Raw genomic sequence first — 142,158 nt, 5'->3', positions numbered from 1 at the left:
GGAAATTCAGATAAATTCTCTAACTCAGTCTAATAGAGGGAAAAATTCAAGCTGCAGACCCAAGTTTGAACTGGGTGCCATGTGTGGACACCAGAGTTCAGACCAAACTGCATGACAGACACATCTGGATACCTGCTGTATACGTCTAAGGTAAGCAACCTTTATTTTTAAAAAATATAAATATTTATTTTTAAAAATATATAAAATGATTAAAAAATCAACCCATTTTAAAATCAAATCACTCAAGGTTTTTAATTGAAGTCTGGGAACATTTCTCAGCAATTTGTATTTTAAGTTAGAAAGGAGCTACAGGAAGTCCGGGCAATTGCCCTATATTTGGTATGCTACTTTTTCTGTAAAATGGTGTAAAGCATAGAATAATAACAACCTTTCAAAATGTATTATTGGAAACCTACCTCTTTCCTTTAAGAGCCCACAATAGCTTGTTGAGAATTTTTAGATATAGATTGTTCTTTGCAAAATGTTGCTGAAAAATTGGCCACAAGAAAATGCAATTGGAAATTTTTTCAATGGAATATTTTCTGTTAGAAAAATGTATTTTCATCCAAATCAATTGTCTATGGAAATGTTTCCACTCTAACATTTTGGGGTTTTAAAAATTTAAAGTATTTCAATAATACTGAAGCAGTCCTTTTCAATATTTCACATGCTTTCAATCTTTTACCTAAAAACATTTTTTGGTTTTAATTTTTTATTTTTACAGTTGAAATAGTTTTACAAGTCTACATTTAAACATTTGATTTGATTGAAACAGTTGTTGAAGAAAATTTTGTATGTTATGTTTATATCCTACAAAATAATGGAAGTAATGGCTATAGCTACCAAATGTGGTATAATGTCTATGATCATAAGAAAAAATCAAACTGAACCTGGCTTTGCATTTTGTTTAACTCCACTGCTAAAATGATGTATTATATAAGTCAGTATCATGCAGTTCAGCACATTGGGGAATTGTTGCAGGTAAAAATTTCATGCAAACTTTATTACACAGAATTTTATATTCCTTTGAATCAGAATTCTGGCTGGAGGCTAAGCTGTCAATCGGTCTGTCTGCAGCACAGACAGCTCTGGCAGCACAATTTGCAAGGGAGTGTGAACACACACAAAGCAGAGTTTTGCCTATGAACTTTAAGTGGAGATAGTTGCCAAAGCTGGAAAAATGCCTGTAAACCTGTTAGAGGTTTCTGTATTCTTTTATGCCAAGCTACTTTCATGGCCAAGGGTTTGAAAACTAGCGAGGATGGAGTCAGAGAGACACTATTCAGGTAGACTGACCAGCTCTGGGGGGTTCAGACTGTGTGAACCCTGGGGCTGTCACACCGGTTACAGCACTGCATGAATGCATAAGGCTGAGATGTTCAAGCACCAGTTATTATGCTGTCCCCTGGAGACTGGAAAAGCAAGACACAGGGGTTTGGGACTTACGGGAAAGCAACACTCTAAGATTTTGTAATTATTTGAATTGAGTATTCCAAATCATTCGGCATTAATCAGCTTATACTCTGAAGCCTATCAACTGTGTTTCCCTTTGGTGCAGTTTCTATCTCCCTTGCTCTCATTCAGTCCTGAGAACTGAGTAGTATAGCACTATTTTGTGCTATCTACCATTAGGTCTCTTCTCCCAGATAAGAAGCGACAGGACCAGAGGAAATGGCCTCAAGTTGTGCCAGGAGAAGTTTAGATTGGATATTAGGAAAAAATTCTTCACAGATAGGGTGGTCAAGTACTGTAAGAGGCTGCCCAGGGAGGCGGTGCAATCACCATTCCTTCAAGTGTTTAAAAAACACGTAGATGCGGTGCTTAGGGATGTGGTCTAGTGGTAAGCTTGGCAGTGCTGGGTTAATGATGGGACTTGATGATCTCGGAGGTCTTTTTTCAACCTAAATGATTCTATAATTTAAAAGTGCACAAGATTTCAACTAAGAGATTGTGATTCCTTTCTTGTAAGTTACTTAGTTTTCCCCATTTCTCCTGCTTGCTCAGTTTCCAGAGTTCTTGCTTGCTCTCCACTCCAAGTAATAAGTGGGCTCGTTCAGGGTTTGTAGCTCTGAAATCCTTCATCAGAGCACTACTCTAGGCAGCAGTCTAGTGCACCAAAAGATTATGTATGTTAACTGAAACTGTAATTCCAGAAAAACCTTGTGCTTTACCAGATTTGTCTGTAGAAGAAAAAGGAGGCTCCCCCATGGATCAATGCAGTGTGCCTTTTGACTTTGGAGACCAAATCTTGGTGCAATTCTTGGTTCAAGCACAGTGAATAGGGTTCTTTTGCTGTGACAGTGTGGCAGCACAGCACCGCCTGGGACATGCCTCCTGGCATAGCAGGAGTTACACTGACACAGCTATGTGGGAGTCCTGCCCACAGAGTACCTGGAGGAACTGGGGTAACTATTCTATCTGACACTTCCCTGAACAGAAAACCTAATTCAGCCAGCACAGTGCTGAAAGACTAAGACATGAAATTTCCACCCGTGTCTTCCAGGTACTGCAGAATTCTGCCACGGACCCAGAAATCACACTTGGTATTTCTGCAAAACTCTCTCTAGCCCTCAGGAATGGTCCTGGACCCAAACAATGAAGAATATGTGCTACTCTCGCAGGCTTTCCCTCAACTCTTTCTAGTGCAAATGTTGATCTCTGTCTCCAAGCCTGCAAGAGCAAACAATAGTCCTCCCATCCCTGCAGTTTTCATCTGTAGAACTAATCCTTCTTTATGAAGAAGGTGTCGGTAATGTCTTTGTACAGATAGAGCAAGTGGACAGCGAGCTGACATGGCTTGTCCACACAGGTCAGCCACATGGCCTGGCTCCCTGACCCCTGCACAGTGCTGGCTCCCCTCGGTCTACACTGCTCTAGTATCAAGGCTCTGAACAAGAGTATAATGCAAGTCTGGCAGCTGTATCAAGGATTTGAGTGGTGGCTGCCTTAAGTGGTGAGATCTCTAGTTTGATTTGAGAACCCTACCAGTAAGCCAAGTTAGAACAACAGGAAGCTCATCCACCCTCCCTCCCCCACCTCCTTTTTTCTGTTCCTCTGCTGCAGAAACTTTCTGATGTTCAGATCAGAGGCTCTCCAGGGTTAAATGCATCATTAGTCACTGGAAAAAAGGGAAAAAAAGACCCTTTAAAAGCAGATGGTGGGTGATAGAGAACCCGTTTGAGAGTAAATATCTACAACAGCATGTCTGCTTCATCAGATATTAGCATCAAAAGCTGTCTGACAATTTAGCAACAAACAGCAATATTGATTTTCTTCCAAACTACAGATACACAAAGATGGAGAGATGGCTCTTTCATAGGATCCCCGTCATGCCTGGGCAAATAATAAGACAAGACTGCCAGACAGTACCGTACCTGCAACACCCAGTCTCGTCAGCGTGATAACAGCAGCCCGCAGGTTAGAGGTTATTAAGGGATACGCGAGACAGTTCAGCTCCACTCTTGTCAGGAGTGTGTGCAGAACGGAGTGCTACCATCCCAGGGATGAAGAACTGGGACTGGGGCCAGGGCCAGGTTTTTTCCCGCCAGGGAAAATGGGAAATAGTGTAAAGTAGTGGAGCTGGGATGGAGGAGCCCTGGGATCCAGCTTGCTTCCCTTGCTGTTTTCAGAGGATATGTGAATTAATTGCTTCAAAGCAGTCTGAACAGTGATGGCTACCACTCCACCCATCCCTCCCTCCGATACAGCAGCCATCCTGACTTTTGAGGGCACAGGCAAAATAGCCAGTTTGCTACCTTGGCAATCTGGAAGAATTCCACCTGAGAACTAAGATGTGACTGCTTTCTCCTTTGTTCTCTGTCCCATTAACTTCTTTTTCACAAGCTGGTAGAAAAGCCTCCTTGTGGTCAGCAGTCAGACCTTGAAACCGTTTCTTGATGACAAGCATTTGGTATACCTAGTCCTTTGCAAACAGCTTCCTTTTTCTGATTTAAATTCGCTGCAACTAGTGGTCTCACATCAATTATGTACACTTCTCCTTGTCTCTCTGTCTGAAATGTCAGCAAATCTGATCATTTTTGCTCACAGAAGTGGGGAACTAACAAGGTACTCTGGCACAGCCTACAGTGATTGCATCTACTGAGGCATTAGCAAAACAGCAAGGAAACAGAAACAGGGACTAAAACTTGCTGAAGTTTGATCCCCTGCTCAAAAACTAGTGTTCAGACAGTAACTCCTAAAACAGTGCTTCAGGAGGCACCAGGACACGTCAGGACAGTATTCAGGAAGGACTACACAAGGTAATCACTAGCCATGGTCATGAGGACATCCAGAATGTTCAGGAAAGAAATAAACATGATAAGAAATAAAGAATAACTCATAATTAACTGATTTATTCCTGGCATAAATGGACACAATTCTATTACCTTCCACTTCTCTCTAAATATGCACCAGAAGGTACTATGCTGGGTATCAACTGACCTAGCTGGAGTTCTTTATAGTACCATTACTGTATTTTTAAAATACTGTTTTAAGAGCACATTTTTGGTTGTTGCTTCCATTTTTGCACCCTAGAGAAAGCCAGTGGGGTAACCTTCTATTAAATGAATGTGAAAAATTGATGCCTGGTTCTAAGTGCATATTTATAAATATAACATCAAATCCAATGGCTTACAACAGCTTCTCTCCCAAACAGCTCTGCCCTCCAAGCACTGCCTACCTTGCTGTAGTAACAGCCTTTCTCTGACCGGCGTCCTGAAACAGTCAAGCAGTCTTCCAAAGACAACCTTATGCTGGTGAAATTTAGCTTTGTCATTGTAGCATGTTTGCAGCATTTACTTTGCCATATCCTGGTGCTGAGCTGATTTGCTCATTATCAGATTGATGTTTATTAATCAAAGCAGTAACAATGGGACAGAGACCCTGGAATACAGCACAGACAGTGCTTCATTTGTTCCAATTGATTTTCCTATCACATTTTATTACTACTATTTACTTTGTATGCCTCAGGAAGATTAAACTGCACTGTGCAGTAGGGGTACATATTTGAATTTCTCTTCTTTTTAGCTCTTGCTATTTCTGTTATGATAGAACAGTAGGTTCTTCCAGCAACTAAGCCATGACCTTCTCTGCTATAAAACAGCATATGGAGATTTTGTGATAATTAGACTCCACCAGCATGTGAAGTCCTGCAGGTGGAGTCCTAGGGAAATCCATGAGAATCATGGATACCGAGCACATCTGAAAATTAGATCTCCAAGATGACATCTTACAAATTCTCAACACTGACCAGAACCGTTGCTGTAGCTAAAGCAGCTAGGAGGTATAATGAAAAAGCATGCAGAATAGGCATACACATACACTTAGGCTAGGACGATCGATTGGTTTCAGGATGAGGTTTTGTCTTGCAGTAAAATTCAGGGAGAAGATGGTGATGGTGTTTTTTCCTGCTTCTTCCTAGCTCTTTTCTAATGTCTTAGATCATTGTTCATAAGCTGGATCTTGCAGACTTCAGCCAGCACATCTACACCATCAGGGAAGAACAGATGATTGCTGTCAGGAGGTATATGGTGGTTTATGGACATTAATGCATGGGGTCAACAAAAAGACAAACAATGTTAGATGCTGTAAGATTGCACTAATAGTCTCCTTTCCATAAACAAGGCTCACTGAGAACCAAAAGTAACTTAAAAACTGCCTGAAAAAACTATCAAAATCCGTGGTGAAGCTCCTATTTTCAGCACAACTAGGATTTCACTCTAGAGGTTCATAAGCATTTGAACTATATTTATTCTGAAATCACCCCACTCAATGAGTACGACAGGAAACCCGTGCTTGGCTGCAACTGTAGGTGTCAGATGCAGTTGCGTGGGGACGTGATGAGAATATATTTTTTAAAAAAGCTTTGTTTTCTACATTATTTTTATAATTAGCCTAATTCAGGAGTGAGGAGGCAGCTAGCAAGTGGTAGCATGTGTCATTAATAAAGTTCAAACCAGAAACCAGAAATAGTCAGCTGAGCTGAAAGTTTCCATGGGCTTTTCACTGTTACTGGAAATGTGACAGTCCCTTACACAGGAATTTCTTTCTTATCACGTGTTTTATCTTGCTGAGATACTGTTTTGCAACTTAAGCAGAATGTGTGTTTGTGTGTGCATGTGCAAACACACATCTGTATGCACATGTGCACCACACAACACAATGGGTCTGTACAGACATGAGCAACATTATCCTCTTCAGGAACGTGTGGCATGACATCAGGTAGAATTACTCTTCATATTTTTTTTACTGGCAGAACTGCTTCTTTTGTCCTACTAGCAGAAGCGTTTGGTTTTTAGAGCTGAGTTGTAGTGCCCTGGCCCCATCTCTGAAGTACATACATATGCTTGTCAGTTGTCCAACAGTGTCTGAGTAGTATGACTTCGAGTTTGTCTGATGGTTCCTGCAGCTGATGACCTTGAGCTGCACTAAATAATTATTTTCCCACTGTGTTTTTTTCAGCAGCAGTAGGGGTAATTGAATGATTGTAAAATAGGACACTAGGCCACTAGGGGTTAAGTGAAAAATAAAATAATGCAGTCTACAGGAACATTTTTTGGTCACACTTAAGGTCACAGTCAGATAAAGGGTTAGGAAATATCAGCCTGAGACTTTAACATCACAAATGAGTTTCTGCAAGCACAGCTTGTGAGTGATGGGAGGGGGTGAGGAAGAAGGGAGGAGAACATACAGATACTGGTGTTGGATTTAACCTGGACTAAGTTCAGACGCCTAGGCAACATTCACTTGAGCAGTATTGATCAGAGTGGAAACATTAAGTATCTTTGTTAATCTGGCACTGTTTCGTTCATGCTGTATTATTATTGTTATTAGAACCTCTGATTTACTGTGTCCAGCCTGGATCAAATTCAGCAGCTGTATTTCTCAAGATTATTTTTTCACCCTTTCTTATTGAACCGCATTTATGGCAGCAGCAGGTTTACAGCTTTTTAAAAGAATGATGTCTCCCTCCAGTGGTAACATGATACAGCTTCGGTTTCCAAAATCAATTAGGCTGTGTGAGTCAGAGTAAATGAGTGTGCATGACAATACACTTTTATGTGAAATAATTTTGTGACACACAGAAGAAGAAAATGACCCTTCATTATTAGCCACCTATTTTTATAACGTTCCCCCCAGAAGAACTACCCTGTCTCTTTGAAAATCCTCTCTTGTATAGCAAATCTCATTTTAATACTATTCGTTTTAACAAAATAGTTTAATATATGCAAAATAGCGCTGAATTCCTACTCAATTTGCATGTTTTACTATTTGAATACTAATAGTTTCTATCTGCTGATTCCCGAGTTGTACAATAAAACACTGAGTTGTGTCCCATCACCCTGTGGCATGAGATAATACAGTGCTTTAGACATTTTGTAGAAAAAAATCTCTTTGGATTAAGCTGTTTTCAGTTAAGAAGAGACATGTTCAAGCCCTGGTCACCTTGTAACAGAAAGCCATATGATACAAGTGCACTGGGGTGAAGAGATATTGATTTACCTTCTGTAAAATAAATGTGAAGTCAAAAGCCTGAGCATTTTTCAGCACCTCTCCAGTACTCTGCCTGCGTTGTGTGACCCTTGCTGCAAGCCCCAAGTCTCAGACCTTCCACTATACATCCTACAACTTTCTAATCATCCCTGAATTGCAAATTCATATTATGAGTTGGAAAACTTGTGTGGTCTGTGCTGTGCGCCACAAGTACTCCCTTATTCATCCATTTTGTGTTCCTTACTCAAGTTCTCTGTTTTTCCCACCTCTCTCCTCACATTTCCATATCAGAGATGAACTTAATAAACTATGTTTCTTGACCTCCCTATGCCTTACCGTAGTCCCAGTAGAAACAGTGCAATATTAAAAAGGATATTAAAATAGCAGAGTGATACCTCAACATGGGAATTGGCAAGAAACATTATTACATTTAAACCAGTATTTAGTGTTAATTATGCTTTTCCTTCCAATAGCGAAGTTCACTATTTTCACTCAGTGCTGAAATTGGACTTGCTCAGAAAGGGTTCCATGTGATTATTTGATTATGTCAGTAGCGCCTGTAGTTACCATTCTGCTGACTTCATGCCAAAACAATGGACTTAAGCATCAGCTAAACAGTTCCCCTTCTTCTGAGCATCATAAATGGATTGGAGAAAACATATTGGAGCATTTTCTTTCTGAGCTCTTTCATCATCAGAACTGTGATATAGAGGAGCTTTCTTCAGTGCTCACTATATCACAAACCGTTGGCTAAAATATGAATATATTTTTGAAGATAAAATGTTATCTTGTCTCTTCCAGGAGTATGCATTCTCCTTCTGTTTATTTTGGGTTTCTGGTTGTACTTTTGCCCTGTCACCCACAAATATTCATTGTATGCTTCTTCCTTCTTCTGTTCTAGCCAAGGTTATAAATTAAAATTCAATTTCATTAAAATTGTAAGTAATCATTCTCTGGCTCTCATTAGTAATGATTTGGTGCAGGGGGATCCCGGCTGCTCCCACAACTGTAATTCAATTGGACACACCAGCCCTTGTTCACAAATCGCTTGAGCTGCACTTTCTTCACAAATTTATGGCATCAGCACTGTCCAGAGGTTGAATTACAGCTGCAGGTTTGATCAGGGACTGCATTATTCTGCATCTAATCCCTGCATTCTGACAGCAGCAGGGTTGGGGGAGCACTGTTGTTTTACAGGAACTGTGCATTGTTCTTTTGTTTTTATGTCAGAGGCTGAAGTGCCTTTGGAATCAGGGAACTGTCAGCCCAAAGCTACAAGCAAACAACAAGCTCAGAATGACATGGTGTATAAATAACAAACATGGAGACAGTCAAAAGCCAGCACTCCTTCTTCTGCACTCTCCTAAATTACTGGAATGGTGATTGGCCACAAACTGTGCTCTTGCATCATCAGATGCTATTTGAATATATTGATGCTCTCTGAATATATTGTTGAAATGTGACTCCCAGCTTTTACCCAAAATGAGGGATGTTGATATTCACTGGTGGCAGAAAGTCACTTAAACATTGATTAAATATTTCAGCCAGAAGCCATATTCATACATTCATTCACATACAAGCCTTTCCTCTCGAGCAGTGATCTGCAACCTACAGCATTCTTGGCAAAAAGGGTACGTCAGCAGATCTGCAATGGCATGCAGCAGGACCCATGCCATTTTCCACAGAGCTAATATGTCACCCATCAGCTGACAGCCAGGACTTTGCCTCCTGCAAGGTAATATGCTCCTACGTTCCCACGGTTTAAACCCAGTGGAAAACAGAAGCCTTTATCCCTCCTAGAAACACAGCATTGTCATTCAGCTGACAGAAGCAGGGGCTGGTGGCTCGGTTTGGAATTGATCTTCATTAGGACTAGAGAGGTACACGCCCCAGGCACATTTAACCTCAGCTTAGAACAGGGGAAAAAACTGGTGCATTGCCTTGGAAAATTTCTTCTGCTTTAACATATCCATATGCATGTGCTCCAACAACACAAAGCAGATCCATAGCTGGCATGTATCAGTATCTACTACTCATTTAATTAGGCTTTACTGTTAAATCATTAACGCAAATCACCAAACATGGGGCAGTAAGGTAGCTTCACCATCATTCTGTTTCTTGTGGCTTCTGCTAATTTTCTTGCGTAGTTTTGCTTGTTTTAATAGCAAAATCTGTCATATTCTAGTTTTGCACAAATCCTGGGAGGCAAATTATAAGAGATGTGGAGCAATTCCTGTTGACTTTAATGAGGGTTGTGTTTTTTAGAACTACTTTGAGATGAAAACTAACATCCTTTTATTTCTTTGTGCAACCTTGCCTTTTTTATATGCTTTGTTGTTGGACAGACTCTGACATGAGACAGGGTATGGGAAATGTCTGCTTTCATATAATAGCTCAGAGCAACAGCATTTGGCTACTGGATTGCGGCTTTTAGATGAGCTGTCTGAATCACCTGTTGTGTGCAGTCCCTTGTGGCTGCAGACTCCCCATGCAGGATTCTCAGTCACTGTTTCCCAGGTGTGTTCCAACATGTTTTTAGTGTATTTTAGTTCTTTCATTTGCTCATTTTTTATTCCTTTGCAAACTGAAATATATATATTTTTCCATTCCTAATTAACTCCCTGCCACCCCACTTGTGGTAAAACCTGATTTATTTCTCCTTCTCTGCACTGAGAGGACAGGATACTTAATCTCCTCTGGGTGGACGATGAAACACTGTCTGAATAAAATGCTGATCACTCATCTGGTTAGTTCCTGCCAGCTCTTCTCTGCATTCCTGCCACCTGGGTTTTGCATCATTTGCTATCGTTTCTTTAAATGACAGAGTCCCTTCCTTCTCCATTTTTGGAGACTAATAATTCCTAAATTAGCTAGTAGTCACATTTAGGCGTGCCATGTGAGTGTTTATCCCTTCATATGATCTGTAAGACCATAAATATTTGCTAACAAGGATTGTTTGAATAAATACTTTGAAAGGGTATTAAGCCACAATTTATTGCACTTCCTGTTCTTTTGGGGCATTTTTTTGTGGATAGGGACCCACTTTTAGTATTAATGTCTGCTTGGTAGCTGCAGAGAAATAAAGAAGGCTTGGGATTCCCCCATTCAGGGAGCAATGAATAAACATGTTGTAGAAAGAAACAAATATAGCAGCCCAATGAATTAGCATTTTGAAAGCCTCTGTGTTTGATACCCATCTGCAAAGTAAAGAATGAATATCAGATATATGTGGATGCATGCATACATGTTTGCAGTGGCAAGCTCTTTCAGATGGCAAACACTCACTGTAAGTGCCAATGTTTTTGCACATCTTGAAAATATTTGTGTAAAAATGGAAAGAGAAAAGATTGCCCATCTGCAATGTGTAATGGAAAATTATGTGGGCAGAATGTACATGTGCTAAGTGAAGGGAGCCAGGTGAAGAATCAAGATTTTTCTCCTTCATGCTGAAGCCTTGAGAGACCCATTTAGTGACATCTCTAATAGCACGCTTTTCAGATGCACATCCATTCTGCCTCTCCTTTGAAACTAACCTGGGCTGAGAAACTTCACAATGAATTCAGCCAAAGGGCTTGGAAACCTGGCCTGCCAGCCCATTAATGGTCTCAGGCAAATACTGTGGACTCTGTTCTATTTATTCATCCTAAAGTGTAGGTGTTAAGAAATATGAGGCTGGTAAGTGGGTGACAGGCATCTGCAAGCATCACCTCAGCAATTCAGGTTAGCAGAGAGCCTTGGAGTAGGATTGTAAAAATTGCATCATTTGTAACCTTTTCAGCACCAGCCTTTTAAAAAAAAGACTGTAACCAACAGCTTTCCTTTGGACATGAAGAAAATAACTAAAGAGAACATCTGTTTTCCCTTTAGATGTGGAACTGCACTAGCAAGCCATGCATAAATTTTATTAAGGCTTGCTAATTTCCTACGAGTTTGGGGAGCTACATGTTACCCGTGGAGAGATTTGGCTCTGCATCACCAGATGAAAAATCATTTTAAAAACAATGCAGAAAAAAATGGATGTAGCTTGGCAGCAAACACGTTAGGTTCTGTTGTCAGGGAGCTCCATTTTCTTGGAGTTTAGTTTTGCTATTTATAGATTTGTGCCTTTTTCCCCTCCTCTTAATGTCCCTCATCCTGTTTTCTGATTACTTTTTATGACATTAATGACTAAACAAAACATGTGCCTGAACCGACAAAATACTGCTTGAGTCTCTTGCACTCAAAGTGAGAGGTTCAAACACTTTCAGGACTTATGTCTGCTTTTAAGTTGTTTCTGAGATGCCAGACTGTGTATGCCAAGGACACATGCTCAAGCCTGCACGTGCTGGTTCTGTCCCTTTGTGCTCTAGGAGTACGCCTCCAGATTTAGAACTCAGAAGCAAGGGCTATTGAGACACAGCCCTGCTCAGACCTCACAGGCCCAGTTTTTGTGCCCTCTGAGGAAACACCTTTGAGCAGAACCTCACTTTCTGATCTTCCTCTACTCTCAGAACCAAGGTACACCATTCCTGTGTGTAACCATAATAACTTCATGCTAAGAACTCAGAGGCTGCAGGACACTTGGCAGGACATGCCTGGAATTACACAGATCATGCCTTGTTGAATGAAATAAGTAGAAAAGTAACAGGCCGAGTTAAAAATATGCTTGTCTTCTCCCAATAATTAATTGTTTGGGGATTAATATGAGGTTTTGTGTTTTGAAAGTAAACTAATTCACTCATTGGCTGGTGTGTAATGAAGGAGAACAGGCTACTGTCAAGCAGTCTGAAAATAGTAAAAATTAACTCTGTGAAGTGTCACAACTTACATATTTTATGTATATGAGTAATGTATCCTCTGTGGGACAGAAGATGAAAGTATCACACATGGAAAAGAAAAAATGGTGGTTACAAATTTAGTAAAAGAAGCAGTCATACTTTGCTTTGGCATAATTTGGCATTTTTACTGCCAGGGCACTGCAAGAGAGTCCACATTTGTGAACTCACAAGCAGTATGAACCAAATGTTCTGCAGCCTCTGTACTCACAGAGCTAGTGAAGGGGAAAGAAAATATAATTAAAAATCAGAATATACTGAAATCATAGAATCATAGAATCCAACATTGGAAGGGACCTCAAGGATCACCTGGTCTAATCTTCCTTGGCAAAAGCATGGTCTAGACAAGATGGCCCAGCACGCTGTCCAGCTAAACACTGAAAATGTGCACCACTTCCCTGGGGAGATTATTCCAATGGCTGATTGTACTCCTTGTGAAAATTTTTCCTTTTGTGGTCCAACTGGAATCTCCCCAGGATTAACTTGTACCCATTACCCCTCATCTTTTCCATGTGACTCCTTGTAAAAAGGGAGTCTCCATCCTCTCTGTTAGCCACTCTTTAGATACTGGAGCACAGTGGTCTCCCTTAAGCCGCCTTTTCTCAAGACTGAATGAACCCTGTTCTCTCAGCCTTTCCTCACAGGGCCAGCTTCCTAGTCCTTTCATCATCTCTGTGACCCTCTCCAGCCTGTCCACATCTTTTTTGCATACCAGGGACCAAAACTGAACACAGTATTCCACGTGTGGCCTGACAAGCACTGAGTAGAGTGGGATAATGACTTCTTTATCTCAGCTGGTGATGCCCTTGTTGATGCAACCCAAACTCTTTTTGGCTTTCATTGCCGCAGCAGCATACTGTTTGCTCATATTGAGCCTGTTGTCCACCAGCACCTCCAGGTCCCTTTCCACAGACCTGCTCCCCAGCTGGGTAGATCCCAGCCTGTGCTGCACTCCTGGATTATGTTCTCCCAGTTATAAGACCTTACGCTGGTCCCTGTTGAACTTCTTGATGTTCTTGTTAGCACACTTTTCCAGGCTATCCAGGTCTTCCTGCAGGGTGGCTCTCCCTTCTGAAGCGTCCCACTAGTCAGGTTTGGTGTCATCAGCAAACTTCATAAGGGTGCACTTGATTTCATCATCCAGGTAACTTATGAAGATATTAAACAGCATTGGACCCAATATCGATCCCTGGAGGACCCCACTTGTGACAGGTTGCCAGTCTGAAAAGGAGCTATTTACCACCATCCTCTGGGTGCAGCCTGTCAGCCCGTTCCCCACCCACCACACAGACCACTTGTCCAGACCATAATACATCAGTTTCTCTATGAGAAGGCTGTGGGAAACTGCGCTGAAAGCCTTGGAGAAATCCAGGTAGACAACGTTCACCTCCTGCCCTACATCAACTAAGCAGGTTACTTTGTTGTAGAAGGCAATCAGGTTTGTCAAGCATGATTTGCCTTTGGTGAATCCATGATGGCTTTCCCCAATCATGTGCTTCATTTGTCTTGTGATAGCCCCCAGGAGGATTCATTCCATAACTTTCCCAGGGACTGAAGTAAGATCAATGGGCTTATAATTTTCTGGATCTTCCTTTAAGACCTTGTAGATGTGGGTGACATTAGCCTCCTTCCAGTATTGTGAGACATCCCACAATCCTCACAGTTTCTTGAAGTTTATGGAGAACAGCCTCACAATGACGTCAGCCAGCTCTCCTAACCTCGGGTGGATGACATCAGGACCCATCAATTTGTAGGGGTCAAGCCTCTGTAATTGTTCACATACCACCTCTTCTTTCACTGACAGTGGGTCTGTGTTTGCATTAGTCTGGATTTTTGTTCCCAGGGCCTGCGGCTCAACAGTGCTGGTAAAGACAGAGGTGAGGAGAGTATTGAGAAACTCTGCGTTTTCAGCATTGTTGGTGACTAATTCACCTCTGCTGTTTAAAAACAGGCCAATATTTTCATTGTTTCTGCTGTTGTTTACATATCCAAGGAACCCTTTCTTGTAGTTCTTGACAACTCTGGCGAATTTCAAGTCAAGCTGAGCTTTTGCTTTTCTGACTGCATCTCTGCACATGCTGGCAATGCCCTTGTAGTTCTCAAAGAGTATTCATCTGCTTTTCCATCTCTGGTATGCTTCACTTTTGGTTTGGAGCAGACTCAGAAGCTTGCAGTGAAGCCAAGGGGGTCTCTTTCTCTTCCAACTTCCCTTACCTTTAAAGGTGATCAACTGGCTTTTTGCTTGCAGGAGAGCGTTCTTGAAGAATTCCCAGCACTTGCTTGCTCCTTTCTCCTCCACGGAAGCTTCCCATGGAATCCCTCTGAAGTAAGCTCTGAGCAAGTGGATTTACTCTTCTAAAAATCTAAAACCTTTGCCTTAGTACTAACCTTCAGCATGCTCAGCAGGATCCTAAACTCCACAACATTATGATCACTGCAGCCAAGGCTATCACCAAGATATTACAAAGCAGGTTTTCTTGGTTTGTGAGTAGCAAGTTTTGCAGTGCCTCATTCCAGGTTGGCACACTTAGAATTTGTATGAGGAAGCAGCCCCCTATGCATTCCAGGAGCTTGATGGATGACATGTCAGCTGCTGTATTGTTCTTCCAACAAATGTCTGGGTAGTTGAAGTCACCCATGAGTCAGGTTCTGTTGACCTGAAACTTGCTTAAATGACCCAAATATTGCTTCATTGGTCTTATTGTCCTGCTCTGGAGGTTGGTAGCAGATGCCTACTGTAAGATCCCACTTGGAGACAAGCTCTCTGACCTTGACCCTGAAGCATCTGATAGGCCTTCCACAACTGTCGTAGTTGACTTCCATACATTCAAGGTCCTCCTTAACACAGAGCATGATGACAACTCCTCTTCTTCCCTACTTGTCTCTACAAAACAGTTTACAGGCATCCATTGTGATCCTCCAGTCATGTGTGTTGTCCTGCCATGTTTTAGTTATTCCTATGATACCATAACTTTCTGACTGGGCATGGAGCTCCAGTTCCTTCTGTTTGTTCCCCAGGCTGCATGCCTCAGTGTATGTATATTTGAGGTGGTTGGTGTTCTGGTTCTCAGCTTGGGAGGCAACTAAGGAACATTTGTCATTGTTCTGGTTGGCCTGGTTTATTCCCCAGTTGGTTGCAATGATGTAAACGGTGCCACTTTGGACACCACCCTCTGAGTCCTTCAGTTTAAAGCCCACCTCACCAGGATGGCCAGCCTGCTGCCAAAGATTCCCTTGCCTCTTCTAGACAGGTGGATCCCATCCCTCCCTAAGGTTATAGTCATCAAAGAATGCCCTGTTGTCATAAAAGCCAAAACCCTTACAATGGCACCAGCCACGAAGCCTGAAGTTGATTTGCATTATACGTCTATTTCTGTCTGCACCCTTTCCTCTAACTGGTAAAATGGAAGAAAAGATAACTTCATCCAACACTTTTTGCTTGCAGTCCCAGGGCTTTGTAGACTTCCTTGATTCTGCCCAGGTTCTGGCTTGTGGTGTCATTCACACCCACAGGAAAGAGCAGCAGTGGCAGGGGGGCTGATCTTTAAGGTCCATTCCAACCCAAACCATTCTATGATCCTATGATAGTAGTCTGTGCTCTTGACAAGTTGCAGCACCATCTTGGCAACATTTTGGACCTTAGCTCTCAGAAGGCAGCATACCTGTCATGACTCCCTGTCAGGCCCGCCAATGGGTGCCTCCACACCCCTTAACAGAAAGTCACCCACTATGAACACTAATTTATTTTTGTGGTATCCACTGTGTGCTGCTGGTAGTTTCTCCCTACAGACCTGGCTCATGGGTGTCTACAGCTGTTAAAGCTTCATATCTGTTTCCAGTTGTAGTGCTGGAGGGTGGGGATTGAAGCTGAGTCCTGCTTTTGTGGGTCACCAGCATCCAAGGTGCCTCATTCTCTGTGGTGCTATGCCACAGGAACATGGTTCTGAAACCACCTATCTCCATCTTGGCCCCTCCAATACTGCACAGCCTTTTAACTGTTTCCTGCAACTCAGCCACCAGATGCAACAGGTCATAAAACCTGTGCACATCCTTTGCAGGTACTTAACTTTTCTCCAGGAGAACGGTCTGGGCACTAGTTGCAACCTACCAATTGTACTGAAGTCTCCTTCCTTATCAGTTCTGTCTGGGTGGAAGCATCAGGTGTCTCAGGGGCTTTCTCTTTAGAAAGAAGGGGTTTAACTCTGAGACAAGTGCCCACCATTATGGCAGAGACTGAGAGCACTTCCCTGGGCTGGGAGGAATATAATCAAACAATTACAATTTGAAAGCACTGTCTGGTTATCCATTTCTCTTCCAGTCTTACCATTACAAGGCTGCTCATGATTCTCTAGTTCTTTGTCTGGACCTCATTTTTAATATCTTGATGTCAATAGTTAGAAGCTCAATGAGTTTAAGCAAATCTGGATCAAAGAAATGCATGTGTATCACAAACAACTGTACATTAAAGCAATACTCAAAGGGACAAGGCAAAAACTGAGATGCAAATTCACTAGTAAGTGGATTATTTCTTGAGAGATGCCTAACTACTTCAGTTTTCTTTGGCTTCACAGGAGTTAAGACTGCAATCACTTTGAAGAATTGGGATCTCTGAGAAAGAGCATATTACAATAAGGATCATAAAGTCTTGCAGAAAACATATAATCTGAATACCTATAGCAAACAGTCTCAACACCTACAGCAAAAAACTTATACATTACTACTGGAAGGTTCTTAATGATGTTACTAGAAAATAGTTGACCTATTTGAACTACTCTTGTTTCATTCCTCCACAGGAGAATATTATTCACTTTGTCTCTCCCACACTTTTTCATTCTGCTGTGGATAGTGTGCAGGTAGAAGGCCATTGGAAAAGCTACATAAAACCTCTGAGAATGCAAGAAGCAGAACATGGTACTTTTAACATGACAAAACTACCAGCTTAAGTAAGAGCTTGAATAATGCCTGTAAACTCCAGCACCTCCTCAGGCAAAGAGAGTCACAGTTTCAACAATGGAGAGGAAGCAAAAGGAGTTTAGATCATAAATCCTCTTCAAGTCTACAAGCTTTGCTATCTGAATGCACAACGAGCAACTCAAGGGCCCCAACATCTTAAGCAAGTCAGACTAAGCCAGGAGTGCATCTGCCCTGTGGTAACAACAGTTCGATATTTTGACTCAGTTTTCTCATCTAGCACAGCAGTCAGAAAGGACATGAAGTGGTTTTATGAACTCAGGTGATTCCATTAGTGCATACTTTTTCTTGCTGTTGTCTTAAGATTGCTAGGTTCTTTCCTAAACTGAAGTTAGCGCTAGCTCTGGTATTACTCATGGTGCTGTACTGTGAGGAGGTAAGCATATCCTCCTTGTTGCTTATTTGCTTCACAGTTTCACTGAGCAAAATATTCTTCCTGGCAGTGACAGTGTCTGGTAGCACTCAGGAAAACAACAGCCATCTCCCAGGTATGGGCAAACATTCAGTTTTGTAATACTTATAGGGTTCATTAGCTGCATTCTCAGCTGAAGTGGTAGCATCTCCTTCACACTGCTGTGTGAAGTGCCTCCTCTGCTGATGTTGATAATACACTTTCAAAGAGAACACAGTCTTCAAGCTATGGGTCACAAGGGACTAGGTAAAGAACGGGCTATCATCCAGGTGGGGACTTGGGAAGACTTTGGGATTAGTCAACTTGTTCTTCAAGACACTGAAATGATAGCTCTGCATCCTTTTGAGGGCTAAATCCATATATCTTCTTTGTGCTTGACCCAGGTAGAAACAAGCAGGGCTTGAAATAGAAAGAACCAAGCTCTTCCTGTAAGCAGAAAGTGGAACTTACCGGCTGGAGCTCACTATTAGTCCTTTTTCCCTAACTTTTATCTTCATTTACCAGAGATGCCCAGACGTCACTCCCATCTGCAATAAGATCTTCAGGTGCAAGCAGACCACTAGCTTCTCCAACTGCCATACGGCTTTTCAGCTCTAATCTTCTGCCATCTGTTTTCAGGGCCAGGGCCTCAGAAGTTCATGCTCCAGCCTTTCCCTTCAAGAGCTCCCCATCTTTCTGCTCATTGTGCAGTTGCTTTGTAGCCATCAAGGGAAATAGAAACCATGTTGCCCTCATCGCCTTTAGTTCTATCCTCCAGTCCTCTGTTTTCTTCCATCTCTTAGTCTCCTCCTCCCTCTCATTATATTTATGGGAGATGAAGGAAGGAGAACTAGAAGCAGCTGAACAAGTATTTCTTCATCTCAGCAAAAAGAGAACAGGAGTTATAGGAAGAAACAGAGATGGGGAAAGGAAAACAGAGTAGAAATAGAAAAAAAAATAAAGCTGGAAAACAGAAAGTAAAAGAAGGAATAGAAAAATTATTTTTTTATTATTTTTTATAATATAAGTTGTTTTAATTTCAGTCTAATCCCAAAGAAGTGAAATGAACTGGAAATTTTGAAGCATGGAACTGGGCAGGTAATAATCGAAAGGGAAGGCATGGAGACTGAATATAAGCCTCTCTCATAAGCTTTTACTGGGGTGCTTACACCGGTTGCTTATACTATAACAAAACATTTGCAGAAACATCAATAGGAATCACCACATGTGTTTGTGAGGTTCTGCCCTGTCCCTCAGCAGAGCAACAGAAGGCATACTGCTGCAGATCTACGGTAGTAAACAAATCCTGTTTTGTCTTGTTTTTAGAACAGCTTCTGAATGATTAGATGAGGAACAACAGTGCTGCGGGGAAAAGAGGGAGGGGTGGACCTTTTACTTTTCACAATTAGATGTGAGCTGTTGAAAGCTGCTTTCATGGATGAATGCATAGAGAACTAAAGATGTCTGGCAACTGATTTGTTTGATTAGTTTATTGTGTACCATAATTTTAACTCTTACTTACAGGCCTATCGCAGAAGTTGGACTTCATGGTTGTTTGAATTCTCTGCCAAAACCGCTTAGAACCTCAGAAGTCTGAAGAGGACCTCAAGTAGGGCACAGACAACGCTAGTGGGGCAGGACTAACTGAGCTAATCAGAAAATACCAATCTGTGCACTTCAGAGTTACATAGGGTCTGATTTTCAGGCTGCTTAGCATCTGAGGATTCCAGCGGGAGTCCTGAGTGCTCAGCTGTTGTGAAAATCAGGCCTATAGAGTTTAGCGGGTTCGGGGATGATTTCTTCATCATCCCACTGTTCTGACTGGCTTCTTGTGGTGCAACTATGACATCAAGTGGGGAAACTCGTGAATTACAGTAGTATTTTATACATTGAATGAGCTGCTGTTGAGCCTCAAACTACAATCTGAAGGATAAAATCCTGAAAGAGAAAATATCTTTCTCTGGAAAGGTTCTGTGCTGTAGTGAATGGCTTACGACTAAGACCCTTGTTCTGTTCTCCTCTTGACTTCTGAAATACTAAAGGTGTTTTTAGGTGTCTCTTCTCACTAAGAAGAAAAAGACTTGCTCTTTGGAAAGTGTTGACAACAGCATCTCAGTGATTAATACTTACTCAAAATTCTCACTTCCATGAAAGGAATTGCTTTTGGTTTTGTTCTGTGACTCCCTGATCTCTTGGGATGTCTTAAGGCTTCTTAACATGCTTAACTTTCTACGAAATCCCAGTCATTTTAGTAGCTTCCCTCAGCTCTGTATTTGTGTCCCTTGCCCCTGTGTTTGGCACAGGCCTGGAGTGGGATAAATTATCTGAGGCTTAAACTGGATTAGATGTTTATGACATACATAATTGGAAGCACAGACAAAAAGAAGTAATACAGAAAGGACCATATAACCTCATAGAACTGAGGACACACACCTGTCTTTTATCATTTCATTTTGCAGCCAGAAGGTCTGGGATTCCAGCCACTGCTAGGTGACCACATACCTGCTGCTTCCGAAAACATTTTCTTTTTTCACCTCCAGCACCTCATCAGGAGACTGAGGGGATTTTCTTTCAGATGTGTGCTTTGATACTTTAATCCCTGTCTCATCATCAGCCCAGCACTAATTGTTTCAATACGCTTTACAAGGAGTTATACCTGACGTCAATCAAGAAAACAAATTTCATGCAGAGAACTAGGACATGCTTTAGTGGAGGACACAGGCCCCTCGCTGCTCTCCAGGTAGGGGCTGGGAGTCGGCTGCCCCCTGTATAGGTACAAGCTAGAGCCGCCTGGCAGCAGCTCCCCGGGGCGGCTGCAGACACAAATTCTCATGAGGTTTTTAAAACTGGCTTAATAAGACCCCACCAACGCTGAAGTGCCCTGACTGCACGTACTCATTGGATGATGCCAGCGACGACGCGTTTCTTTATATCACTGCATGTCTTTTACAGTTTTTGAAGCGCTGCGGTGTGAAATAACCCGCACCGGCTCGGTTTTTTCCTCAGTACCAGCACCGCCCGCCCGCCACCGCTGCCGCCGCCTCAGCGACCACCTCCCGCCAACGGCTCGGGACACGACGCTACGTGACGTCACGCCCCGCGCGGCGGGCCCGCCCTCTCCCGCGCTCGGGGCCGCCCTCTGGCCGCTGGGGCTCGTCCCGCCCCCGCCCTGCCTTGCCTTGAGTTCTGTTGCCCGCTTACCCCCGCCCCGCCTGCCGGCTTCTCCAATTGGAAGAGGGAGGCGTTGACCGACACGCCTGTCGCCCAATGAAATGCAGCATTAGCGGGGCGGGAGAGCCGGGCGGGCGCCTCCCTCGGCAGGCGGTGGCGGCGCTCCCTGGTTGAGGGGGCCGGGGGCTCCTCGTTCCCCCGCCCCACTGCGCCTCAGCGGTACCGGAGGCGGCCGCTGGCTGAACCCGGGCCGAGAGTTCGGGAGCGTCTTCCCGCCGCTCGCCGACCCCCCGGCGCCCCTTCGGCGCTCGAAGAGGAGCGGGGCGGCGGTGCCCCCTCCCCGGGCAGGGCCTGCGAGCCGCGCCCCGCCGCCGCCGCCACCCCTCCCCCCGGCCGGCTGGCCGCCCCCGGCCGCACCCCTCCTCCCCTCCCTCCGTAGCGTCGCTCAGCCGAGCCGGGAGAAGGGGAATGGGCGGTCCCGGCCCTTAGCCCCCGGCTGCGGCTGGTGCTCCTCCTCCTCCCGGGTCCCAGCGTCTCGGTGGCCTCCGCCCGATGCTGGCGGAGCTGGCTGGGGTCTCCGCGGCGTTGTGAGCGCTCCTGCCGTCCCGCAGCCGCCATGTCCGGCGTGGTGCGCACCCTGAGCCGCTGCCTGCTGCCGGCCGAGGCCACGGGCCGCGCCGGGGAGCAGCCGCGGCGGGAGGGCAAGGAGCGGAGCCGCGATGCGGAGCGGGAGGCGCGGCGGCGGAGCCGGGAGATCGACGCGATGCTGGCCCGGGAGCGGCGGGCCGTGCGCCGCCTGGTCAAGATCCTGTTGCTGGGCGCCGGTGAGAGCGGCAAGTCCACTTTCCTCAAGCAGATGCGGATCATCCACGGCCGCGAGTTCGACCAGAAGGCGCTGCTGGAGTTCCGGGCCACCATCTACGAGAACATCCTCAAGGTGAGGGGCGGTCGGGGGCCCGGGCCGGGAGTGGGGGGGAGCGGCGGTTACAGTCGCCTTCGCCCGCAGCAGCCGGGGCGGCCGGGGATGGAGGCCGGCGCCGACATAGCCCGCAGTTGTGGGAGTTTGGGCCGTGCCCAAAATCGCCGTCGGAAAAGGATGTGAGCTCGGCCGGGGCGGCGGCGGCGGCTCCCCCGGGCTTTCTGCGCCGCGCCTTGGATACGCCGGCCGGTCGGGGCAGGGGGTTCCGCGGGGCAGGTGTTCGGGAAGGCGTGTACCTTTTGTGCGACAGCCTGGCGGGCCGCGGGAGGCCGGGCTCCCTGCCGTTCCAGCGCTGGCCGTCAGAAGGCCTGGCTGAAAAAAAAAAGCTCAAAGGAAACTTCCCTGCGAAGGCGATTGAGAAGAGCTTTGTGGAAACTCAGAGGAAAGAGGATATAGGTGTGGTCTTCGTTCTGGAAAAAAAACATTACGAGAGCATCCTCAAAGTCAGAATGGGAGAAACTTCAAATTTGGAAGATACGCAGAGGGATTTCCTTGCCTCAGCCGTGTGCCTTTGAGATAGGATGAGAAATGAATCTTCTTACAGATGTTGTGACTGCAAGTGGTTGTTACTTGTACATCTTTAGAAATGGAGGGGCATAGGCCCTTAGAGTTGAGTAGTGTGGGATGTTACCAAGAATAGCGCTGAAATGGTAATAACTTTGGTTTAGTGCCTTTGTAAGAAGTTTTTGTTGAATCTATGTGCAGGCTTTATAGTGCTGGTAGTGTATTTCTCTAGTGATGGGAGAATCTAAAGGCTACTGGTAGAGCTCACAGTGCCTTTGGCCTACGGACAATTAAAGAAAATCAGCCTTGACAAAAACTGTTTCTTTCTGGGAAAGAAGCTTTGATGCCCTGTGCAGGTAGAAGTGATTGTATTTCAGAAAATACCTGAAGATGCATAAAAAGCTTGCTTAAGAATATATATCTCTTCGTTTTCGTAATCGTGCTCTAAAAACCTGCTAGTTTCCCACCTATATTTTCCTGTAGGAATGTCTCTGTTCTTACGTGGGTGTGAATTTGTGAGGCTCCGTGAGATTTCATAGAAAATTAAAGGAAATGGAACTGCAAGTTAAGAATAACAAGTTACCTCTGAAATTTTAGACTTGTTTTTAAATAAAAGCTCTACATGCACTTTGTGCATATGCACGCTGTGTGCGTGCATACGGTGACCCTTGTCATTGGCTTGCAAGAATGCCAGTGTATCATGATGGGCTTTTGCTTCTGTTAGTGAACAGGAAAATTGTTGGCTAATTTTCTTTTTTTTCATCCATTTTCAGGTTTGCAGCATCCCATTTAACTGCAAGAAAGTTGAAGCTCAGAAACTTACCTTTCATTGTAGTTATGCAAGCAAAGAGAGTGTTACAAGTGGCTTTGCTTTTCTTGTTTTTTAAATATCTATACATCTAGAAATAAGAAGTCTTATTGTAGAGGTCTTAATGCTTATTTTAGTACTCTAGTGATTTATTTGTTACTGCTACTGATTTAAATAGTAGCAGAGGCTTTTAAGTAAGCAGTTTGTGAAAAAGGAAAAAAATCTGAGACTCCTCTTTAAGTTGTCTAAGCAATACTAGTTGTAGTAAAATGTGATATTTTTATGTATGCAGCAGGTGTAAAACTTGTAGCAGTAGGACTTTAGTGTGCTTTGGAAAGGAAAGCGTCTCCATCTTGTAGTAGGGGAGGCTGAGTTATGCACTTGAAACACTTGTCTGCTGGATGGCTTTGGGCACATTTGTAGAACTTAGAGTGGAATCCAGGTCCTCAAGGTAGCAGTCAGTTCTGACTTCAAGACTGGTAGTTAACAACACTTCTTGGACTGTTGTCAGTTGAACACCTTTTTAAGCCTCCTAAACTAAAATTTGGAAGTATTTTTCAAATGAGTTAACATGGTTCAACAGATAGCCCTTTTGTCCTTGCAGATCATGTTTTGGGAGTGTTAGGTTAGGCTGCCCTTCTAGGTACTTGGACAGCATATGTGAGACTCTTCCTTCTTTTATTCCTCCAGATCGCAGAGATGGCTCTAGCATATAAGAATACAATTTACTCTTCACCTGTAGGTTTTGGGGAATGGCTTGAGAGTGGTTGCTGTGGGAAGAGTAGGCAGAAGGAGGGAAAGCAAATGAAGGGAACTAAATGAGTTTTCTGGTGGGAAGGAGGTCTGAGACTGGAGTGTAGGGAGAAGGCAGTAGATATTCTGTTTGCATGTTACTCATCTGAAAGAAACCTGATAACACCATGATACTCTGCCATAATCATCAGGAAGATGAAATCAAATACCAAGATAGAACTACAGGGCTTTCAAAACACAATGTTTCAGGTAAATTTATTTTGCTTCTTTAATGACGTAAATTGTCAAGTGAACCTTACTGCTGTTCTTTCTATAATAAAGTGTTTAGACTACAGGTGCTTTTTGCTTTTCAGGAAGTTCAGACTAGAGTGATCACCCATTAAGACTAAGTGGAGCAGAGATCACCATGCACATAACTTACAAGAAAAGATGAATAGGATGAATTTTTATAATAACGATATGTGGACATTGTGAAGTGATAATGATCCTATTGAATAGCATATAAATCTGTTTGACGTCGTAAAGTACAGCTGCAGCAACCTTAGCCCCTTTTCCACACAGTTCTCAGCATGGTCAAACAATGGTTCTGTTAAGCTTCTACATCACTGAGATCTGAGTTAGAAATGCAGTGTAAATCTCTGGGATTAAATGGTCAATTTTCGTTTTCCAGCCATGACTAAACTTCGCTCTGCAGGAGGAGGTTTCCTACTCTCTCAATAGTGCTTGATATTTCTGAAGTACTTATTGCAGTAGTATTTAGGCAGTCTATACAGCTTACGGAGAAAGAACAAACAGATTCAGATAACAGAACCTGAAACCTCTTTGAAAATAACAGTGCTAAGTATGAATTAATGTTACTGTCAGCTTCCACTTTGAGTTTTCAGCTTCTCGTGTTTCTAATATCTTCTCAATGCTGAGTTCTTTCCTCACTCTGTTCTCTCCATTTCTCACCCCCACTTAGGGGAAATCCTGGTTAGAAACAAAATGCTGGAACGAAATAAATCTATGATACAGAATTTACTTTTCCATTTAGTACAGGTGATGGTTCAGGGCCTTGCTAGCTTTTTCTGGCATTTGTGGGACGGTCTTCAAATACATTAGTTTTGCTTTGGTTTAAGGTAAATAGTCATCGGTTAACTAGGGTTTTGCTTGTTAATCGAGGCTAAGTTTCAAAGTAACTTTTTGGAACTTCTTGGTGATTGAATTGAAAAGCAGTAGTGTTAATGTTCTGGTATGAGTACACAGGCTTCACGACTTTAGCACACCCACCTGGAAAAGGAAAGTGGATAGGACAGGGCTAGCTGCTGCAGCATGAATTTTAAGGTGACTCTTGGGATATACAGAGAAACTTGGAAAACTTCTGTGTACCTTGTTTCAAATCTAAGAAATGGCTGGTAGTGTTACATGAGCATTTTGATGCCTTCAAACTGTAGCTGAATGAATCTTGTTAATACCTTCCAAAACAGATTGGTTGGTCTTGCTACTCTACTTGCTTCCTTTGATAACAGTTAAAAGAGCTTAGATGCTTGATGAATTGTGGCTCTGATGTTCCTTGTCTAAATTTTTGTTGTTGTTGTTGTTTCAACTATGAGAATACCATGGCTGCTTGAAAAAACCCAGTTTAGCTGCATAAGAAAATAACTAATGTACAAGCACCAGAGTGGTACTTGCACCAGCTTGTTTGGGAGATTTCAATCTGAAGAGAGGAAAAAATTGTCTTTTAAAAGCCTGAAGTATAATCTAATGAGTTTTTTGGTAATGTTAGTTTCTATGTTGAAAATTAGAAGGCCAGCTCAAGGTTTCAATACATCTGTGAGTGTTTTCTTGCGTGTGGCCTGAATTGTGATGGTTGACTAAGGAATTGAAAAGCCTGGAATTGCGAGGGAAAGGACAACTCAGGAAATGATGTGTAACTTCGTTTGTGGGCTCTAAGTGGGGGAAAAAAACCAAAGATTTTGGACATGAAAACTCCCTGAGGATATATCTTTTGGACTTTTGAGTGCAGTTGCAATACCCTTGAGCATATCCAACAGCATTTCTCCTTGATGAGTTGAATATGAGTGACAGTGAAGTGGGCAAAATGAGTAGCCTGTGCTGAAGTCCCATTTTAAGAACAACTTCGGACTTCTGCAACCAATACTAAGCCTAGACTGCTGCTGCTTCGTTGTTACAGGTACTCTGTATACCCTGAAGGGGCTTATGTTGTGTTTATGGTCTCTGACTGTAAGGTAGTTGTATCCTGTATCGTTGAAAAAACAAAACAAGAAAACTCATCTGCAACTTGCAGGTTTGAGTCAGGTACAGATACAATCTCTGGGAAGTGGGAAAAAAGACTATTCCTCAGTTTAGCTAGGAGCTATGCTTTAAGTGATCAAATTACCTAGTCATTTATAGTGCAAGCATAATTCCTTTAGTAGCCTGCAGATGAAGGGGGAATACGTCTTTCCGTTATGTAAACTCTAGAACACTAGTTACTCTTTAAATTGATTTGACTCTACATTTCCTTGGGTTTACAGGCAAATGAATTTGGTAACCCATTAGGAGGTGACGATAGTGGCACTTAATCTGTTACTTCAGAGTTGGGGTCTAGCTGTACTGGAGTAGTTGGTCCCAGGACAGTGTCAATCTTATTTCTGCTGGGACAGCTTCTTTTGAAAGGAATGACAAGGAGAATACTCTGTAGGAACTGTGGCTAATAAGGCGATTTTTCTGTTAAATTTAGCATACAAGTGCTAAAGTTCTGTGATAGAACTGGTATTTAAATCTGACTATCTTTGCTCTGTGCTTTTATCATGTAGTGGTTATTTTAATATGAAAAATTATGTTCACAAAATTACGTAGAAAAAAAAAATGCCCTTATGAGTCTTCTTGATCTTCCTGTTACAGGTTTATTTAACCAATGAAACTCTTACTGACTTCCAGTTGATAATTTTCTGTGTCTTAAATATAAATTCCATCAGTTCTGGTGGTCTCTTTGAATTTGGGGTGTCATCTGGTTGGACCAGGAGAGAGCAATCTGCCTTCATAGTGGTGGATAGTGGAAGAGGAGTAATGGTCAATAGTAAGTGATAAATATTCCCTGTTGTTCCAAAATGGAGCTCACAGTGTTCTTGTGATGTAGTCATTAGTATTGCAGAACAAGTTTTAGTCCCTGGAGACTGTAGACACATACTTTGATGTGTTCCAGACAAAAGTTTAGTCACTTGAGTGACTAAATTTGGGAGCTTATGTTATATTCAGTGAGTTGAAAATACATAGATTTTCATAATTAACCTGGAAACAGTATTGGCAAAAAAATTAGCGAGTTGTGCTACTAACTGTTTACAAGAAAACTTCAGAGCAAAGGCAAACTAGTACACATTGTTTGAAAAAGTATGTTCAATACAAATGAAAACAAGAGAAGAAGGAATCGGAGACTGTAGAGTTTCCAAATGAGTTTCCTTCACTTGCATGGGTTTTCTTCACCCTTGCGGGGGTCAGGTTGAAGGCCCCTCCCTCTCTACCCTTCCCTTCTGTCTGAGCAGGTCTGCTGGGTACTGTGGCAGTGTGTTTGTGAGGGCAGCGTGACAGGGTCTTGCAAAGCCTGGTGGGGGTACTTCTGGAACTGCAGATCCTGCTTCTGTTCTATTGAAAGCATGAACTAATTATGAACTAAATACTAGTGTGATGGTCTCAGGAAAGGGAGAAACCAAGTAATGTAATTCTGAAAGCATTAACTTGGAACTTTTTTCAAAGTCCAGCACCAGTTCTCACCTTTAAGGGCATCATCTCTACTTTGTGCCTAGTTGCAAGTAAAGCTTGCAGTGACAGTATTTTTCTTCTGCTGCATTTGTCGTTTTGCTGGATTCAGTCAAAAACAAGGATTCTCTTCAGAGTTTCCAGACAAGCAGACATTGCTGCTGCTCCCAGTTCAGAGATTCAGTGGCTAATCCAAATGTTTCTTAATGTTTGTGATCGTGTGGACTAAGTAAATGACACTTCCCCTTTGTTCCCATTTTTATTTGTATGTTGGGCTGGAAGGTAGGTCATCTTTAGTGCTTACCGTGCTCTCACCTGGGTGGTACTGGAATATGTGAATGGTGAAAATATGTACATAACTGGTGAGGCTTTCTGTTGCCTGACTGGGCGAACTGGTGCTGCCCCCACCCCTACCCTTGTGTCTATCTCACCTTACAGCAAGCTAATATAGGTGGTGGAAACCACTTTTCATATAAATTATTTTGGTGACGTTTGCTCACTGGATCACATTGTGGGCTCAGACAAATGACAAACCTATCAGACAAGAGATTGTGAATCTACACTACCAGGACAGATGCCCCTTTTGATGGTGCGTAATTGTTAGGCTGATTGCTCTGTAATTCGAAACATTATCCTTAATGACATTGGGTTCTTGGCTGCTGCTTGGCAATAACATTCCAAGGACATAAATCAAATAAAAACACCATTAATGCTTTTACGATAGTGCGCTCTAAAAATCTGATCATCTTGCTATTAGTTTGTTAGTAGTAGGTCACCTTCTTTCCAGTGTTCCAAACCAATTCAAAAAAAGTGCTTACAGCTATATTTGCAAACACTGCAGCTTTATTTTTAAAAATTGTATTTGAGAATGTCGTCTTTAGAAGGTTCAGATATTTTCTAAAAATACATGTAGGTTACATTTTATCATCTTTCTTTACTTGCCAGTAGGCTTTACTGCTGAGAAGTCCAGTCCTATCAATGGGATTCAGGTTTTTCTTGTATTGGCACCAGTGATCATGGAGATGTAGTTTTTTGGTACAGCTATACCAGTGTTCATATAGTTGCATCACATTGTACTGTTCCACTGGCTCAAAGGGTGCATTAGAAATATCTTGCTAAGATGAGAATGTTCCTTTTGGCATTAGCTCAGGTTTATATTGGTCTTGCGAATTGTGATCCCCAGGCTTTGCCAGTTGCTTGTCAACAACAATGAGTTAAAACACACGGTAGGAAACACATTTGAATCTCCCTGTTGCCTGCAGTGTGCATGTTAGTTTACAGCCATAGGAGAAGACAGTATTGTCTATTAGCTGTGACTTGGAGTCCCCTGATCAAGTATTCATCAGTGATCAGCGCTTCTCCCACAGCGATGATTTCCATAAGTGATATGTGGATGCTGGAGATCTAGGGCTTTTGTATGAGGTTGCACAGTGTATTAGTGGTAAAAGCTTATAAAGTAGCTGCTACAGTATTTCATTTCTAACAGTTACTTTGTCATCTGTGATCTCATACTAGTAGTTCCTTAAAATTATTCTTTCTTCCAAGAAAATGCACCAGAGACTTTTTCTATTTGTATACAAACTCTAGATAGTTTTACAAGTTCTCTCTAGGCACTTGGCTAGAATAATCAAAACTTCTGATCGCTTGACTGTTGATTTGCATATGGAAGAACCTGTCCTTGCTCCTGAATGAGTGCCCCCCAATCCATTGTGTGTGTGGTGCTTAACTGTGGTGAGTTCACTTGGCCTCTTGAGTTGGTCCATCTGGCGAAAGGTGTGAGATTTTAAGGATAACTAATATTTCAAGCACTGGAGTATGTGAATAATTTAAAACATGAATGGTTTTTTTTGTTGTTGTTATGTAGTAGTGTAACTGCTGATGTAAGATATTCTTAAATCAAGCTGCTTTTTAAATACTACAACACTTTTTTTCATGTACTGGCAAGCATCACTGGCTTCAAGTGACAGTAGCTGGTCATAACCTTTCTAATAATTCTCACAAAATCATTTAATTATTACTTAAAAATACAAGACAGTCTGAATTTTTTTAAAAGCTAGAACACTTCCAAAAGTAAAGGAGAAAAAATATATTTGAGCCAGTCCCAGTAATGAGCATTTGTGCAAATGCTCATAAAACCTTCATCCTGCTGGTGAGTAGCAAACAGTCTGCTTAGTACCTAACAGCTGGGCTCTGTCAGGCCAAGGATTTAGCGCTTTGTCTCTGACAAAAAAAAAAAAAAATCCCACAACCAAAAACGGGTACAAGAACAGGCAATGTGATACTTTGGTATACTCTTCCAGTTATTGGCAGCCTTTGGTTTCGGAAACTTCTTGAGCCAGGAGTTGCATCTGGAATGTAATCGAATAGTCCTCTTTGAACCTCTCTTCCACCAATTTGTCTTAGTTGCTTTTTGAGTCCATGCTTTATACTTTTGGCCAACATCTGACGTAAATGAGTTTGTCTGACTGGGGGTGTATAGGAAAACCCCTTCTTTTAGTTTAATCTTCTGTTTAATAACTGTGCTGCTATACCACTTGTACTTGTGTAGCAAGGGGCAAGGAAAGAATAGTCTTTTGTCTACTCGCTTTCTGCAAGTGGTTTGTAGTTTTGCATATTTTGGGTATATCGTTACTTTATTTCAAAACTGTGGACTTCTAGATCCATATAGTGTTTTCTTCTGTGTGACCTATGGTCTTTCATGAGTTAGATCACACGTGACACACTTGTAATGCCTTTTTTTGTTCTACCCTATTTCCATTCAGGTTTTGTGCATGCTGGGGTTTTATACAGTGACTTGATTATGTTAAAAATTATTAGGAAAGGAATGGAACAGAGAACTTCCTATTTTTTCCTCCCTGACTGGTGCTTCCAGTATGCTGCTGTTTTGCCATCTTCTAATGCCTGACACTACTGTTATCTGTGGAATTTAATTCTTTTCCTCTTCACTTATTCTGGGTACTGCTTTGCTTGCAGCACAAAAGATTTAGATCTGTTGAAATAAATTTCTGAACAGTTCATATCAAAAGTTGTTGTCACAGGGTTTTTTTGTATATGCCAAATTTGAAAACGGAATGGTAATTGACAGTATTCAGTCTTCTGAATGAAAGAGTGAATTGACTTTTTTTTTTATGGTAGTAGAAAAGCTGTCATATCACTGTTGGGAAGGTTTCCTGTGAAATGAGCAGCACAATTGAAAGTCTGGTGTTAACTTCATAGTTAGTGCTTGGGAGGGACTGTTGTACCTGTAATAAGACTTGTTTGCTGGTTTTTTTTCTTATTGGTAGCAGTGGTGTCTGTATCCAAGTTCAGTTTTGATAAATGTGCTTTATTAAATATATTGAACTATTCCATTCATTCTATAATAAATGGAAATTCTAGGAATTTTAATTAAATTTAACCTTCTAAATGAAATATTTACTTCAGGGCTTCAACAGTATGTATAAACTTTCAAGCAGATTTAACTATACAGATAGATAAAAGTGACTGTGGCGTCTCACATGATGGTCTTTTTGGAGCAAAGAGGTATGGAAAGTGTTCTGAATGTCTTTCTGGAAAGAGAAGACCTTTCCTGTGGTAATTTGTTCTGCAGGTTAATCGGGCAAGGATTATCAAATGTTCGTTGTGGCTGCAAAAAATTGTGTAACCAGTAACTCTGAAATGCGAGAATAGCAAAACATGGGATCTAAATTTGGCAAGTTCTCTGCTTATCCTCATCTTTCTGACATCTGCTTGTAGCATTTATGGAACTGTTTGGCAGAGATGGAGAAATGTTAAGTTTAGATTCACTTTACTGGACATCTTGCTGAGTCACAAAAACTTTTAACTGCTAAGACTTGGGTGGAAGAAATGCTAGCTGTTTTGCTTTTACTCCTCATGTATATCGCAAATCTGGTGTATTCTACAGATTCTGATTTTGAGAGGTGCTGTTCCTGTGGGTCTGTTTAGGACAGCATTCTTGCTAACCCCTTTCTTATTTTTTGTGTTCTTCATTCAGTGTTTAAAATTGACCTTCTGTGTGTGTCTATAGACGTCTGTTCTGTCAGTGCTAGCACCACTGGTCTCTACATTGGAACCTGCCACTCAGTCCCAGATCAAGCTCTGTATGTGATTTGGTGGCAACCATTTCTGTTTCTTACACGGTCAGAGGAAGGTGCTGATGCTACAAGCTGCCCATGAGCCTGCGGTAGTTAATGCACTCACATAGGGTCTGTGAGGCCAGAGTTTGGTTCCCTGTCTTGCCCCAGGGAGATTCAAACTCTCATTTCCAAGGAGCAGCAGCCAGCATATAAGTGACTATTCTGGGACTGGAGCAGTCTCTGCACCCTTGATTGAAACTCTGTTCTGTGGGTTTCTCCGAACAATTGATGAAACTTTCCTTAAGAACTGTCTCTCGGGATCTTCCGTATCTTCACTGGCAGCAGGAAAAGGCAGAGCAACAATGTGGGGAAAGGCACCGAGGCTGAGGTCCCAGTGCCGCTGTCTCTGAACTGGAATTGTGTGATCTTATGGTCCTTCCTTTGAGATGCCCTGAAGGGACTGCGATAGCTGTGAGATGGGTAAGAGTTAAATCAGTCCGAAAGCTGTAAGGTAGAAAAGCCAAGCTGAGCAGCTGGGGGAGATGGTTGCAGGGAGCTGGAGCCCAAGCAGGTGAAAGGTCAGAGCTGGCCTCTGTGGGCTGGGAGCTCTGTCAGTCGGTGTGGGAAGATGGTGATCAACCTCTGACATACAGCACTGCTTAACCATTTCTGTTCATAAACACTTTGTCTCACTGAACAGAAACAAACCTGGTGCTAAATGCCTAGAAATAGCAGTGTCCCGCTGGTCTGGGTTACCACAATGCTTTGGAGAAATCTCCAAAGTTCTCATCTGGGGGTAGGGGGGAGCTGACACTGCCTTTGAATGGCGGCCAGGATGGTGTTTTGTGCAAGTGATGGGTTTGCAAAAGTGCCTGAGGTTGTGAGATGTCGTGCGGGCATCTGCAGTTCAGAGGCAGAACCTTGTAAGTGTTTTTTTTTCCTCCATGCTTACATTTGTTAACACTGTTCAAATAATGCAGATCTAAAGACTTCTGTTAATAAAGGGATAAACTCTGTAACTAGGAATTACAGTTGGCTTTTGGTCTATGTGACAGTTACTAAATAGTTATGTCTGGAATTAAAAGCAGCAGTTTGTACAGCTATATTTAATTCTAGTCTTGTCATGGTATTGTGGAGATATATTCTCTACTTTATAAAAAGAAAGTAACAATCACTAGAGAATCATAAATATTTACATTTTTGGAAACTGCACTTCAGGAACGCTGTTGCATAGTGACAACAGCAATGCTTCACTTTGAGTTCCTGTTCTGCGACACTCGCACGAAGTTGCCTCTCACTTCCCTCTCCAATCTTAATTTCCATTGAGAAAGTTACTGTTCTTGTGTGGTGCTGTTAAATGTCTGGAGAGGTGAAAGGTTCAAGTGTTAAGAAAACATATGTGCAGTCTTGATAGCTTAAAGTATGCAAAAAAAAAATTGGTGCAATAATGTTAAGGTTCATGTGAATAGCTATGGAAACAGAACTTCAATTTTTCTTTTTTTTATTAATTAGCTTAAACTGTAAAACTAAAAGATCAACACAATGAGAAGTAGTTTAATATGTCCCACAGATTTTACTTGTGAATTAGATGATACTTGAAGATACTAAGCCACCATTAACAGGTCTATCCATAATTATAATGGTACTTACTCTTGGGAAATAACTATTGGCCAGTTGAAATTATTTAATATAGGTATAGTTAGATTCAAGACTGAGGTTTCAGAGTTACTTAATCTCATGTGTTTGGCTTGTTGCCTGTGAAATTAAGTTTCCATAAAACCTGCAAAATGTGAAATTAAGCAGTGTCAGTAATCCTGAGTTAAATTTGAGAACTAGTTGACTTTCCTTCCAGATTTTTTTTCTAGATATTGAGTACCAAAACCTACTTGTCGTGACTTCTTAGCAAATGTGTGATTAGTTCAAAAAGTAAGCTGATGCTGATGGAAAACAGCACCTGCTTTACTGAGCTTAATAGCTTGAAATCTATGCAGTGCCTTCAGTCCTCTTGCCGCTGGGCTTTCCTGCTGGAGGTAACCATCTGAATGGAAACGTCTCAATGGAAGATGCTCATGTACAGCAAATTTTCAAGGAATCTATAAAGTTGGATAGCTGTGTTGTATAGCAGCCATGTATATTGTGTCAAAATCGTGCCTTACAGCAACATGTTTTTCGGATCTTACTGGTTGGTTATTGCTATCTTTTTTACCTAAACATTTAACTAATTGGTGGATGCATAGAGCACTGGAAGTTACGAAGTTTCCTCAATTCTGGATGCTCAATGTAATTTGCTTCACCAGAATATATTCTTTCAATAGTATTTTTTATTTTATTTTTTTAGGGTGGGGTTTTTTTTGGTTTTTTTTTTTAGTGCTCTTCTGATCTAATGCTTGAGAAAGCTAGTATGTTCTTTTTGGTATCTAAAACACAAAGGGAACAAAAAAGATGAAAGAATACGGGTTTCAGGCATGGTGTTACTTTTAAAACTACAACTATGAGGATCATACATTATTTCTCAGATACTTTTCGTACACATTTGATGTTTACTTTGATTATCTGTTGGTAGTAGTGCTTGTCACAACTAGCTGTTGCTGCAAGAATTTTTTTCCACCTGGAGAAATATATTATGGCTAAGCTGCTTACACAAGCAAGCTGTTTCTATCTTATTTCTGCTGGAGATGTTACAATAAACAATGTTTATGTTTCTTTCCTGTCTCAGCAGAATAGTATATATAAAAAAAACCAACCAAACCAACACCCCCCCCCCCCCCCCCAAAAAAAAAAGAAGCTTCAAGTACCTCTGAGTCCTTGTTCTTTTACCTTTTACATTTTAATCTTTTTATCACTGACTTTTTTTATCTGAATCATTCTTTAGGGCTGCAGGGTTCTGGTTGATGCACGGGACAAACTGGGGATCCCTTGGCAGTACACCGAGAATGAGAAACATGGGATGTTTTTGATGGCTTTTGAAAACAAAGCTGGAATGCCCATAGAGCCTGCCACCTTCCAGCTCTATGTACCAGCACTGGGTGCGCTGTGGAGGGATTCAGGAATCAAGGAAGCCTTCAGCCGTCGGAGCGAGTATCAGCTGGTGAGTACATCCATCTTCATGGTGGGAGGAAAAAAAGTTCCCTGCTGTATAAATCTCTCCTCAGTTGAAAGATTGCTTGCTGCGTGCAAGATTTAGCTATCATAGGAGCCGTTTGTTGTTAACGCTGTAAATCTGAGCACTTCAGCAGCAGAAACAAGTGGTAATTGGAGCCAAACTTGAAAAACTACATGGCAGTAAGAGGGAGTGGAAAAGTGCTCGACTGGATAAACTGGAAGAGCAAGAGGAACCAAAAAAGGCAGGAATTGGTTGAACTAAAAATATTTTAGCAGCTCAGTAGGTCTGTTCATAGTAGGTCACTGATGAAGGCACACTTAATTTGTAACTTTCCAGTCCTGCCAGCTTGCACTATATTGATACTGGCAAACTATTCCTGCATGCTGATCTTTTGAAGTGAATGCAACACCCATTCCGGCTGCTGCTATTTGACTGTTTCTTTTCATCCTGACATCTGCAAGTGAAACTTGGATAAGCAACTGAAAGATGACAGTGAGCGTAAAAATGTGCTATCTTCCTTGCTTTCTTGTTATTACATTTTCGTGCTCTTGTGCCAAAATAGCTGCACTTCTTGTATGGGATATGTTTCTAACAGCTGTTCATAATCCACTCCTTTTTCTTCCTGTGTACAAAATGGAGATGTTTTCTTTCTCTTTTTTCTTCTCTGTTCAGTGAAAGAAGGTACTGATCCATGCAATCTAGTACCATGGTTAGTAGTTCTTGTAAAATGACATGGGAAGATTTCCTAATTGTTCTAATAATATGTTAAAATCATAGAGATACATTTAATTATGCTTAAGTCTGCAGGTAGAAGTCTGTTTTGCGTGTTCTGCCCCCAAACTGCATTTAGCTTTTCTTAAAAAACAAAAACAAACTCAAAAAAAACCAGTTAAAATTCTTCATGCTTGGATATGTTACCAGTGTTTAATTGGAGGAGTTAGGTAGATGATATATCTATATATATCTGATATACGGCTTTGTATAGTCTCCCTTAGAACCTTACAGAGGAATGTAATACAGCTGAAGGAAAACTAGAGAAATTCAGTAGTGAAATTCGCGTTTGCTTCCTCATGCTGCTCCTCTGTGTGGGTTTCCCAGTGTCTAATACTAGTTAAACTCATGTTGCAGCCTGTAGATGCTCATCTGTCTCCACTGTTAAGATGCCTATTTGAGTCTTTTTGTTGCATATCTTTGAAATCTGTCTCTGAAGTATCTTGAGACTGGTAAATGACTAAAGAATAAATAAAATGGCTAGGTAAAACTGTCACAGGATGGTTGTATAAATCTCATTTCCTTAGGCTAAAAATGTAACAGTTTCTGTGTTAACAGCACTGAGGATTGGGGGGTGAGGAGGGTGATATGCAGGGGGGAGAGAAGACAGGTTAATTGTTCCATAATTCCTAGCATCTGTAGGCACAGACTAAGACTTCGCTGTTCTAAGCACTGTTCAAATGTGGAATAAAAAGATGGCTGAGGCCACAGGGAACTTGAATTTAACATGAGACAACTACTAAGAGAATCCAGTATAATAAGCAATAATTGCATCGACAGCCTGTTAAGAATTTTTTTTAGTTCTGGGAAATGCTATGATCAAGCATTGGTCTTGTTTCTAGGTGGAGATTCAGATTGGGATTACGTGGGAGGTTCATTCCTGTACTGGTTAGCAATGAAATTGCATCAAATGGGGAAAAAAGAAGTCCATCTTGAATAAATAGCATTCCAAGACTGGTAGACCTACCTCTGCATTCTCTGGCTCTGAGGATTAAACAGGAAATACCAAAAAATAAAAAAGCCCCACAAAAACCGAGCCCACAGGCACGCAAGTGATCCTTAATATGCTGTCATCTTCAGCATCATGGTGTATGTCTGTCATGCGTCTTTTTGGATGGCATTCATACAACCTGTTCAGATGTTACTGGGGCAACTGGAACTGCTGCAGTCACCAGAACTGTTAACAGTAGTGCAGCGATGCGGTGTGTTATAGAAGTACTGTGTAACTTGGTCCCAGTTCATCTGCATCTGTTGCACTAACAACTTGAAAATCCTGGGTGCTGTTATTTTACTGTGTAGGCTGCATTACCAGGAGTTTACGAAGTACCTCAATTACAAACAAAAAGCGTTTGCTGCATAGAAGTTTTTTTTAAATGTAGTAGATTGTTCTCAAGCATACAAATGCTACTTCTGGATTGATCACTAAAGAAATTATTAACACATTAACCTGAACAAGTTCAAGTTTCCATGCCTTGTTTCTAGGTTCAGCAGAAGTCTGATTCTCTGAGTACCTAGGGATTAGCAGCAGTATAATTCCTTGGTTGTTTTTTTTTTAAAAAAAAAAAAGTTAAAAACTGCAAAACTTGAAAGAAAGCAGGTAGTTTAAGGAGCTGCCTTATTTATAATTGCGTATGATATGTATAAACCCATACCTTCATTTAGTTTAAACCCTTGCTGGATATAGATTAATGTAAATAAATAGAAGCCAGATATAGCAGACTCTGAGAAAATAAATCTTTTCTGAACTGATTTTAACTAAGGCTAAAGAAAACCTCTGCATCAGCACTCCCTTTCTTACTAAGTAAGTCAGCTATTAAATGGAATATGCTTGGTTTGAATACAATTTATAATCATTATAATAGTTTTTAAATCATCGCCAAAACTTTGAAGCTTTACATTACTATGATCTTTCTGAATACTTCTCAACAGTGTTTGAAATAAATACAAGTGCTGAGCAAGGGGTTTTTTTGGTCACCCTAGTCTTACAGTCAACTGAACACCACCTCTTTTTTTATTATTGTTATTATTTTGGCTTCTAAGCTGTAAGATTATATTGGTCTGCTTTTGACCTCTGTATATTTCTCCAGGAAGTTGTGTGACTTTGTTTAAAAATAAAAAATGTTGGTTAACTAGAGCTGAAAATTGCAGTGTACAGGTGTCTTCCTATGGCCTGTAATGCTAAGCTTAATGATTGACTCAGCAGTAACAAACTTGCTGAAAGAAAATGGCTCTGACCATAACCCTATACAATCTGAAAGCTGCTTCTCGGGACCACGGAAGCTGCCTCTGGGCATTTGAGTGTTTTCTGCTTCATGTTCAGGGCCTAGAAGTGCTGGTTGTAAATCCCTGTCTGGGTCTTTGAGCATTTCAGAAGTGAGGGGGTGGATTCTACAATAGCAGGGTGCTTTTTTTCTTCACTGTCTTTCTTAAAGCAGACTAACCAATTTCACTTTCTTTTCACAAACATCAGCCTCTCTCTCTTCCCCTGCCCCAGCCTGTTCCCACCGACCCAAGTTCCTCTGTTACTTGTATGCAAGCCAAGTAGTTTGGGGACAAAAGCTTCATTGTATGTTGGTTACATTGTCACATCTCTGTCCTCAATTTTAACTACTAGAATAGGAATTCTTTTGTAATCAGTATGTGATTTTTCTCTCTTCTCCCTTGCCCTCATTATCCTACCCCATTTTTTGTCTTTATGTTAGAAAGGAATGCACTTACGTGTCTCAATGTCCTGTAACATTTGTTCTTTTGAGGTTGCCTGTGGTAGTTTGGGCAACTGGATGTTAATTCTTTGTTGCCAGCAGGTGGAGACAAATTCTATTTCGAATGGCTTCTTGGAGAAAGGACTCTCCAAGGGATTTCAAACATGATTTTGCTGAAAGGGTGGAAGCATCTTCAGTTTGAGCTTAATAACAAGGATTTGGGTATATTTGGTAATTCAGGTGCATGTATCTGCGAGCTTTTTTACATCTGTAAATGATGTTTCTTTTTATGTCACAAACCATGGAGACTAAGGCCAATGTAGGAATTGCTTTGGTCAGGTGCGTTCTGTTTTGTTGGGTGGTTTTGCCCTTCCCCCCCCCCCCCTCTTTCCTCCCAGGTCTGTAGTGGGAGAATGCACCTTCACTTTTGTTTTAATGTGTCCAGAACAATCAAACTGAAGTGAGGTTAGATAGTACTTTGACTTCTTGCAACTTGGTGTGCTTCATGTTGTTGTGGGTGAAGATGGGACAAACAGGGCTTGTCAGGCAAGAAGATTACACTTTTGTCATGGTCAGAAAAGATATGTATTGTACACTAGCTCTGTTACAGAGTTTAGGCTAACTGAGCAGATCTGAGAAGTCTGTCATCTGGCTTCACCAATTCGTAAATCAAAATTGATGTTGTTTTATCAGGTTTTTTAAACATGCACGATGTTTTTTAGTTTTGTTTTTAAATCACTATCCTGACTAATCTTAGACAAAGCAGTATCTTTATTTGAATGATTCTTACTGCTTCCCTTCAAAATACCAAGTCTTTCTAGCCTGTAACTATGTATTTCAAGAACTCCTGAACTTCTCCTATGGTACAAATCATATTCTCATCTCTTCAGGATTGATGAGGCTATTTACTGTGAATTCCAAAGCCTATTTGCAGTTAAGGCAACTGTGGGAAGTTACTCAAATGCAGCCAGAGTAGCTTCTGGCTTGTACTTACAGATACCCACCCTTCTTGATACAGAAAAGGGTATGGACATCCAAGGAGGCTGCAAAAGTCATCTGTTATAATGCAGTTATTCTTAATATGCAGAATATATTCATGATCCATCACTGGAGTATCAATTCAATTTTAATTATTATTGATGTTCACTACACTGTTGAAAGCATTTCTAATGTTTTAATAGTTCCTATTTTTTTTTTTAATATCAGCATTAATGGGAAGTAGTGGTTCCTGAGAGGGAAATAAGGGGCCTGCAAATATAGGCAAAAAATTACTACTGTGTCCATAGCTATTTTTAGATCTGTGCACAGGGAATTGTATGGAACACTTCCATTAATACTTCAAATACTAAGAGCCTCTGAAGCCTTGGATGTGGGAAGACTCTGGAAAATGTTTTAAAGACCCTTTCTTTTATATCGATTCCCCAAGTCTCTAGGTGTTTTGAAGTGTGGGAGTTTGGGGGATATTTGTAATAGGACACGAGTCACTTGCCTATGAATTAACTATGTGTTTCTTTTCCTCTAAGCGGACACTTGAAATAAATTGCAGCGGGTAAATTATGCCTGCCGTAACAGTGTTCTGGAAATGCTGCATGGTGAAGAGCCTGCTCCTTGCATTAGTATAGCTTGTTGCTACATTCTCTTTATGCAAGGAGCTGATGGCTTCAAAGCTGCATAGGCAGCTAGCTGTGTATTTTGGGCAGTATGGAGGTGAGGCACTAGTAATTTGCACCAATTCTTGATTCAGAGTGGACAAACTGTTGCTTAAATGTCTTTATTTTGGTATGGAAGTACTAAGTATGGCAGTAATGTACGATGATCAGGAGTCAGGCTATATATCAGCTGCTGTAGCATGTGGAGGTTATGTGGCAGGCTTTGTCTGCCTCTGGAAGTCAAATCTAGAAGAACTGAGAGGTCGGACAGCAGAGTACTGACTTGACATGAGAAGTAGGTGACTTCTGAAGTGGCATGTTAAATGAAAGCTACAAGAGTGGGCTCTGTTTTGTCAGAATTCTTCAGTGCATGTTTACTTAAGGATTCAAGAGATCCCTATTAAAAGTTTCCAACTGATTATTTTGTCTTTAAGATGCAAGGACAGAATAGAGTTAGCCTTAAAGGCATGTGTCTGTAAGCATTTTACTTTTCTTTCAGCATATAGGCTACAGCCCGAAATGCAGGAGTACTTGCACCTGGTACTGACGTCATGCACTTGCTAGTGCACTTCCTCTTGAGGAAATACTAAGTGTCAAATCGACTCCAGCTTATACAACTGGCCATAACACAAAAATGAGCTCTTCTTTTTGCAAACTACTGTTTGAATATGAGCTTACGCAAGGGACTATGAATGTTGCTTATTCTGTAAGGATGAGTTTGGGGTTTTTTGTTTCCCCCAGAGCTGTGAAACTTGCATATTTCATCAGTGAAATCTACTGGGACTTGACCAATGCTGTTGAGGTGTACAAGGGAAATAGCCACGTTGAGGTGTACAAGGGAAAGTGCCAGCAGGGGAAATCTTATTACCATTTAATGCACTAATTGAGGCTAGGTAGCAACTGTTTGCCAAGTTACTTTTGAGCTTTGCTTGGGTATTCCTAGTTTGCAGAACTCCTGTGAAACTAAATTACTGCTGGGGAAATCACGTGGATTTTTTTCTTTTCTAGATCTGGATGGGACATACCACTCTGACCCAGAGAATTTTTTAAAAACAATGGATTGACAGTAATACTACAAACCAGAAACACATGTTTGCTGTTGCTGAGTCTTCATATTTTTTAATTACACAGTGTTAGTGCTAAAGGTCAAGTACATCTGTATCTAACAATGTTAGATAATTATTTTCTTTGAAGCTAGTTTTGAAGCTGTGGATGGTAAATAGGCCTGTTTGAATTTAGCTATTACACTTAAAGAATGAGAGTGCTATTTGACCTGCCTGCCCTTACATTTGCCAGGTTGTTGTTATAAAAATAACTATTAGTGTGTTATAATATGATTTTGTTATGTTAGAATTCTGAAACAGTGGCTTAATCGGACATTAAATGTCTGATTAACTTAAAAGATCATTAACTTGCAGACTATCTGTGCAGCTTGAATAATATCCTGCTCTGGACTCGTATAGCAGGGTGAGTTATGGAGATGTTTCTTTTTTAGTTAAATACCTAAGCAAGGTTTTATGCCAGTATTGCAGTAATTAAGTGCCTGAGGTTAAGATTTAAATTCTTAGTTCTTCATCTCAAGACCTCAGAAGTCTTTGGTCAAGTTATGGAGTTTGCCTCATCTTTGTACAGAAAAAGTTAATTGCTTGTTTAAATATAATGCTGCAAAGCATTGTAGCTGGTCTGTAATAGGAAGGATTAGCAGTTGGAGTCCCTGGCTTCTAATCCTGTCTCTAAGACCAAATAGGAAAACTTTTTTCAGATCAAAGTGTCAAGTAAGAACTCTCAAAACAACAGTGACATTTTGTAAAAGGAGGTGAGACTCACTGAGTTAGGGTTTAGGTTTTATTAAAAATTGAAAGGTAACATAAAGTATTCTAAAAATATATGCCTAAATGAGATATGTTAATGGGCCTGCTGCCACAAGAAGAACTGCTTGAGTAGCATGGTGTTTGGCTGTACCAGTACTAGTGTGTCTTGATAGTCACTGAGATTCAAGTTCAAGACTAAGCTGGAGCAGGAGGCAGAGTTAAGGATGCCTTCACAACATATTGTCTGTCACCTACACTAAGGAATCCTGCACTTGATAATCTCAGTTTTGCTTTAAGTGCCACCGAGCAAGAGGTGAGAAAAACTTGGATTTAAGGTAGGTTGGATTCAAAGCCGTGTAGAGAATCGAAGGTCGTAAATCATTTTACACTGCACGTAATTTTGAATTCTAGCAAAATCCACTTGCATGATGTATTTTCTCAATGACAGAAGCCATTCTCTCAAGCAGAACCATCCGTAGAAAGTTGTGTGATGGGTAAAATGGTTATTAGCTGTTATTAAATACTTTCTGCTATTGGAAAGAAATAATGAAGACCAGAAAGGTCATGAATTATGACCTTTTCAAAACAGTGCAAAATGGAAAAGTGTTAGAATAGCAATTTATTACAGTACCTACCTGAAGTCTCAACCAAGCATTAAAGCTGTCTGTGCTAAATGCTTTGTGGAAAAATGAAAGGATTCCTGCCATGAATTGCTACTGGCCTTAGGTTATGACAGAATGTAACAGCTGGATGAAATGTAGCCTGCATGGAATTGGGAGGATAAGTTGGAAAGTAATGAGCAGATCATACATAATAAATAAGAGGATAACAAGAAATTGATATGCCTACCATATGGGAACTGAGACAGATGCAGAATAAAAAGAGCTGTGCTACTGGCTCTTCTGGTAGTCTGTGTAGCACTCTACAGTTTTTCCTTTTTTTATTTAAACATCAAAAACTCCAGGCAAATTTAAAGTCTGTAAAACATGAGGTACTATAATGTACCTTATTAACACCCTGCTGTCTATGGATATCAAAAGGTTGAAATTCAGGCTTTGTGTGGTCCTACTTTTTAACTTTAGGTTCTTGGAGGTAGATTAAAAAGCCTTGTATTTTTATGGCACTGTGTAAGGCTGCCTGTAGGAGCTTTTGCTTTTTGGCCCTTAGATGCCAATAAATCTTGACTGTATTTTTGGTGTGGTTAAGGTGAATGAGAGAAACAACTTCATAGATACAGCTCCCATGCTGAAAATTCATTACAAGAATTTGCATCTTGCCTAGTGATTTCCATTTTTTTGGTTGAAAGATTTCTTTCTACTCATGTGCATTTTATTAAGAACAAATATTTTTTTGTCTTCACCTCTTAGTAATTGAGCCCATTAGAGAACTGTCTGGGTGTCTCAACAGATCTATGGAATAAATACTGTAGTCATCTTTGCCTCTCTCTCTGTATGCCTGTGGTAGCGGTTATAGTTTGATGTTTTACCTTTCAGCAATAGCACTGAAACACAAAATCTAATGTTCTTAGACTGGAAAAGCCCTTTTGGCTCCCAACTCTCGAGAATAAATGCCACCCTGCTTCTGGAAAGAAGCTTTAATTTTATTATGCATAAAATAATTAGAAAAAATACGCAGTATGTCTGTCTTTGCAGAATTGTTGTTCTAAGCCCTAATTAGTGCTACTCTAAATCTTGCAGGACTGTATTGAATATAAGGATTTGTTCAGAGCAAGTACAGCTGTAATTAATCTTTGCATTCCCATCAAGAAATGCTGGCACATGCTGTGAGAAACAAGGAAGGAAACTTTCAGTTCAGGCTGTCTGAGCCAGTACCCAACTGCAGCTAAAACCACTGGAGTAATCTCTTTATCCCTTTCTAGTGTGCAGGGAAGTTCTGAGCAGAGACAGATCCTACCCAGTGAGCAGCCTTTAGCTTTTGATTTTACTGTTTAACTTCATGTTCAGAAAGTTTCTAATGGATTTCAATAATTCAAGAGACTTCAAAATTGCCAACTGTATCTCCATGGAGATTCCTGGTGATGAGAATGTATTCTAGAAATTGGAGCAAGTTAACTACATTTAAAGGTATTTTTGTATGACTAAGGGAGTCTAACAAAGAGTTCCTACTGAAATTCGGTGGAAGCAAGGGAGAGCTCATATATTAAGTAATATGCATAGGGTAAAACTGTGGTAGCATGAGGACAACTTGTATTCTAGTTGCAACAAAATACCTGCAGTATGCAGAAATGTATATGTTAATACTTATCTGACTTAAAAGAAGCAAAGAACGTTGTTTTTAGTGGAAGGGGTCCACTTCCCAGCCTCGTTTCAACCCTTCGGTCTCAAAGATACAGCTGAAATGGAGACTTTTTATGTTTGTGTTACCATCATAAGGCTTTTTGAAGGTTTTGGTGTATTAAAGCTATATGTGCTACTTCAGGATTAAACAAGGACTGGCTTAGCTGTGTAGAAGAAAAGAGGGCTCCAGCTACTTGCTCTGTGCTATATTAGCAGTTTTCTGACTCTGTGGCTGGGTTTAGGAAATTGGGGGCAGGGAGAGACTGGGGTGGGACACACCACACTGCAAAAGAAGAGGTGAATGGTTTTGTTAAGCCGATCTCCCTGACATGGCTCACTCTGTGCTCAGAAAAGCAGTGCTGACAATGCACTTCAGAAAGTTCCAGTTTTAAAAGTCAGCCTTCTGCACCTCTGTTTGTATGTTCTCTGTAGTAATTCAGTGTGCTTTCATATAGGTACCAGACCTTGTCCTCTCCACGTAGAATTAGAACAGTGAGCAAGGGTGATCTCGGTGTCCTTCAAAATTCTCTAAAATACTCCCTTGAGGAATAACAGTAAGAGGCTAAGGCTTGGATTTTTCAAAGGGGCCACTGAATTTAATAAGATAATGGGTAATGAATGCTTTCAAGCTTTCCTGAATATCCTAGTTTACAGTAAGCTATGTATGATCAAGAACAAGTAACAAGCACAGATGAACAAGTAGGCAAAACATTCAAAACTAGGTCTGTTTTTATGAGATCTTACTGGCCTATCTGCTGGATTTTTATACTTAAAGAGAACAGACGCTTGAAGTTGTTCTTAACTTGTCACACTGGCAGTGAATTGTGTTTAAGGAGCCTACGTTCTTTAGAGGACAGGACCTGGCAGAAAGCTGAAAAGAAAAATGCAGGTAGGATAGGTAATAGCTTGCCCAGTTGGCCAAGTTGTATTCTACTAGCCATCCAAATCTTGATCCTGTTGCAATGACTTCTGGAAAAGATTGTCATCATATTTAACCTACTTTTCTTCTGCTGTCTCCCTGACAAGCCTGCTGTGACTTAAAACTTTGAGTGTTTTGCTCAATGTGTTGTGCAAGCAGAGAGCTTAAATTGGGCTGTGGTTCTGTGATAGAGTAATCACGGTGAGCAATAGGAAATGGTGGTTTAAGGAGTTCTGCTTTGCATTATGGTCTTGCTTATGTTGGCACAACTATTTTTTGGGGAGCTCTGCTGTAAATTGCAAATTTCATCTGAGGCAGAGTGCAAACCTATGACTGATTGTAGGCACAGCCAAGGTAGTGACGTGCTTGTGGTGCTGGTGAAGGAACAAGCAGCTGGCAATGCAAGTGATCACTTAGTGCTTGCCAAGGAACGATGGCAGTGTCTTTATCTTGCTGATTTTTCATCCAAGCAATGGTTCCTTACCTCCATAAATCTTTCCTGATGCGAAAATTAGATTCCTGTACCTTGAGGATGCTGTTTAGTTTTTGAAATGATTGTGTTCCAAGTTATTAGAGTGACTGAAGCGTTTGCATACTGTTCAAAGTGAAGGCTCCATTTCACAGGTATTGAGTGTAGAGGAGGAGGAGGTGAGCAGAGGGAGGGAAGAAACACAGTATTTTACTTCTGAGTTTATGTGAAATGATAGCTGTGCAGCAGCGGAGGTTTTCATAGATAGGTGACTTAAGGATGCATCTGAACATGATACTGTTACAGAAAATCTCTGGAGGTTCCACACTGCCACAAACCAACCAGCTGGTAATGGAACACTAATGGAAAGAGCAGAGCTGTTAGGCTCTCTCCTCAAAGCAGACGGTAAGGTTAGCTCAGTACTCTAGTGTTCCTTTTCCTGAACCTCCCCTAGCTGGGAAGGCTTTATCTTACGAAGGCAGCAGGCAGCATGGTCTGCACCTTCTCATTAGTTTGCAGCTGTGCTTAAAGCAGCTCTGTGGAGTAAACCTGTTTTGCTCTATTATTGACTCTAGTATTTGGGGGAGGGGAGGAAAACTTCTTGGAAACATCATGCAAGATTTTCTGTTTGAGAAAGTGGAAAACATGTTTCTCCGAGAAGTAATTTACTGACACCTTTCAAATGTCTCCTCTGTATACAACACAGATTCCTGCAGTTCAGACTGTGGCAGACTTGTGCTTCACTTGGCTTTACTCCCGAACAAACTGTTGGTGTTTGTCCTTAGAAGGTCTGCTCTCCACCCCACCCCCAAAGCCTCTTAATTTGACTTGCTTTCCTTGATACTCACTTAATTCTACTTTGGAAAACTCAGTAAAATCTCAAACTGAAAAAATAGTGGGTTATTGATGGAACTCTTTCCCATTTAATTCCATCTCTGAATTATGCGTATTTAAGACTTTGATCCATCTAGTTTCAGTTTGGTCAGAGTACAGTACTGGATCAGTAGTGATGTTAGATGTGGCCAGGAGGCAGAAGAATGACCCTACTACGTACTGTTTTTCTGTTGTCTTTCTGCCAGTCCAGCACATGCATTCTAGGTTGCAAGGAGGTCAGATGGCTGTCCGCATGGCTGGACTGTTTCCCTCTCTGCAGCTCAGTAGGATGTGAGTGGGGCTTTAATAAGGAATATTTTTTTAATATTTTTTTTTTACAGGCTGGTCTGCTCCAGAGCTTGTAGAGGTTCATTAAACCCACTTCGGTTTCCACTGTGGCTTGATTAATTTACATGTGTAGATGAAGCCTTAAGAATAGAATCCAAGTCACTTATTTCAAATCACTTATTTCATCTTTAGATTTGTTTTCAGATGCTTATAGTGCTTAATTTATAAATTATAAAAGTTGCACATGAGGGTGATTAAAAATAAAACTTTCCATTTGATACAAGACTTCAGCATTACTTGTGGGCTTATTTTCCTCCATGGTAAGTCATTTCTAATAAGCCTGAGCTTTAAGATAATAGCTTTATAAAGATTGAGGACCATGTCAAAGGACTTGGCTGTAGGTGTATATGAAAATAGGATGGAGTTGCACATAAATACTGCTACTGTTCATGCAGTTACCAATCCCATCTCACCTTGTGAGTCTTCAATCGGGGATGTTTGATCCTTTAGCGAATCAATACCTGAACGAGCTTTAACTTTCAGCTTAGGTAAATCCATTACAATTTTGGTTTTGTAAGTGAAAGTAACGATGTGAGTTGTGTGATGGAATGGATTGAAATGAAAAATGCAGGAAAAGAATCTTGAATGTTTTGAAAGAGAACAAATTCTGCAAAGGAATAAAAAGAAGTGTAGGTTACTTGAAATCTTCACGCTAAAGTGTCAATAGCGCTAAGGTTTAAGTGCAAATTTGGAAGACCTTCCCCTTGTCATGCTTAAACAACCTTCAGTAGGGGTGAGAGTATTTGGAATAATTGATTTGTTGTGACTGGATGTGAATAAAAAAAAATTGTTTTGAGATAATGACTAAATCAGATCACAGAGAAAACTTGACTTGATTGTGAGTGGAAACTGAAGTTGATTTCAGATCACCAAAGGTTGTTTGAGGTTCATTGTCACTCATGTGCTGGACTCAGCATGTGGTGTTGCCACTGGCAGTGAAGCAGAAGAGATGAGGTCACTTCTTCGGTGAAACCCTCTCTCACAGACCCCAAGTGCAGCTGTACTCAACCAATGAAATAAATGCTTTTGGCATATGACATGAGACAGCTCGATCACTAGTGATCCAGCGGATTTACAGGTGCATGTAAAGGTCAGACTTTGTAGCAGGCAATACCAATCTCTGTGTAAGTGGGCAAACATGAGATGTGAGTGGCTTCTCAGTGCTGAGAGCAAGCTAGTATACATGATGAAATTCCACTGATTTGAGAATGTAAAAGCTGACAGAAATGGTGCACTTCATAGTTCAAAGTTGGTCAGTCTCTTAGAATTAATAAAGCCCAAGCTGTTATTAAAAAAGGAGTGAGTTTTTTCTAGGGCAAGTGTGTTTTGAAAATCAGACTGGAAACTGGCTTGAGTCACTCAGACTTGCAAGCCTTGTGTTCTGTGTAGTGAGCCTGCTGAGTACTGAGGTAATGGGCATGGTGAAAATCTTCAGACTAATGTAAGCAAGGTTGAATTTTATTCTTTTTCTGCTCCCTACTACCCATACACTTGGTTTTATAGGAATCAAACTGTTAGTTGCACTCGTGTGCTATTTAAGACTTAACTGGCTTTTCACCTTAGTGTGATTTCCACCTAAAACCTAGCTTTCAAATACCGAGCAGCTTTCTGAATCTTGCAAGACCATCATTATAGTCTGCTCACGTCTAGAAATTTCTTGGTTGTGTAGATAGACAAAATGAGAAATACTTTTTTGAAAGAATTTTTTAAATAAGTGTGGGGGATAAATGATACTTTCCAATTCTTACAGTCACCTTTTAGCAGCATACATAGAGAAATTTAAGTAAGACGTGTCAGAGCTGATGTCTCCACACAAAGTGGAGTGTTAGGACGCTGCACCAAAGCATTTGTTGCAGAAGTGGAGTAGGAAGCATGGTTCTGTGAGATACTCAAGGTTATGCCTATTGTAAATGCATTGAAGTTACTTAGCTTTCCAGCTGGCCACCTGCCATGGAAAAGTCCGAGCTCAACATTCTCTCATGTCTGGTGTTAGCTGTTTTTTCAGCCCACAGGATCTAAGACACTTGTTTCCCATCCCTTGATCTGATAAGATTTGAAAGGGAAACTCACTGGTAAACTTGTGATTCAGTCTTGATCAGATAGTCAGCACTGCTGACTAGATTGATTCATAAAGTAAAGTTTGTTTGGTTTGGGTTTTTTTGTCAATGTCTATTCTAGTTCTGCAGATGTCTTCTGTAAACAAAGCAAGTTTCAGGTTTGCATACTGAGCTGCTGAAAACAAAGCATGGGACTAGGGTCACATAATAAAGTGATTGTGCACTGGTCCTGGTGACTTGTAAAGACATCCAGTTGCTTCTAAATTCTGATGTGTTAGTTCGAAGTGCCCATTTTTTCATGGCAGCTGCCCACTGAGAATAAATGGGATAATTTGTTAGCAATTGGCCAGAATCTTGGATCCATCCTTCCATTTACAGCTTGGAACTTTCTTTTAACAGTGGCAAGACTGCTGCTTTCAGTTGCCTTCTCTTGTGCTGCGTTTTAGCTGACTGTGCTTGGAATGAGAAGTTGAGCTGGCACGCGTTCTTTCGACTTCACAGAGAACCTCCGGTATTTGAGATGAAAGGGTTCTGGCAGCAATTTTAGACAATGTATTTGCTTAGACAGTTGGCAGGGAAACAGGAAGGAATCCTTTCGTGGGATGCTTATGACTAGGTCTGTCGTCGACTCGTGTCAGGATGGGTGTGTGAGCTGGGCACACTGCTGATGTTGGATACAGTAATCAGACTTTTTTTATTGATTCTTCCACATGAATTGAGTATATATCTCCTTGCATCTACCTGAATCTTGCTAGCTGCTAGTCAGTGAGGGCTAGGAAATGCTAAATCACTGTAGCTAATGTGGAAGTCTATCTGGTTAAGGATTTTTATTAATTTTTTTAAGCAAAAGCTATAATTTAACCCTTTTGTATTGCACTGTGCATCTTTGTTTTGTTTGTGGCCAGTACTGTTTTCTCTGCTGTTTGCACTTGCTTTTCTTCCAGTTACTGCAAATCTGTGAAGCAAGAATAGCAGTGATGAAGACAGAGTAAGTAGGAGTAAAATCAAAACAGCAGAAATTCTTGTTAATGTTTCTTGAAGCTTACAGTGTGGGATGAGCCTGCCTTAGTCTATGAACAGAAAATTCCTTTCCTCCTTGAGGCACTGTTGCTAGTGTACATATTTGAGACAAATGGACCGACTTGTTAACATAGCATCAAGTCATTTCTCATCTACATCCTGTTGATGTAGAAACACCTAGAATTTCAGGGAAAAAATGTAACTTTTCTTTTTCCTTGCAACTTTCCTTTTTTTTTTTTTTTTTTTCCTTTCTTTGGGAATGTGTTGCTATATTTAATTGCTGGGAAAAGCTATCACATGTAGGCGTTGCCCTTCACCACAAGAACTCTACTCCTGTTAGGAGAGTTTCTTAGCTGTAAGGCTAGTATTTCATTCTGTCACGGGGATCCACAAATTTTATCACTGATGTGGGAGCTCAGATTAGCCTAGACCTTTTAGGAAAAATTAAATAAATATTTATCACTTATATTTTTATCTGTGTGCTGTAAAGCATACAGTTTGGCTGGTGTGTCATGTAGGATGAGTTTATAGAAAGCCATCCTGACTTGGATAAACAGGTTTTTGCATTGCCTGTTTATACTGAGCTTAGAAATAATGAATTTTTGTAATATTTTTGAACTTTAACATCTGATACCTACTCTGTGTGACTGGGCAGTAGAAAGAAGAGGTAGTTTTTAGAAGAAGCTTAGAACTAAATGATACTTTTTTGTAGTTGGTATGTTTGTAGGGTACAGATAGCAGCAACTTGGATAAGCACTGGAGTTGCTGGATGGGAGCCAGTAGCTCAGTCTGTTGTTAAGGAGGAAGTTAAATAACACTAGAGAGATTTGATAGTTAGAATTCTGTATGGCTTAAACACAGAGAAGTGGTTAGTCTCTGCCTTGAAGCTGGTGACTGAATGAAAAATGTTTGTCTTGAGTCAATAAATTTTAGTGCCCAGACAGGATGTGGAATATCTGTAGAACAGAATTATGGTGTAGAACGGGCATCAGCATTTCGGGACAATTTAGGTTACTTCAGCATCCTTCTGAGTGAATTCCTAACCAGCACAGACTTGCTTATCTCCTTGTGAAATAATACTTCATTCATGAGCTGTCACAAAGAAGAGAACACGCTTTTGGCTGTAGTAAATCCATGTCCTGTTACCAGTGAGGCTGAATAGAAGTGCAGATTTGGAAGTAATCTGTTAGAAGAGCCTGCAGGCTTGGAGAGGTGGTGTTTGTTTATGGTTGCCTCTCATGAGAATTTTAACCCTGGGACTTCAGAGTTTGTAAAGGACTGCTATTCTCCTTGGACAAAAACCAGGGTGAGGGACACAGAGCTGGGTCGGCATGCTCACTTCCAAAGGATGCATGTGTTATGGTGACAGGATGTTAACCTGCTTGTTGTATCCAGTAGGTCTCACTAAGGAAAGCATTTCCTCTTTGCTGGTGAGGTTTTGGGTTCTAATCTCATTTTTAATCTCAACACCCAAAAACTTGCCTGATCTAATGTCTCCAACATTCTCAAATGCTAGTCTCCTGGATATTTTATCCTATTTCTGTGCTTGTAACCTTGCTTTTCCCTTGGGCCTCTGGTTTGAATATCTTGCTTTTATGAAACATCTGAAATGGTAACATTCAAACCTCTTACAGTCAACAGGTGATTGACATCCCAGGAAACTTGAAAGAAATGAGATCTCAGTAGTTGTCTGAAAAACAATGATTTCACTTGCAAGTTAGCGTTAGTGTTGCATTCTGTCATTATGTTATCTCTGGCAGTCCTAATGGACTGGTACCTTATATAAAGGCCTGCTTTGGATAAAATTGGGTATGAATGCTTAGAGTCCATCCCACTCATGTATCTGAGATCTCAGAGGGTAAAGGCTGGGAAATTCCCACATTTCTTTCATGGGGTCTCCTGGATTTTCTCTGAGTTTCTTAGCCCTGGTGCTGAATGTTGTAGAAGTCCTGAATGGAAAGTAGGATACAAACACTGCTGTTCATCTGTTCACGTCACTGTTGCTTTCACCTTGCAGATTCAGCTGCAGTTTGTGGTAGGTAGTTACAGCATCCGTTCCTCCACATGTTTTGCTGTATTTGTGGGAATCTTGTTAGATTTGTTACATGCTTCCTTAAAGTATAACATTTCCTTCCTGTGTGGTTTAATTCATCATCTGAAACAAGCCAAGACTGATAGGTCTACCTTAAATTGTGCACTCTAAATTTAGCAGCTAGAGACAGAATGATCAGGAAGGGCTGAATTAATGTTATGTCAAAAAGGCCTTGGGACAAGGAAAGGAAAAAAGCCAATTTGGAACAGAGGGTCCCCTTTCAAGTCTTTTAGTTCAGAGCAGAATTTAGAGGAACTGCTTTTCAGAAGGAAAAGTTTGAAATGAGCCTGTCTTTGAGGGAGCTGCACAATAGGATGTTTCACTGTCATTTATGATTTGACCAACTGTCACTTTGAATAACTGTCTGAGGGTTAAAGTGACAAGTTGATAAATTCTAGCCTTGCGGAACATTTCTTATTACTGAGTTTCTGTGGATATTTTAAAGCAATCTACATACAATCTGTTGTGCATTATTTTCATGAAATGAATATTGCTTGGGAACTCTGCCCGAGTGTTTTCTGCTTGCTTTTTGCAACAAGGCTATCAATGGCAAAGGAAGTGATGCCAAATTTGTTACAATATTCCTGTGTGGAGATTTCTTATGTGCTATGAACCTAGCCTGAAGGGACAGAGACATTAAATTCAATTAGCTATTTTTATGGTGACTTATTTGGAGCTAATGTTAAGATGACATTCATATAGTACAAAATATATAGAATAAAAACTTCTTAATTTTGTGGGTTTTGCCCCTTGAGAATGCTGTGTTCAAAATAATCTGTCATGTAAAAGAAGAGTTTTAGAGCACTATTTTGGGAAGCAAGAGTATATGTTCACATGTTACTTTTCCTTCCTTTCTCTTCCACTAGTGAGTTTTTAAGCAAATTGTGCTGTTTTCTCTGTCTTCACCAAACTTTATACTGCAGATAAGGCAGTTTAAAAAAAAATTCTAAAAAAATAATCTAGCAGTGTTGCTGCATTGTGGAACTTGTGGGCTCATTTTAGACCTTCTGCTTGTGTTTCTTGATTCTCCCAGTTCCCAGATGTGCAGTGACTCATCCTAATGAACAATGGGAACAGCATCTCTTATTCCTTCACTTGGTCCCAGTTGGCAAAACTGTTACTCAGGATATGTATTGCAGAGGGAGGAGAGATTAGCAGTGAGAGAATGAGTCATCCAACCATTTGTGGTAACTCTGGTGTGATGAACAAGAAGTTAAGGAAGACTAATGGTCTATACTATGTTCTGGTGTACTAAAAAGGAGTAGCTGAATTGTGTAAAATTCATAACTCGGAGGTCACTCTTCACTCCCCCACCACTGTCCTGGAAAACATGGGCATGGATGGAAGACAGCATTTCGACATCTTGATTTATTAGCATGGAGGGTGGAAAAAAAAATGATGGTCATCTCAGGCTTTGTTGATACAACTTTCAAATGTGAAATATACTAATAGACTGTTAGTTAAAAATAAAAAAAATGTCAGTACAGACATGCTTCACTGACATACTTTTGCTGTGACTGTGACAGAGTGGAGCTTTGTATCCAAGTACTGTGATGGTTGGAATGAAACAATGTCCTTCAGATCTTAAGAATATTATTTATTAATCTTGTTAAAATATTTTTTTAAATGGAAATAGTGTACTAACAGGGAAATAGAAGATTTGAGTCTATTTAAATCTGAAAATACAGAAGCTCAACAATCTTCTGTGTATATAGTTGATCTGAGGAAGTTTCTTGAGCTACCACAGTTTTTCTTGACACACCAGTCTGTAAAAGATTGACACATCTGACCTGGACCTTTTTTATTTAAGTGAACACACCATGATGTGATTATCTTTAGATATTTAAATATAGTATAAATAACTTTGGCTTTCATTTCTATTTTGCTGCTTGCAAGCATAGTTCAAAATAGATTGCAATGTACAAAATAAGTGGTTTAATTTTTTTTTCACTAGAACTATTAAAATAGTGCCATTGAAGTTGTCAGTCTGCATGAAGATATTTTTGGTATCTGATGAATCAATTGCAAATACTTGCTGCCACTTCCATAGGAAGTCTTGCTAGTGAAGCAGAAATAACTGGCTAAAATCTGGAAAAGGAGAGCATGTGAAGTACTAAGCCAGCTTCTGAATATAGTTGAATGCTAAATGACATTGGAGAAACGTTAAGAACTTGCTTTAAAATGCCACAGCACTTCATTTATGGCCAGTGTCTTCAAGAGAAAAAATAGTTCAGCATGAGAGGGGCAAGCTAATACTTTTTGATAATAATTCGCCTTCAATAGAAAACCTACCTTGATGGACAATTAATAAACTCTTTGCATGCGTGTATTTTTATATGCATACATATATATATACACACACAAATATGTATATTTGTTTGTATGTGTGTATAATACCCAAAGCATGAGCTAGCTTTGCATAAATAATTATTTATCAATGGAATTCAAAATTGCAGTCAAGTGCAGCTTGATATAAAGCTAAATAAATTTGACTTCTAGATCTAATTAATATTGCTATTTATCTACCCTGGATGACAAGGAAAAAATCAAAAGATGAAGTAGTGTTCAGTTAATACAATTGTTCTGATTAAAAATACTAATACAAAACAGTCCTAACACCTGGAGTTTCCATATTTTCCTTATTTAAATACATTACAAGTTATTCATCAGGTCAGTTGGTGCTGTCTGCAGCTGTTCTGTGCTGCCTGCTCTATGAACTGAAATACCCTACAAGTCTCCCAGAAGCAACCAAGTTTTCTATGAATCGGAGTAAGTTGTAGAGCAAGGTTACTTGAAGTCTTTTGGAACAGGAACTGAATCCGCACTTCACTTCCATGGGTCATAACACAGGATCAGGGAATGATTGGTAAAGTAGGGGAGGTTGAGCACGTGGTGTGGGTTTGGGTTGGTTTATGGGTTTGGGGATTTTCTTGGGTTTGGGGTTTTTTTTTTTCTCCTCCCTTCAGTTTTGTGTGCTTTAATGATTTGAGCTTTTCTTAACTTCAGACTCTGTGGAGCTTGTTGGGGATTTGTTGTTTTGACTGGAAACAGATATTCTGACTTAAGTACTGGATGTCTTTGAATTCTGTGCTAGAGGAGAATATTCAGACATCTTCAGATCTGTCAGACCATGCATATGGTGTTCACACCTGTTCCAGCAACCTGACTTGATTACCCAGCTATCCAAGTGTTTTGCAATTGCTGCTTAAAATTTCCCGGAATTATTTGGCACAATTGCAGTGTTCTGAAGAGCTGTATAAGAAACTAGAGAAGTCTAGTCTCCCTAAATCACTCCAGAAATGAATGTATATTTTTTTAATTAATCGGGTTATTTTCTAACCTTCTTATAAATGCACAAAATGTTAAACTAATTGATGCGTGGGGCAGGAAACGGGAGGTAGAAGCTGTAAATCAGGTAAACCCACTGTGTGTTCCAGCAGTTTACATCTGTACAGCTGTTTCCTGCTCTCAGCGTGGGAGGGTGTATGGACAAGGCAAGGACACGTAAAGCAGCTGGTTAGAAAATAGGAACAAGTTGTATCAGAGACAGCCAGTTTGCAGCATCATTGTACATCTAAAGGCATTGTGTAGGACAAAACACAATAGGTGGCGAATGGTTTTTTGTAGCTTCAGGAACCTTTTCTTTTTGTGTTCTTCCATCTCCTAAATATGACTAATGCTGTACAGGAAGACCTTTTGTCTTATTCATGTGGTCTGCGATATCTCTTCTGATCCAACAGAGTGCCAAAAAATACAGGAAATTACTTTCACCTTATGAAAATTCATGATTGTAAGGAAGTTCTTAGAGCAATTGTTCTTTGGATACCTCCCCCCCACCCCCCAAAAGCAATTTTTTCTGCTAGCAATCCACTGTAAATCTTCTGCAGTACATGGTTGGTTTTTGCAAATTGTTCTTTCTCCTTTAAGAAAAGACACTTCCAGTTTAAAATGTTAAGGAATAATAAACTACAGCTCCTTTTTGTCTATACCTTATGCTGAAAGTATGTACTTGTACAGTACACTGAATCCTCAGACCTCCAGTCTGATTTTTCAAAGTGAACTGTTGTGTTGCCATCTGTTCAGTTGCACTGGAGGAGAATAATTCTATTCTGCTGTCTCAAGCCTATGGTGTAGAGGAGAACATATGGTTTAAGAATTTATATTGCTGTTGAAATCTGAGATGGTATTTTGGGAGTGTTCTCATTCTGAATTAGTGACTTGGTGAAGGTACCTACTGTCAGCTTGGTCATTACTGACACAGCCCTGATCTGTGATGTATGTAATGTCTTTTGATGCCTAATATTATTAAAAGACAGCAAGATTTACCATTTTACCGTTCTTATGACATGGATACAACTGCAAAACACATGTCCTAAACAACAAGGAACACTTTCTTACTGAACAGATCATCTTAATCTGAAGAAAGGGAAGTGTTTGAAGGAGAATGGACTTCTGCCAAAGATAGTTTTACTCCAGAAGTAAAGTTTGCATCTATGTGGAAACAATTTTATTACTTCTAAAAAGTATGTGCAGGGCTGCTTCTATCCACAAGCGTGAAGTGGCACTTGATTTGAGTGTGATACATGGGGAAGCTGGGAAGCTTGTTTAAAAAAAAAAAAAAAAAAGCAAACACAAAAAAACCCAAACAAACACCACAACGGAAACCCTCACAAAACTTCCCTTGCCCATTTTCAGAACATGAATAAATTTTCTTTCTAAACATTGCCTATGTTCTTCTCAATATAACTGCTGAAGGATTTTGCATGAAATTAGCAAATCCATTATTATAACTCTTGAGCCTAAAAGGGAAACAATCTCTAGAAGAGAAAGTCCTTCAGAACGTTCCTTTCCTTTCTTTGACAAACAAGTCTAGCTTAAATTATCACAAATTGTGGATGACTTAAATCTTTCCTTTTTCTAAAGATATGCCAACCAGTCTAGGATATGGTCTTGCTCATTGTTACAAATTTTGAACAAAATACGTTGGTTTCTTACAAATGTGCTTAATTTTTGCTCCCACCCAGTGTCAGTTAATGGTGTTTGTCATACAAAGGGAAAAAGCCTAATTCTTTAAACCAAAGGACTGACTTCAGTAATACTTCCCTTTTATTGTAAAGATTTACTAGATAATTTGAGCATTTATTCAGATCTCTAATCAACTTTGATTTTTCTAGAACTAAGACAGAATTGCTTTTAGAAGAAATACTACCTTACCTACATGTCAGTAGTATATTATGGCAGCTCTACTTCATGATCAGCAGTTTACGTGAATTAGGCTATATTGTACTTCTGCTGTTCCAGCCCCTGAAGCGTATCGGGATGTTGTCCAAGCTTCCACCTGGGATACTGCTCTGTTAGACCTCAGTGCATGTTGGAAAGTGAAAAGGTGATACAGTTCAGTTGGATTTGCTGTCCTAGAAACAAGCTTAGTTCCCATCTCTTTCCTTTTCCACAGGGTGAATCGGTGAAATACTTCCTGGATAACCTGGATCGGATTGGTCAGCTGGTAAGACATACCTTTTGCTTTCTGAACCAAAAGAGCTGAAAAAGATAATAGAAGCCTGGATGTGCTATAATTAATGCTTTTTAGTTTGTGAGGGTTTTATTAAATAATAATGTATTAATAACTTCAGTGTTCTCTCTCTAGAAGTAGTAAATAGAAAGAGTAAAAAACCTGAAGCTTAGTATTTGCTTAATCTTTTTTGACAAGATAACAAATACTGTTTACGGAAGTTGTATGCATGCACACTTTTTTTTTTTTACCTGTCCTTTTACACAGTCTCTGGATATCATTCACTTTCTGTGATGATCTGATGGTTGGTGCTACTTAAAGGGAGCAGAATGAAGCCTTACCAAATTAAAAAAAAAAAATCACTAGCACCTGTGAGATTCAAAATCTGTAATGAAAACATCCTTCAGGAGATCTGAAGAGTAGCGGTGATAAGCTTCTGAAGAGCAAATTTTCCTACAGTGGTAGGGTAGGCTGGGCTAGAACCTGTGATAGAACATGTTGCTGTTCCCACTGGTCATGGAGTGTGAACCCAGAAGAATTATTTCCACTAAAGTTTGCAATACATCCTTTGTAAGAGTAATGAACTATGAAAAACTACATTTCAAAAAAAAGGAAAAAAAAAAAAAACAACCAAAAAAAACCACCACTTTTAGGGATGACTTGGTGATCTGCTTTACTGAACGCTACCTAAATGGTGATAACAGTGTAGCTAAGAATTTCATAGTGGAAAAAATACACTTCAGCCTGAAAATGAGGCTTGAAAGGTAAAAATGTGAACAAGTGCATTAGTCCTATATTTTTATTCTCATATATCTCAGGATCTTCTGTAGCTGTTTATCAGTGTGCTCAGATAAATGGTCAACAGTTCATTATTCTCAAGTTGAGTATTCGTTTTTCACTTGATGATTAAAAAAATCATGGTTCCTATTGATTTCTCCCATTACTTTAATACTGGCATTAGCCAGCATTTTGAAGGACTTTTGTTGACACTTTTCTTCTTTCTTTTACAGAATTATTTCCCCAGCAAACAAGATATTTTGCTGGCTAGAAAAGCCACAAAGGGGATAGTAGAGCATGATTTCATCATTAAAAAAATACCTTTCAAGATGGTGGATGTAGGTGGACAGAGATCTCAGCGTCAAAAGTGGTTCCAGTGCTTTGATGGAATAACTTCAATTTTGTTTATGGTCTCCTCCAGTGAATATGATCAGGTTCTCATGGAAGACAGGCGCACAAATAGACTTGTGGAGTCCATGAATATCTTTGAGACAATAGTCAATAACAAGCTTTTCTTTAATGTTTCCATTATTCTATTCCTCAACAAGATGGATCTTCTTGTAGAGAAGGTAAAGACTGTCAGCATTAAGAAGTATTTCTCGGACTTCAAAGGTGACCCTCACAGGCTAGAAGATGTTCAACGTTATCTGGTGCAGTGCTTTGACAGAAAGAGGAGAAACCGTAGTAAGCCGCTCTTCCATCACTTCACCACTGCCATAGACACTGAAAACATTCGCTTTGTGTTTCATGCTGTGAAGGACACGATCCTTCAAGAGAATCTGAAGGATATTATGTTGCAGTGAAGGAGAGCAGCCCATGTTCTGTTAAATTTGCTGGAGGGTTAGATCAAAGTTTTTATTCTTTCTTTATGGCCCTTGCATGTGGTGTAGGACCCATGCTAATTACTTGGCTCAGGAATGCTGTAAACTAGCCAGTCCAAACAGAGGAGCTATAGGCCGAAGGAGTCAAATGTTGATGTTAGCTACTGAATCATTTGGACTAGAAACACTACTGAAACATGGCCGTTGTAGGTTCTGTACCTAGTTTGGAATGCTGAATAACACAACCACCTTCTGCCTTCTTAGAAAAAAGAAATCTCTGACAACCCACGTATGGAAGATGCATTGTTTTAAATGAATGTGCTCATTTTTCAGAGATGCTAGTTATGCAAACTGCCTTTTTTTTGTAGTTTGGAGGTGCTGAATCAATCAAACAAATCTAAATGTAATGAGATTGGCAGCTGCGTTGGAGAACATTAGTGGAAGTTCCAGTCTTAACCCTTAGGGATATACCCAGATCTTGTGTGCATGTTCAGCTTTGCCAATGGTCTGGAATCCACTTATCAAGGTTGATGCACAGCTCTTGTCTGAAAGTTTTGCATGAGTCTCCTGAGGCAAAAGTCTAAAACTGTATAAGGAAACCCATGTTGGAGTAAACCGGATGGGAAGTTTGGGCCTCACTGATACAGAGAAGGGTTTATTTTGCACTATGTGTGAAGGGTATTACATCATGGGGAAACGGATTTCCTTGGTGAAGCAGCTTGTGCTAGAGCACCTGACCATCTATCTGCACAGTGGGTGCTCAAGTGAGATGTACTTCATGGAAATCCAGCACTGTTCTCACACCCACAGTTGGCAGTGTTTGTGAAGGTTCAGTATCTTGCGTGACAGGGCTTTATCTACATTCAAAAGTTTGAAAGCTGATTAAACTCTTAAGCAAAGGTTTGGTAGTACAGCAGCTGCTTGATTAGTTCCCAACAGCTGACCTTATAGGAAGACTGAACACCCTAGAGATCCCAGTTTTACAGCTGCACTGATGTATTTGGACAGCAAGACCTTGCTGTAAAATTAGCCTTTAATCTGTGTCTTAATGGGATCTTTAGCCTATAGTAATGCACATGTAATTCTGAGTACACTCAAGTTTGGAGTTGCCCATTTTGGGCAATGGTTTGTGTGTAAAATTGCAAGAGGCTATAAATAATGTTGATATGAACTGTTAATTTCCTAGCTCTCTCAATCTGTGCAACTAACTGTCAGGTGCCTTTTTTGTGTACAGATATATCGGATCTTTACTTCTACAGTGGGGTACATGGACAAACTGAAGATCTGCCTTTTATATCAACATTGTAGTGCTCTCCATTAGGTAATTTTCAAACATAGTTTACTGTTTACTGCAATTTTTGTCATAGACTTTTATCCAAGAATAAAACCTGAAGGGCTGTTTGTACCCGTAGAAGGTCAGCAGATTCCCTGGAGTTCATATCCCCTTTGAGCCTGTAATGGCATGTCAAAACAAGCAACATTTTACTTCAGCTGGTAATCCCATGGGAAATGTGGTCAAAAAAAGTCCTGTTCCGTTGTCCTTTCATGTTAATTTGGATAAAATCTGGAATCTTTCTTCCCCTCTGAAGCTTGCAGATGTTCATATCGGTATTTTTGGGTAGTTTGCTAATGTAGCAGTCTCTTGGCTTTCTTGTGCAGGCTTCAGAGTGGGAAAGATGTGGCTATTTCAGTGCCGTGTAGCGCGCACAGTGTCAAGGTAAGAAGCAACTGAAAATTTGCAGATGGGAAAATCTAGCTTAAATTTGAGCAAACTTAATCAGGAATTAGCTTCTTTGTAACAAGTCTTATTTTTGCCAGGACCAACTCTGTCGTTTAAATATTTATTCATTTTTAACCTTGAAGGGGGAAAATGTTATGTGACTAATATTCAGATGGGGGGAAACTCTTCAGACTATTACATTTGAAAAGGTAAATGTTTCAACACAGTAACGCGAACAAGTTTACTCATCACATAAAGTGCGTTCCTGTAAGCTACTCCGTTTGTTTGGCTGAGGACTAAAGACTGTATTCAAAGCTTTGAAGTATTCTTGGGGAGCTAGGTAGTAGTTTCCACTTCACAGAAGACACTAGGAAGGAAGAAGCAGTTGTGGGCTGATCTGACTTCTAGGTTGACTTGACTTTTCCTAGTTTGCTGTGAGCCTTATTCTTTCACTAGATTTTCTAGATGGGCTAGTATTATGCTTGTTTTCTCAAATGAGTTAAACATTCCCTTTCAACTGTATTTCTTTCTCAAGAATTACCTCAGTTTTATGTCTGAATCTACTGTAGTTTTACCTGGGAGGCATAGCATGGAATTTCCTGTTCTCTTTTTCTCTTCATGCTCATCCATGGTTTTGTATCTTTAGTAACCTCACGGATTTAAAGCTCTGAGCAGACTTAATAATGCAACTTATATTTTAAGTAACTTAAAATCTGCACCTGAAAACGAAACAGAATGAGATATCTCATATTGAGCTCTTCAAGCATATAACTTTTTTTTATATGATATGGTAGTTTTGCACACGAAATCAGAGGTTTAGGGAAGCAGTTTGCTCACCTCAGGCCCATTATTGCCTTTCTTCTTTCTATTGATAAAATGGGCCTAAACACAATGCTGTAATCTGCGGATGGAAATCAGTAGTTTGGCTCTGTGTTCCATCAAACTTTGATAGTGATGGTTCACACCAGGAACCCAAGATCAGGAACAACTTCTTGCAAAAGTCAAGCACTTCTCAAGTTTGCAAAGAATCTGGCCCATGAGTAAAAAGGACTTAAGTGGCAGCTTTCTCTGCAAAATACACTTCACTTCTTGCCACAGCTGAGGGGGATTTTGTTTATTTGTTTTGTCAAGGTATATTGTTGTATAATAAAGCCAGAAAATCTTATGGTAAATCAGTTAATTACTAAGCAGAATTTAGGTAGATTAGGTTGTACAAACATCTCAGGATAGGCTTGGTCAGTTGCTTAGTCCTTCCACAAGAAACAAACAGATAATTTTATTTTAAGTGACATCCTGGAGAACTTTGCAGGTAAACACAGCTGGAGATAACATTTTCTTCTTCTTCTTCTTCTTTATAGGCTTATTGTTCATTTGGCTAGTCAGGAAATGGGTCACAGGCAGGATGATAATCAGATGGAGACCTTGAATAACTACTTTTTTTAAAAAAGAAAAAAAAGGCAGCCTTTTGCTGTCCCTCCTCTGACACCCACAGGTCAATGACTAGTGATGGGGTGTTGCAAACAGGTTGTCTCTCCCAAGGACAAAGAGAGGAAGCGCTTGCAAGAGAGACTTATGTAATCTTGCAGTTCCATTTAAGTAGAAAACCTAAATGGGAGTCCTTTATCAAATGCTGCTTTGTATTTGTTGTCCTCAAAACAGGCTTTAAGCTAATATAGCATATCAGTCAGTACCATTCCTTCAGATTGCAGTGATGTCATTCTCTGAATAATTTTTAGATGGCATTACAAAGTGACAGATGAATTAGAATTAAAAAGGAAGAATAGTTTTCTAAGTGACATATTTATAGGGAGTTGTCACTTTGAAGGAATTAAATAGTTCTTAATGTTGAAAATTAATTAATATCCATTATGGAAAGTAAATTACTGGCCCCTCAGCTCTACACTACAACTCAAAGATGCTTCCAGTTTGATAAAAACACTTGATCTTACTTTATTTAATATGTCAGCATAGATTATTTGACTTATTAACTTGATAACATATTCATTTTTAAGAAATACTGCTGTGTAAAGCCTAGAACCGGGCATGTTACAAGCATGAAGAAGCTCCTGAAGATGACTGTTCACAGGCTTTCTGAGCCAACTAAAGCCTGAACCTCAGCCAAGCAGACAGAGTGGAGAAGCTAATGGCAAAAAAAGTGTAGTGAAATGGAGCAGGAAGAGCTCATCTGTGTATGGCACAGCAGAAAAAAGTGTAATTCCACTAGGATAGCTATAGTAGGGTTTTTTGTATGAAAGGTGGCACATTTAAAAAGTGTGTCCCGTCCTGTCCGTGTGTGATCCCCCCGCCTTCATTCCCATGTCCCCATGCCCCTGGGTATTCACCAGTCCTGGTTACTGTAATCTGCAAAGAATAGTAGAGTTAAAGAAATTAAAAGAATAGACATGGAACCACTGAAGAAACTAGCAGCTTTTGTTAGTGACAGGCAACTACCTTCCAGAGAGTATAACTTTAGAAAACAAGCCCTTTGCTGCCTTTAGATGGCTGTCTGTGGATATTAACTTCATATTTTAGAGTATTTTCTAAGTATGTACCTCTTTAGTTCTCCTGGAAAAAAATGATTCTGCTGCATGGAACTACAGGATTTCTGTAAAAGGCCCTTCTGATTTTCAAGTAGGGAGTTTTGACGCCTGACTTAGCTTTGCTTGTGTCATCTAATTTTCAGGAGTACTTACGGGTTCATAGGCAGTTTGGTGCATGCCAGCTTGAGACACAAACACAATATGCAGTAACACCTCCATACAGCGCAGCTTGTCAAGTAAGCCAAACACTGATCTCTCATGACGAGAACTACGTTGATTTTTATAAGTTTAATAGTAGCTTCTTTTCTATATCATTTTTCTAGTATAAAATCACATGGTGTAGTCAGGGGTTTTAATATAGCACTGTTAACTCTTTACCTCAGTACACTCTAATTCTGTAACACAAAGTGGTGGGTAGGGTGTTTCAGTAGCAACTATAAAACATCTGTGCCTACTTCAGTAAAAGAGTCTTTAACAGATTTCTAGGGAGCATGCATTATGGATCAGGAAGGCTGGCATGGTCTGGGCCAGACTTGGCCTGAATTAATATTAACTCCACACACTTCTGGGTGAGGACTGTCTAGCCTAGTGGGGAAGTAATTGCCAAGACAATACAAGACCTAGTGCGTTTTAGTATTACCTGTTTTGTCATTAGCTGGGGTGATCTCCGCTTTGTGCTGTGAAGTGGGCACTTCTTTGTTTTAACACTATTCTTTTTTTACATAGATGGAAGTGAGTAAAGCCAGGATATTTAGAGCTGAAACTGCTGCTCTACTCACCAGGTGATGCTATCTCTGCTCATCTTGGTGGTTGGATGGTTTAGCTTGATTCTTGACATTTTTATCTTTTTCTAATGGCATTTGGAAAGCAGTGTTGAAGTTAATCTATGTGTCGATATGCTTGTTTTGTTAATGAGTGGGGAGTATGGAGGTACTAGATTGTCAGTGCTAGTGGTTCTGTGCCTGGCTTGATGAACTGTATCACAGCCCAGCTCTTGGCATATGTCTGAAGGTCATACATTCTGTCCAATGTGAAAATATTCACAGTTGGAGAGGAAATAAAGAGCAGTGCTGACTTCCAAGGTGGGCATTCTGGTAAAAAAGCCAAAGTATGTTGGAAGGGAGCAGAAGAGGAGAGCTATTTTCTTGACAGATCCCAAAAGCTGATGGTGCTTGAAGACTGACTTTATTGAAGTGAAATGCCATCTGTGTTGACCCCAAAAGCTTTGAGTGACTCCAGAGAGCTATTGGCTGTGAATTAACAGCAGCAGGCTAGCAAGGCTGCCCATGCTGCAGCTGCACACCCTTCCGCTGTAAATCTCTCTTCATCTGTTCATAACTGGGTGCTAAAACTCAATTTCTGCTAAATTACAGTATGCAAATCTCTGGCCAGACAGTGCATTTTACTCCTTTCTAACAACTACCTAAACTTTCTTCAAGATACCAGAGTGTGAGAAGTATCCCAGGGGAACGGCTAGGTAGGAGACTGTTTCCATTATTTGAATAAACACTGCAACAGATGGAGAGTAAAAATTGTTGATAAGTAAGACCTGAGAGAGCATCTTATGAGGGAAGGAATAGATTTTTGGATAACACTGACTGCTTCTCTGCTAGTACTTCCTGTCAATCTCTTGTGCTGAGCTTATGTGCAGGTGGTTGGGCACAAAAGTTGAGAAAAGATGGCAGGGAGAAGGGGGATGTGGAAGAGAAATGATCTTTTGGTAGCTCATGAGACTTGGAAAGCATGGTTGGTGGATTGAGGTTTGAAAACCTGTTCAAGCTCCCATTTGTATTGAAGCCATTAACTCTCTTATGATGAGATAATGTGTGTTCTTCCGGTGTACAGGTTTTGTTATCTCAAATGTGTAATGAGCCTGAATTGATGGTACAAGCTAAAAAGTATTTCCGGAGACTCCACTTAACAAAATAGCTAGTATTTATTGCTCTTGTGATGAATTGTCTTGTTTATGGATGAATATGTATGAAAGCAAACTGAAAACACAAAGTTATTTCATGACACAATCATGTAGCTAGGAAGCCAATTAATGTTATCTTTTATTCTGCAATTTACTTGCTCTCTGGTGCCTATGCATTGTAACACACATACTATGCAATATCATTCTCTTTTTTTTAAACGAGTTCACTGCACTGGGTAAGGAAGGCCTGAGTTTAGCCTTAATTTTCTAACAATTCACAGGAAAGTACTTTAAAAACCGTGACAAACTAAAAGAAGGTTAAAAAATGCATAAAGTAAAAGCACAGTTCCAGACTGCTCACGTAAGTGTCTTTCTAGCACCAAACAGCATCCATGATAGAAGCAGCTACTTGCTGTAATAGTTTCAATTTATGAAAACTGTGTACTAGATAAAATTATATTGTGATGTGTAAAAAGTGTATTTTACAGCTTTGGTGACTTAGTTTACTGTTTTGTATATATGAATTTTATAAATCTATTAAAACTTGACTTGTTATACTGTTCTTCTTGGGTTTTATCTTTCAACAGAGTCTAGAGTGACCTTTTTTGCTTTATTAAAGAATTTTCTGCAAGAGACCCGCTTTTTGAATAAATTACAGCATGGACTGCATGAAATTTCAGCTGCCATGCAATAAAATCTTGTTCTGTAATCTTTATGTATCTCCCGCCTTTCCAGTTCTGGTCTGAATCATTCTTCCCAAGTCTGTCCAGGAATTGAAGGCTGGTGGAACATTAACCTGTATAAAACTTCCAGTTCAGTCGTCTGTAGCATTTCCATAGCTGACTTAGGCATTGGAACTAATGGGAAGTGGAAGGGGAGACACAGCTAGAGTTTGTGCTTATGTATTTTAAGCTTAGCAAGAATTTTTTAATGATTAATATTAAATAAATATTAAATAGTTAACCCTGTTGAGTTGGCAACACCTGTTAGAGATTCCTCTTTGCTGTATAGCATGTGATAACAGCCATGGGAACTATACTTGCTTCTTTCCAGTGCTGGTCCTCTCTGCTGGACTCGCTTGTGTGCTGTGGTATCTTCTACAGCGGCGTAGAACCACTGACCTTTGGAGAGGCATTGGTATCCCTGTCTTACGGCATCGCCATCCTGGCATCAACTAATTGTGCCAGAACTTAAACTCCAGTTCTTAGGAATCTCATTAACCTTTTCTCGCTTGTACTTCAAAAGGTCACATCTGGCAGATTTTTGTGGCAAACCTTAATTGTTTCTTGTGTGAACTAGTAACGGCTAATCAATTACATTGGCAGGTACACAGTCTGAAACACTTCGTGGAGCATTGTTTGTCCTTTTTACTAATCATTGGAAATGTTAGGGCCTCTGTTACATCAAGCTTTCAGGAATGGCTGACTTTTGGTTTTGGGATGGGTTTTTTTTTTTTCCCCCCAGAGGTGCTGAGCACTTTCAAGTAACAATGCATATTGTCAGTGTTTGGCATCTCTGAAAATGAGGGCAGATGAATTGAAAATTCAGTATGTACTAATAGGAGGTTTCCAGGTGTGATCAGGTACTTTCTAATCTGAGAAAGTCAAGGCAACAGCAGCAGCTCCAAGTGACCTCTTTGGTCAGCTCTGTGAAAGCAAGTGTTAGCCCTTTCCTGAGCCAAATTATTCCAGTGAATTACAGAGCTACAAGATAACATACAGAAAAAGTTTAATAGGTTTCTCACTGGAGCAAGAAACAGCTCTTTCTGGCAATATCTGCTGGAGCACATTGGTGTTGAAAACAAGGGCCATGCCAGGTGGTTGAGACGCTTTACCAGCAGGCAGCAAAGGAGGGGTTATTTCAAGTTGTCAGTTCTGCCTGCTCTAAAGCTGGCTGGAGTTTGGTTGGTTTGTATTGAAGTTCTGTGGTATCTGAATTGCTGAATCTCCAAAGACTTAATCAAAATAAGAAATGTGTTGTCACTGGAGTGCCTGCCTGAGCTCAGTCCTTCCCTAGTCAGCAGTTGTGAGCAGGCACTTAAACAGCACCAGTTTCAGTGGGATTTAAGTTTTTGTTTGGGACACACGGAAGGAGGCTTGAATCAGGGTATCTTAGTGACACCATTTTTCCATACTTGCCAATATTTCTGTATCTCAAACTATCTCACTTCATACAGCAAAGATGTCCCTTTCATAATTCAGCTGCAGAGATGTTGCCCCGTAAGAGCAGAGGCTGAGGCGGTTGGCTCTGCAGGTAGGTTTGTCTTTTCAGTGCTGAAGAATGCTTGTACCCCAGGGACAGCCTAAACTCAATATATTAACTTTGGATTCTCTTCCCTAGGTCAGCATGGCTACCTGTTACTAGAGTGTGTCTTCTGTAATTTCAGTAATTCAGCACTCTGAAGGTAAAAGGGAAAAAACCATGACTAGTTCCCCAGGGAGAGGCTTCTCTAAAGTACAACATTGGCAGGGCATAACTTGTATTTTTGCTAAAGTGTACAAGGCATAAGGTTTGGGGTGCTTATAGTAACATTTAAATGTTCATTACAGCTCTTTGAGGAGAGAAATTAAATCTTGTGGTTTCTAGCTCCAGTCTGGTATCTCATTATCTTGTACAGACCATGGAGGAAGTTTACTCAGTTACTAGCAAATATTAATCAAATTTCTTGCCACTCTCCCCAAGACTGACTGGCATCTTGGGAATCTGCATGGTCTTAGGGGAGGAAGAGTTATTAGGAAGAGTATGTAGGGATTTTTACAAAAAGTATCTTTCCTTTTAAAGCCTCCATTTAGCCCAGCAGAAACAGACTTCAGTTAAAAGTATTGGGTTTTAGGGGAGGGGAAGTGGTGCTATCCACTCTTAAATTGGAAAGTGCTGGATACTGGTGGATAAATGTCTGTGGAAGACACTGGTTTATCCTCTCCCACCTTAGCTAGTTGTGGGCAATTTCACCCCTAACTAGCAAAGAGTGGGGGGCTATTTGAGGGGATTTTGTTTGTTTTTTTCTTCCCTGGACAGTTGTGTTGTACCCCGAGTCCCTTCAATTACAGCAACTTCTTGTTTTAAGTGTAGGAGTGGAATGTTCTGTTTATTCTTGGGAGAAGATATTTGTCTCTATGAGCTCGTAAAGCTATTAAAAGACTGTGTTTTCTGCTCTGTTCAGGATTATAGACTTGTAGAAGTCTCTTCAAAATAAGTATCCTTGAGCTTGAGGCAGAAAGGGTATGACTGGATTTACTTTGATAGTGGAAGATGTTCCAAGTAGCCACGGGATGGTGTGGTTTGGGGGTTGTTCTGAGCCAGATGAGTCTAGTGCGAATCTGTGTTGTCCCATTGCCTTAGGGGTTGTTACATGGGAGACAGCAGCTTCAGGAAGGAGTTGCCTGGTTCTGCTGGAGGATCTCCGAAGGCAGGTCATGGGCAGGGTTCAATTCTAGATCATCTGCCTGTCATAACAAGGCACCCACAGGTCATGAGCCAGAGAAACGAAAGCGCTGCCTTCCCAGGGCTGCGGGGCCGGGGCGGGGGGGTATTTGTAACTGGGTCTCAGCTGCAGACCAGCAGCATTACCTGCTCCTGGTGAGGAACAGCGCTGTGTCCGCAGCTGCCAGCCAGAGCCCCGATGCCATGCCTCAGCAGCCTACTGGTACCATTGCCCTTTGGGACTTGCCTCCTTTCCCGTCTGGGTGCCCAGTTCCTTTCACTGCCTGTCTTCCCGCAGGAGGCTCAGCAAACTGTGGCTGATGTACTGCACAGTGAACACCCAGGTTCTCCTGCCCGCTGCCTACTACGCACTGGAACTCTGTTCCTGGACCATTTGTAACCAACTCCGATCTTGGCTGCTGAGTTGCAAGTAACTTCTGGGGGGTGCATTTATATATAGAGTACCCTACTACTTGCAGATGGTTGATCATGCAGCTTGACCTTCTAAAATGACTCCCAAGTATCTCATCTGTATTTGTTTCACAGCTTGGCAGCTCATTAGCTGAAAGTTACGCTCCTGTTCCCATACCTTTCCAAGTTACCTCCCTGGAAACCTGCTGCTTAAAATGCAGGAAATCTTATTTAGGGGTTTACCTGCAATTTGGTTTACTCCTAATGCCCATCAGCTGTTTTCTGCCCCTCTACAACTCTGATACATGCAGAGAAGAGTAGGAATTGCACCTTTGTGCTTTAGTCCTGGTTATCACCTTAATTTTCTGTGTAACCTTGGCCAGTCACTTTATTCCTCTGTGACGCAGGTTGCCTCCTTACTCCTTAGACTTTGTGATCTTAAGTACTTTCAGACCCTGGGATAAAATGTTGCACTGCGCTGTAATGTACAGCAGTAGTGCTGGAAACCTTTGCTGAGGTGAAGAGTAGCTAGCTCCACGGAAGTGTTCTTGCATGAACAAAAACCTGTGGGGTAATAGTGCATGGATCTTCTCTCCTCCAGCTGCTCAAGAACTTTAAAAGTGTATTCAGCTACTTTCTGCCTTTCACTGCAAAGTTGCATATTGCCTGTGGACCCTGCTGAGCTGCCTATGCGAGTAGGTGAAGCTGCGAGTTACCGTGCTCATTTACTTCTTACTTGGAGCACTTCTGGACAAGCTGAGCTGGTAAGTGGTGGTTCTGTCAGTGATGCTGTCAAAAATGCCCATTATTGGTAAGCAACAGCTCTCCGGCAGAAATTCATGCTTTCGCAACAGAGCGTACGTGAGTCAAGCATCACATAGGGAGGTTCCCCATCGCTGACTTCTGCCAGAAGTTGAGTGTGTTTCTGTGCCACCCCTTTTCTCTGTTGTCTTTGGATTTGTTGTGATAGAAGGCTGCCCATTTCCCTTAGGCAGTATTGTCATCCAGAGTTTATGGCCCCTTTCTGGAAAGTTCCTAAAGTTCAGCGTAATGGTTCAGTACAGAAGCAAGAGCGAACAAGGCTGGACAACATGTAATCTCTTGCTTAAAATAGTAAATCTGTTAAGGCAACAACAGAGCAAGTATGGGGCAGTACATGGATTTGTAATTCAAGCAGGATTAGTTTGGAAAATTTCTGCTGCTGGGAAGAATGTCTTGGATGAGAACCCCACCGCCTTTGAGGCTGCCAGGAGAGGGCGGCAGCAGCGGCTCCGCCGCACAGCGCCTGCGCCCAGGCCAGGCGCGCAGCCTGGAAAAAATGTTTCCAGGAATTGCCGTCATCAGTCCCGAAGCCAGAACTCCCTTTTTCTCCCCTTATGAATCATGCGGATGTGAAGTCAGTTGTGTTTCTCAAATCCAGTTGAATTTACTACGAGATCATCTGTTCTGCTCACCTGCACGTGTAAATCTCAAGCTTTTCTCAAACGTCTTCCCCTGATCTTCTCCCTTCCCGCTCCAAAAATGCATTGCAGGGTTACTGCGTGGTTAGATCCTCTCTCCTCCCAGCTGAACTGGACCCAGTCCTGCCTGCTGATATTTTTGGATGGGAGAAAACCAAAGCACGGCCACGTAGCTGTGAGCCACCGAGCGCGTTATCAGTGCTGAGGTCTGAGTGAACTGGGGATGGAGAGAGCCTTCCCCCAGCCTGCTGCTCTTACAGAGCTCAAACCCATTGCCCTCTTGAGCTCCGGCTATAAATAGCCGGAGAGGAACAGCATGCCCCAGCACTGGGGAGACGGGCTCTGCAGCTCCTGGAGCCAGCACGGCACCGGTTCCTGGTGAGTGGGTGACTTAGGGAACAGAGAAGAGGGAGAGGACCAGGGTTTTAAGTTCTCAAGGCAGAAAGAGAATAATGCATGTGTAATTCCCCCCTTTCAGTTAATAGTCAATGAGTGTGTGAATGTTTTCAAAGGGTTTTCTCTCCTGTGCCAGTCTACAGAGGATGTGAGATGTTACAGCTCGTGGCTCCAAGCCTGGCTTTGAACTGAAGCACCTCAGGAGATCCCCTCGAGTGTCCGCCAAAAGACAGTCATCACGCTAACGCTGTTCTTTATGGCAGAGGAGCTGCCAGGGATCTTTCTGCTTTACTCGCTGACTCTGTGCCTGCTGTCTCCCCCACTACTCCTAGTGTGTCTGTCAGCCTCAGTTGCCCTCCTGCCCTCAGCAGAACCTCCAGCTGATGGGGCAGCCACCAGAACGGAGATGAACATTTGGTATGGGGGGAGAGGAGAGGGAAGAGTATCATCTGTGCTTCAGGCTGAAATGCTGAGCAGCGGGGAGCTCTGCGCAGGGGAGAGCTGCCCTGGTTTAATGTACATCTGTGCATTCAGATGACCCAAGCTTCTATGTGAACATATTTAGCTTCTCTGTGAACGTGTTTAGTGTTTAGCAGGGACCTCTTCCCAGCTGACTTTAGACCGAATGAACTATGGCAAGAAAATACAAGCGCCTACATAGGACTTGGTGTGGGTTTGGAGTAGCACTGCCTTTTAGACCAGCACAGGAAAAAGCCTCAGAGAAGAACTGATCACATCAAAAATAATCTAGCAATCTCAGAAAAAGAAACACCTTTTATTCCTGTGGGCAGTTGTGGTGAGAAAGGTCAGAAGCAGGGCAGTAATGTAACCAAAGCTATGGGAGCAAAGCTAGCCCAACCCAAGGCAGACCCAGCCTAGTTTTCCTCCCACCGCCAGCGATGAGGGGATGATTCCCCTTTGGACAGTTTTCTGGAACTCAGTTTCCTCCGCAAGGAGGAAAATTTGTCTCCGAGAACTTTCCGTAGCCCTGTGTTGTCCCTAGCGAAGGGTAGGGCCTTCCTCATAGCGGGCAGTTGTCCTGTAAACATTTCCCACTTAGCCAGGGCATCCACGGTCTGGTCTACTTGAGCCAGCTCCTCCTCGGAGACGTTCCTCTCTAGGGCAGCGATGCACATCTCCAGCCACAGCTCGTAATCTTTAATGGCATCTGTGCCCTTGGGGGGCCCGGTGAGCTGGGGCTGTCTGTGCGCCTCGGCCGGCAAACACAAGCGCTCGTCCTGTTCCAGCTCCTGGCCGAGGGACAGGGCCTGGCTGCAAGCGTCTGGCGTCAGCGGCTCGGACAAGGAGGTCACCGCCTCGGAGTCGTTCTCGCAGCACATCCCAGAGTCTGAGCTGAAGGGAAGGATGTCCTCCGAGGTGGACAGGTCTGCTGACTCCTGTCTTGGCCATGTGGACAACACCGTCTGTGTCCAAGCATAGAGCTTCTGCGATGAGAGGCAAAAAAGGTTTGTTTTAGAGAGTGAGAGAAAGCAGGTACACCTTTCCCAATGTTTGTCTTGGGTGCCTCAGCTACAGATGCTATGGTCCTCTCTCCAGCATACGGATTCAGACAGCTCATGGCTACCTTGTGGAGCAGGGGCTTTCTCTTGTCCTGTGTTTTTGGAGTCTGTGTCTGTGGCAGAGCTGCCTGCAGTCATATGTGGGCTGTATCTGCCCTGTTCTTGAGGATGGCAGGAGAAAACAGCACAAACCCTCTCCCTGCTGTGTGGGTGTGATCTCCATGAGAGCCAAACTAGTGCCTCTCTGGAGGAAGCTGTGTCATTGTAAAGGCTCCTGAGATAGCAGTGAAGAATTTTGTTTCATAGTGGTGTTAACTCCTGGGGTAACGTGCATTTTATTCCTAAGAATAGCTCTTACCCTCTCGAGATGAAATGCACAAGTGGGAAGGCTGGGCTCCAGGAAAGAATTCATGAAAGGAAAATGTCTGAGACAATTTCCTTTTTAAATATTAAGTGCTACCATGTAACGGATTGCTTCTGGCACATTTATTCCTTATGCTTTGGGGAATGAATCGCAATGCTCCAGTCATCCCTGGATAAAAGGTGATCTCCTTGTCTGCCTTGTTGGCACGTGTTGGGGGGGTGTCTGGGGGGGTGTGTTTGGTGTGTTTTTCAGCTTTTTCACACCCTTGTGGCCTATTTCTTTCTTTTTACTTTTTGCAGCTCCTAGCTGATACCTTTGCAAAGCCCTGCGGTTGCTTTAGGAAACGGCAGTGACAGAGCATGAACCTGCGATGTGGCTGCGCTGGGTCCGTGCGTGGGGTGAGCTGTGCCTTGGAGCAGCGGGCACGTCTCCAGCCCCACGGCCCCACCAAGCTCCATTCTCCCGCTGCTCCTTCCCCCTTCCCTCCCCTACTGCTCTCTCTTCAGGCAAGTGACAGAAAGGATAAAGAGCTCAAATTGAGTGGGTGGGAGAAATCGGCCCTGCTTCTCATTTCAGTCTGCTCGTGAAGCCTCAGGGAAGAATTTCATACAAGAATAAAATGGACTCTTTCAGCTAAGTTAATCCACCCTGCCCCCTTCCTCTGAGGCAAGAAAAAATGTAAAGGGACAATTTTTCTTGCCTCATCCCACCTCCAGTAGCCCTCCCCTCCCTGTTTAAAAAACAAAGGCGGCACCAGAAGCTGCAATAGGAGCTGGGCTAGGGAAGGGGACAGCAAAGCTATTTGAAAGCTGCAACCAGCCCATGATATTATGTCTCTTAAAATTCCCAGGAGCAGTGAAACTGGGAAGGAATCACAACTGCTACTTAACCCAGTTCCCGAGAAGAGAAAAAGCTGTGGAGGTAAGGATGTGCAAACAGTACATTTGGATTAGGTAAGGTGAAAGGAGGGGATGAGCAACTCAAGATCACTACCAAAGCCCCAAGATCTTTCCTGTCTGTCATCCTTTGAGTGGTTTATTGATTTGAATTTGGGAAGGGTTTGCAGGGCTACAGCCTCTTTTTGTGTTCCCCTAATTAACTAGAAATTAATTAATCCCTTCATGGGTTTGGATTACCTGCAGGCAAGAGCATTTGAAGTGGATGCTCAACCCCAGGTAAGTCACTAAGAATGAAACCTGTTGTCTGACCCATCAAAAGGCTCCAGGTTTGGCACTGGAAGTTTTTCAACCCCCTCTGCCGTGGCAGCGCTGTCATCCCCAGCAGCAAGGCAGCCACACTGCGCCCGAGAGCACACGCTGCGATTAACACCATGGTGAGGGTGTAGCTAACCCAGCCTCTCAGAGCAGCTCGAGCACGGTTTTCTTCTGCAATGTGGCCGCTGCACACTGACCCAGGTGCCATGTGCAGAACAGCCTGGGATGCTGCAGAAGCAGCAGGTGGAAATGTTGGCTGTGGTGGGGAAACACCATGAGAATGGGTTTGCTTTCAGTTTTCAAGATGACTCACTCTGGAATAAGCAAATGTGATGAAAAAATAGAGTGTTTCTGACTGCAACTCAGATAAATAAACTGAGGGGCTCTTCCTCCTGTGTAAGGACTGGTTTCCTGTCCCACATGCTCTTCTGCACATCACCGTGTCTCAGGCGCAGACATCAGCAGCGTTACCTGCTCCTGGCGAGGAACAGCTTTATGTCTGGCATTTCCTGTGTTTATGATGAGCGTCTGGGGCCGTTATGTGGCAGGTGGGGATCCGGGCTAGTTTTCCAAAGGGAAATGTGACTTCAGATTTGGGCTTGGCCAGCCACGACCTCTCAAAACATGCTTAACAAGTAACTTTGCTCTCTGACATTGTCTCCAAATGCTTTATGCTCTCTTCTGTCAGGTTCCTTAACTATTTAATTCATCTCTGGCATTTATATTTCCTCTCAGTGCTATAGCAAAGCCTCTTAAAGAGATTATCACAACTCTTTTATACCAGCTTGTACTATATCTAGATGAGCTTTTCCTTGTCAGGGAAGCAGATGTGCTATTTGGCAAGTGTATCCTTTCTTAAGGTTTGTGTTCACTGTCACCAGGGGATGCTAAGCCAATTACAGTATTTGCTGCAGGTGTAAAGGCAAAAATGTTTCTAGAAAAGCTTAATGCTGATGGCAGTTCTCTTCTAGAAAGAAATAGGGGGATGCTAACAGGCTGGGTGTTTAAATAAACCAGATTTTATTCCTCTGGTAGCCTGGGCAATTTTAGCACCTCTTAGAAGCAGGGACCGAACAGCCATGGAGTCAGAGGCAGGTCTAACACTGCCGCAGACACACAGGCAAGCAGCAAAACCACACAAATTTGAGTTCCCCCAAGTCCTTTGCCATGTTTCCGTGTGTCTGATTCCAAGCTGAATGAAACTAGAGGCATCCCCATTCTCATTCTGCACATATCTTGTTACAAATATAACCCACAGACTTTAAAATAGGCAGCTATGGAAAATCCTGTCTCTGAACATGATGTGTGTCAGACAGAAATTATAATCAGGGAAAAGACAGAGTGCCAAGTGAGAACGATGACATTATTTCTGTTCTACCAGCCGTTTGGCTACCAAATCCTGCTTTTTAGACAGCAGAGGTAGAAAACCCTTTCTAGAGCTAAGGGCACCTTAGCACTATTTTTGGTGTTGTCTAAATGTGGTGCTAGCAGTTTTACAGATGGGAGAGAAGAGAAAAAAGATGAGTCTGGGACCCTCCACTTATTAGAGGGTAATAATCTGGGATCTTTTCTCATACTTTTAAACAGAGGAACTGCAGCAAAGTATGCACTTAGTATTTTCTCCCTGTCACTAGCAGCCCCTGAGAGCCAGAAAACTGTGGTGGCACAGATGTGGGAATGGCTGTGCTCGCTGCCGCTCTGGCTTGAAACCTGCCTGCCCTCCCCACTTCGTTGTCAGGAGCAGCAAAACGTGGCCGGACTGCTGCGCCATCCCTTGTTGTGAACAGCCAAAAGCCCTAGAGCTGACATGTAGTGCTACGTTAGTCACAGACTGTGTGTACAGCACCCACCCCTGTGAGGTGTAACCTTGCTTTCTCAGCACCTTGCACTGCAAGCATCTGCGTTTGACGCGCCCATGTAACAAACGCTGTGGTTTGGAGTGAGCCGCTCTTCTCCCTGCTATGTCCCCCGGCCCCAGGGAGGGCTGGCAGGTCTGTCTCTCACCCTGTAGCGCTCAACGAGTTTGAAGCCCACAACATGCTGCAGTTTCCGAAGGCAGATGGGACATGGCTCCAGAGGCCGCAGCAGGGCTTCGTCCAGGCTCAGCGCGCCCTGCATGATGCACTGCAGCCAGCGGCAGGTCCCCAGCCCCATCAGGTGGCAGATCTTGTGGCAGGTCACCTTTCAGGAAAGCAAGAATCACAGCAGTGCATGGTCATTCCTGCTTCCACTGCCCCCTCTTCTTCCTTCTCTGCTGTTCCAGCTCCCCTGCTCCCCAACAGTCTATAACTGACTTGTTGCTCAGCCCTGCCAGTGCTCCAGCCCAGGCTTTCCCAAGATGAAAGGAGAACGTGGCTCCCCTCTTCCCAGGTAACCCAATGTCCGCATTTGTATGGTGGTGGAGGAGGAAGCGTGGATGTGTTGTTTAGAAGCAGCTGTGGGAAGACCCTGTAGATAACAAGTCCACAGCAGTAGGGTGTGTGTGTGTGTCTGTGTCTCTGTGTTTTAAGTCCCTCTGGGGTCTGAAAAGAGCAGCACAATCCGTGTGAGAAATCTGTAAGAAGCTATTGGCAATAATAGATCTGTGTCCTACCAGAGCAGACGCTCTTGATATTTGTGCCAAAGCAAAATCCAAGCTGGAGTCAGCTGGCCAAGCGTGACTGCTTTGGGAATTGGCAGCCATGAAAAGACTGAGAATGGAGGATTCCCCCCCCTCCTCCCATTGCCACCTAACATCACCTGAAATTGCTACAGGAAGAGACCTCACACTAGAAAAACCTGAGCAGATACCAGGGGATGCAGGGAGAAATGGCATCAAAGGTGTTGGTGCAGCTGCTCTGCCCGGGCCAGCTTTAGGAGAAACACTGGAAGCAGAGCTGACACGGGGGCACAGGGGAGATCCTGGCACCAGGGAGGACAGCACTCGTGAAGAGGATGTGTTGGAGATGAATGGGGTTTAAGGGCATCTGTATATAATGTACGTGCAAACTCTGAGGTATTTTTCTCATCCATCCATGTAAGCAGGTCTGGCAAGCGATCCTCTGCCCTTACGGATACCAGCGTCTGAGGAAGACACAGTCACCCCTCCCCAGCCATCCATTAGTTAACACACAGCACTGCTAGATGTTCTGATTAACCTCCATATACCCTACCGGCTATCAGATCCTACTGCACATGCATCGCCTGACAAATGAGAGCCTGGGAGCTGGGCAGTCTTTGTCTCAGGGTTGCTCCGTGACGTAAGGTAAGTCCTGTAGCCTCGCTATACAGCTGATGCTACGGTTTGCTCCAGCAGCAAGGGGAGTAAGAGCTGTCTGTGTGGTGCACTGAAATACCAGCTCTTTAGGACTGCTTTAAGTGTGTGGACCTGGCTGTGATTGTCTGCATCTTCTGGGAGCAGAGCCTCATGCCTGTTTCACTGGGCTGAGACACGGATTATGCCTGGGCCTGAAATATTTAACCCTACATGGCAAGAACTACGGGGTGCAGGAGATTGCTGGTCCTACCTTACAGCATTGGACCATCTCTTGGGCGCTGAACGGCAGTGTCCGCTCCCTGCTTTCCTTGCTGACTTCACACAACCATTCCTTCTGCGTGAGTGGGTTCAAGCTGCTGCAGCCAGCCTGGGGGAAATCCCCAGAAAATCTGGCAAAGCTGCAGACTCCCACTTCTGTGAAAAGAGGTGCATACAAGTTAGGCATCAGCTCTCTTACAACTGTCTCTCACCTTAGGCAGCATGACAAGAAAGCTGATGTAGCACAGCCCCATCGAGCACACAGGCTGTGATAAGACCCACTTCCCAAAAGGTTTGTAGCACCTCAGTTACCTTTGTCCAGGTCAGGAGCCCTGACTCCCCTAATTTTAAATTGGGAAAACCTAGTTCCTCTCCTCAGGAAGTGAATAAAATGTTAAGGATAAGATTTGGCTATTCCAGTCTCCCGGGAAGGCTTTTGGGTACAGTGCTGCCTTATTCACATGCTGTGCTAGGAGATCATGGGACACCAACCCTACCTTGTCCTGGCAGGAATTTGCTGAATGTGAAGCTCCAGGTCTCACATGGGTAAAGGTCCAGCAGAGTGAGTCCAAGGACACACAGGGCATCCATGGGCTTGTTGTTCTTCAAGAAATTCAGGACCCCATCTGGACAAATACAAGAGAGATGTTGATTAAAATGAAGCACCCCTGGAAGGCATGCAAGAGACAGAATTGTGGGGAGGAGCATGTAATCCAAGCCACAGGTGGGCAGAGCTGCTGGATTCAGCATCTTGGATGGAGAATCACGGCTGTGTAGCCCGACCGTTCAAATAAGAGTACACACAGACCTGACTTTGGAAGTGGGGCTGAGCACAGAGTTAAAACAAAGCAGAGCTAAGGGCAGAGATGTAGGTGAATTCTGTACTAACCCCTGGAAATAAGCACCTAGAAGTAGAAGAATTCCCCTACAGGCATTTCAGACCTGAGCCAGAGCAGCCGCATAGCTGCAGCCTTGGGTCTGTGCCGAGCACGTGCTGCCTGTGGTACCTGCAAACAGCTTGTCCCAGATGGATGTTCGTGCAGCGTGAGTTTGGCAGCTGACAAACCCATTTCCCTGGGGAGCTGCATGACACTTGAACCCAATTTCCTAACATGAAAGGCCGGCGAGTTCCCCACCTGTGCCAGCCAGCCAGTAATTTACTTTGGCTCTGGACAAGAGATGGGAGAAGGCAGACTACACCAAATAAACAGTGCCTTCCCGCGGAGCTGGGCCGATCGCTTTGCAGAGCTGGACCTAAACTAACAGCACTGAAAAATACAAACAGCAGAGGAAAAGGTGATGAAAGTCACTTTGTTTTTTTATTCCTGTTTCCAGCCTCAGCGCTCTGGGTTTTCCATGGGAACAGGATTTCTCCCTTTTCACTCCCTTCCTCATCCCCTCCCTGCTCAGGCAATGAAGGGCTATTTCAGACGTTTCCGAAGGGAGGGCTCGTGCCCTCCTGCCAAGCTGGTGTCTCTACAGGCTCCCCATCCCAGGTCCTTACCTGCATGAAGCTGCACCCTGTCTGAGTCCCGGCTGTGGCGATAGCAGCAGTGAATGGAAGAGATGGGGATGGAGGGAAGGCACTTCACACGGAGTCCCAGAAAGAAAGACTCAACACAGCTCTGGAGGGAATCCAGCAGCGAGAGCCCAGCAGGCCCATCGATTAAGTCTGAGAAGAGAAGCTCTGTTATTAGTTCCTTAAAGCCAGGGTGAACCCGAAGGTCTGAAGGGGTTCTGTGGGGTTGGCCACAGCAACTGGGGAGGAGGAAGCCTGGTTCATTCTGAAATTAATTGCTTACTCTGGGATGTGGCAGGCATCTCTAAATGGTTATACACAGATATGGAGGAGAGGAGGGGGCTCTTTCTGAGAGCCAGCTCGAGGCATTAGCATGCTGTGTCGTTAGCAGAGCAGTGTGCTAGGAAGGTTGTCTCCTCTTTAAGTCATGCAGAAAGATTAATGTGGGAAAGGGTGGCTGTTTTTAATGAACCGTTTTTAATGAACAGCTCTTGAAATGCTGTTTTAGCCAGCATTGTTTTACATATATTGTTTTATATGTATGCACACATATATTCACAGCAAGCCTCACCCAGGAGCACACATACCATTTACAAGGCAGATCTACTGATGGTTGTCATCGTGGCTTGTGACTCTAGACTGGGGGCACATCAGAGCCTTTGGTATTACATTTATTTTTGCTACAGCAATTGCATTTTGCAGGTTAGTCATAAGAAGAGCATGTTAATAGCATTCAGCACCACCCACCTCCCTCCTGCATCTTTCCAGGTGGCTCAGTGAAGATGCCCACATTACCTATAGGTTGCAGGTAAATATGCTTCCGATAGAAGTTCTGCTTCCTCCTTAGCATGGCGTGATAGAATGTCTCAAAGTCCTCAGGGGCATCGGGGTGGCTGAGGAGCCAGTCAAAAGCTGTCCGGATGAGCAGTGTGCAGAAGAGCGTTCTCTGCGGGTTGTAGGCTTCCGAGAGGAACAGCTTCTCCGCCCTGGAGAAAGCTTTGGCGTAGAGCTCCTGCAGGGCTGGGTTGGTGGAGATCAGCGCGTCCTTCAGAGCCCGGGGCCCGAAGCTGAATTCCTGAGCGTGTTTGCACTGCAGCATCGTGGAGGGACCCGCCAGCTGTGGCACTGCCTGCAGGAGGGGATACTACGATGGGTGCGTGGCCTCACGAGGGGCCTGGAAACCTTCTCACGCTTTGCTTTCAAAGGAGTTTGCCCCAAGATCCCAGCTGCAAGGTTTGATTGGGAGCTTATAAATGCTGTACGTAGTGCTGGTCAGGAGCCCTATGCATTTACGCGAGAGTAGCTGGTATAGGGTGCTCTACGTCTGCACGTATGTCACTGGTTTATGGACAATGTACCAGTAGATGGTGCTCAAGAATGCATAGCCCCATTATTGCTACCAGATGTCTGTATTAAATCAAATAAATAGTGAGATTTTTTTTGTTGTTATTGTTCTACCCTGAAGTCCCAAGAACACAGGAAATACCTCGGTGTGTTGTGCAACTGGCTGCACTGGCCCTCATGATGCTGAAAGGTGGGGTGCGCCTGCTTGCTTGGGCTAAAACACACTCCCTGGGGCTCTTGAAGGCATAGGTCCATGGCAGGAAAGAAGAGGTAGATCTTGGCTTTTATTTATCTATCAGTAGCCTAAACTTCTGACTTCCCTGACACCAGTGAAAGCAGCTGTTCGCTGTTGACAACTTCCTCTTAACAGCTTTTAATCCTCACTCTTAGGTACTGAGCTGGGCCCTCTGCCAGCTCACAGTGCTGTTGTCAGGCTGCAAGATGTGGGAGGGTTCGCCCAGCCTGATCTACAGGTGGGACTTGGTGGGTGACACTGGGGTTTGCTGGTGCTGCCCCTCTAGCAAGATGTGCACGGGCCTGCTGCCATCATGTCACCTCGTGAATAACTTCATGTCAACCATGTTAGCATCAAGAGCGCCAGTAATGATGTGAAGTGGTAAATAAAGAGCAAATGAAATCCTGCAGCAGGAAGAAATTCATTTGGCGCATCCCAGAAATACCCTCTCCAGGGTTCTTTCTCAGGCCAGCGTTTTCCAAAGCTGCATAAGTCAAGCACCTATTTCCCACTGCGGTGTATGCACTTACGGAGGTTCCAGTAGACCTCTTGGGAAAAGGGAGAAAAAAGAGGAAACAAAGTACAACCCCTACGGCTAACCCACATCTGGATTTCCCCAAAGATTCTTTTTTTGTAAGGAGACCATGCCAAGTCCAACTGGGAGCATTTTGAAGCAGTCCTTTGGACAAAGTTGCCTACCACAGGTAAGTGCTCCACCTGTGTACGGCAGAATGACGAATACACGGGTTTATAAAAGCACAGGGTTTCTAGCAATAAGTACGAACTTCTATTAGGCAAGTTAATGCTAACTTAAAAGAAACCAGACAAGCTTTCAAGCTTTCTGGGTGGATAAATGTATCAGCTGCTGACCATCACCATTCTAACATCACCATTCAATCACAGAAAAAAAAAAGAAAAAGAAAAAAAAAAAAAAGAGGTAAAATATTTTGAGGAGGAACTGGTTAAGTCTATAATTTAAGTTTCTCTGCAGCCTGGCTCTGGCAGGTAAGTGCCATTCAGTGGCCCTTGAGGGCAGCAGTATAACAAGAAAATTCAATATTTAAAGAATAGTACCAACATGAGCCAAAAGCTTTCCTCAGTTTACGCAGAGAAGGCTCTGGTAGTTTCACCCTAGGAGGAAGGTGGCAGCCCATTAAATTAACACTGGATTTCTTTACATCCAACCCTTGGGGAGCTGTATGTATGTATAAGCTGGCCTTACAAAAGACTGGGGTTTTCTGAGCTTTTTTGGCACTAAGGGTGTATAGCCTAGGAGAGGGAGCGGGTAAGCAGCTTTATTTTTGCAAGCTCTGTATTGCGCTAGCATTAAAGGCTGACAGCAGATGGCATGGTGGGCTCTGGAGTGGTACAAGGGCCCTCATCCAATGAAAGTTTAGAAATAAAATCCGTGATGCTTTCTCGGCCACCTCTTCTTATTGCCCAAAACATGTCCAGATTGCTTCAGCTGGTTTTTACAGGCAGCAACAAGAGTTCGTGTGAAATTGTTCTGCATTTTGTCACCCACATCTCTACGCTTCTGACTGGATTACAGATTTGGCAGGATGAACCGAGAGTCCAACCCGCCAGGTCATCAGGCGTTTTGCCTTGGGCTGGGGTGAAGATTTGGGTTTTCCTAGGGCCAACGTTTCACTTGTTCTGCACAAACTGGAAATACAAACATAGTTTTTCTGGTCGCATGCAGAACGTTCACTAGGAAACAATTAGCAATATTAAAATCGTGGTCCTGCGAGGTACTGACTGCCTGTTGCTCCCAGGGAAATCAAGGAGAGACTTTGCACTTGGTCCAGGCTGAGAGTGAGCTCGTCAAAGAAGGTTTCTGGGAAGCCTGAGCCACTTTCCTTTGTGCTTCCTGGCAATAAATGGAGTGTGGGTCTGGGGGAGGAGGAGCTGGTTAGAAAATGAATGGATTTTTCTCTTCTAAATGGGAAGCAGCACAGAGTGGATGTATGCAACAGCAAATACAATGAGCACACAGTATTTGGGCATGTGTTCCCCCAGGCTCTCGCATGGAATATGGTGTGAACCCAAAGCTATGGGATATACATTGTTTCCCAAGGCTTCCTAAAAAGGGACATTCACCCTGCTCCAGACAGTCCCATCTGTAACCATGGGTGTTTTGTGATGTCCGCTGTGCCCAAGGATGTCCATGATTACCCTTTAGCCGTCTGAAAGCTGAAGCACAGGAATTCACTTGCGACGCCCAGTCTGGAGCGCCGCGTGCCTCCTTCTCCTGGCGGGTCTGGTTTGGCTTCCAACAGAACAGCAGCAGCCCTTTACGCTCCTCAAATCCAACACAATTACTTCTCTTCAACAAGCTTTTCTAAAATACTTCACTGGAGAAAATTCATGCTTCAGAAAAATTTTATGAACAGCTCTAGCAGTTTAAAAAAGAGGCCGTTTTACAACATTAACTATCATAGATGTTATTTGTGTTTGATCTACTCTACGAATATAGAGTTTCATTAACTGAAGTAGTGCAAAAGGGCTTTGTAATTTTTGGCTTTTGTGTTGAGGGTGCCTTGTGTAACTCCCTGATGCAGTGCTCCATGGGGCAATGGCACTTGAGCGTTGATATCTTTTTTTCCCTTGGTTTTTAAGATGCTGAGGTGGTAGGGAAGTGGAAGCACCAATGCATCCTTCTGCCCTTCAGGTATATAGGAAGGAGATGACATGTCTTTAAAGTAAAAAGTGGTTAATTTGGCCTCTTGTTTAATGACAAGCCATAGGACTTGACTAGCAGGTCCTGAGGAGGAGAAAGTAAATATTTTTATTTAAAAGGCCAATAACCTGTTGTTTCACCTGAGGAAATGCTTTAAGGAAAATAATAATGTAAAGATCTGCTGCAGCTGGACACACTCACCACATCCACTCATGTGTCATTCTCTACTTTTACCATTAGAAAAAACCATCCTATTCCTAAACTGCATTTTGTCATTCCACCTTGCAGCCATCTGCTAACCTTGTAATTCTTCCAAACCCAGGACGACCCGTATTGGATCATATGAAGGAGCGATACCCATCCGTGAAGCGTGAAACATGAGCTTGTGCCCTCCTGACGCCTGCAGGGTCCCTAACAGGGGGCCAGCCTGCGCGGGGAATCCTAATCCAGTTTATGGAGACTTCCCTCTCGTTTCTCTTATTCATATCTTTCATATTATCCATCACCACATCCGTGCAGTGCAATGGAGACACCCATAGCCCAAAGGTTTTGGCACTTGGCCCCTTGTCCATGGCTGGGACAGCCTTTTCCAGCAGTGGGGTTGTAGGAACCCAGCTGTGGCTTCTCTGCTTGTGGCGTGTGATGTGAGGCAGGAGCTCCGAGGACAACACGGGCCATAACTCTGGCTTTTGGTAACATACAAAGGTTTCAGATCAGACTGGACATATTACACAAATCTTTTTACTATGGAATTTGATGCATTTTTTTTCTCATGGTGGGTGTTTTCACCAGAAATGCCCCCAAAACCCAGTCTCAGCGCATGAAAGTTGAGCAGTCAGTATATTCCCTTTCTCACAGTAACCTGTAAATGTGCTTTATATGCAATTGAGGTTACTCATAAATTATTCTCTTTGCAAATCAGGCACCTATAAATTATTCTCTGTAACTGAAAATTACCTATGAATTATTCTTTTTGTAATTTTCAGATATGTCATTTATTCTTTATTATATTGACATTGCTTTCTTGGATAGATATGTCTGGGGCTGACAGTAACAGTGTCATTCTCAAAAGCCAAGGCGGTAGGTATCACACAGTGCAAGTTCATTTGGGATATTTCAACAAGATAGAAATGGGCTTGTGTGCAGAAAATCCATGTTGTACAGGTCCAAAGAAAGGCACTCACTACATAATGGATTTGTTTGGTATTATATGGAATTTGGCCCTTGCGTTGAACAGATTGTATTTATATATATATATTAAGCTGGTTATTCTAAAGTTGTTTATTTTATAAGTCAACTTGTAAGTAATTTCTAACTCTGACTCTCTCAAAGCATACACGCACTGCAGGCTGCAGATGCACAGGAGGAGACTCATTCTGTTTCCTTCCCCCCTCAGCCCTTGTGCAGTATTTAGAGGCAGAGTCACTTAACTGGGCTCTTTGGATGTCAGAGGGACATTAGCAGAGTCTCTTAAAAGTGATTAATTGCCCAAGTTAGGTGCTGTACCGTAAACAAGCAGCGATAGTGCAGAAAATTCATATCCAGTCAACAGACATGAAGAGCCCAGAGCAAACATAACAAGCGTTAACTAATTATCAACACATGCCCTAGTTGCTTAATAGCTCTTTTCCTGAGATTTGCAGTTGGTGCCTGCTCCTGCTACTCTAGGAGCAGTCTCTCCTTGCCAGTATCACGCAGATGACAGCCCGAAAGCAATTTTCTCAATTTATTCGTTGACATGTATAGAAAGAGATTTTTCCTGACTGAGAAGCTGAACTCCCAGTGGGTAAAAAAGTCCAGTGGGATGGGACAGAGGGAGGACACAGAGGTGTGAGGGCATTTAATTCTGGTCCAAAGAAAATTCTCACTAGTGCAGCTCCTTCCTCGAGGACCCCAACACAGCCCCCTGCACAGAGCCAGGCTTTGCCTGCTGGAGAAGCCCAGCTGCTGGGCTCAGAGCAAACCTCTTTCGCCAGGGTCAGACCTGAAATGTGGCAACGCTCAGGGGCTGGGGGGGCACTTCAAGATGCTCTGCGCTTCTCAGAATCGATCTCCTCTGCTCACAGAGAAAATACACCCTGGCCCTGATCATCCCCATGCTTGGACCCACAAGGAGCCGTAGCATCTTCTGTTCACTGTGCATTAAATGGCCACAAAACAGAGTCAGACCTGTGTCTGTGCCAGACTATAAAGTTAGATAAAACCTTTTGGCCCCGTGCACTGCCAAGTCCCGGTAACAGTTGTGTGTAATGTCTGTAGAACATGTTTGTGACTCAAAACCAGATGGTTTTTGAGGTCCCTCTCAAAAAGAATCATTCCTGGTGCTGTGGAAACCTTCAGGGGTCCACACATGCGCTTACTGGGAGGAGAATCTACCCGTCATGTCGGAATGTTAGTGCCACAAGGCTCAGTCCTGGAAGTTTGCCCTCACACAAATCTTCCTCACTAATTTACTTGGACTGTTGGACAAGTCAGATGTACAACTTGTATGCAGAAAAGTTTGCAGGATTAAAGACTAGATTTATAAATGTCATTAAATACTTAAGCTGGAGACAGATGCTTCTATCTGTTCTTGTTTAAGTATGTTTAAGTGTTCTTAAGTGTTTAAGAACACCTACACATCCACTTTCCCCTTAGTTTTGTTTTGCATTAAAGCCTGCTTTCTGCCATATACTTTTCTTCATTTGAATATGTATTAAGGGCATACATTATCCCTAGTTTCAGTCTTCTGTTCTCAGGATGTTATTTATTCTGTGCTCATACATAATGCTACCTTTTCCTTAGTGCCGTCTATTTGAGGCTCTCTAAGCGTCATACAAACATTCATGAGCTCCTCTGTGCTACGCTCCAGGAAGTAAGCTGACAGTATATGATATATGCTTTTCCCCTCCTCTCCCATTTATGCATCATTTTCAGTGTTTTCTGTGTTCAGTTTAGTCTGGTTAAAGTCTCTGCGGTGCTTCCCCCGTGCATATGTGTGGCGATCGGCTGGCTGCGTTCTTCTTCCCTTACTCTGACACGAAACAAACCTCTACAATCTACTAGCCGGTTGCTGCGCATTTAGTAGCCAAAGACCCAAAAGGACGGAGCAACACCCACCAGGGCTGTACAACAAACCCCACACTGCAGAGATACCCGTGCTCTCCTCATTCACAGCTCCGGGCACTTTGCTCTTTATCGTAGTTGTCTAGACAGGCTAAATGGTTTCTGCGAGACAAGCCCAGCATTCGCCAGGAAAGAAGCTGCGTTTTCCATACAGATGAACCCCCGAACAGGTATGGCTGTGGTAGGTACTCCCTGGAGCACAGAAGTGGTTCATCAGGCGGTGTAAATGCCCTGTAACGCTGTGCCTCCTCCCAAGGCATCAAGTGCTTGTTAGGTGGTACTGCCAGGTGGGGATGTTTATGTGCATTTTATAGCCGAGGAGGAGGGGGTCGGGGGTCCAGGGTAGTGCTGTGGCCACAAAGGCAGCATGGCTCGGGGGGGACAGCAACAGACCCCAACCCCAAGATCCTTCAGTGGCCAAGCGGTGCCCTGGCCACCAGCCAGCTGTGCCAGCCCGGAGGGTTGCTGGGGGAGAGGCATGTTCTGGAAACGCTGCAGGAACGGGTCCCGCGCCTGGGACACCCGGGCCCCCCGGGCCCGCTGGTTTGGAGAAGGGGCAGATGCTGCTGCCCCCCGCGGCGGGTGGCTGCTGCGTGGGGAAGGACCACGGCCCCCAGCACCCCGGCACGGCGCATCGGGCACGGCGCCGGCACCCCAGACCCCCGGGAGGCTGCACCAGGGAGGGACCCGGCACTCCAGGAGAGCGGTCCGAGCGCGGCCCCCCGCCCCCCGCCGGGGGATGCCCCGGGCTCGGACCCCCGCCCCCGGCGACGGTGCAGCCCTACGCGTGACCCGCCACCCGCCGGGGGAGGACGCCCCGAGCGCGGCCCCCATCACCCGGGCAGCGCTGCCCATCACCCGCGGAGATGCCCTGAGCCTGCGCTGCCCCGCCGGGGGGGCTCCCGCCGTCCCCCGCCGCCGGCCGCCCCCCCTCCCCTCCCCGCCGCGCCGGGCTGTGCCCTCCCGCCGAGGGGGGCGGCCCCGCGCCCCCAGCCCCCGGGGAGCGGGGCAGGACTCACCGCCCGCCGGGCCGGGGCTGCGGAGCCGGGGAGGTGCGGCAGGGCCGGGGCACCCGGCGCGGGGCTGGCGAGGCGGAGCGGAGCCCGGCAGCGGCGGCAGGAGGAGGAGGAGGAGGAGGAGGAGGAGGAGGAAGAAAAAGGGGGAGCAAAGGGGGGGGCTCAGCCCCTCCGACGGGAGCCGCCTCCCGCCGATGCGCGGGGCAACCGCCGGGGGCGCCCTGGGGGGGGCGGGGGCGGCTCCGCAGGCTGGGGGGGGGCGGGGGGGGAGGTGTCCGGGGAGGGTCGCAGGCTGGTGACAGTGGCAGATCCCGCCCGGCTGGCTGGAGCCTGGGAGAGCGGCGAGAGCCGTCAGACCCGGCGGGGGGCGGCGCGGTGCCGACCGAGCCCGGGGCTGGGCGAGGTGACAGCACCCGGCGGCCACCGGCCCCGTCGTCTCTGCTCGCCACCAGCAATCGCGACGGGTGGGTGCCTGGGGACCACAGCGCTGGTTACATACTGTGATGCCGGCGACCGATGCCATCTCCTCCATGGGAGCCGCGTCTGCATTTGCCTTGATGCTTCATTCATCTCTCCCACATGACCTGGATGCGTCTCTGTGTCCCATGATGTCCTTTAATTTGGGAACATTATCTGCTCTCGGAAAGGTTAATCATGTTAAAGGAGTGCATCTCCGTTTCTCATCTCTTCATTCATTCCAGCTTTCATGTTTTGATCCCTTCAGTGCTTTGATCCCTCAGTTCTGCCATCCCTAGATGGAAGGAACCAGGAATACCCTGGCTGGGACCCAAGCATGTCCCTAAGTGACATAAACTGAAATTAGGAAAAAATATATAGTTTACAGCCTCAGGAGCTGTAGTGGTCCTGGCAGCCCCCGTGCTGTCCCCACACCCAGCGCAGCTGAGTGCCTTGCAAGGGCCGGCAGAAATGTCCTGCCGGAGCCAAGGTGGCCACAGATGCCCACCTGCAGTGGGGTCAGTGAGCACCAGGACAAGACCCTCGCTGTGTGCCGCAGCCTGCCGCCCCCAAGACCTGCATCACTCTTAAGGCACTGACAGCATCGCTGGGGAAAAATTGCCCTAATTTGCTGCTGTCATCGTCGGGCCAAGAGGTGAAGCAGCAGCTTATCCCAGAAGCATCGGCTGCTCGTGAAGCCCCTTTGTGGGAAACTTTCCTGAGGGTCAGGTGGGGGGAGGGCAAGAGGGAGTCCGAAGCCTTGCAATGGCATCATCCTCCACTTTGGCTGCTACCCCAAGTGCAAGAGATGCCCTCTGTGCAGTTTTAACTGGTTGCTGCTTGTAATTAGAGTTTATTTGCATTAATTAACTTAAATTAGCTATTTGCAAGTTGCTCATAGTACACCATCAACATGTTCAGAACCACACAAGCCTCAGAGAGCTGGCTCCTGCCTGGAGGAAGCCTTGAGCTAAAACCAGACAAAAATACTGTCCCAATACAGCGTGATCCAAAATGCTTTTTTTTCCCCTAAGAAACCTATTGCACTTAAACTTAATAATTAATATTTGGCTTAGTGGCCAGACCACTGACTGACCAGCAAGGTAAACAGGACTGGTGTTGCTATTAAATGCACTCATAATGATGCATTTATCGATGCGTTTATCCTGGGCATACCCAGGAGGAGCTGGGCAGGAGGTTACAGTGAGGGTGATGGAGACCAGGGGCAGAGCCAGTGATGAGGAAACACGCACACAGTCACTCTTTGACTTTTTAGGAGGCTAGTGGTTTTATGAAGAGACGATCAGTACGATGGGAGGGGAAAAGGGAGAAGGAGGTGGTCAAAAATAGGGTGAGAAGACAGCCAGGAGTTGGAGAGGGCAGATGTGAGTGAATCAGAGGGGCTAAGGCTGGGGAGGGAGTGGAAGAGCCCCGGGATGGCTGCCCTCCGCTTTAGCTCAGCTGTGATTAAAGCTGGTCACAGCAGAGACGTGGTGCTTGCCACAAGCGGCCTTTATCTGCAGTGAGCAGCAGCAATCATTATGCTGCTTCTGAACTCAATTGGTTATGCCAAGCTGCGTTTCCCAGAGAGGCCACGATCCATTGCCTCCGTGTAGAAGGATGTAAAATAGAGGCGCGTGTCTGGGGTAGGTGACTGCAGGAAACTTCATGGAGCAGCACGTCCTCAGGGGGAAGCAGAACGGAAACATTCCCAAAGTGATGCCTAAGACTGGATTTTAAGCAACTGTGGTTGTTTTAGCTGAAGAAAATTGTATAGCGATACATAAACAGCTCCACAAGGAAACCAGGCAGGTACCCAAGAGCTGTTTAAGCCAGAGAGAAGAGACATGGCCCAAGCCCACAGCTGCAGGTTGAAGCCAGACACATTGAAATGAGGAAATAGGTGTTAACTTTTTAAGAATGAAGTTGATTAGCTGCTAGAACAAAATACTGGGGAGAGGGAAAGTCTTTCCACATGGTAGTGTTTTCTAATCAAAGTAAGATGCCTTTCCCCAGATGGGCTTCAGCCAAGCACGTGTTCCTGGGTTCAGCAGAGCGGGGGTGGGATGCAATGCAGAAGTCTCTGCTCTGAGGAGGTAAGGTGACTGTGTGGTCCCACCTGGCCTTTGGGAAACGAAGACTCTGCTCTTGGTGTAAGTTTCTAAATCCGTCCTGGATAGCTGTGGTGATGCTGTACCGGGCTGTTCCCTTTGAACAGCAAGCTGAGCCAAGGTGGCCAGGGGGTTGCTGAGACCCAGCCTGTCGGGGGCGGGGGGTGGTGGTGCAGACCTGTGTTGGGCCTCTCTGTGTTTGTCACTGATGTTTGTTTGCTGATGTGAGGCTGCTGGGTGCCTGGCTGGAGGTAGGTGACCCCCAGGCAGCATCAGTCAGTGTCCCTAGGCTGATGGTGAGTGAGCTCTGTGCTGGCAGCCGGGGCCTCTTTGGTTCTGCTGCTGACCTGCGGTGTGACTGGGGCAAATAATTTTGCTTCTGACTCCCAGTTGCATTTTCCAACTTTGCTTGCCCTTTCAGTTTGACCAGGGTTTTTGCGGGGGCTCGCTCCTGGTGGGGTTATGCTCTGAATATCAGTGCAGTTATTTTTCAGAAAGCAAACTGCTCACTGCAGGTGCAAAATATTCCCCTGTTATTGGAGTTCTGGCTATTCAAATGTCAGGGTGTTATTTCTGCACCTTTGTAAACACGAGGCAGTGTTGTAGAAGGGACCAAGATGCCACTTAATTTGAGTTTGTGCTGCCATCACAAAGCATAAATGCACAGGAGCAAAGTTTCTTAAAGTTTGGGTATTTATAGCAGTCTGGAGAAAGCCATGTGTGTTGGGCTCTTGGTGTCTCTCTGCTGGTCAGCCACAAAGCACTGACCCCTGTTTGGGCAGCAGTGCAGAGCTACGAGCAGCCACTTTGCTGTTGGTCCTAATGCAGTTACATTAGTCTCATCTTTGGACTGTGCTGTGCAAAAGGAGGGGAATTAGGGAATGCACACACAAAAAAATATAAGGATTTAGTCTCATGATACCACTTCTATGAAAACGAGGTGGCTACAATATTTGCTGGGAGTAACGGGCACAGAAACCAAGAGGTGAGATCTGCGACATATTAATGGCAATGGAAAGGAAGAGGAGAAACAGGACTGACTGGTTTGCAGTGGAGATTGAGAGTTACCCTCTGGGAGTTACTGGGAGGGTGCAGCGTGGGCCTGTCTGGGGACAGGTTTGCTCCCTCTGCAAGCTGAAGATGTGGTGGCATGTTTCAGGTAGGCAGAGGGTCTGAAGAGGAATTATTAAAGGGGATGAGGAATTATTAAAGCAGAATTTCACCTTGAACAGGTGAGTCTGAGGAACCACATCCGACAGGACTGCAGGAGCTTTGTGCTTCCTCACCGAAATCCGTTGTTTTGGCTCTCTGCGTACACAGAGGGTGTGAAAGGGACTAGAAATGCTCCTTGTCTCTTTGTACCCTAAAAATGCCGCGTATTGTGCTGGTGCCCTGGAAAGGCCCCCCCCCTCGCCCAGCTGCCACCCTGGACGCTGCCCAGGCCACCCCCGCCTGCGTGCCAGGACGTGCCCTGGGATGCTGCCCTGTGCCCTGTCCATCACCCTTCCCCAGAGAGCCCTATGGATGAACCTCCTGGAGGCATCAGTGAACAGCGGTGGGCGGGTGGTGCTCCAATTTCCCCAGGATTCACCCAAGGAAATCCAAGTGAAGCAGCTCAGATCGGCAGCAGTGGACAGCTTCCCTCCCTCAGCTGGAGGCGGTGGGAGAGGAGAGCAGCAGGCACCTTCTGGTAGGTGATGGAGTGGAGACATCAGCATCCCTAAAGCGGTGCTCGTGCTCCATCTGGAAACACACCGGACCAGCCCAATTGCCCCTCTCTGCTGTGTCCTGGCACGGTCCAGGCTGTGTTGGCAGGCTTGGGGAGGAACATTAATGAAAACAAGTGTTCGGCGGGGGTTCCTGTAGTGCCACAGACTTTAAGAAACAAAACGAGCCCAGCCCTTCTTTGGTTAGCAAGCCAGTTTGCTGCCACCAGCTGATGCTGGAGGAAAAGATAAGAGAGGGAGAAAGGGAGCAGCTATGGAGCGAAGATGAAAACACTGGGCAGAACATCTGCGGGGGAATGAAAGGGAGCCATTTATTTGCAAATAAGTTCCTAGATCGTGCTTCCATGTGCGTCCTGGGCCGCTTCTAATACTAGGGGTTTATTCAGAGTGAGACTTTTTACTGGTGTTAAAGGCTTTGGAGAAGAGGCTGTCAGCCCACAGAGCTAGGCAGTAGCTGGTGGTCCAAATCTGTCTCATGCCAGTCTAAGGAAAATTTGTTTTATCCCAAGCTGTGCCCGTATGGAGGGTCGTTTTCCCTTTTTACCACTGATTTCATGTTTGAAGTCTCTCTGTAGGAAGTCAGTGTGGATGCTCCATGATTCATTCCCATGAGGAAGCGTGATTTCAGGCCCCCATATGGTCGCAGAGGCAGAAGAGGGGGCAGATATATATTTTTACAGCAAAGAGAATGCAACTTTGGTGTACAAATTTGGCCTGATGTAGAAGATCTGGGCAATGTACAAAGTGTTTCTTAATTTTTTGTTTGTTTTGTTTTCGTGCTCACTTCCTCTTGGCTCCTGATTAGGCTTTAGGAGCAATGAGGCTGCTGCCTGAGCAATCCATCCCAGGATTTAAACCCAGCCTGATATCTGCTCTGTGTGTTCCCTGGGATTCAGCAGGGTCCACCTATTGAGGCCAGCAGAAATAGCATCTCGCTTCCTGGTTTCAGAGGAGGTGTTAAGTAGGACATAGTTAAATTTGGGATTATTAGTAAGAGAAGAAGGACAGCTATTTCTTTTTAAATGCTTTGGTTTGACAATAGATCTTTGGGCAGAGAACTGCAAAGTGCTGCCTTTTGTAGAGGGCTCAAGGATGAGATGTCTGCAGTAAGGGAACTGTCTCTGATGCAATGACTTATTGGGCAGAAGTAGATAGTTGGGAGCGTTTCAAGTTTTGATACGTGTAGCCCTGCCTGGCACCCAGCCCTGCAGCATCTCAGCCCAAGGAGTATCTTGCCGATATCAGTGACCACTATAGGGCTGGGTCACATCCTGCATCTTGGTCTACAGGAATCCGGGGATCAGTGTGTGACAGGGCAGGTGGAAGGGTTCTTCTTGGTGGCATCTGCATTTTAAGGTTTATCAGAGTTTTCCCTAAGACAGAGACACAGAGACATCACATTTCACATGGGCAATGATCTTCTCGGAGCTGTAGAAAGATGTGCTCCGCACAGCAGAACGGAAGGCTGTGAACGAGAGGCGAAGCCCCGCAATGAGCTGTCTGCATAATTAAAAAGCTGCAGTGAGATGGAATAGGAGATGGAGAGGAGCGATAGTTGGAGGCAAAGAGAAACAGAAGTGCTTTCAAGTATTTCGCTGCAGAGATGACTGGAGAATTTGCCAGGGGCCTGATACTCTCCTTGCGCTGTCCTCACCAGGTGACTGTGCAGCCTGGTGGGCACCGGCGTGACCCAGCAACCTCCAAATGCTGACACAGGTGTGAGCCCTAAACCCAGCTCAGGTGTAAGGCATGGAGAGTCACAGAGCTGCAGAGTTCTAAGTCAGAGCTAATATCTGTGTCTTGTTGGATTGATGCATGGCTGTGACTTTTTTGACACTTTTTTTGGCTTTTTTTGGCTTTTTTTTTTTTTTTTTTTTTTTTGCTCATGGGTAGCCTACAGCCTGCGCTGCTCTGGGCTAGGTGATGCTCTGCTTGCACCCAGTGATTCTGCGAAGGTGGCAAAAGGCCAAGTGCTGTCACTGGAAACCAGCTGCAAATTAATACACGGTGTGTGATTAATGTGCTTTTTAAGTACATTCATGTCCTGTCGCACTGGCTGTGGCTCTTGTGTCACATTTGGTGTTCTCAGAACATTTATTAGCCTTACAGATCCCTTGATTATTGCTTTCTCCTTATAATTAAGCTATGAAACTCAGCATGGCGCAGCTTATGCGGTATTAATTCATGGCTGGCGTATTCTGCCTGTGCCCTAGGATAAGGCTAAACGCTGGCAGCTGGATTGCTGTCGGCACAGTTGCTATTCTGAAATTCTTTAATATGATTAAAAAAATCACATTCTGCCTGCATACAGGCAGCTCAGGGCTCACCGCTGCCACAGACAGTAGCGAGATGGGGTCTGAGTTCCCTGGGAGCAGGATCTGCCCCTAGCAGCGCTGTGAGATGGGGTGTCCTCCTGCCCCCGGCGCTGGCTGATGCTCTCGGTCAGTGCTGTCAGCTCTGCTAACGCATCTCCACGTGCTCCCTATTCGCCCTTCTCAGGGTGTGCCTGTGAAAATGTGAGTCTTGTTAGCCAGTTCTGTTTCACCCCTTTTTCTCCTGGCTTTTCTTCATAAGAGGTTTAAGCTGAATCCGGATTTCCTGCAGCTCCGCATCCACTTTGTGTCGGCAGCAGCTGCGGTGGCGGTTTGAAGGGTTTTCCCATGGCTGGGCGCTCCTGCCCCCGGTACAACAGTTCCACAGTTTGTGTGGCCATGCGGTGAGCTGTGCAGGGAACTAAAATATTGTAACCTGTGGCTGGCTTAGTTTTTTATCCCCCCTCCCCGTTCCCTTCTTGGGAATTAGTTGTAGGAGTGTGCTGAAGGAATGGGAGCTCAGTGCTACTGGGAGGGAAGTCACTGGAGTGCCCCAGCGGCTGCTGGCCCAGGGGTAAGGGCTGGAATGCAGAGTTGATGAAATCTGCTGGGCTGGGTGTGGGGCCGCTTGCTGTCTGCATCGGGAGAGCCCAGGCAGCTCTGCAGCCGCTCCCTTGGGATGCAGAGCGGGCAGTAAGGGGCCCTGGTGGCTCTGCCCTCTGGTCTCTACATCTGCTGGAAGTCCTACCAGACTTCAGCTGCAGGGACAAAGTGCTGGGGTGCTAGCTAGTGAAGAACACAAGTGTTGGTGTCCCTCATCTGCTCTGGACACGAGGGAAAGAGCCTGGAAGCCGTAGGAGCTGGGGCACGGGATGCCTCGGTTCTGTGTGGACCGCAGATGCTGTAACGTGGCGGCAGCTCTGCGCGGCAGCCCGTGCCCCGGTTATACACGTGTGCACGCTGCTTGCGTTATCGATTGTGACTAATCAAACCGTTTCTGTACAGACCTGAATGCTGATCGTCTCAAAGCTTCTGTTTCACAAACAGTGCCAAAACCTACGTGCAGGATGTAAAGCCGTAGTGCAGAAACTCTTTGAGCTCAGATGTTTCCATGGAGATGGATCTTTGATCTTGCTGTAATAAATAAAGGGTGGAGAAGATGCTCCCAAACTAGGGAGCAAGGCTGATCCCTGTGGGGCAGAAGCTCTCAACAGGAATTAGGGTGACAGGAGATATTTCTTTTTTTTTTTTCTTTTCTTTTTTTTTCTTTTTTTTCTCTCCTCTGTGATGCCCGGTCTGTAGTAACAGTGAGGTTGAGCTGTCTGCCCGCCAGCACTGCGGCGTATGCAGTGTATGCGCCTTTCATCCAGCCAGCCAGACGGTGTGCTACACCTTTGAGCTGGCTTGTTTAATGCTGCTGAAAAGTCAGACCTTTGTCTGCATGGCAACATCCACCCTGTGCTGCGGGATTCAGAGAGCAGCGACACAGGGGTTTAATACTGGTATGAGACATGCTCGTCTTCTCGGCTGTGGCCAAGCAATCTGAGGAATAAGAACAGCTAGGGAAAGTGCAGTGTTTATATAATCAAGGGATCTGTAAGGCTAATAAATGTTCTGAGAGCACCAAATGTTCAAATGACCACCCAGCCCTACAGTGTTCACTGTCATCAGCATGATACTCCTTGGGCTGAGATGCTGCAGAACTGGGTGCCAGGCAGGGCTGCACGCATCAATATAATAAAAATATGATAAAATATAGAGGGGGGGGGGGTGGAAATCACATTTTACACTGGCACAATGTGCAAAAATAGAAGTGTTTAGGATGCTGACATGGAGACAGTGACCAAAGGCAACAGTCAAGCTGGCTTTATCCATGTGGATGAGCTTTGACTGCGCTGGCAACTCCTGTGTTGTCAGAGCTGTCGGCCAGCGCAGGGCTGTTACTCCTGGCACTGGAAACCGAGGCTTCTGTGGATGGAGCCGAAAAAGAATTCATTAGGAAAGGGCATAATTAGCTTCAGTAGTCGCTGAGAACTGCGGCTTAATGTGGTCACAGGCACTCTGGCGGGATGTGTCACGCCACGATGCGCTGCGTCAGCAGCCGAAGCTGGTCCCTCGTGTTGGGGTGCCTGGATGTGCCCGTGCAGCTCTTGTGAGCACGCTACGGCCAGTGTGTCTGCCAAGCTGTGCACGCCTGTTTGTGCTTTTCTTGCTCTATCTGGCAGCCGGGTGGTGGCTGTTCCTGGTCACTTCTGATCTGCTCGCAGGACGCTGACAGATCTGTCCCATCGTTTCCGCTACCAGCATGGCATCAAACATTTTTTTCTGCAGCGTGTGAGAGCACACGGGGTGAGCAAGCTATTGTATACAGCCTGTTGCAATGCTCTTTCCCCCCCCCCCCCTTTTCTTAAAAATGTATCTTCCTCAGATGCATCAAGCTGCCAGTTGTGCTAATTAGGGTCTCTCTGCGTTGGGGGTTTGCAGTGCTCCTCCCAGGCAAAGTGATGCTTAAGTACCTGTTACGGTCCTCCCACCCAGTCTCATTGCTGTTTTCACCGGAGCAAGTGACCCTTCGTGCCTTGCTGGATCCCAGACTCTTTAACAACTCAACCATCGCTTTATGTAATATTAAAGATACTGTATTTATAAGGATGTATGTTGTTTGCAGCTCTGAAAAAGTGAACGTCTTTCCTCGATATCTCTGGTGTTGAACACAGCCCGCTGGTTCACTGTAGAAGCTGACAGGGGAAGTTTTGTTGATTTTTGTTTTTTCAAACGACCCTTACGGAAACTACCGCCTGTTTTTCAGAAATGGACTGTTTAGCCGAGAAAGCTGTGTTGTTGTTTATACACGACTTCACTGGGAAGAAAATATGTTTAAAGAGCAAGCGATATTATAGATACCTTTAATCAAACTCACTTCTAGTGGTTTCAGTGGAGGCTGTAGCTTTGTTTTTGCGAGCCTTTTTGTCAGAACCTAAAGCATAAAATATTCTGACAGGTCAAAGTTAAGGTTATTAGACAGTAAGGAAAAGTGTTTTTATCGTCAGCTACATGGACAAGACAGGATTGCTGTGCAGCTGTGGCTGTTGGTCCCCTGGCTGTGACAAGCCTGTGCAGATGCTGTCACTTAGCAACCATTGCCATTTGTATTTTAACTGCAGCTTTTTGGATGTTGGCACATAAGGAACGTTGTAATCATGAGATCAGTCCCATCAAAGGTGTTTGGTTTTGAGGGCAATGGGCTCCAGGGCTCACCTGTGCTCCTGCCCAGCCTATACAAGGGTTAAATCAGAATTATTTCAGGTCCGATGGCTAATGCGGCTTAATAAGGGTTTATTTTGGAACTGGCTTGGGTGGACTAGGCCGTGTTTCAAGAGGGACAGCCTGGCTTCGCCATCTGCCAGACCTGGTTCTGCCGCTCCTTCCTGCTGGTCACAGCTCAGCCCAGGAGCTGGTCTGAGGCCAAAGCTCTGGGCGCGGTGGTGGGGGACACACACCAGCCAGGCAAACCTGGATGTCCCTACAGACAGCAGTGCGAGCCGAGCCCCCTGCCCCCTTCAACTGACCCAGCCTGAAAGCTCAGGGAACATGGGGTCAATGGAGATGGGAAACATGAGGACCAAGAGATAATGAAATGGGAGAAGTGAAGATCTGAAGGTGTATCTAGCGATTAAGGGCAATCCCCACCTGTCTCGCCCTGGAGAGGGGCTGCCCTGCCATGGTTCGAGCCCTAACGCCCTACAGGAGCTGGTTCAGGCTGTAATTTTACTTTACACCTGATCTGGTCTCATTGGGCTGTGTCCCCCAGAGGGGCGGGGGCACCTCTGTCCCAGGCAGCAGCTTCCTGCCCTTGCACTGAGTTTAACAACCCTGCAACTGCCGAACAAGCTTGGTTTGGGTGGGTTGCTTTGGGAGGCAGCCATGGGAAAGGCGCCCTCGCAGCTGTTACATGTTTACAGTAAATAAGCACATTAAGCTGCTGTGCTCTAAGCAGAGACTTGACATTGATATTACAGATAGAAATGCTGGTTTTAATTTCTTTTTGCTTTAACTGGAACAGTTGTGTAATTGCACCTGTAGCATTGCAAGGACTTTTGATGTGGACTACTTGTTTCCCCTTCCATCTGAGGATGTGTTACGTGTACCCATGATGTGTGTTTGCAGGTACTCAAAATGCTGTGCATCACCAGCTTTGTTCCACCTTGTTCAGGCAGACACACAGCTTCTTTGAAAGCAAGCCCTTCCACTTCCCTGTGTGCTGGCGTGCCGGGCTAGAGACAAGATCTGTCCTGTCTGTGGAGAAGTGCGTCTGACGCGAGCTGAGGTCTGGCAGGGTTAAAGTGGTGCTTTATTTGTCAGCAGGGGACAAAACCCGCTGCTCTGAAGGGAAATGACACAGACTACAGAGGTGCTGCCACTGATCTGTTTTTCCATTGTAAATTGCTGAGAACTTCTGCAGTGAAGCTGGTTGACGAGTTTTCTCTTTAACACACTGTGGTTTTTAGAAACCTTGATGAGTATGTATTGAAAGGTAGAGCAAATTTTATTAGAGGAGGACAAAAGAAATTGCAAAGGTGTGTGCAAGTTGATTTGTAATCACAGATCACATATATCTAAGCTAAACCAACAGTCTTAGACATTTGTGGCCCATTTTTGACTAAGTTGTGCAATTAGTATAATTAGACAAAGAATACTCTTTGGATTTTTAATGTCCAGTGTATTAAAACAGAGAATTAACAGCTGTTCTTTTGGCAGCTTTTATAAGGCAGTTGCTGGTGTTGGGCTGAGCCAAAGATGCCGATTGCCCCGTGTCTGAGTCCGAGCAGTTACAGGATAAATCCTTTCTTCAGAGCTTTGTTGAAAGCAACTCCAGGAATTTCATACCTGGTACAGATCAGGCAACAGGACTTACGTTGCCCCTGTGCACATGAAGAGCCAAAACGAGCTTTGTAACCTTCTTCTTTCACAGTACCAGCTATCAGAGAGACAAATTTTTCTAAAGTGATGTTCTGCATTGATACCACTTGTATTGCCGCTCCTGCTCTCCACAACCATGTTAAAGTAAATGACAGTCCTGTGTGCCAGTGACTCTTGCGTTTAGCAAGGCCCATGTCTGGCTGCAGCTGAAATCAGCTGGGGTGTGTGTGGAAAAACTCTCACCTGCAGAAGTGGACACAGCTACAGCGCTGATGGCATGGAAGAACTATTTCCAAGAAATCCATCCCAAAAAGGCAGCTTCAGACTTTCTCTGTGCCCATAACAGCAGCCAGAGAGCCGCATCCTTGGAGTCCTCTGTGCGTTACAGGAGCGAGCTGGGTGTGTAGTTCAGGGAGGGACCACTGCTGTCACGTTGCAAAGTGGTAAGGAGCAATAGCGCTTGTTGAAATGAATGCTCCAGATGTACGTGGGGGTAACTAGACTGCTTCTCAGGACTGTCTCCTCAAGCGTTAATCCTTCCCCCTAGGTGCACCAAGACCACAGCTCCTTGGCAAGACATATCACATGGTGTAAATTCATCACGTGGTGTAAATTCATCACATGGCAGAAAGCTGTGTGGCAGGGATAAGCATCTTGTGGAGATACAAACTGGTAGGCAAGAAATGGGTTGCAAAGAAGTTCGCAGTGTAAGTAAGTGGGGCAGCACTTGTGAGAGTTCTCAAGTGTGCAAAGATGGGCATCCTAGAGAGGGTATCCCAGCATGATAGATGATTCACATTAGTAGCTGCTGGTGAGTGTTTACAAATTTGGTAGCTAAACTTTCAGCTCACAAATCCCACTGTCATCATCCTCTGTAGAAAGTATCGCAGGGTTTTTAGCTTGCTTTCATCTCTTTAGTTTGCTTTCATCTCTCTTAACATCTCTAGTACCTGGCATTTGTTCCTCACACTGCTCAGATATTCATGACCTTTCATGTTTCTCCCAATTATCAAGTGTGGGATGTCAGTGCAAGCATCTTGGTGTTAATAAGACTCTACTGTAAGTAGAGCAGCAGAGAAAACAAAGTAAGGCAATGCAGAGAGCTCAGAAGAGAGAAGTACAGAATCAGCACTGAGTCACCTAATTGCTGGAGGCGGGTACCTGTTTTTAATGAAAGATGAAAGGACTTAGCTCCCTTTCTAAAGATAAGGAGCTCTCCCAGCTTGTTGTACCTTTGGGTTTTAGTGTACAAGCATCCTGTGTATAAACAAGACTTCGGACTGCAATTAGGCAAATGGTATAAACTTAACAATGTCACCATCACCCCAGTAGTTTAAAAAGAAAAAAAAATGCATTAAAAATTAATAGGTCTGGGAGTCGAGAGACCTTGGTAATAAGCAGTGAGTTTCCCTTCTGTAACAAGTCACTTTTTCAATTTGCTGGTATTTGATTAATTCCTTGGCGTCTCCTAAACTGCACAACTCTGAAATCGCAAGAATTCTAGCGCTGATCAGGAGGCACATGTTTACTCAGCAACTGGCTGTCTCCTTTCCTGGAATATATCTGACCTATTGTTAACACACAGTGCTAGTTTTGGAACTATAATCCCTCCACCAGACAGAACTACTAAAACTCCATGAACAATGCACACTTTAAAAGCAAAGCCCTTCTCTCTCACTAACCCTTTCAATATCTGAGAAAAATGCAGCGGCAGGAAAGGGCCTGATTTCTAATATCTTCTGTCTTTTGCCAGGTGTGGACCCTGCTCTACCCAGGTAGAACTGTGTATCAGAAGCAGAGCTACTTTCTCCGAATAACAGCTGCTGGTGCAACACCCAGGGGCTCTGTCATACATAAAGCTGTGCACAGAGGGATAGGTAAGCGCGCTGACTTCATTAAAAGGTATAGAGCACATCTTCAACCTCAGCAGTAAGATATTCAAACTACATCCCACCCCATTGTACTGCTGCAGGGATAATATTGAAGGAGCAGACAGTAGTTCTCCCACTGTGTTAGATACTATAGCCTCCATTAGCCTAAAATGAGGGTGGTGCTCCTGCCCCTATGTAGGCTGCACGAGGATAAAGGATACTCCGTTAACACCTCAGTGCTGGAAAGGAATACAGTGTGGTTTGACCTACTGATAAAGGTAGGTTTTGGGTGGTTTTTTTCCCTCCTAGGTTTCAGAAAGCTTCTTAGCATGTGACAAGACATTTGAGTAAGTTGCAAGCTACAGTATTCCTCGAGTTTCTAAAAAAATTGTATTCTCAGAAAGCAGTGTTGCCATTCGCACTATAGCTGCTGTTTTCTCATTGTTTACCCAAGCTAAGCACAGATCTATTGGATCACGGAAAAGCTGCAGGTGTCAGTTTCTCTTACTAGTTAGAAGCTATCCTAGTCCTTCCTTTAGGAATGGAGAATTGAAGCTGTTGAAAAATTCAACAAAAGGGACTTGCTTTTGGCTTCAATTAAAAACAAAGTCAGCTTTTTAGTGTCACTACTGAGATCAAACAAGTATGTTATCTATAGAAGACAGGTTGTAATGTTAAGGATGATCAGGTTTTGACTCCTTCAATGCCACCTTCTCCTCTAGACCTCAAAATGCAACAGGGAACCCGAGAACTCAGGTTTTATGATGGAGATATGGACAAGGTCAAAACAAGTGTCCTTTAATACCAGTTTTCTTTAGTTTTAGCTACTCTAGCTCTAAAAGGAGCATGCAACAACTTGCTTTCAGTCACTGTTTTGCTTTTTAAAAATGTTTCCTTATGTAGGGATGGTTTGGTGCTTTCTTAAAAGTCAAAGGACTTAAAAAAAGAACAAATGCATTTCTTAATGTGTTTATTTAGAAAACCAGGAAGTTTATTGGAGACTACACTTTTTAACAAAAAAATTATCAGTATTAAACCAAAATTTTCTAACCCATTTAACAGCTAACAGAACCATCCTTTTCTCTGTTAAGCGTAGATTTTTTTTATCCTCTCTCAAGAAAGACTTATGACTGGTAGCAAAAATCTCTCCAGAAGAAAACTGCTTAAGCACTGCTCCCTCAGAGTAAAAGATGGCTTCAGTAACAGTCAGCTTCATTCTCCTCTACGGCCCCCGCAGTAGCGAGGATGTCCTGCAAGAGGGACTCGGGGCTTTTCTCCACATAGTCACTACTTTTACTTAGCTCATAACATAGCTCTATGAAGTCTATTGTACCCAAAGCTAGCATCATGCTCTCTGGATCTTGAAAATCCACCCCATTACCACCATCTGTGGGGAAGTTCTGGGCCAGAGAACCCTGCTTTAGTGTCCTCTCTAACCAGGCAATGCCATGTTCTACAGGTGACTCTTCAGTCCCTTGTGAATCCTGCAGGGTACTAATCGGATAGAAACTGTTACTTAAGCCAAGCAGTATATTGCAGGCTCTCTGACCTACTGGTTTGTCGCAGTCACACAAAGACCGAAACAAAAAGCTGAACAGTTTTGCTCGGCAAAATATCTGCAGCGACTCGTTCTGATGAATGGAACTAGTGACTGCAGATGAGACAGGAGCATATGGGCATTTAGGAAGGCTAAGCTGGCAAATTGTCTGAGTACAGAAAACTTGAACCAGTTCCAAGCCACCAAGTCTGACCTCCCAGTCTAAGTCATGCTCCACCGTTTGGACTACTCTAGAGACAAACTGCTCTGTATCTTCCAGCTGACCTGTGCAGCCTTGTCTCAGCCACTTGGTGAAGATGCTGATCACAGCCCTCCTAGGAAAGCCCTCTGGATCCGTTGACAAAATTTCTTGAAGCTTTGCTACAGTGTTCTAAATGTAAAAAGAGAAAGCACAATGAGGGGAGGAATGTGCAAAGAAACAACAGCAGAACTAAAAAAAAACCTAGTCCGCTCATTACTGGCTGCAAAATCTGCCTGCCTGAGGCTGCAGATAACTTGTGAAGAAAGTTATTAGTACAGCAGTACACTTGATGTGTAGTTCTGCCTGATCCTGCAGTGGGCTACATAAAGTTGTCATACCTCTTTATTATACTGATTCCCTTCAGCAGGTGACTCCGGAGCGAAGTAAGTAATGAAGGCCAAGTGTCCCACAGCAGTGACAGCACTTGCTCGCACATAGCTTTCTGGATCCTCAAGGAGACTTTCTGTAAGTCTGGGCACCTCCGAAGACAGGAGAGACTGCCTGAACTCATCCTGGTCTGCATACAAGACAGCAATCCAGAGAAGCAAGTTTTTATTCTCTCAGAGCTTGAAGCTGTTTCCAATGCAAACAGTTCTTTGCGTCATACGAGGATGTGCACTGACTGCAGGGACAGCTGCCAGTGAGCTGAGCCACTACAGAGTCCAGGCATCTGCTCATAAGAGCACAGATACTCTGTGTCAGGTTCCCCATTTTCCAGCAGCTTGGTGACTTTCAGTCAAGCCCTGCTAGATACTGGAACTTGGAAAAATCCATTTACGGTTGTTATAGCAGCAAGAAAAAACTTTCTCTGGGCAAGCAGAGGCATAGTCTTCCCTTCTTGTTGTCAAGGCATATGGCAAAAAATAAGAATGCAAGCGCAGCACTGAGAGGGGCTGCAGGATAAACTGCTAATGCAGCTGAGTCTGCTGGATACTTCCTTTGTGACCTGGGGACAACAGCAGTCGACAACAACCCGCCCTCTCTTCCAACATCGCAGAGCTACTGTAGGAGAACTAACATTGCCTTAGTGCTACCTGCTGCAAAGCCTGAGCTACCAGCGAAGTGGAAAATCAGTAACTAATCCGAAGCACGCAAAGCAGATCTAGGCTTTTTAGCCTCCTAAATCCCAGCCCCCAGCCTGAGGAGTGAAACCAAACAGATTCTACTGCAGAGCAAACTGAAAAAAGGGGAAGTATTATCTGCCATTAAGCACTGTCACCTGACTTGACATACAAGTCTCAACACCTCTCAGTTTAACTCACCAAAACTGCCATTAAGGTGGGCACAGCGATCTGAGCTCAACAGAAAAATAGGATAGGCTTACTGATCTTTTTGTCAGATTTTGATTGTGATCTAAGAGTAAAAGTCTTGACACTTCCTTCTTTTCATAGCCTTCCAGTTACAGGTCAGATGCCTCACCAGCCTTTCATAACGTTAAATAAATACTCCTATCTGAACCGTTACATCTATGCACCTACCTCTCAAGTGTTTAATCAGGACAGTGAGGAACTCCAGAGAAGAATCTCTTACTTCCCAGCAAGGACTGCACAAACGCTTCTGCAGCACCAGAAACACATCTGTAAAAGCCAAGCGACAAATGTGAACGGACATGAGAAGCCACATGCCTTAGTGCAGCAATCGTTGCACAACTTCCACGTAACTTCAGCTGACCCAATCCCTTTTGCTGCTGCTGTGTGTTTCTCACAGGGTTCTTCAAAGCACTATTTGGGCAGCTAAACCCAAATTCACCATAATTGCAAACAAATGAATACTAAGTGCTTTGAGCAGGAAAGGCAGACAAGAGCAGACTTCATATATGCTGCTGTTTGTCTCAACTCGAACAGCTTTCTTACCTTCCAAAATCTTCTCAGTTTGTTGCTGCTGACTGTTGGAGCAGGACAGCTCCTGCAAGCGCACCAACCACTTGGATGTAGCTTGAAATGTTTTCTTTAGAACCTGAAGCAACATCAAGCAGATTTACTTTACTACAAGAGGCCACATTGTTGCCTTTATGCTAAATACAATTTGGTTTAGTCTCAATCTTACAGAGAAATTCTCAATTTAAACAAATGCATATGCTTCTCTACTAAGAAGCAAGCTACAAATAGCTGCTGCTTATATAACATTCCTAACAAACACCTGGAAAATGCCTTTTGATTTATATATAACTTTTGATTTGCATTTGTCAGTGTCATTTGAACAAAACAAAGCAATAAAACATATCCCTTTACCGCAAAGAATTCAATACTTCAAGGCCATGTTGAGTATGTTTGCGATACTCTCAGATGGGACAGCTCCTGTCTTTTCAAGAACACTTGATGTATTGCTCAGTTACTCGCTCATTAGCATTTTAGCAATTTCCTGCAAGCCACCCAGAATCAAGACAACTCTCCTACATATCCTAATAGAAACTGTGCTAAGAAACAATTATAGTCAGGCAGTTTCTCAGAACTACGTCCCACTGGGGCAAGCTGGTAGACTTTGATGTCTCCTTAGTTCTATACTCACAGTAGGGCTGGTGTTCGGACTCTCCAGGTATGCCAGAAGGACATCAAATAGATTTTCGATGAGCATGTCACAGCCTGAAATGTGGAAAACAAAACTGAATGAACAATACTGAGAGAAGCAGCAGCTGAATCACAATTCAACTACTGAAATACAGAAAGACATAGGATGGTAAAACTGGGTTTGGTTTTGTACAGTCTTCAGAGTAAAGGAAAACCATCCCATTTCTCACAACCACTAAAACCTTTTTAATCACAGTATTACCTGCCCTAGCTCATCAACAGAAATTAAGGCTAGCCAAGACAGTAGGAAGAATTGGAAAAATGAGCAAGTTTCAGAAATGGAAATGGTAGTCTTCGTTCTGAACAATCGGTGAAGAGGAACAAAAAATTCCGTGACTACAGAATAGTCAAGTATTTTTAGAATTTAAAAAAAAAATAAAGTGCGAAGATTAACTCACTTCTTTGCTCAGAGAGTGCTGCTAGGACATCAAGAGCTGACCTCTGTACTCTGAAGCAATTGATCAAGATTCGGCTTATCGTGCTTCCCAGAGGGGAAGCTGGTCTCAGGAAGCCATTACAGAATTGTAATATTGTCATGAGAGAGTGTAGCAAAGATGTACAGGGTAAATCCACTGGCAAACAAATCTAATGGGAGGGGAGAAAGGGAAAAAAATAAGAAAAAAGTTTGCAGCTAAAGTCTCAAGTGTGTATACAGAGCAGGAGTTTTTAGTCAGGAGGCAGCAAAAATTGTAATTTCTAGTGTGTTCTTAAGGTATCAAAATGCTAATAACTACAAAAAAATTATATTCCCCTCTCCCCAAAACCCCTGCACAGATGGAATATGAGATTCTTCTCACTGCTTGGGAAAGCAGTTCAATTTATGTTTTTTCACTGGATCAGTAATTGCAGTAGAAGTAACGTATGGTAACAAAGCTCGTGAAGACGGACTTAAAATTAAGTGCACTCCCTCTTTACAAGCCTCAGTATTCCTCTGTTTTCCTATTTGGAGTCTAAGCTCTCACTGTCAAGGTCTCTCCACATTCTGTTAAGCTGTACTGCAAAAGTTTGTAACAAATTTTAACACTGTGTTTCAAGGACCGATTTGATCCCTGGCTTTTTTTCCTTCTCTCAGCATTACCAGAGACAGCAGCTCCTCCAGATGAGCGAGGGTCTGACACAGGACAGTAGCACAAGTTGACTTGGAGGACAGAAGACTTTCAACAGCGATGGGATCACTAACAGACTCATCCAGCAGACCTAGAGGAGCAAAGGAGGGAAGAGTTTGGGTTGTTAGTGCATACAAAGGGCTGTGATTTTTAAAGTTAATCAAGACATTTAAGTGGTGTAGTATGAATATCCCCACAAATGCAACTGTTAGTAGGGTGCTGTACTTCACTGCAAACACTGCTGCTGTCCTTGACTTCTACTCTTCCTCCTCCAGTTTTGTCTGCACCAGACGCTTAAAAGCACTGGCAGGCAGACTAACCTCTAATTTTTCTATCACAACTGTACCTGCATATTCCAGAGGCTGGGAGGCTGCTCTCAAAATACAGTCCATTGGCTGAAGTAGAACAGTCAGTGCCTGAATCTTCACATCTTGGGGGCTTCAAGGAGGAAACAGGCAGTTACCAAAACAAGAACACTTTAACTCCTTCCCAAACATCTGCCCCCAAATGCTGAGCAGAATAATGTTTTTCACGCAGGCTCTTAAACAAGCCAGCAATGAAAGTATTCATTGTCATCTTTGATTCAAGTCATCTTTGAAGCTTCCCTGGCTAACTGACAGCAGAGAAGAAATGGCTGTGGAATTTAGAACCAGCCTTATCAAGCTATGTAAATGAGAACAGGATTCTGTGTAAGAAGGGGGTTTAGGGAGAGGCATTTCTTTTCAACAAAACCTTATGTCTTAAGACACAGGTGTTACTTATCCTGTAAACCTGTATCTGTATGTGCTGTATTCATCTGATTATTTCTTGATGATTTTCCACTACCTTAAGGGAGGTTATGGAGAAGATGCAGGCAGACTTCTCAGAGAGGCACAAGACAATCTTACATTGCAATAGGGTAGATTCCAACTGGATATACAGAAAACACTTTTCATAGTGAAATGGAACTGGTTAAGCACTGGAACAGGTTGCCCAGAGAAGCTGTGGAATCCTCCTCCTTGGGGGTATCTGCAACTTCTTGGGGATATCTGCAACCTGAATGGTGAAGGCCCTGAGCAACTTGATCTATCTTTGAAGTTAGCCCTGCACTCAGAAAGAGGTTGAATTAGATCACTTCTATAGGTTCCTTCTAACCTAAGTTCTTCCACAACTGCTGACGGTCTCCAGATGCACGCTTCTGTTGGACAGCAGTGAAAGTTCTTACACTAGTCAGTGGGTTTGTGACAGAGAAAACTTAACAGAGGTTACGGAATTTGACACGCAGTCAAAAAAAAAAATCTTAGCCAACCTCAGCAGTATAAAATTAAAGGAATATGCTATTTCTTCCTAAAATCGACTGGCTGAAGGTAAGATGCAAGTGTGTACAATGAAAGATTATATTGGCTCATTTAATTTCTCTGTGGAACTTCATTATTCTTACTACCAGTGTCTGAAGTTTGTTAGCTACTGTCATGGTTCTTGCCAACCAGTCTTACATATTAAGGAACGTAGTGGAAAATGCACAGGAACAAACAGTTCTTGGAAAGACACCAGAGATACTAGCACAGAAACATTTGTAGAGTGCAGAAATTTCATTGCAGTAAGTCCTACCATTTGTAGAGCTTCAGAAGTCCCACTGCCAAAGGGCCCACTTGTACTGGGGTTAAGCGCTCCAGAGCAGAAGTCACTAACGCCCAAAAACTGCCTTCGGTGTCACAAAACAAAGGGGACCTGAGAAGAAAGCAGTTTAAGTCATGCGTCTTATTAGATGGTGGAAAACAGGTATATCTCATCACTGGATCCAAGGTCCCAGAAGGTCTTTACCATGCCACGTTAAGCAAAAGATTCGCCAGCATGTGCTGTGCTTGAACAGTCTCTTCTGTTAAAAGGGATTCTATTTTCTCTGCCATGCCTAACCAAAGCGCTACAGTCCACGGAGCAGTACATCTGCCAAACAAAGTAGTTAACAGTTTTAATGACTGCTCGATGTGAGAGGCAGAGCTGGACTGAAGAGAATCTTCTATACGCTTTATAATCATTCGGGCACATGCTGGCCAGTCACAGTCCTTTGTACTGAGAGGTGTAGCCGTTTCAGGCTCTACAGAGAGGGCGAGCATGTCCACCAGAAGCTGACTGGCAGCTGAAGCCACAAACAGGCTGGGATCCCCTTGCAGAGTGAAGATCACATCTATGCCTCCTGTGTGAAAACAAAACAAGTCACTGGAGGGAAAAACAACCACCTTCCTATCGTCACGTGGAGCCTTGTTGCACTCCAACCATTTATTACTCTAATTCAAGTACCACACAGCTTTAAATGGTGTTGGTGGGGATTTTTATAGTTTATTTTGTAGTCTCTACAGCATTTCGAAGTCAGCCAGTTCTTAACAACACAAGCAAACAAAAGAAGAAAGTAAAATTGTTTTCAGATCTCCAGGTGGTTTAATAACTCACGAAGAGGACTTCAAAATAACATTAGTAATTTTGGGAGAGTTGACAGCACACTCGCTGTGTGTTTACGGAAGGAGCCTGTACCATCTCCAGACACAACCAGTAGGAAAGACATGAACAGCAGCAGCGCTACTCTTCCGTTGCATGGACAACAGCACATGCTGCGTGTTAATACCAATCCAGTCTTTTAGGCCGCTCTGTACATGGGATCTAAAGTTGGTGTTAACAGCAGAACTCAGATTACTGCATAACAACAATGGGACTGCAAATGTGTGCAAGTATTAAGAGACACACGAGCCCCGTGTTAGTCTTTCTACACAAAAATCATACTGAAATGTACCTTTTAGTAAGAGTTACAAATAAGAATACAGAAGGCTTTTCTGTTTTTCAGAACACTTTTATCATGTGATTTGTAAGACGTGCCTCTTTCCCCTCTAAAAAGGGCACCATCTTCAGTGTTTGGGGAAAAAAATAATTAAAAAAACCTAAATGCACAACTAATTTAAGAAAAACCCCACCATCTTTCAATGACTTCAGTATTTTTGACAAATTACTTATTTTTATCTTAAATAAATGAAAACTCCCATCTCTCTCACCTGATATCTCAGCAACAGACTGGAAAAGACACAGAGGATTTGGGGAGTTACCAGCCCGAGAAGTACTCACCACCATTGCAGAGGAAGTGGAGGGCAGGGTGGTGATCCATCATGCTGCGCACACCCTCCACCCAACCACTACGCACAGATGCATCTTCCCACGCTGCGCTGCTCAGAGGCCCATTCCTGCCAAAGAGCCTGAGCAACAGATTCTCCTGCTGAGGCCAGAGGAGAACACACAGAGGAAACAGTAAGCAAAGGGGCTCAAGGGGACTAGAGAGGCTGCTCTGTCATCCAAGTCAAGCGTATCAATACTGTAGTAAAACCTTCTCTTGCTAAAAGTATCACTAAAATAGAAAATTTTCAGAATCCCATGCTTAAACTCAACATACGTTTCTTTCATGAACTAGGCAACAGAAATGTTCAAATTAAAATTGCTTGTTTTTACGGTGCTAGGGACAACTTAGGTATGTATCAGTCCTATTAAGCCTGCTTTATGCAGTTGTCTGCATCTCTTTCCTGAAGGAAGCCTTTTGGGTTTTGAGTTTTGTATTGTAAATGTATTCTATTGCAGAAAACAGGGCTTTAAAAAGCTCCAGCGTTTTTGCAGGAATCAGGTGTTTCCCATCAACCTACTATGGAAGGAAAACTACATATGTTAGTGCAGTTTAAATCTACAGGATCTGTCCAGGGCTACAATATTTTGCAATGCCTACTGTGAGAGAGTGTTATCCCATTTTGAGCTGAAAATGAGCAGCACTACCTATTAGCATTCATAGTGCTACTGTGGCAAGACAGAAGCAAGAAGACAGCATCTTTACATGAGAAAATGAAAAACAATGGTACGATTGTAAGTCCTCATTATTGTATCACCATCTGCTGCATAGTTTGATATATGCCGTTAAGTTTTATAAGCAGAATACGTACACTTTCAGGTGTCCCCCGTACAGAAGGGGGAAACAGACACCTGGCAGCAGGTACCTGGGTAGCCGACTCACCTGCAGGTGTTGGAAGCAGGTTTCAGAAGAGGCAAGTATCCCAGCCAAGCGCAGGGTAAAGGAGAGGATGCTCGGGCTGGGCTCTGGCAGTGCCAGTACCGAGGTGATGAACTCTGTCAGGCAGGGGTTGTCCTGCAACAGCTGCATGGTGGGATCTAGCGAGCGGGTGTCGCCCGAGAAGAGGCCAGAAAACAGAGGGTCACTGCCAGGCCTTCTGCCCTCTCTGAGGGCCTTGCCTGAGCTGAGCGTAACCCCTCACAACCGCCAAGGGCGAACCGGGGATCAACCGAAGCCCAAGCCCAGGTACAGGCCTCAGGTACCGAACAGGTTTTCAGGGGTCACCGAGGACACAGCACCTGAGGGAGGCTTCCCGCGGGGTGCCGCCCCCCCTGCCAAGGTCCTGCCGGCCATCAGCGGCCAGGGCGGGGAGGGGGGGGCGCCTGCAGGCCGCGGGCACTCACCTAACGCCTTCAGCTCCCGGAACCAGTCGAGCAGCTTCTCCAGGCTGGTGTCGTCGGAGCCGGGCTGCCGGGGGTCGGCCAGGGCGGCGCAGACGCGCGGCAGCAGCCGGGAGCACTCGCGGGTCATGGCCAAGGGGCAGCGGCAACTCCACTCCATGACCGGCTGCAGCGACATGACCACTGCGCCCCTACCGGGGCGGCCCGCTGCCGGGCTCGGCCGCAAAGCGAGTGTCGCAAAGCTGGGGGCGTGGCCAAGGGGACAGGTCAAAGGGCGCAGGGGCGCTGGCGGGTGCGGGGCGTTTCGCGGCTGCTCTGGGGGCAGCGCCCGTGAGGGGCCGTGCCCTGCCGGGGCTGTCTCTGCGCTGCCGGGCAGAAGCTGTGGGCGCGGTGGCGGAGCGAGGCCGGCCCTCCCAGGGGCTGCCCACCCGTCGGGCCGCTTGGTGGCAGCCGCGTCGCGCAGCGAGGCCTCGGCCCGCCCGGCTCCGCCCGTAGGCCGTGGCGCGGCGCCCTCCCCCCCCCCCCCGGCCGTTCTGCGCATGCGTGGCCGCCTCCGCCCGCCGGGTGGCGCTGCCGCTCGCTCCGCAACCGCGCGGCTGGTTGCCATGGTTTCCGCAGCCCGGAAGTGCCGCGCGGGGCGGGCCGGCACAGCCCAGGCCGCCCCCTGCCCGGAGCCGGGCGCCATGGCCCCCGGGGGCCCCCGCCGCCCTGCCGAGCGCTGAGGCCTTCCCGCCATGGCCCGGGGGGCCGGCGAGGTGGCCGCGGAGGGGGAGCTGGTAAGGAGGGGGCGACGGGGAGGAGGAGGAGAAGGAGGAGGCCCTGGACCCGGCCTGGGAAACGCTGCCGCCTGCCCGCGGGGCCGGGGCGAAGCCTGGCGAGGAGCGGGAGGAGGATGGCTCCGTCTGCACTGACCCGCGGGGCGCTGGGTCCTGCCCGTGTCTCCCCGGCTGGCCGGTAGCACAGCGGGGCTGTTGCCGCTCACCTCCCCCGCCCTCGGCAGCCGGAGGGAGGTTTTGGGGCCCTTTGCTGGCAGCCACCCTGTTCCCTTGTCTGTCGTAGGTGGCTCTTGTTGGGCCTCTTGCGCAAGAGCAAAGGGATTGTGAAGGTTTCTAAGGACAGCAGTGTTTTTCTTACTGCACATTTATGTCATGGTGAATGTTTTCTTGTTTACCATCTCCTGTTGAGCTGGGCACCTTCCATGTTTTCTGATTCCTGATGTGATAGCTGCAGTTATATAGGGAGATCTCCCAGAGTGATCAAAAGGCCTTAAAATAACAAAGGTAATCAGTGTGCTGCAAAGAAGATTGCCTCAGGAAATTAAAAACTATATGGCATGGTGTCTGAGAGGTATACCTGCTTGCTCTCACACAAAACACAGCACAGAAAGCCGTTTTACCTGCTCTGTTGTCAATCCCAGCTCCTGTTATGTCAGCTAGGGTTCTCAAAAATACTACACACATACAGACGCACACACCCCTTACAGACATAGATCGGCATCTGCCCAAAGCAAGAATGGTGCCGAAGTTAAACACCATGGAGTCAGCAGCAAGTGAAAATGTTCTTCATGCAAGGGCAGTTTACATTCAGATAATTGGAAAGCAAAGTGGAAATTTTCCTTCTACTGTGGATAGGCTTATGTGTGAACTGACAAGTTTCCCCACTTCTCAATCTGAGGAAAAATGAACCACCTTTGGTTCCTTGGTTTGGGGTTTTTCCTCAGCCTGATCACTCCTCGGGTCGCGTTTACTGGACATTCCCATAGCATAGGAAGGGTAGGAACAGCTGAGTGAGGAAGGGACAGGTGGGCGAGTTGCTGCTTAACTCTTGCTGGTGGAGAAATTCATGCCGAATCAGCATCGTGGAAGATGGGGCACCTGAAGCTTCAGGTATTGTAGTGCTGCGCACTGAAGTGCGTAAGTGACTTGAATCTGAAGTGACTTGCACTGGAACATACAGAATGTTTGTGTTAAAGCAAATGATGCTGTTGTTTTGCAGTACTGGTGACATACTTACCATTTGAATTTATTGCAACTTTGTTGTGATAGTAAAAGGATATAAGATCTTTTGGATGTGTATTCTAACCAATTATTTGGTAGCGAATGTCATTGTTAATGTCTCTATTTCCTAGGGAGATGACAGCCTGTCTGCAATAACCTGTGGATCAGATACAGAAATGGTGAGATTTAGTAATGGCGCACTGTGGAGGAATGCCTTGAAAGGCCTCTCAGCATGTTCTTACACATACTACATCCTTGTAACTCCTGGTCGGTAAGACGCCCTTCAGAGAGGAAAGCTAACAACGTTACTGCGACGTAGTTTGATTCAAAAACTTCCTAAACCTAATGTAATTCTGACTTCTGAATTCTCAGCACTGGGGGCTGCAAATGGTGATTGGCTTCATTTTGCTGTTCTACCAAGTTACGGGCCCAAGTAATCCTTCTACAGAGTTTTAATGGAATTGAATAAGGCTTTCCTTTAGTGAAATGGTTCTGCAGATCAGCCTCTACTCTGTGATCATCTTGAATTTGCTGCTACTCGTATTTAATACTGATGGGGAAGGTCTTAGTGTTCCGAGCATGAACAGACTGCTTTGTAGCATAAAACTTCAATAGACACCACATTAATTCTGGTGACCGTTGCTGTGGTCAAATCTGCATGTAGGGAATGCTGCTGGTTTTCTTTTCTACACTGAAGATTTTATGTTATTAGAACAAATGATCTTCATACAAAATGGAGATTGAAGGCAATTTTGAAATTATATGCTGAAATCCTTGAAGAGTATTTTAAATACATTAAAAATTCTTTTTCTCTTCCAGAAGTTAAAGAAGAAAATTTTTCATAAGCCTCCAAAGTCACCAAGTAAGTGTTCCAAAATTTTTTCTTCTGCTTCCGTTATTGCAGAACAAGACAGATTTGTGGGATGTAGAATCTGGAAGATTTACTTGAAAGAACATCTTATTATTCTCTTTAGAGTTATTCACTGGTATATGCAGAGCATGCCTATCTGAGATTTGTTCTGTAACCTCTGAAGTGAGACTTTTATAGGCTAAATATATGAAGTTTATTATAGATGTAATTCTTGAATCTCCAGCATAAACTATTTTCTTCTTGTGTTATCCCTTCTACTGGCAACCATTCTGAATTTCTTTTTCTCTTTGTCTCTTTGGAGAAATGATGATGCTTGCTGGGTAGAAAGAATCTAGAATTACTGGAGTTACCTACCATCCAGTAGATATCTGTATTTGTAGAATAAGCAGTTTTCGGTTTCATTTGTTGGGTGGGGGTTTTTGTGCTTTTTGTTACGTGACCTTAGAAGTACAATGTTATTATTAGATCTGTAGTTTTAATGTGAGGTTTTGTCCTTTTTTTCTGGGGTTTGTTTCTTACTGTACTTCTCCATTTATCTTGCTTTTTATACTTCCAGTGAATATTTCAAAGATGGCATTTACCTCAAAGTGTTGCTGATTGTTGTTACTTTGTTTTGTTTCTAATAAATCAAATGATGCTGTACCTAAAAATATTGGTTTAGGTTGAGGAAGAGGCATACTTTTCTAATAGATGTACATCTATCTTTCTTTTCCTAAAATCCCTTTGCTTGCCTAAATCATGGAATTTAAACTAACTGTTGAATCTCAACTATTTTGTTTGTGACATCAGTTCGCACTGTATATACTTCTCGTGGTAATTTGAAGACTGACTAGTGAGCCCATATAGTGCATATCTATATTAATAATTTGAAGTGGAACTGATGTCAGTATTTGACCCTGACTGCCATACCTGAAGCAGTAATGTGGGGGGCTCCCCAGCAGTTGTATCAGACCGATTCTGTTCTTCAGTTACTACAAGAAAATTGCTGGTGGATTAGTAACAACAGAGTTACTTCTGTTTTAGCCAGACATATTTTTCTCAGTGATAGGACGTTTGTGTATACATTCATTGAAGGGTCAATTTAATGTATGAATTCAGACACTCGGGTATCTTAAGGATGCCTGTCCAAACTGTAGGTGTAAATACTTCTACATGTGTTGAGTCATATTACTGTCGTTATGCCTCTTTCTAAGCCTTTTCATTTTCTGGAACTGAATTTTTGCTTTGTTGTGATTTTTTGTTGTTGTTTTTAGGTGAATGTCCCATTGCTCTGTATGAGCCATTTGTAGTATATAGTTAAATTCTGGTTTTGTAAGAAATAGGACTGTGTCTAGGAACCTTGAAGCACAAGACAGAAAATTTTTGTGACCTTGAGCTTTTTAAGGCAACACTGAGATATCTTCTTTTGTCGTAGAGTCTCCATACAGCTCTAGCATACAACTGTATCCTAAAAAATCTGCAGTTTGTCGGTCTCTTCAGGGAACAGACAGTGCACGTCTTGAGAGTGCAGCTGTAAAAAACCCAAGGAAGATGTGGTTGGGATCACTGAAACAAGGTATTAGTATAGAAACTTTATCTGCATATATAGATAAAATTCAGCTTAACATATAAACTCTTAAAAAATAGATTGTATTTGATTATAGGCTACATAGGAAGTCATTTCACTGTTGTTTATTTGGGTGGTTGGAATTATCTGATCTTGAGCATTGGAGTTTATACAGGGAATAATTAACAGCATCTGGAGCTTTCTATGTTGCATTTGCTCAGAATAAATCCACGAAGTTAATTCACAATTATCCCTGATTTTTGCAGTTTTTTTTCCATTTTTGTTGGCAGGAATGAGCCATCCTCTGAAATCAGATGTTGACATGGGGCATATGCGAACTAACATTTCTAGTAGCACTCCAGAATACTTGAAAGAAGCTCTAGGAATGAAGAAGCCAAAACATTCTCGTTCTTCTAGTAATGGTAAATTATGCAATAGTGTGGAAGATAAAAGTTAATGATCTTTTTTCTGTGTAAAAACACACATTGCTGAGGATCTTAGCTTTAGTAACCGAAGAGCCATTTAAGTTTAGCCGGTATTAAAATATATATGTCAAAATGTGATTCATGAGGTACTTTTTGAGATTTCTAAATTGGATAAGACAGGGATTTCCAAATTTTTTTTAGCAATGAATCACTATTAGCTTTCAGAACTTTTTGCAAATTGCCATGCATTTGCAGCTGAAAACATTGCAAATATAATACGGTTCAATGGGCCAGCTGTAGACAATTTATTGTGACTTTGCAAAACATAGTTTAGGAACCATTGATAGAAACCATCTGCGTGCCTGAAATTCTATGTAATTGGCTTCTTTTGCTTCTCTAGAAAGTGTTTTATCATGTGCTTGTGATATTAAAATCAATAGAGTTTTACGAGAAGAGCAAAATTTAAAACTTTTATCCTGCTTTTCTTAAAGGAGAACTGTAAACTTAAAAATCCTACTTCCATATAAAATGACAACTGTACTGTTACTGGTAATACACATTTTCTGGCAACTTTAAAAGGTAGTAGACTTTTACATGTTAAGCATAAAGAGAAAAATGTGTTCTGGACATCTTTTAGAGATATTTTTATAAATAATTGATTTGTTGAGATGAGAGAACTGCAGTCTTCTGTGGAGTATATCTTTCTTGGGATGACTATTTTAATAGAGATAAGAGAAATCTGCTGAAAATCTGGCAGAAGATTCATACAGCAACATTTCCATTTCACGTTCATTTCTAAAATTCATTTCCTTGCTGATTTTTCTTCTGAAGAGAAAAAAGAGTGTAGTTTCAGTTTGGTGCTGTTCTAGGTATTTTCCTTTAACTATAGAGGTTCTGGTTAGTTAAAAATACCTCTTTTGGGATCTGCTTATGTTATGTACCTTTTTGTGTAGGCTATATTCCTGGAACTCCTGACTACAAGGAAAAAGAAGATATGTATGATGAAATTATAGAACTGAAAAAGGTACAGTCTCTCTGAAACTTACATAGAAAGTCATAGCATCGCTTCAGCCAACTGTAGATGTCCAGGCCTTATTGGTTCAGAATACTTCGGTTTCTGCATTTGTAAGGCTAAACTAAACTTGTGTCTAAGGCAATTTCATTGTTCTTATGGTGTGATAGATACTTCTGAGTACTGGATGTGGAAGCCTTGAAGTATACCCAGTCCTGAACCCCAGCCATGGCCCTAGCTGGACACTGGAAAGGTTCATTGTATTTGGTTTCTTGTCCCCATCTCCTTTATTTTATTTTTTCCCCTCCGCTTCCTGGCTGTTACCCATCACATTTTAACAATTTGTCAGTTAAGTTTAGTGCAGTGTATGAAAGATGAAGACTGGGCATGTGGAACACTAGGGATACCTATAGACAAATGTCTTTGCTGTTGTAGATCATTTGTATAAGGTTGCCTTTCTGTTAAACCTTTTCCTTTTATCTTTGCCCTGTCACCTCCCTTATCTGTGAGCCCTGGTCTGGTGTGATGGTCTCTCTTCTGTTTGTTTTCTTTTTTTCCTTTCACTTCATCCTCACCATCGTAATTGGATTGTTATTGACATCAAAATGTGTTTCCACGTCTTTCTGTTTCTGAAATGTGCTTACAATTTTTTCTTCCCTCTTTTAGACAATACAAGCTCAGAAAAATGAGCGAGATCGAATGAAAACTAAGCTCCGTCGACTAGAAGAAGAGAATAATCGAAAGGATAAACAGATTGAACAACTGTTGGATCCTTCCAAGGTGACTGTTTCTTGGGGGATACATGTGGGGCAAAAGAGTGCTGAGCAGTGTGACCCTCTTCTTGTCTCCCTAGATTTCAGGAGTCTGTAGCGTGTTGGCCTCTAGGAATGATGAGCTTGATTTCTGGTTTTGTGTATCTCTGCTCAGTTCAAAGGGAGATCATGCCATACTGTGCAGATAAATTTATTTAGCAAAGATACTTTTGATTTCTGAAGGTAAAATTAAATGCTGTCGGTTTAGGGGCCTGCTTTCTGAATATTTTTCAGGAAAGTAGAAGGGAGTTGACCTCTTGCATGGTGACCGATGCATGTAGTCCTGAGACCTGAACCAGGAAGACAAAGATGAGCCTTATTGTCAGATCCACAAGGCTGAGAAGCATTAAGGCTCGTAGTTAGAAGACCTGAATTTCACTGAATTCCTTGTGGCTGTCACTTTCTGTGTACAGATGTACATCTTGGAAGAAGTGTGCTAATATAAAACAACAATAGGCATTCCAAACCTAAGCTGTTGGACTGTGAAATGACTGGAGTTGATTAGGTTAGGAAATTCTGTGGAAAGAGCTGGAAGTAAAATAAAGTAGCAAGATTGGTCACTTTATCTGTCTTACCTTGCAGGGCTCTGAGCTGGCACGAACTTTGTCAGAAAAGACTTCTAATGGATGGGTAATAGTTTCTTCATTACCTTTTTGCTTTCACTTCTCGTTTTTTCCTCTTGCCAAGCTGAAACACTACTGATTAACAACATTTTAGTAAGAAAGAATAAGCAATTAGGGTATCATGTAACCATTACCTTTATAGTCAGATAAGAAACCAGTAACAAAGATCTGGAATTATTATTTCAGGGAGCCACCTTTGTCATTGTCTTGTATCTGTTTAGGGAGCATTCTCCCTATTATTTAACGGATTTAATTTAGCAGGGTAATGGGGAAGAGTTGTTTTTATTTAATGATTGTGTATAAATATTATGAAGTTGGCTGTGTTACCACAGATACAAGCTAGGGATCTGATTTCATTAGTGTTCTCTTCATCGCAGGGTAGCAGACATGCATATGATTTACTAAGTACTGTAGTACGTAGGAATAAGTATATCTGATTATTTACAACTTATAAAGACAGGGCAAGACTATGGAGAAATAGAATTTCTGTGAAGAGATGGATTATTCTAGGACTCATGAGCTCTTTTTTCTTTCTGTAGGTGGTTAGTGGGCTAAAGCAGAAGATTCTCAAGCTCGAACAACAGTGCAAGGAGAAAGACAACACTATTAAGTATGACTTTGGTGGAGGTAGAGGCTTGTATTGGATGAGATAATAAAGGGAATTTGAAATACGTGTTATTTTTCATCTGTTCTTTAAGTTTTAACGAACCCTGAGAACATACTGGCAATTATAAACCATTCATCCTGAAATTGTAAACCAAAAGGTATTGCAGCATCTTTGCTGGTCTGACTGGGTTTTATTTTGAATTATTCTATTTTCAGCAAATTCCAGGCAGACATGAAGACCACTAATTTGGAAGAAATGAGGACAGCTATGGAAACCTACTATGAAGAGGTATGTCTGGCAGATCCTTCAATGTGCATACAGGAGAGGAAGTTGTTCAGTTGTCAAAGTATTAATGGAATGTTTTAGGTAGCTTTTGTAGAGCTTAGCTGCTCTACAGTTGGAATCAGATTTTCATAGATATTCTCATAGCTCCAGGTACATGTACTGAAAAACCTTTCTTCTTCAATAAGTTGAGTGTGTTAACCAAAAAGGGGAAATTAGTGTACCTCCGTACGTGTACTATCTAGATTAAAGTCAATATAACAGCAGCCAGATTTTCAGCAATGGCATCATTGCCTCTGCTGCTACCTGAAGTCTTGTTCTGATTTTCACTTAATGGAAAAATGTGTTGCAGTAGCAGTGTCAGCTTCCACAGCTAGCTCCTTAATGTAAACTACATTTCATGTTTCACAGGTCCATCGTCTCCAACTCCTCCTGGCAAAGTCTGAGACTATGAGGAAAAAGTATGTTTAAATTTTTTGAGGCACTGTTTACATATATGTGTTTGATGTATCACTCATGTACTACTTTAACTGATGGAAAACTACTACGTGGGAAGAGTTTGTTTTCTTATTTAGATTGCTGGATTTGCTTTTTGGTACTGCTTTGGTTGGCTTCACAGTTTTGGGATATGTCTTAGTCACACTTCTTTTTCATGTAGATAGATCATTTTGTGGATGTGGAAAAAATATTAGAGCTATTTAAAGAGGACATGAAAGCTCTGAAAATTTGTCTCCATTACATAAAATCCATCTTCCCCCATAATCACACCTATTCTGACATCAGTGGTGATTGAAGCAAACTACTAGATATTGACATTTTACTCTTGAGTCAGTTCCGCATCTTGCTCTGGGGTGTATGCTGCAAAGAAGGTATTTTGGTGTAAACATTATTTTCCTGTGGTACAGGGAGGCAACCTGCACATCAGGGTAGCTTTTGTGAGATCTCCGTGAGTGGTACTAGTAAGACGCTGGCAGAGAAGCTTGTACTAGTGCTTGTCACTAATGTGTGGGTGTCTACATGGTGGTAAGGGTAAAGAGTCTATAGAGGAAATAAAAATCAAAGCACAAAGACAAAGCTCCAATAAGAGAGAAAATCAAAAGCATCTATGCAAGTGAGCGTTATTTGAGCTGAGAAGAGGCTAATAGAATCTTGTTGGATAGGAAAATGTAACCACACCACTTAAAAATATGCCTGCCCTCCTAGTGTTAAGTACAGGCAGCTGTACTTTTTTGTGTGTAATTATTTAGATTGACAGAAAGACGTGAGAACTTTTTATGGGTCTTTATATATACTGCTTGTGATTCCCTAACCCACTGTCTTGTGGGTTGAAAACTACAATTTGTTTTGTCACTGTTTTAAAAAAAAATTATCTGTTAGCTCAGGCATGCAGTGGCTAGCCTCTTGAGGCTGTAAGCCATCACACCTGATTTATTTACAGGTGAAAATAAGTCATCAGGTCTCTTTCTTGTCCTCATCTATTCATAGCTTCAAAAAGCAGTGGTCAGGGCAGTCTCTTTCTATTATCTGACTCAGTCTCTGCTTGAGAGGCTGAGCACAGAAATAATAAATGATGTTGAAGGTCAGGACTCTGGCACATAGAGTTGTACAATAGTATTTCTTTCAAGATACTTGTCTACGTTATTTCTGGCTGAAGTGAATGCCATTTAGCTCCTTTTTTTCAGCATTAATTCTGAGACACGATTATTTATGTGTGAAGCTGTAGTATCCAATTGAAGCTAGAAACTAGGCAACCTTTCATATCCTCAGAATGATCTGCAGTTCTTTCATTTACGTTTTGATGAGCCTAAAATAATGACACTCCATGATATGGTTATGATTTCTATAATTTCTGTCACTTCCCATTTTTGGTTGTCTGTTGTGCTTTGTTTTTTGCTTTTTTCCCTGCCCCCCCCTCCTGCTGGGACAGCTGTATGAATAGTCATCTGTGATATATGGACAGCCTTATTTATTTGTTTTTATGGCTTCATTTCCTTTTAATCTCCAAAAGGTAGATTTGATTCAGCTTTTCACTCTGATTTGTTGATTTTAGACTGTCTCTCCCTTTACCTTGTAATTATTCCAGTGGATGGGGTGTAAGATTCCTTCACAAATTGTTCTGTGATTACTATTGGCAGTAGCATTTGTCAAAGAGTAGGTCCATCAGTTCCTTCAGACCTTTGTTTCCAGAAGTAAGTTTCTAAGAATTTTCTCATACCATAAAGAACAAGTATTTCATCTCACTAGAAATCTGTTTTGTGAACCAGCTTTACAACTTAGCGCATCTGGAAGCTGAAATTTCTTCCCCTTTTTATAAGAAAAAATAAAAAGGCAAAATCACTGTAATATATTTAAAACAGTTTTAACACGTAGCAGGCTTTCCTTTTTCTGATGCCTTTAATTCCCATCACATCAATGTTAGCTGTATTCTTCAAATCTGTTCAAAAATGTCTCTGATTGAAACATCTCAAATGAAGAAAGAAATTTCTCTGGGGTTTACTTTCGCAGGAATAGTTTCTTTTACTTATTAGAGCAGCATTCACAGTTATCTGAAAATATGCGTGTGTGTTGGATTTGTTTGAAAGTGGTTCCATCTATGTATAGCCCTCTCTCCCAGTCTCAATCTGTTTAAGTGAAAGAAGGCAATTCAGAACACGCAGGTTCGCTTTCTGTACTGAGCAGTTTTCTGGAGAAGTCTCCCAATTGGCTGAAGGTAAGTGTTTTTAAATCAGTGGTCAATAGAGCTCTGATAAAGCCTTATAAGGTTTTATAACCTTATAAAACAAATAGAAAACCACATAAGTAAAACTCATACAAGGACCCTTGTTTGTGTGTTAATGAAACAGAGTGGGGGAGGAAGTAAAAATAATAAACTTTCACAGTTGCAAAGTATCATTTTTCTTTGATGCAAATTAAAACAATTGTGAAAGTGTTGAGCAAGATGGTCTTTGCGTGTTTTTACCTAAAAGAATAGGTAATTCTCAAGTGCAAAAATGTTGAGAAGTGCTTTTGGGGGGAGCTGAGATAGTTAGCCAGCTGACTAGAATAGTAAGGCTGTTCAGCTCTCTTCAATGCTGCTGCTTTGTTCTCTGCTTTTAAGTTAACTTTCTGGTTTTGACCCTGTTTCCAAGTACAGAGGGTAGAGATACCCAAAACCAACTAAAGGCACTGAATGCTGCTGTCCTGAGATTATCTAGGAATGTCAAGGAATTGCAAGATGAGAATCAGAGGCTGAAAGAAGATCTTGGTCATGTACTGAGCAGTTCTCCTCCTTCCAATAAAACAAGAAGTACGTGCTGAAAAGTTGGTGAGCGTGGGGCAAGGGTTTTAGCTACATTTGAAAGATGTGTTTTGAGAGCAGGACCCTACAATAGTAGAAATAAGGGAGTTATTACAAAGGTGAAGATTCAGGAGGGGCAAACAAGAAGTTTCTACAGGAGTCTCTGACTTCTGGATGTGCTGCTCCAGTCAGACCTGAGTTTTTTTGAATATTATCCCTGAGAATTCTGGACTGGAATCACTTGAAGATTTTAATGTTTCACTGGAAAACTGTTTTTCAGTTGTTGAAAATTGATGAATGTGAATGATTTATATTGATTTGAGTTAATTGGTGTGGAAGTCGAATATTTTAAGACCATTCTCATTTTTTCATTGCTGCATATTTAAAGTTGGGGTTCAGAGCTCTTTAGATGGTCTTTCTATATGGACAGAAGTTTCAAAAAGCAAGAACAATGTTGACTCACTGATTAGTTTCATGTTTAAAGCTTTGTTGTTGTATTTAGATTACAGTGAGTGGAGCAGACAGAGGCTGGTGAGGCGGATTTCAGAACTAGAAAAAGTAAGTGATCATAATCCTTGGGCCATCTTCCCCGTCTTGAAGCAGAAAATGCAGAACCATGGGCTTGTGCTCATGGCATGTAGTCTTTCAATATGTCGGTGTTGTGCATTCTGGCTCGTACATGTAAACTGATGTCTGTACCATGTACCTTTCCTCCCTTTTTTCTTTTCTTATATTTGTTGCATATAGATGCATGTTTTAGAATCAACTTTCATTTGATCTTTTCTCATGGCCTAAATAAAATAATTTTATGCTAGATTTGATTTTCTTCTTTTTTCTTTTGTATTTTTTTGTGTAAATTTATCCTGTTTAGAAAATACATGCCATGGAGAATGCCAGGGTGTCATCAGCAGATAGTGAGTCATCACAGGTACTTGCCATGTCATCTTCGCCTTCTGTAGACCTGGATCATCCAGCCTCTCAACGGTTAGACCATGCTGAGGAATGTCATCATCTCCAAGGGCTAGTGAAGAAACTGAAGAGTGATAGGAAGGCACTTCAAAACCTCCTGCTCAGTAAAGAGTAAGTGTGACTTTTGTCTGAGATGATGTTCTTTTGTAGGTGTGGATTATTTAATTTTTTCTTGTCATGTTACAAAAGAAAAGTCCTTCCTGTTTTCAGCAAGAAAACTAATTTTGATTGTCTCCTCAGCTTTTATTTCAAAAAACCTCTTCTAGTCCTACTAGCGTTGTAAAATTACATTGCAGAAAAAAAGTCAGTGAGAGGATGAAAAATGAGTTGCTTGTTTTTAACACATTTCTCAAGGCATGGGGTTTTTTTGCCAGCCACACTGAAAACCCTTTGAAGGGTTGTATGTCATGTTATGCAGCACTTCTTGGAAGTATTTTGCTGAAAAAAAATCTGTCTGGTCTATCACTTTCTCTTTTTAAGCCTGCCTTCTGCCATATGAGGCACTGTGACTTCTTTTCTCCCCCGTAAGCAATTGATTTGCAGTTTGTGTTGCTTGGACTTGTTTGGTGGGTCAGTGCATAAGGGCAGACAGGTTAATCTGATCATGAGCAGAGATGTGCACACAGCTACGTATTGTTGATAAGACACTGTCTCCAGTGTCAACTGTGAGAAGAAATGTGTAGTGAGAGCATGTGAAGAGGCCTTTTGCTTCTGAACAGTGTATGTTTGCATTTTGTTTGATTTAAAAGGAAAACCTAAACATTTAGTTACTTTACAAATTTAAGAAAACCTATTTTCTTCAGATGTTTAAACAAAAAATAACTACTATGTTGGAAGTGTAAATGTGTTGAGTATTGCTTAGATTTCTTTGTACCTTTTGTAGATCAGATATCAAGCAGTTACTGCAGGCAAAGGTTGAACTGGAGCTGGAGCTACAGAAGTGGCAGAGTAAGATGGAAGAAAACAGTACAGAAGAGCAGACTTTCAGGTGTCAAGTTTTGTATTAGTAAATCCTTTCTGAACAAAGAAAATACCTGTTAGATTCTCTTTTGAACTGTATCGAAGTCCATAGGAGTTCATCTGAACTGCAGGAAGGTGGAAATTCATTTAAGTAGAACTGTTTTGGAGGGATAGAATAAGTTACTAGGGGAAGAATTCTATAGAGTGCTTTTAGAGGAAGTGGAAGACTAAGTAGTATAGTAAAAATAAGAATTAAATTATAATAAAAGCTGCTAAGATAAATGGAAAAAGAAAGCTGCCATGTTGGGTTCAGACTTTTTTTTTCTCTTTCTGAGAAAAAACTGTAGTATCTTTACCTTACCTTAGCCTATGCTTCTAGACCATTGCCGATATGTCATTCCATTTACTTCATGTACGCTGTATAACTTTATAATAATCCTGTGCACGTGTGGCAAAAAACCTGATTTCATTATTACTTTGTAAGAAAGGACTTTGGCAAATATGAAACTGTAGCAGATCTAGATGCATTATTAATAGCATCAAGGGTACCATTGTAACCTTGTGACTTTAATTTTAATGTCAGGCTGTGCTATCAAAACTTTAGAATTGATGTTACGTGTCTGTTACTAGGAGAATATGTAGCATATTACCGTGAGCAGTTTCACACTTTGGCCTTAAAAAAGGCAAAGCAACCAATTCTTATGAAATGGGTTAGTATTTTCAAAGTGAGAACAACAGAAGACTTCTAGCTATAAATATGTTTGCTTTTCCAACCACAGTGAGGAGATCCAGAACTTGACTCAGAAGGTAGGGAAACTGGAGTCACAATTGGAGGAAGAGAAGAGACAAATGGCAGAAGAGGCAATGGAAAAGCTTAATAAGGTACAGACACATGGGGTTTTATGTGGTGGTGGGTTTCTAACTGATATATAGCAAGTTGAGCTGATAGTCCAAGTAGCTGCTAGTTGTGTCTTTTCAGAGAGGCTCTGTAATCAGTTGGGGTTTTATCCGTGAAATATGACTGCACTTGATATCTTTGCAGTCTTCCATCCCTCTGCCAAATGTTATAACTGGCCAGTAGAGATGAATAGGCACTGACAGACATGCTTTCAGATGCAGTGTGGTTATGTTAATCTCATTTCCCAAAAAACTAGTTGAAAACTATTACTGGGTATTTTGATCATTTGTACTTGAAAATAAATAGACTCTGAAATACAGGTAGTAAAAAATATGAATAAAAATGTCGATTAGCTGGAGAGGGTGCTGGGTTTTGATATACCGTACAATTCTTTAGATTGTTTTTTTTGTGTGTGTGTTATAGGCTGATGGATGCTAGATGATGTTTTGAATACCAAATAACTTGAGCCTTTAAAAACAGCCAACAAACAGCTCCTTCTTTCCTCTGCAGACTATATATATTCTTGGCCAGTAACCACCCATTTATTGAAATGTTCCCATTATTTGTAATTATCACTAAGTTCCTACCAATTTTTCATTTTAATAGTAGGTTGTCATTTTTAATATAACATGATCCATTTGCTAAACTTAAGCCTGTAACTCAGTTTTTTTAGGTTATAAATAACTCCTTTTCACAGAATCAAGAGTTTTTTTTCAGAGTCTGTGAAATCTCTTGTTCCTCTACTTATAATTTTACACCAACAAATTAAATTTTTCTTCTAAAATTGCAGTTAACTTTTATTTGGCAAGTGAGGATGACAATTAGTATGACATTAGGGACCAAAAGGATCAGATCGTGAGAGGTGGAATATGCAACCACACCTCAGAAGAAATAACTGGAAGAAAATCTTGTTTTGTTCTTGGTTTCTGCTCCCCCCCCCCCCCCCCCCCCTTCCTCAAGATAGAAGAGTAGAGTTATGGCAGTTTACACAAGCTCTCAGTCTTGTTGGTGTCATATGATGGCCAACTCATCAGTAAGCTTAAACAGATGATCCTGGGACCACACTTGCCAGGATGAGACAGTAGCGAGCTCCCTGGCTAATTAGTACGAAGAATTTCAAAATAGATATCCTGACATTTGTTCTCAGTCTGTTGATAACATATGAACCATTTCTGATCAACAAAGCAGTGGGTTCCACTGTTGGAGCTCTTACTGCTTTAGCAATGCATAGAAAAATAGGAGTATGTGTAAATGAAAACCTTCCATTTCCATGCTCTGCCAACAGCTAAAATGGGGACAGGAATGTGTTTCACTGTAACAGTCATCTAGATGAGTTTGAACATGAGCAGTATTTAGAACTAAGAGTTTTCTTTAACTTCCTTCTGCCCTGCAGGCAAGATTAACATTTAACAACTCTGGTGGTGATTTTTTCTGAGTCATTTGTAACCTGTTTCCCTCACAGAACTCTAACTTTAGTGTCTTTAGTGTACTAACTTAAAGATTCTTCTTTGTAGTCTTCGCTACCCTGCACATTTAAAGGCAGAGAAGATCACAGGAAGGAACAAGCAGCCAAAATCATCCAGAGACACTGGAAGATGTACCGAAACAAGGTGAAATTCTCCTACCGGGGAACAGTGAGGACATCCCCCTCTGAATCTTACTCTTGTTCTAGCATCAACTAGGCTCCAGGAACTGCAGCAGTGCTTCCCAGTATGATTCCTTACCACCATCTTCTCTTCCACTGCTTTTTACAAGTTTTCCCCACTGCTTCCTAGAATCCTATTGTTTCTTTTAACTTTGCTCCCTAGAATCCTGCTCTTTCTTTTTCGAGATAGCCAGTTTCTGAATGGAGGAGTCTAGATAAGAAGGGAAAATAAGTAAGCATAGCAGTGCTTGAAGCAATACTGCTGCTGTTGCCTCTTGGAGTATGACTGAGAAGTTAAACTCCCTTTGAAGAAATCTTCCAGGCAATACAGGAAGTTTCGTATATTAAGTTACACTCAACTAGAACAAAATGATCTAGAGAAAAAGTGTTAACCTTACATTTTGTTCTATGGGCAACAACATAATGCTGCTTTTTCCAGGTGTATGACATTCAATGTGAGGTTAGCCTTATAATTGCTTCTTGGGAAACTAAAGACAAAAGAACTATCCACACATCTTTTAAAGATTAAAAGCTTTTTTTCCTTAGGTTTGTTGTTTGAGTTTTCGGGGGAGGTGGGACAGGTATTTTCTATGTGTTTTAACTGTTGGGAAAAATTTGGAAAAATCTTTATTAGATAAAATGTGTATGTATCTGTGGCATTAGCTTAGGCATTTTTCATTTCAGAAAGAAGCTGCTGCTCTGGATGAGGTGAGTATGTTTGTTTTACTGTTTTGTTGGTTGTCAGACAATTTGTATCAAAGCACAAATGAATAATACTTTTATTTTTAAAGAAGTTTTATTGTAATATGAACTGTTGTCCCAAGATCATGTTTGTTCTTCAGACTGGATCATGACCTTCCTTCTGACATCCTGGTTTTGTTTGATATATCTTGTTCAAAGTGTTCTCCTTTTGGTCTCAAATTTTCTGTCCTTGATACCTTGCTTCTGAAAATTTTGCACAAAATTTGATACCAACAGACAGGAAAGATTTTCTAAATTAGGTAATTCTAATAATGCTTTCATTTTCACTACAAGAAGGATTTGAAGGAGGAATTTAAAGCTTTTGCTAAGAAGAAATGTCCCTGAATATTATGAAGAAATTGACAATTTTTTCAAACAAAGTCGCTTTTTCATGTGTTTTGCACAAAGGTTATGATTAAACAGCATCTTACAATTGTTTCTTCCAGAATATTAAAAATCCTACTTTCAGAAATCAGAAAAAATTCCAACCATGTGATGCAAACATGCTGTTTTACTTCTAGATGCTTTTTGTTGATCTAAACCAAAAAGTAAAATCTCTAAAAGGAAAGACATGTTCAGTGTAATCACCACAATGGTCTGCCAGACTTGGCTTGATATCTGATTGCACCAGAGCATCACAGAGCCTGCTGAGCAGCCAGAATCTAATCTGGGAATGGGAGCATGTTGCTCTGTTTGTGAAATAAAGCTAGTGTTGGCATCTAGAACTTAACTGCGTTTGATAGGATCAATCATGAACACCTCCCATACTGAATTTAAATCATGGAGGTGTATGTCTATGGGTTGTCATAGGCTGGGGATTCTCTAGATTGCAGCAGAGTTCCTGTGAAGTAATGGGGACATGTGTGTATCCTTTAAATGTAAGAAAATGTCAACACATCAAAGAGTTTTTATTGCATAGGGAAAAGTTATTTTCCCCATTACCTCTTCCCTCTTGGACTCTTGCTTTAATTTATAACTGCTATCTTTCAAAGGAGCTAACATCTACTTATTTCTTTCCATGCTAGGCAGTTGTTATGCTTCAGGCAGCTTTCAGAGGACATTTAGCTCGACAGAAACTGTTACTGAATAACAGGATGCATGATGCAAAATCTCACAACGAGGTAACTGTTGGGGCAAATGGGTATCCAGGCATCCCATTATATTTAGTTTATGGTGTAAAGTACAGTACTTCCAGACTTAATTCTCTGAATCACCCAGTGATGTTTTAATGCACTGGTTGGCAGCACCACCGTAATTCCAGAGAGGCACTGAGCTCATTCCGTAGTCTCCCTTTCAATCTTCTTTATTTCACAGTTTTTCTTAGAAGTAAAGCTATAACTTCTGCATTATGGACTGTAACTAGGTCTCCTCTTTGTTTTTTCTGGTTATCATCAGCTAATAACATACCCTTTAACTTTTAATTTGGAGTGCTATTGAAAACTGTACTTGCTCTGAAGTGTTCCCTGCTGTATGATTGTAGTGATAGATAAAACTTTGTCATTGAAGTTCAGAAACAAGAATTTAGAAAGCATTGTTGATTGGAGTGACAAGTAAAGGAGTCTTGCATGTGGCATGCTCAACCAAAGACTTGTTGTGTCCTCTGTCATGTCAAGCTCTCTCCAGATTTTTCAGTTCTGAATATGAAAAAAATTCCTTAACAGTTAAACATTTAGTTTCTGTAAATTATTTGCCAACTTACATGAACATCCTTTAGACTTTTAGCAGGCTAAAGATAATTCAGAATCCTCCATCCAGTTTGTCCATCTGGTTGCACTTTACATGCGCTTTTACTTAGTAAACTGGCCCAATGTAGTAGGACTGAATACTTTTGCTTGATACAAGCAGAAGATATATCCATTATGAAGGTTGCCTTAGCTCCTCTGACTTCAAAAAAATGTCTTCCTGGAAAATAAATGAACTTTCCTTGCAGGTGTCTGCTCTTTCATTAATTGAATACAGGTGCTTCAGAGCTTGTGTGGTGATCAGATTTGCATTTCTTGCTGCATTTCCTTCTTATAGAACCTTAAAGACTGCAGACCAAAAGATGGGAATATTTACTTTACTACCACTTCCATGATCAGGAGTAAGATTGCAAGATCTTCTCTCAGGCTTCTGTGCAATCTGTAAAAGGTCAGCTTTCTTTAATTTGATTGCTTTGCAGAACTCCTGCATGTCTTCCATGTCAAACTCCTTGAGCTTGTCTTCTGATTGCAAGGAGAAAGATGAGATTGTGACGTTGATCCAGTCCATTTTCAGGGCTCACTTATCACGTACAGTACTGCTTGAGGAGAGGTAAGTGAGGAATGGGTATTTGTGCAACATGCAGTAGCAAAATTGTTTTTATTGCAGGAGAGGAGTCGTCTTTTTTTAATAGAATTTTAGTGTGGGTTGCTTGGCAGAGAAAACCAAGGCCATTGCTCCAACAATGACAAGGGAGAGCTTGCTTGTGAGAAAATTCAGAGTGTGTGCAACTGAAAGGGTTTCTTGCTTTGGCAGTAGTCTTCTCATATCCTGTTGCATGCTCTTTTCCATAGTAATGAGGAAAAGTAAAGTAAAATAATTACTCTTCAGAGGAAAAAAAAATTACAGTTGCTATCAAACTGATTGTTAGTACCTTCACTTACATTAAGTGAATCTGAAGACCTGACATGGTGAAGTTAAGGGTTGTGTGGAGAAAGAACAGGGAAGGGCTGGAATACCATCTAGTGACTTAGCTCAGGAAACAAGCTTAGTTTACTTATTTAGGTTTTATGGTGACTCTGTCTTGAAAAATACTTCCTTTGTCTCTAAGGTTTACTGCTCTAAAAGTTTTTAGTATTGGCTGCCATGGTTACAAGAAGAGTTACATCTCACTTTAACATACTAGTTCACTTCTGCAAGGGATAGGCTTTTGTCTCTTGGAGGCTAGCAACACAAGAAACTTTTCAGCATGCCCTCTGAAGACAACTGCAATTACTGTTCTGTGCCTCATGCAATGCAGTATTTTTTGCAGGTCCTCTGTGTCCAGTGCACCAAGTGAGAAAACAGATTCTGCGGTTTACTTTGCAGAGAAGAAACCAGTCTCAGCAGCACTCCAGAGACCTCCTTCAATCTTCACATCATCTGTTCCTGGTAATCTCATTTCCCTCTATGTTCAAAAGTACGTGTGTTTTGAGTGGGTGCACACACAATTTTATAGAGAACATCTGCATGTGCACACACGTGCAAATGCATACTTGGACTCTGCGTGTCTTTTAATTTGTTGACGTGTTGCTTATACTGGCAAGTGCAGTCCCTTACATAAAAAATAAAAGCTTTAACAGTATCAGTCCCAGCTTCCTCACAGTGCTTTGCCTTTTTGTCACAACTGTGGTTTGGAAGTTCTCTCTCTGGGGTGTGAGTCGTAACTGTTCAAGGAACATGGTGTTCCCCTGTATTGCCTCTCTACTTCCTTTTCAGTCCCCCCAGCCCTGTAGCTGATGTAGTATGGTACTTTCCACTATGTTTTGGGACCAAAGCCATAGACAAGCTGTGAATGTTTTCACCATCCTGACTTAGTTTCTGAAGGGGGCAGACATCTGGTAAAAAGAGCCATGTGTATTTAGTCACATTTTTTTCAGCAGTCTTCAGTTGGTGCAGTAAGAGAAAAAACAAAGTCCTGGACAGCGTGGCCAACTAGTACTGCTCTAATACAAACTGGGAAAATAATATCTGTCTTTTTTGATGGCTCTTATGCCATTTGGTTTCCTTCTTGACTCCTTCATTGCTGTTTGTGAGAAGGTGGGAGTTAAAAGTCAAAGAGGCTTTTAAGAGGATGTTTTGACTTTCCTACTCAGTACTTGTAACAGTGCTGAAAATAAGACAACCTTAGACATGCACCTTCAAAGGAGTTAAAACCAAACTGAAAAAAGTTAGTTCTATCTAGAGTGGGGTACTTAAGGCTTTTATGGACCAGATGGAGAAAAGAGAGCAACTTTGAGGGTGATCTGAGAAACACTGATTTGGGTTTTTTGTTACTGAAAAGCTGACAGTCTCTGCAGACTTGCTCAGAAACAGAGCATGCTGTAAGCAGCTGAGGCTGTTTCTCAAAGATACGAGATGAGGAATAAGCCAGACTTGTAGGGATTGCAAATGCAGAGGTTGCCCTTCGGTGAAGGAAAAAACTTTACTGTAGTCCATATTCAGAGGTGTATCCTAATTTGTGAAGGAGTAGGTAGTACTTGCTTCTGAAAGTGTTTAGAGTTATGAGTGATTTTAATTATGTCAAGTTACAGTATTCAGAAAAAATGCTGCAGCATCCTTTTTTGCCTGGGCTGTACTGCAGTAGTCATTATTGGCATGCTTAGTCTAAACCCAGAGTAAATCAGTTGTGAAATTCTACCCAAACAGAATCTCTTTAAAAAACAACAACCAACCAACCAAAAACCAACAAAACTTTGTGCTTCTGAAGAAGGGCTTCTAAGACACAGAGAAGTGTGTAAGATGAATCTAGTCTAATAAATGCTGTAGTATGAATACTAATAGAGCAGAGTCACTGTCCAGCTATGAAGTCTCCAAAACTAATGTTTATTGCAGATTATGATGACAAAGGAGTGAAGAAGTTCTGGAAGAATTTATACCAGAGGGGGTATAGAGAGGAGATCATAAGTATTCAAACTTTCTTTCTTGCAGTCCCTTTTCTGGTGAGCATCACAAAGCAGAGATTGAGAACAAAGCAGGTTTTACTTGCTGATCTTTACAAATATGGGAGATGTTTTCAAAATCTGGGATGAGGATAGGTTGTATGTAGTTAGCTTGAAGAGGCATACCAGATATGTACTTCTCTAACTGCACAACTGCCTAAAAGACTGTCTTGCACTATGTAGCTCTGTGAAGTATTAGCTCCTGGTGCACTGGAGGGTTCAACCAAACCCTCCCAAAAGACAAATTGGGAAAAGGCTACTAAAGGAAGGAGAGTGTTCTGGTGTAAATGCCACCTCCATGAAGAAATATGACCCCTCAGTAATCAGTTTGGTTATAGCAGGTTGTTTGCCGTTTGAATTCATGTAGCTTAAACAGGTTAAAGTTAACTAAAAGTCCAACATCTGTCACTTCTAGCTCAGGACTGATGTAAAAATCCACAAGCAAAATTGGGTTTTGATGTAATGTATTTCACTGGTCATCCTGCAGCTTGGAAAGTACATGAGACAAGGAGCTTGTTTAACAGCTGAGTGATTTAAAGCCATCAAATTCCTTTAGCTTTAAATCATGCAGCTGTTGAACAAGCTCTTGCTTCATTTGTCCCAAGTCCAAACCTGCATTTCATGACCTCTAGATCTTGCACTTTAAGTGAAAGTATATATTGCAGTAAGTCATTTAATTTCCCTAGCCTTTTGGCATTATTTTGAGAGGAATGGAAAAGATGGAAATGTATTTTAAAAGAACCTTATGTATCTGCTAGAATAAATGTATATAATCCTGGTCAAGCATTTGCAGACTTTTAATTCATTGTTTGCTGCAGGTTAGATATATCTGTGTTTTCTAATTTAAAAAAATTATGAAAAAATAGCAAAAGTTATGTGGCATTCAATGTTGCTTTGCTTGTCTTCAGAATGTGGACAGTACTTGAGACTTGTACAGCCATTTCTACTGCTTCCCCATGACATGGAACAGTTAATAACGATTCAGTCTGTGAAACTTAGCATTTTGTTTGTTTCTGTCAGGTGTGACAGGAAGGAAGAATATGTTCTGTACATGCACAGCAGTCTTGAAGAAGAGCAGCATTTCTCTCTACATATCACTAGCCACTCCGGATACAACTGTTAATTTGAGGCTTTTTTGAAATTGTAATGAATTTACATACAACTCTTAACTCTAATCAGTGCTTACCCCTTCACAAGCACAAAGAGAAAGTCACTGAAATATATTAAACTGAAGATGAGGACAAGAAAGTCTCAGACATCAAGAGCAGTATATAATCAAGAATGATTTGGACAATATTAAACTATTTCATATATAGTATCTGGTTGTTGTTGAAGTTACATCTTCTAGTTAAACTTGCCTGCTTCTGGAAGTTCTCTTTACTCATCCTTATTACCAGTACTACTGGCACATAATTCTTCCGGAAAAACTCCTATGTTATTTGCTGACTGCAGGGAAGAATTTCACTTAGCTGGAAAGTCACGTGTTTCTTTGCTTCTGTAGGTTGAAGCCAATGTAATGGCCTCCCTACATTCCTCCTTTCCATTCACAGGCTCTCTCTCTGTCACTCTTTTCCTATTTTTGGGCTGGTTGCTCTCCCCTTTCTTTACTCCACATTCCAGTTGCTGTGTATGCGTCCTCTTCCATACTAGGAGACTTTTTCTCTGTGTCAGGAACCTCTTGTCTCACCACGACCTGTGGCCTGTCTATTGTTCTCCCCAGGTAACAGTCTCTGCGTGCCTTCCATGTTTCCTTCCATTTCAGTGTTAAAATCTCAGTGTATGGCTTCTTGTCTGTTTCTTCTTCCTCCCACAGGTTATCTTGATTTGTTTTCTTCTCTGGGAGATAGTCTTTTCAGAGAACTTGTATGTGAAACTGAAAAGTAAGTGGAGCTGAGGGGAGAATATTGTGCTAGGAGGTATTAATAGCTGAGGGGAGGATATTGTTCTGGAAGGTATTAATAGCTGTCGTCACTTCGTTCATAGATCTCTTGGAGAGGGGATATAAGCTGCTGGTTCCTGCTCATCAGATGTTAGGGGCCTTATATGTATCCATTTTATCCATCTGATTTTCCAGTGTTTACTGGAATCATTATAGTTCTATCTGTTCATGCCCTGAACATTTCTTCAAATGTTGGAATTGATGAGATGCATAGAACGACACACCGAGAAACACAGCAAAGAAGCAAGAGAAAGAAATGAAAAAAAACCCAACAAAAAAACCCCAACCTAAGCCCAAAAACATGGTGTGGTCACCATTTTTTATTGTCATTAAGGTAGTACAGCATGTGAATATTATTTCTGGTATTTTATAAGGATGAAAAGACCTTCACTGAGAGCTTCCCTTTTTTTCTATTTCCCTTTGCTATCTATATCTGACTGAAGTTCTCATTGTGACCTTTCTGCTTATCTTAAGCTTTCTTGGGTCAATTTTTCCTTTTCTGGCCATCTAATAAATATTTATTTTTATGACCTGAGATGGCTTCAGTATCAAATTGCTTTATTTCGTGGTGTGTAACCACTTGCAAAGATTTAAAGACAATAAGACGAATCATGCGTGATCACTATGGCAATACTTGCCATGCGTGCTGTTTCATTAAAGAGGAAGAGGAATAGTTATATGTAGAAAAATATAGATCAGAGTTAATCATAACTGTAGGTGATTCTGGAAACTTAATGGCTCAGAGTATATTACACTTCCCATAAGGGTTTGTTTTTATCGATGTTGTTTATTGATGACCTTGTTTCCTTTGTAATTATTTCAGCCAGGTCCTGTGAGAAGCAATCGCAGCCTACTCCCTCTCTGTCTGCAGATGAAGCTCACTCAGATGATTCAGATGATATCGTTATTGTCTCTCCGTTGTTGCAGATGAGGAAAACCTACACTCACTTCTAAGTTTTGGTAACAGGCTCTGGTGATCTTGAATTATTAGATTTACAAACAAAACTATTTGTACCAAGATAAAGCATATCAAAGATGAAAAAAGGGAGGAATATCAACCCCTTTTAATGACAGGTGTCATTATTTCAGCCATAAATGAGTAATTGTTTGATATGTCATCTCAGCAGAATTTATGGCTGAAAGACACTGACTGACTGTTAACCTTATCCTCCTGGTACACAGAGAGTTTGGATTTAAAAACTAAACCAAAACACTTTAATGTTTTCACAGTGAGGATTATAAATTCAGCTGCCAAATTTAAATGAAAGCAGTAAAGCCTTGAACTATTTCATGTCAAGCAAAGTTTTGTTTCAGGTAGACTAAAACAATTTGTCTAATCAGAAAGTGGTTAATGACATGGCTCCAATTTCCAGCCTGTGTACTTGAAGGGGAACAGCTTGTATTTGTTACTGGATCCTCTCTACTTAAAAATTTTTACTGTGTTATATTTTAATATCTGTTTTGTTTATTTTTGTATTGAACACAGTCTGTGCAGACCTTCTAAAGGCTTTTAGAAAGCCATTTCTTGGTCATAAGGCAATTCTAGGCCTACTGTATCAGCAGGGTTTTCTTATTTATTGCGTTTTCCAAGCGTGCTTGCTATGGTATGTATAGTACTATTTTGTATTTGAAATGTCCGATCACATAATCAGTTTTTTGTATTTGTCAGAGAAAGAGTGTAAATAGCAGGAGTGTTCTGTGAAGGATACCCTAGTGACTGCTGCTTCTCCTTACCTGTCACAAATATGAGTGGATTATGCAGGGTGATCTGTAATATATGGCAATATTTGACGTAGGAGATATGTTGCTTTGTGTCCTGTTTTAGTTTACATCACTTGACTGTCTGAAACTTTCACCTAACTAGACTGCTCGTACACTGAACACTATGGGGTTTTAAGTCTAATGCTGATCTCTCTTCTCAGTACTACCGTCGCGAGTGCGTACATGATAGTACATCCTGCAAGCACGCAGTAAGCCCCATCACAGCCTGGGAGAGGGATACAGCCTAGGGGTACCTGTCATAAGGTAAATACTAGGCCAACTGCTGGAAAGCACGGGCACTACCTGCTGTACTCTGAGAGGTATGGATTAGGGTAAGCGTAATATCCAAAACCTAACCCGTGCAGTTAGGTTTAGGAGCAGAAGTGGTAGGTTGGGTTATAATAGAAATAAAGACTGCATCCAGAAATTACACCATCTGACAATATCATTGTCCACAGAAGAACCAAAACCATAATGGGATGTGGAGAATATGATCAGAGGGGTCTTCCCAGATCTCTTATGTAGACTGTATATAACTGGATAGTTCCTACTAATCTGCCTACATCTTTCATGGGCATTAAAATGTTTGGGATTTTTTTTTCCTTTTTAAGCCAAACTAGATAAATTATATAACATATACTGGAAGGAGAACTTAATTTTACAAACACACAGTGAAGTTTTTGTGGAGACCCTAATGGTTTCTTTGTCATCAAAGAGTAATAAAGCCTTGTAAACAGAAAGCACACTTAAATATAAGATTTTTATCACCTTTTCCCTCTTCTCTTAAATTAAAAATCAGTCACCAGTGTTTTGCTGAATACTAATAAGTCAGAGCTGTCTCAGTTCTTTGATTTCAATGAAGCACTATCTGAGGCTTATCAGAGTTTATGCCAGTACTTGCAGCCAAAGAGGAAACTGGATGGCTGCAGCACAATGCAGCTGATTTCATTTAATCCCATCAGTGGAAATGCTGCCTGTGCTATTTCCAAAGGCAGTTCTGGGAGCTCTCCATACCCAAAGCAGTCTGAAGAATGTCATTTACACTCCCGATGGGTAAATTTTTCCTGCTTGTACTTTGGTCACATGACTGTCATCTGCAATAAGAATAAAAAAAATATAGAAAATAAAAGAATAAAAGGGGTAGAATCCTCTTGGCAGAAGCTGAGATCTGTTTCCCTCCCATTCTAGAGGGCATGTTATGAAAAAGAGTAATTTTGCTAAATAGAAGCAGAGCTATACAGAGTTGTTTATGTATAATATTTCAGGTCTGTAACTGTGACTGTCGTGGATACCTACAGAGAGAGTGACTAGAGCTGAGGACTCTGACACATTAAGGGCAGGGTATGTAGTGTGTCAGGACTACATACTAATGATATAAAATACCTACCTGGCTCTTACTCTATAGGGAAACACTTGGACAGCAAATATAATGAAGATGGCTTTCTTTTACTTTACTGTGCTGTAATAACCAATATGAAAGTATTAGGAAGTAGATACAGAGCAGAAAGACTTGCATTTTAACTGAGTGTACGACTGGCTTTAGTGCTGTCAGCAGAGAGGTTCTGGGATGAAGGGGAGATAGTATCTTAGTGTGACCCAAAGGCACAGATGGCAATCAGCGTGAAAAGAAGCAAACATTTTCTGGCATGAATGAAAATGTGTCTAGAGCTTCCTAAATGTGAGTCTGCTGTCTCCTAGCTATCAAAAACCTGATACTTAACTTGAGCCAGGCTTCAAACTCATATCTTAGTTTGAAAAATAACTATGTGCTTGCTCACTATGCATCAGAAGTTTGGTGTGGTACAGTAGAAAGAGAAACCTGCACAGTATTGGTAGCCTTTAATGTTGTTTCATTATATACTGTACTGGAATGTGTTGAAAGGGGTAGCAATTGACGCTAGAATTCATTCTGTGGTTATCTATCTGAATGCCAGCACCTGTAAATCTGGGAAGAAGTGTGGAACAATGAAGGAAGAAAAAATTAATTTTGGAATAATTGGCATTATTCCTTAAGAGGAATAACTGAGGACATTAAAAATCACTGTGGCTTAAACATGTCAAGATGGGCCCAATACAAACATACTCTGTTTCTAAAAACCACATCTTCTGTAGAAAGCACTGGTAACCTTGTGGGGGCGTCAAGGTCTTGAATTAAAATTAAACTCCACTGTAACCTATGTAATCTAACAGCACGCTTTCAGTTCTACTGGTATGGGATAATGTTGCCTACTTTAAAACCTTTTGCAATTTACAGTAGTGTTTAGTTAGAGATCGAGTGTCAATATAGAGATCTGACTTTCATGGGATCTTATCTCTCTTGATCTCTTTTTGCCCTGAAGTGCCTATGCCTGTAAATCTTTACTGAGGCATTAAGACCTGAAAACTGTATTGTTTTCTGTCTAGCTATAGAAATAATCCCTGCACAGGCAACTTTTAATATAGTTGAAATGGAAAAGGATTAATTCTGGCATATGAGAGCACCATTATTTTTTATGATCTTTTTAATATTTAGAACTGCACAAGTCTTTTATGTAATTTATTTGGGGATCTTTCAAAAGCTAAAACAATTGCAATGTGTTTTCCTCCTGATTGTTGAACTTCCAAATAAAGGTTGCCAATTAATTGTTCATGCATTTCTGCTGCAGTTGCTGTCTTTGCATTGCTCCTCTGGCCTCTGCTGCGTGTTCCTGTTTTCACTTTGCACCTAGGTTGACCTTTTATCTCTGACTGTTCCTGAGCCAACAGTAACAAGATAACTCTGAAACATGTAAGAAGTGAAATTTCTTCTTTGGTGCTTGACCAAAGCCTAGTGATGGCTTTGTGTTCAGTCTTGCCTTCTGGTGTTTTATTCAGAAAAGCAATCCTGTTAAGTAGTTCTAGAACTAAAAATCATGCTATTGCCTCAAACATGCCTGGTTTTGTGCAGAGTACAGCATGTTTCGTTCATGCCTTTTCATTTGTTGTTGTGTTGCTTTCTTGTTGGTTGTACCAGTTGCACTGACCAGTTACCAAACCAGTGAAATCTAGATAAAAGATTGAAAAGAAATCATTGTGGTGACCATTCACAATAGTCTGCCAGAGAAGAATGTGCCTAATTAAGTTATTGATGCATGCTTCTCAGAAACCTATTGTAGGAGGGATGCAAAAGAGATAACCAGTGTTTGAACTTGCTACAGCCACAGAGCTGGCTCCCTGTGCTACGGTTTGGTGGTGCCATAGGCACGAAGAGAGAACTGGGTGAAATTGGTCTGCAGTCAGTGGTGGGGAGAATAGAGTCTACAGGGTTCTGAAGACTGTCCAGTTTATTTATGCTGTATCCCCTTACTTTGGTTATTGTTGCTGTTAATGAAGCTGTGGTGAAAGAACTAGGATCTATGCATTCCTTTCCACATCCCCTGAAAAAAGCCTTTAGGGACTCCCAGGAAAAACAAGCCTTATGCTGCTTTATGAAGATAGAAGACCCTGCTAACTGCTGTGAAGACATGGGAATTCTGTTGTCCTTGTTGTAGAACTAAAATGGTTATAAGAGTACAAGATGAAACAAAGAATCAGTGTTTGATGAATATATTATCTAAATTTCACTTTTTGTTCTTTCCTCTCTGCTGTACTGATATATACTCTGGATTTCTAAGCAGAAATGTCAGTTTTAAATCTTAAGCACAGGAGGTAAGCCATGTGTTATGAATGGAAAAGTTTTTATATGATTTCTTGGAGCAGACTAGTCTTGAATTCAGTTGAAAGTAATTAAGTGTTCAAACTAGTTGTATTAAGCTGTACTTTGGCTTCATCTGAAGTAGGAATACCCTTGACTCTTGCAAGCTTTGCAGCATCTGTTTGTATTTGTCAGCTAACTAATTGCTTTCCCAATATGAATTTTTAAGGGGGAAGAGGGGGAGTTTCATTCAATGGGCATCGTTAAGACCTGCAAAGAGTGAAATAGCCATGTTAGGCTCTAGGTTATTACAGGAGGATTTTCAGGCATGGTTGATGGTCTGGTTCTGCATCAGTTTCTCTCACATTTCCTTCTAATGTTTGCTGATGTGGTTCTTTGCCTGGCAGAGACAGCACTGACATCAGTTTCTGAATGTTTGCCCTATTTTCAGATGTGTGTAAAGCACGTTGGCTTTTGCTTGTACGTGGCTTTTAGCACTCATTCTGTCCTTGCTGTGCTCAAAGGAATAGCCTTGAACGGCGAGTGTTGCTGTGTTCTTATTAACTGTACTCTGTTGTAGTCTACTGATTAAGTTGCACCCTGCTTCTCTTGCTCCTTGCTGGCTGGCTGTCCTAATTACCTTTTTCAAATCTGACAGCATATGAATTTGTGCTGGTCTCCAGGAAAGCATTCACGTTGTTCCTCTCACCAGAGCTGTGTATAAACAAAACTTCCCCTCTCAAGATTTTGCTCAGACTGTAACAGCTCCCCTTGTATTTGGTAGGTGTTTTGCCAACATGCCTCAAAGACACTCTGCACTGGGTACCCCATAAGCCCCTTCAGGGCTTCTCTTGCTAGTGTGAACAGATGTGTCATAAAATCTTGATGCTCAAAAGGGTCTGGGAAGGACCAGGAGGGCATCATGTCTGTTAGTAAAGGACTGTCTTACCTCCCTCAATATCAGGCAGCTAATTCCACACCCCAGTCTCGCTCCTCTGGCCCTCCTCAGTCTGTCAGCTCAGCAGAGATGAGGGTCTGCTTCATTAATATAACGGAGCTTGAAAGTCTTTCCTGTTAAATCAATTTAGAAATTAAATACTGTAAAATCTGTCATATGATTACAGTGCTGCTGTAAAAAAAAAAGGCTATGTTTAAATGGCCTTTAGTTATATGCATGGAAAATTAGAATAGATTTTAATAAATGGGGGATAATAAAACCAGCGAACAAGGAGAGGTGCTATGCTGGACCTTGTTCTCACCAACAAGGAGGGGCTCATGAGAACGTGAAGCTCAATGGCAACGTTGGCTGCAGTGACCACAAAATGTGGAGTTCAAAATCCATAGGGCAGCAAGGAGGGCACACAGCAAGCTTGCTACCCTGGACTTCACGAGAGCAGACTTTGGCCTCTTCAGGGATCTGCTTGGTAGAGTAGCATGGAGTAAAAGCCTGGAGGAAAGGGGGACCCAAGAAAGCTGGTTAATATTCAAGGATCACCTCCTCCAAGCTCAGGAGCAATGTGTCCCAACAATGAGGGAGTCTGGCAAAAACAGCAGGAGGCCCGCACGGATGAACAAGGAGCTCCTGGACAAACTCAAAAAGGAAGCCTACAGAGGGTAGAAGCAAGGACAGGTAGCCTGGGGGGAACACTGAGAAATTGTCCAAGCAGCCAGGAATCAGGTTAGCAAAACTAAAGCCCTGATAGAATTAAATCTGGGCAAGGATATCAAGGGCAACAAGAAAAGTGTTTATGGGGACATTGGTGATAAAAGGAAGGCAAGGGAAAATGTGGGCCCTCTCTGGAAAGAAGCAGGAGACCTGGTTTCCTGGGATACGGAGAAGGCTGAGGGTACTCCATGACTTTTTTTGCCTCAGTCCTCACCAGCAAGTGCTGCAGCCACACCGCTCAAGTTGCAGCAGGCAAAAGTAGGGACTGGGAGAATGAAGAGCCACCCACTGTAGGAGATCAAGTTCAAGACCATCTAAGGAACCTGAAGGTGCACAAGTCCGTGGGACCTGATGGAATACATCCACAGGTCCTGAGAGAACTGGTGGATGAAGCTGCTAAACCACTCACGTTTGAGAAGTCATAGCAGTCTGGTGAAGTTCCCATTGACTGGAAAAGGGGAAAATTAACCCCCATTTTTAAAAAGGAAAAAAGGGAAGACCTGGGGAACTACAGGCTGGTCAGTCTTATTTCTGTGCCCTGCAAGACTGTGGAGCAGATCCTCTTGGAAACCATGCTAATGAACATGGAAAATAAGGAGGTGATTGGTGACAGCCAACATGGCTTCACCGAGGGCAAGTCATGCCTGACAAATTTGGTGGCCTTCTACAACTGGGTTACAGTGTTGGTGGATACAGGAAGAGCATCTGATGTGATCTACCCGGACTTGTGTAAAGCTTTTGACACCAGTGTGACATCCTTGTCTCTAAATCGAAGAGGCACGGATTTGACAGATCGACCACTTGGCAGATAAGGATTTGGCTGGATGGTCACACTCACAGAGTTGGGGTAAAAGGCTTGATGTCCAAGTAGAGGCTACTTACAAGTGGCGTTCTACAGGGGTCATTGCTGGGACTGCTGCTTTGTAACATCTTTGATGGTGACATGAATGCTGGGGTTGAGTGCATCCTCAGCAAGTCTGCTGATGACACCAAGCTGTGCGGTGTGGTCAGTACGCTGGACGGAAGCGAGGGAATCCAGAGGGACCCTGACTGGCTTGGCAGGTGGGCCCATGTGAACCTCATGAAGTTCAACAAGTGCAAGGTCCTGCACCTGGGTCAGGGCAACCCCCAACATCAGTACAGGCTGGGCAGGGAATGGATGGAGCGCAGCCC

General features: G+C 42.7%; 4 protein-coding genes across 12 annotated transcripts; 2 read left to right on the top strand and 2 right to left on the bottom strand.

Moving 5' to 3' along the window:
* The first annotated feature begins 21,283 nt into the window (after positions 1-21,283).
* On the top strand, positions 21,284-65,654 carry GNA12 (G protein subunit alpha 12). Its single transcript, XM_055803639.1, has 4 exons — positions 21,284-21,775; positions 34,569-34,784; positions 57,263-57,313; positions 58,330-65,654. Exons 1-4 carry the CDS (start codon positions 21,455-21,457, stop codon positions 58,897-58,899), a joined length of 1,158 nt encoding a protein of 385 aa, XP_055659614.1. The 5' UTR covers positions 21,284-21,454; the 3' UTR covers positions 58,900-65,654.
* A 5,932-nt stretch (positions 65,655-71,586) lies between these two features.
* Positions 71,587-87,383, bottom strand: AMZ1 (archaelysin family metallopeptidase 1). Its single transcript, XM_055804476.1, has 7 exons — positions 87,297-87,383; positions 79,709-80,042; positions 78,899-79,066; positions 77,892-78,020; positions 77,387-77,550; positions 75,885-76,061; positions 71,587-72,227 (listed from the first exon to the last, which is right to left on the bottom strand). Exons 2-7 carry the CDS (start codon positions 80,010-80,012, stop codon positions 71,658-71,660), a joined length of 1,512 nt encoding a protein of 503 aa, XP_055660451.1. The 5' UTR covers positions 80,013-80,042; positions 87,297-87,383; the 3' UTR covers positions 71,587-71,657.
* Positions 87,384-101,643: 14,260 nt separating this feature from the next.
* On the bottom strand, positions 101,644-110,872 carry BRAT1 (BRCA1 associated ATM activator 1). The gene is made up of 13 exons (XM_005228979.4): positions 110,645-110,872; positions 110,184-110,338; positions 109,256-109,403; positions 107,966-108,338; positions 107,753-107,872; positions 106,509-106,600; positions 106,135-106,253; positions 105,455-105,641; positions 104,998-105,071; positions 104,343-104,445; positions 103,968-104,066; positions 102,828-103,006; positions 101,644-102,618 (listed from the first exon to the last, which is right to left on the bottom strand). The coding sequence occupies exons 1-13, from the start codon at positions 110,817-110,819 to the stop codon at positions 101,887-101,889; spliced, it is 2,556 nt and encodes an 851-aa protein (XP_005229036.3). The 5' UTR covers positions 110,820-110,872; the 3' UTR covers positions 101,644-101,886.
* Positions 110,873-111,252: 380 nt separating this feature from the next.
* IQCE (IQ motif containing E) lies at positions 111,253-138,294 on the top strand. Of its 9 annotated transcripts, none has more exons than XR_008747291.1 (24): positions 111,253-111,417; positions 112,770-112,817; positions 113,458-113,500; positions 114,924-115,064; positions 115,322-115,477; positions 116,434-116,504; positions 117,159-117,272; positions 117,887-117,934; positions 118,467-118,537; positions 118,750-118,822; positions 119,228-119,277; positions 121,945-122,102; positions 122,596-122,651; positions 122,965-123,173; positions 123,946-124,050; positions 124,802-124,904; positions 126,435-126,530; positions 127,250-127,273; positions 128,332-128,427; positions 129,468-129,598; positions 130,299-130,417; positions 133,781-133,847; positions 134,730-134,866; positions 135,829-138,294. XR_008747291.1 is itself a non-coding variant. In XM_027779590.2 (24 exons), the coding sequence occupies exons 1-23, from the start codon at positions 111,376-111,378 to the stop codon at positions 134,835-134,837; spliced, it is 2,169 nt and encodes a 722-aa protein (XP_027635391.1). In that variant the 5' UTR covers positions 111,253-111,375; the 3' UTR covers positions 134,838-134,866; positions 135,829-138,294. The 9 variants fall into 9 exon arrangements, 8 of the variants coding, with proteins under 8 accessions (XP_027635391.1, XP_027635416.1, XP_027635383.1 ...); XM_027779590.2 differs by lacking the exon at positions 133,781-133,847 and adding an exon at positions 131,861-131,967; XM_027779615.2 differs by having other exon boundaries at positions 134,730-138,294.
* Positions 138,295-142,158: the final 3,864 nt, after the last annotated feature.

Source organism: Falco peregrinus, chromosome 5 (assembly GCF_023634155.1).
Source record: "Falco peregrinus isolate bFalPer1 chromosome 5, bFalPer1.pri, whole genome shotgun sequence".
NCBI lineage: Eukaryota > Metazoa > Chordata > Aves > Falconiformes > Falconidae > Falco > Falco peregrinus.
This window is presented reverse-complemented; position numbering and strand designations above follow the sequence as displayed.

What these genes read in the sequence shown, in the direction of transcription:
- GNA12 (XM_055803639.1), top strand. Translation starts at nt 21,455, where the DNA reads ATGTCCGGCGTGGTGCGCACCCTGAGCCGCTGCCTGCTGCCGGCCGAG. An exon ending in GTCGGAGCGAGTATCAGCTG is followed by an intron (nt 34,785 to 57,262) that starts GTGAGTACATCC and finishes CCTTTTCCACAG; the next exon opens with GGTGAATCGGTGAAATACTT. An exon ending in TGGATCGGATTGGTCAGCTG is followed by an intron (nt 57,314 to 58,329) that starts GTAAGACATACC and finishes TTTCTTTTACAG; the next exon opens with AATTATTTCCCCAGCAAACA.
- BRAT1 (XM_005228979.4), bottom strand. Translation starts at nt 110,819, where the DNA reads ATGTCGCTGCAGCCGGTCATGGAGTGGAGTTGCCGCTGCCCCTTGGCC. An exon ending in AGCACTCTCTGAGCAAAGAA is followed by an intron (nt 105,072 to 105,454) that starts GTGAGTTAATCT and finishes TCCACATTTCAG; the next exon opens with GCTGTGACATGCTCATCGAA. An exon ending in CCTGATTAAACACTTGAGAG is followed by an intron (nt 103,007 to 103,967) that starts GTAGGTGCATAG and finishes TCTTGTATGCAG; the next exon opens with ACCAGGATGAGTTCAGGCAG.
- AMZ1 (XM_055804476.1), bottom strand. Translation starts at nt 80,012, where the DNA reads ATGCTGCAGTGCAAACACGCTCAGGAATTCAGCTTCGGGCCCCGGGCT. An exon ending in CAGGGTGCAGCTTCATGCAG is followed by an intron (nt 78,021 to 78,898) that starts GTAAGGACCTGG and finishes GTATTTGTCCAG; the next exon opens with ATGGGGTCCTGAATTTCTTG. An exon ending in AACTCGTTGAGCGCTACAGG is followed by an intron (nt 72,228 to 75,884) that starts GTGAGAGACAGA and finishes CTCTCATCGCAG; the next exon opens with AAGCTCTATGCTTGGACACA.
- IQCE (XM_027779590.2), top strand. Translation starts at nt 111,376, where the DNA reads ATGGCCCGGGGGGCCGGCGAGGTGGCCGCGGAGGGGGAGCTG. An exon ending in TAAGCCTCCAAAGTCACCAA is followed by an intron (nt 113,501 to 114,923) that starts GTAAGTGTTCCA and finishes CTTTTGTCGTAG; the next exon opens with AGTCTCCATACAGCTCTAGC. An exon ending in AACTGTTGGATCCTTCCAAG is followed by an intron (nt 117,273 to 117,886) that starts GTGACTGTTTCT and finishes CTTACCTTGCAG; the next exon opens with GGCTCTGAGCTGGCACGAAC.